This window comes from Rhinolophus sinicus, chromosome 11, assembly GCF_057876585.1.
Source record: "Rhinolophus sinicus isolate RSI-liver-muscle chromosome 11, RSI-T2T, whole genome shotgun sequence".
In the NCBI taxonomy this organism is placed as follows: Eukaryota; Metazoa; Chordata; class Mammalia; order Chiroptera; family Rhinolophidae; genus Rhinolophus; species Rhinolophus sinicus.
In genome coordinates, this window is record NC_142511.1 from 21043581 (window position 1) to 21158869 (window position 115289).

General features: G+C 37.7%; 1 protein-coding gene and 2 pseudogenes across 20 annotated transcripts; 1 reads left to right on the plus strand and 2 right to left on the minus strand.

Annotated features, from left to right (window-relative positions):
• Nucleotides 1–15266: 15266 nt before the first annotated feature.
• LOC148756635 (membrane cofactor protein-like) lies at nucleotides 15267–112849 on the minus strand. 19 transcript variants are annotated; one of them, XM_088801677.1, is made up of 14 exons: nucleotides 112659–112849; nucleotides 58766–58954; nucleotides 58346–58439; nucleotides 52256–52341; nucleotides 51485–51682; nucleotides 40970–41152; nucleotides 40568–40612; nucleotides 40418–40462; nucleotides 40266–40310; nucleotides 40113–40157; nucleotides 28479–28529; nucleotides 26978–27013; nucleotides 26416–26476; nucleotides 15267–18127 (listed from the first exon to the last, which is right to left on the minus strand). In XM_088801677.1, the coding sequence occupies exons 2-14, from the start codon at nucleotides 58920–58922 to the stop codon at nucleotides 18058–18060; spliced, it is 1116 nt and encodes a 371-aa protein (XP_088657803.1). In that variant the 5' UTR covers nucleotides 58923–58954; nucleotides 112659–112849; the 3' UTR covers nucleotides 15267–18057. The 19 variants fall into 19 exon arrangements, with proteins under 19 accessions (XP_088657803.1, XP_088657795.1, XP_088657806.1 ...); XM_088801669.1 differs by lacking the exon at nucleotides 112659–112849 and adding an exon at nucleotides 112493–112646; XM_088801680.1 differs by lacking the exon at nucleotides 112659–112849 and adding an exon at nucleotides 112108–112348.
• LOC109439829 (large ribosomal subunit protein P1 pseudogene) lies at nucleotides 69964–72274 on the plus strand (annotated as a pseudogene).
• LOC109439468 (membrane cofactor protein-like) lies at nucleotides 94261–109501 on the minus strand (annotated as a pseudogene). Its single transcript, XR_016022813.1, has 5 exons — nucleotides 104300–109501; nucleotides 103886–103978; nucleotides 96600–96663; nucleotides 95831–95916; nucleotides 94261–94945 (listed from the first exon to the last, which is right to left on the minus strand). The product of XR_016022813.1 is annotated as a membrane cofactor protein-like (transcript).
• Nucleotides 112850–115289: the final 2440 nt, after the last annotated feature.

Here is a 115289-nt window from a genome sequence, read left to right on the forward strand (position 1 = left end):
ACTGAAAGTAAAGGGATGGAAAAAAATATTTCGTGCAACTGGAAACAAACAAACAAAAAAGGATGGGTAGCAATATTTACATCACACAAAATATACTTTAAAAAAAGTCTACAATAAGAGACAAAGAATGATATTACATAATAATAAATGGATCAATGCAAGGATAGGATATAACCCTTGTAAACATTTATGCACCCAAAATAGGACACCTTGATGTATAATCAAATATTGACTGACATAAAGGGAGAAATTGACAGTAACACAGAGAAGATACAAGTTCTGTTTTCTGTACAATTAATACCCACAGTTAATAGAGCAGCAGTAGTTGTCGTGAAGGTATATGAAAACTAACCATAAGAAGTATTTAATCACTTTTAAATGTCAATAACAACAGTCACATATAAATAATAAGAGCTAACATTTTCTAACAGTCATCTTAAGTGAGGCTCTGTGTTAAGTGAGGTAGGGACAATTATTATCCATATTTTACAAGGAAAATGAAGTTTAGAGAGATTAAGTATCTTTCTCAGGGTCTCAAAGTTAAAAAGTGAGTGTGAATACAGGTTTTACTGATTACAGAGCCCATAGTCTTACATGATATGCTACTCTGCCTCTGTAGGGGTTATTTAGTAAGCACTTCATTTTACCTAAATGAAATGATAAATAATACAGTGCTAGTACCTTTAAATTTCAGGTATGCATTGGTATTAGGTATTTAAGAATGGAAGCACAGGGTTAACTCTCTCCACCTCTTACTACTACTTCCTCATTACTCACCTCTACCCTCTCATGGAAAATAGATGAGGGCATCACTTGAGACAAAGATTAACTGTGAGTCAGGAGCCTAAGTTGTCATAGGTTGAGGAAGGGCAAATTTGAGATGCAAGTATGAGAGAGTAGAGGGTTGTACAGCCAGGTGGGAAGGGCTTCCAAGGAGAAGTGACTAAGTGGTCAGATGAGCAATGGCCTGAAAATGCTCTTAGATAATGAGTGGTACATGGGGTGGGGGAGAATACCAGCTTAGGGAGTATGTGTTAAATGAATGGCTATTCAGATGGTTATTGGGGGTTAAAGTGAACATAGGATGATGCAGGGAGGCTTTATAGAGAGTGGCCTTAATAGTTTTGTCACTCCAAGCATCATAGCAATGAAGACTTTAAAGTTTTACGTGACTGTGAACAAGAAGGCTGTTTTGTAGAGAAATGGGGATGGATTAGAGGCAGAAGCAAGAGTCAAGGATAAATGGGCTCTAACAGTATTGTTCCTCATGTATCAGTGCATGATTTTTCTTGTTTAACATTTGTCACGAATTATTGATGGAGTAAATACACACTGAAATATCAAATGTGCAGATAACAGGATTTTTTTTTTCATTGGTGAAATGTCAAGCCAGTTAGGTTAAATCACAGAAAGAACTTGTAAGTCTATGTGAATGAACAAGAAAGTTTTCACTAAATCTTAATATGGACAAAGGCCCTTACAAAAAATATCATCATTTTCTTATAGGCTAACTCAGAATATTGTATAAAAGGAGAGATCACATACTGTTCTATAGAAGGACATTGGCTGAATGTACCCAAGTACCCAAACAAATCCAATAAAATAGAGGTGTGTGTGTGTGTGTGTGTGTGTGTGTGTGTGTGGTATCTGAAAGAAAAGAACAGGAAATACTCCAGCTTTGTACTATATGCAGTTCTGGATACTGAATTTTAGTGATACAGAATCAGATTCAGAAATGCACAACTAAAATTATCAATGGAATAGCTGAATGGGTTCAAGATTTTGAGTCAGATAATTGGGATTAAAACTAACTCGTAACAAGTTCCGACTGGTATGATTTTAATTAAGCAAGACTCTGAATTTCTCTGAATCTGAGTCTTCTCTGCTTTGGGATAACAACATTATTGGGCCTACCTATCTTTCAGTGTTGTTTTGAGAACCAAAGAAGACAATAAGTGGTGAAGCATTTTGTACACAAATATATTAACTGTTGCTATTCTTATCTTTATTTTGACTATTGTGCAATTGAAGGTCAAAAATCATTGAATAAAAATTATTTTGAGTGCCTATAGGGGGTCCCCACTTACAAGGAGTTCATTGTCTGGGGAGAGGGGTGGTGAGAAGTATAGTTGGGACCCAGAAGACGAGATAAGTTAACAGAGTGTGGGAAAGCACAACGCTGGGGCAAGGGAGAAAATGCAGAGTGATTAGACATCATGAATCAGGGAAAGCTGAGGACTGAGGAGGCATATGAAGTCATCAGTAATGTTGTGTGGGTCTAAAACAGATTTGCTCACCAAGTTCAGTGTTAGTATATTAAAACAATGAGCATCCTGGAACCCTGAGGTAAGTTTAGGACAAGTTAAAGATGTACTATTTAACTTGGTAGAGAGTTAACGTGGCAGAATTCCATGATGGAGAAGAGTCGCAGTTATAGACATCCATTCCTTCAGTCAAGGACACAACCCCTGGAATATATTACTAATTGTTACAACACTGCTCTTTCCTGAAAACTAAGCACCTCCTCAGTCCATTTACTAATATTTGGAGCGGTCATTTCCCAGTCTAACATCATTTCCTGGCCACTTCATTCTTACTCCCTTCTCTGAACAAGGTATACAAAATTAATCTCCTTTTCCAAAAAAAAAGCATAAGCAGTTTAAAGATTTATTAAGAAATTAATACTGTGTTTCCCTGAAAATAAGATCTAGCCAGACCATCAGCTCTAATGCATCTTTTGGAGCAAAAATTAATGTAAGACCTGGTCTTATTTAATAAGACTGAGTAATAAAATATAATAAATACTGCATTTTAGTTTAATATAAGACTGGGTCTTGTATTAATTTTTGCTCCAAAAGATGCATTAGAACTGGTCCGGCCAGGTCTTCTTTTTTTTTGGCCCTCCCCGAAACCCCTCCCCACCACCTCCAACCATCTGAGCCACTTGGCCGCCCCAGGGTAGGTCTTATTTTCAGGGAAACACGGTAGTTGATGGTCCAGGTAGGTCTTATTTTTGGGGAAATACGGTATTTGTTCATCACCTTTATTCCCTTTAATTAAATTTCTCTTTCTCCACTGGAGTGCCAAGTCCATAAAAGGCAGGGTTTTTGCCAGTCTTCACTGATGGATGCATAAAAGCCTTAGAACTCTCCCTGGCACAGAGTTTGCTCAACAAATGTTTACTACACAGAACCAGTGTGCTAAACTCCACTTAAGAGTGTTACTACAAAATAGAACATAGTTTCTGAGTTATCTCCTATGTTAGAAGTAGAGTTTAGCCTGCATCCTTCCAGGCCTGGTTTGACCATGTTTCTCCCACAGAGAGCAGGCCATCTCATGCTGCACTATTCTATCTCTGTTAGTCTTTTTTGGCTCTGAGATAAACTGCTCTTCAGGCTAGACAACTACTAAGGTCCTCTTCACTCTTCTATTCAGCGTCTCTCACATGGCTCCCTTCTTCTTCACTGTGAGGCGCTTAATGCCCTTCCCTTCCTGTGAGGAAAACTTGAGCTCCAGATAAGAATAATCAATCCGCCCTATGTAACCGCACCTTCTTAGTTTGTCAACTTCCGGAACACATGGACATATGACTGAATGATGAATTAGCTCAATTGTTTCTAAGAAAAGGGACTTCTGCATTCTGCTTATTTCAGCTGAATAATTTCTCCCCAGAATTGCAGTTATGCATTATTTCTAACAAAAATAAGTGTCATCTTGTTAAAGTGAAACAGGCCAAAAAATCAGAGTTTAAAAAATGTTTTGAAATTTTCATCAATTACACATATATAATAGGTTTTTGGGGGGATTACTTAGATGTTTGGGAGCTTTGCTCCCTGACCTTTCAGGTTAAAGAGGACCACGATCGTTTTCCCTTTTGTATCCCTGGTTGCCACCAGTCAGAGAGAGAACTGTTGTGCTGTGGACTTGGCACTTAAAGAACATGGAGAAAACAGGAGACAGGTTTTAAGAGACATAATACAGGACGAAATGCATATGATCTGAGGTAGTTCAGATGAGACAAGATAATCATGTGTAAATAAGTAATTTTTATGAAATAGTTATTGAAACTTGTTTATGCCTGAGGATGACTAATATGAGGAAATTATCTTAGATTACGTGGGTGAAAAACATTAACAGTCAGACATGGGAATTTGACCCTCCAGTTGATAAGAAACAAGCCAGAGAGATGAGGAATGAAATAGTTGGGAGGGAGGAGATGAGAGGTCATCTTGACTATCTCAAAGAAGAAGAAGGAATCCTTTGCCCTGGGTGGTTTTAAATGGAGACTGGTACAGAAAAAGAAAATTAGAAGCCCCAACTACTTTAAAAAGCTAAAAATTAAAAAGACAGTAACTCATAAATTATAGTAGCACTAAGTGAAAAACTTTTAAGACGAAGAGGTTATTGACAGGACGTCTGCTGATGTAAAATATCAGGCTACTCCCATTTTCTTTTTGTAATGAAAAAGGGAAAAGTGTATTTGCATGTCAAGCCAAATACATAGAGAATATTAGTTAGGAAGGATAAAGATTTAACTTCAATTTAAATCTCTATTAATTATTTTATTATGAAGTTGAGTTCCTGACTAGATTGTAAGAAGTCCTGCTCTGATATTCTGCTTTCAAAATGTTTATGTTGGCATCCTCTGTGAAATATCAAAACTTCACTTTCTATAAAGCTTGTTGTAGGAGACTGCATTTGGTTAGAATATTTGCTATAGAAAATCGTTCACTTCAAGTGTTTGTCACTTAAATTGTTTGTCATGGGTATAGAATTTGCTCATCAAACTTATAACATTGATCTCATTGACTTTAACCTCATTGATTTCATTTTAAATAAATCAACAAATACAAAAGCTATGTATGTTCTCTTCCCATTCAAAAATGTTTCTTTTTTTATATCTTAATCCTTACAAGATTTTTCTTTGCAAGTTTAAAAAGTAAATGGTGTTTATAAGAGATTTGTTTATTTTAAATGTTAATACCCAATGCAAAGTCTCAATTCTTCCACACTGTCAGTCTTGATATGTGTACCAGTGGGACACACACACTGACTTTTAGTGCCTAAAGAAGAAAACGAGGTAGCAAATGGGCGAGGAAGTCCCATCTCCTCCTTCATCTCATCACTGATACTCAGCTTTCTCACTTCAGTCTAAATACTGTTTCATTCTTAGGTTGAGGCCCAGCTAGACGTCTCTGTTCATTAGGGATCTGAATTCAGTAGCTGTTAGGAACTCAGAAGTCTACTTATTCTAAAGAATCACAGTGTTCTGTAAGGAGCAAAGCAATCAGAACTGATACACTCAGTGGTCCTACAGACATCATAGCCCAGTGTCACCTGCAGAAGCCACGGAACACAGAGCCCTAGAACCATCCCTAGGGCACACTGACAGCCCTGTGACATGCCACTTATTCCCATCAGTGTGTCATGAGGAAGAACAGCTCTCCATCTGGGTGAGCAAAGCAGGGAACATCTGCAGAGAACTGGCATCGTTCTTGCCGCTACATTTGTAAGAAAGAGGCTCACAGAAGCATATTGACCAAATGTTCTAGGAAAAAGGAGGATGAGGCCAACCTGAAATGCCCAGCTTATTACTGGGTCCTGTTGTCCTGAGATCTGCTGATTATTACTGGGTGGTAGACTTTGTAAATGTCAAAAATTGCTTGGAAATTACTGTATTTTGTTACCTTCCACAGACAGTGCATACCATTGAGAGTACTAGATCCACATAAACAACTAATAATAGTTCCTGAAACAATAACTATGGTCATAAGAATTCCATTGTCAAAGACATTACTGATGCAAAGATGTATGATTGGATTAAAAGTACACTATTACGAATTCCACTATTGATTGATTTTAAATATCCTGAAACAACCCTTGCCTGACTTATCATTGTTGTGAGAAAATAATAGCAGGGGCATGTTATAAATTACAGGACAGATTAAAACATGGGAAACCTCAAAAAAGAAACCCCATTAACATGTGCAAGTTACTTCTTTGTTTCTAAAGAGAAGCTCTAATTCTTACCTCCTTTTGTTTTTCTTTTTTCCCCCTCCTTTTTTGTTTTGGGTTCCATTTCCAGGGTCCTAGACCAGCACTATGCCTGAGGGCAAATACTCAGTGTAAACATGTAAGCATTCACTGGCCTGTACACTTGAGATGTGTTCACTTTATTGTATGTATACAGCTCAGTGTATAATGTACATCTCAAAGAAACAATACACAAAGAAGCAAGCTCTCCAAGGCCTCTTAAGTGTGACCCCAATGCAGGTAAGTTCTGCTCAGTGCACCTGATGGCTGCCCTAGGTAGTATCATCCCGTGAGGGAGAGCTTACACATGTCTGCACACACTAATACCCACTCTCACATCAAGCTTTAGGACCGCCCCCCCCCCCCCACACACACAGGCACACACCCACAGCGGTAGCCACTATTTGATCTCTATCATCACAGATTAGCCTGATCTGTCCTTGAACTTCATATAAATAGAATCTGTATTCTCTGGCTTTTCTCACTTCACAGTAGGTCTGTGAGATGTATCTGTGTTGTGTATCAGTACTTCATACCTTTTCACTGCTGCCTGGTAGTCCATTGTATGGCTGTGCTGCACTACAGTTCATCTAGCCGTGTTCCCACGGATGGCCATTTGGCATGCTTCCAGTTTGGACCATTATGAATAAAGAGCTTAAGGACATCCTTGTGCATGTCTTTTGGTGGACATGGTACTTATTTCTGTTGGGAAAACCCAAGGCGGTATTGCTGGGTTGTTTGCTGACAACCGAAGGTTCTAGTTACTGATTCAATGTCAATAGGAGTCCCTAATTTGGGGTGTGGTGAAGGAGGGAAGAATTTATTCAGTGCAAAGAGCTCAATTGTGATACAGCATGGCTGTGGAACAGCACAGCTCGGATACAGCCCAATAGTGGAACCACCAGGGCCAGGTGGTCTCCGTATCACAGCTCCAGCTCAGAACGCAGTAGTCAATGTGAACTGAAAGTGCACTCTTTTTAAAGGGGGAATCACTTCCTAAATTACATAAATGTGTAACCACTATGTTGTACACTTGAAATTAATATTAAATAATATTGAATGTCAAGTGTAATTAAAATTTTTAAAAAGGGAAGAAAAAAGGTGAAAGGGAATAAGAGGTTCAGATTTCCAGGTATAAAACAAATAATCATGGGGACATAATGTACAGCATAGCATAGGGAATACAGTCAATAATGTTGGGATAGCATGGTGCGGTGTCAGGTGGTTGCAGGACTTATCATGGTGATCACTTTTTTAGGTAATATCAATGTTGAATAACTGATATACAACTGAAAATAATGTAATATTGTATGTTAGCTATATTTTAATAAAAGTCTTTAAAAATAATAAAAGAACTTTAAAAATTAAAAAAACACACAAACATATATTGCTGTGCCACACTGTCTGTGCTTCTGATTTAGTAACTCTGGGTGGAGTCAATAATTTGCACTTCTCACAAGTTCCCAGGTGAACCTGCAGCAGCCAGGCCACAACCACGTTTTGAGAATCACTGCTATAGACAGTGCTGATGTGAACAACACCTGAGTATTCAGCTACTTGAATTTTTTCTACCTCGTACCTGGAAAAATAATTTAGCATTAACTTCAAGGAGTGAATTTCTACTTCTACACAAACACTTTATTGAAGTGCCTGCCCCTCCAATTCATTCCCATGTTTGTCCCATCTTGTTGAGAATAATTGCTTTCATCTTTTCTCTGATTCTTAGGTTTATGTCATTTTCTGTAATATTTAGAAAGTTATCAGCTCATAACAATGTTAGATAATAATGTAATTTATGTCAATTATATCTCAATCAAATGAGACCAAAGAAGCTAATGTTAAACAATAAAACTCCTTATGCTTTTTTTAAAATTAAAGAGACATTTTTAATGTGCTAGGGAGAAAATATCGGCATAAAGGTGGTATTTGAAAATGTAATATCTAATATGTACAAAGCAATATAGATCAAAAGAAATCTAAACCCAGAAACACCTTAGTGGAACTTTGGATCACCAAAGACAGAAAAGATTTTTAAAATAGCCTGAAAACAAAGACAGATTACCTAACAATGAGAATGACAACTGATTTAGCAACAGCCACAATAGGAGCAGAAACCAGTGTGATTGCTATCTTTAAAGTGAATAATTTTTTAGAATTGTATGCAAAGTGTAACTATATAACAAATGTAAAGGCCGATTAAAGAGATCTTAAGAGAAATCCAACCTAAAGAAACTCCTAAAGGGAGCACATAAGGTGGACATTTTTTGTATATTGAAAATCTAAAATCAAAACAGAAACATTGAGTTACAATGTTGATCTTATAGAACAGCTTGTGTGACTGCTTACAAATTAGTATTTGTATATGTGGAGAAATTCAGTCTCAGACCTTTAATTTGTCCTTACCTCTTCAATACATCTTCTTTCCTAGTCCCTCACAACTCAACACAATAATTCCATTCATTATGGGACATTTTAGTACTTGTCTTTAGGGAGCCTCACAGTATTATTTCATCTATGTGTACTTTCATCAAAAAAATTATAAGTTCCTTGATTATCAGGGAAGATGTCCTATTGAAACACGTACCCTCTCTAGCCCTAGTATAGAGATTTTCAAACATGGGGTACTCAAAAGAATGTGTTGATTGAAGGAAAGAATATGCCTTTACCCTGAAGATTCAGAGGAAACAGTTAACCATCTTTATTTACACTTTACACTTCACCCACTGTGCCATAAAATCATTTAGAGTAGGCCACAAATTTTGGAAAATCATTTATTTTTTAATTTATTATGTCTATGCTGTTACTGCAAGATTTTGTCACAAAGGATGCTCAGCTAAGCTATTAAAGTGTTCTAATGGACAGCCGGGCAAAAGTAGATTAAGTGAAAGGTAAGGCATATAATGCAATGTCATGTAACAGTGAGGTAGTTACTGGGCCAACTAAGAACTTTGTCTCTTGATTATTTAAGACATGTGATCAGAGCAGTAACCACTTGTAGCAGAGACTATTGGTATCTCCAGTATCCAGTTTCATTAGTAAGAGAACCCTGTACTTTAACTGGGCCAATGGCCACCTTCAATAAAGGCTTCATTTCTCAGCCTTCCTTACAGTTGTGTTCTGGTGTTCTGGCTAGAGAGATGAAGTGTTCTGGCTAGAGAGATGAAGTGGGGTGCCTGGAAAGTGACTCTAAAGGGATGGATGTTCCCTTCTTCCATTCTTCCTGCTTGCTGGTTGGAGTTTGAACAATGAGATGAGATGGATTCTCAAATGGAAAAAAATCCCAGGTTTCTGAGAACCTTGGACCCATCCTGAGCCCTAAACTGCCCATGGTTCTTAACCCGAGAGAGAAGTAAACTACTATCTTGTTTAAGCTCCTATTTTTTTTTATGTCTTTTGCAGGATAACCAAATCCTAACTGATATACTTTATCACCTCTCCTCAAAACAGTGACATAAAGATGACAGGAATCATGTGGGTATACCAATGACAGTGAATATTTTTGCAGACACATTGAGTCAATTTATAGTTAGGTAATGATTGAATTTTACTTACTGTTATTTTTTATTGGCTATGTTGTAAAATCTTTTCAAGTATTCCAACAAATATTTAATCTTAAAAATTTCTGCAAACAATCTGAGAACCACTATAGTAAGGAAAGAAGATTATCTTTCCATTACATGTGTGTTTCCTTCTGCCTGTCTCCTGTCATGCATTTAAAAATTGTCATCAGAGATCAGAATCATGGATGTCCTCTGACTTTTGACCTTGTAAAGGTTGCTCTTATCCTGCTCACTATGACTAAGCTAGAGAGCTGGCGTAACAATGTGAAGTAGGTTCCAGCGTATGTACGGCTGTAAAACAGTGAATAGTTTTGCAGGTATTGTAAGACACTAATATACTACAGTAGTGATTACATTGTAAAATTTCCTGACATGCTTTCCCACATCTCTGAAGTTCTTTTATTGGATCCTACTTGTTAGTTCCCCTGAGCATTAGATATTTGGGTAGTCATGAAGTTAAATCATCGTCCAAGGACAGCCATAGGATTTCTTTCCCTGTAATCAATATACACACTGTGGAGAAGCATGCAGAGGTACTTGAGAGCCCATTAAGTAAGGTCAGGGATGGGAGAATTAAGGGCTGGGAGAGGGCATCATTCCTATCTTTTCCTATTTGTACATGTACTTTGAACTATTTTTTGGTAGAGGGAATCTATGGAGACATTCAGTAGACTGCCAATTCTCAGAAGTAGTGCATGGATATGATTCTATAGCAGGTCTTTTTTTTATTTAAGAAATCTATATTGAATCTTATAGGATTATAAAAGTTAATATATACTTACTGTAGACTTATTTAGAAGTCATAAATAACTCAAAGATCAAAAATATCACCATCCATTATTTTACTACTCATCATAGTTAATGTTTTGCTATGAATCCATCTAGTTTTTTAATCGGGAAATATACACGCAACCAAGATGTCAACTGTGCTCACTTCCCTTTAAAAAGAAGGTCTGGTTAAATTGCACACAAGTGGAAATTCCACAGTTGTTAAGTATAGATTTCCATCTAACCTCAACAGCCCCCTGCCCACCAATCATAAGTTCTTAGATTTCTTTGGGCTTACTTCCTCATGTTTCTATGCCTCTATGTCCATATCTGCCAACTTGGGGTTCAACATACAATATTCAGCTACAAAGCCAAAGCCCTTTGGGAATTTCAGTAAAAATTCCACTCACATCTAAGTATTTTGTGACTTTATTACCTTTGCTGAATATTTGCAGGGAGTTACATTTTGAAGAGCATCTCTGGTCATTTTTTGGGCTCCTTTTTCCCTAAGCCTCCCTCTCTGGAATAATAAATATCTTACACCTATGTGTAACAGAATTATCCTCCTTAGGTATATCTGGTCTCCATTTCTCCAAGTAGTTTCCCAAACAAATGCAATTTCTTTCCTAAGAGGATGGGTAAAATTTTAACCTCTTCAAACCTTCACATACAGTTCTAGTTTAAACCAAATGTTTAAACTCATATGCACATGGTTTTATAACCATGAACTATAGTGTGGAAAATTTCCTCATTACTATATATTATTCCACAATATCATTTTTAGTGGCTATTTATTGGATATTATTTGGATGGACCATAATCTATCTATTTCCAATTGTCAGAAATTGAAGTAGCTTCTCATTTACACTGTTAGAAAAAAGCACCGCAAAGCACATTTTTGTTGTACACATGACAAGAAATGGGATGGAAACTTCACTGACATTGAAGACTTAAAACAACAACAGTAAAAAAAAGAAAACCGTGAGGATTCAGATCTTAATGACTACCCAAGTGAGATTTGTTGATTTGGGAAAGGCTGTGCATAGTTTTCAATCTTTTGGTACATATTTCAAATTGCCCTCCAGAAAACTTTGACCATGATCTACTAATAAGTCATGACAGAGTGTTTTTGTTTCTGAGCCTCCATTACTACCATGTTTCCCCAAAAATAAGACCTAACCAGAAAATAAGCCCTAGCATGATTTTTCAGGATGACATCCCCTGAACATAAGCTCTAGTGTGTCTTTTGGAGCAAAAATTAATATAAGACCCAGTCTTATTTTCAGGGAAACACGGTACTAAGTTTTGTTAATCCAATAGGCAAATATGGTATTCCATTTTTATTTTAAGTGTATGTCTCATATTACAAGTGAAGCTAAATGTTTTCATATTTTTTTGACTATTTTCATTTTTCTTTTGTAAATCAATCATAACTACCATTTTTCTACTTGGATGCTTAAGTTTTTATAATTGATATATGAGCTAGTTTTATATTTTTCCCATTTATTTATCTTTAAATTGTTTTTGTATGTACAAAGGTTTTTGGTATTCAATTTTGTCATTCTAGTCTATAGCATATATTAAGGCATATATTAAGGAAAAATTCTGCTATAGACTAGATTGACAAAACTGAATACCAAAAACCTTTGTACATATGAAAACAATTTAAAGATAAATGGGAAAAATACAAAACTAGCTCAGATCAGAAATATGTTTGCCTATATATTCATCTAGTTCCTTTATGGTTTTATTTTTAACATTTAATCTTTAATCCATATGGACTTTGCTTTGGTGAATGATGTGAAGCAGGAATCTAATTTTCCTTTTCAGATAGTTGCCTTATTAATAATTAATTTCAGTTTTCCATGCCTTCAAATGTTATGTTTATTACTGCCAAAATCTTCCCAAAACTTTTGCTATTTCTTGGGCTTGCTCTGTGTTTCATTGTACAGATCTATGTCTCTATCCTGCATCCTTTCAGTTGTTTTATTCTTTTAAATAAATTTTAACAGCATTTCTGTTTTGTAATATATTCTGGTATTAAACACTCTTCTGTTACTGTGTCAGGGAATTATGTTGATCAGTCTCATGATATTTACAACTATCTTGTGGAATTAAAAGAGAATGCCATTTGGAACTCTGATTGGAATTACATTGAATTTGCATACTAATTCAAGAGATAACATCTCCACAACATTAAATATTCTTTTAAATAAAACTTTTATCCTCCATTTAAACTTTTAATTTGTTCGTTAGTTATTAATTTCTAGTGTTATTGTAGTGTAATGAGACTATGGCTGTTTTGATTTCTCCTATCTTCAAATGTATTGAACACTCTATGGAGTGTTACGATATCAACTTTTGTAAATGGTTCCTAGAGAGAAAGTTGACATACTGTGTAAGGTACAAAGTTAAACACACATATATCAAAGCAGGCCTATTCCTCAAAGTCTTAGTTTTTGTATCTTTACTTACCCAATCTGAAGTTTTCAACTACTTTAATTATTTTACCAATTTGTCCTTTTATTTCTTTTGAAAACTTTTCTGACTTTGAAAAATAATAGGAAATGAGGAAAAAATAATGCTTACTGTCACTTCTTCTAACCAGGGGTTGGCAAACTAAATCTGCAGGCCCAATATACCCTGCAGCCTGTATTTGTAAATTAAGTTTTATGAGAACACAGCCACACATACATTTATCTGTTGTCTAGGGCTACTGCTTCACTGCAACTGCAGAGCTGAGTAGTTACAACACATATTATCTGGCCCACAAAGCTGAGCATATTACTATTCTGTTTTAAAAATTTATTAGGATAACATTGGTTAATGACATTACATGAATTTCAGATGAATGTTATGACATCTGTATACTCTATTGTGTGCTCACCACTTGATGTTAGCAATAAGACATGAAATAACACAACTGTTGGAAAGGATGTAGGGAAAAGGGGACCCTCGGACACTGCTGGTGGGAATATACATTGGTGCAGCTATTGTGGAAAACAGTAGGAAGGTTACTCAAAAGCAAGCGTGTCCCCTCTCTGTGTGCACTTTAATGCTTACATGTCTGAAAACTGATGTTACATTTAAGATTTAACCTCTCAGCTCCTGCTTCAGGGTCCTTCAACATTAGTACTCGCTGGTCTCATTTAAAGATGTTTGCATGGGTCAACTAGCATTTTTCCTTTTACTTACTTGGCAGGCTGGCCCTTTTTAACCAGTTGGTATCTTACTAGGTTTCACATGTACTACTTTTGGCAGGAACATGGTGGCCTCCCCTAGTTTCTAATACAAATACAAAGGATGAACAATTATGTTCACAAACTTTCAACCGTACACTTACACATAGATTATTTTTACTTTTTTAGATTCCTTTGGTCGTATTTTTATCTTTATCCAGAAGTTCCTATTTCCTACTTTTTGAAGTACGGGTGGCAGTAGTTTAATTTGCCTATCTAGACTGGGTCAGAGATGGACATTGCTGTCCTGGAACTCATATTCCAGAGAGAGTACTACCAACTCACCCTTCATTACAAGAATAATTAACTCTTGATCCAAACTGGGTATCTGTTTTTATGTACCGCACCATTGAAAGGTTCTGGTGGAGTTCCACATGATTTTCCTATAGGAAAGGAGCAGAATTTGGGACTCAGTGTAGAGTTCAACTTACCTTGGTTCTCAGGATCAGACTGAGTGCAGCATACTGAACAGCTTATATACTTTTGATTGTTCCACAGAACTGACCACTTAGAGGAAACGCACCATACAACCTTAGGACCAAGCCTTCGGACAAAGTACTTGCTTTAAAAAGACTACACTACATCTCCCAATAAAGGTCATTTATGGCTAAAGACTTATTTTCTCATCCACGGGCTGCAGAGCCCTGGTGCTGGTGTCAGGGTCACTGGGCATCCTCTCAGCCCTGCTGGGCGCTTCATCTCCAGCGGCCCCCACTCCCGCAGCCGTGCTATGGGACATCGCAAAGGCGCCAGAGGAGCAGAACAAAGCAGCTGCCTCAACCACCAGGCCCCTTGCAGAACCAGTCGTGCTCCAGTCTCCACTCGAGTTTAACGTGTTGTACAGTCAGTAACATGCCATTTCCACGCAGAAATATTGCCTCAGATACACATGCCGCCCTCACCCCGTCTTGCTCGTAATTAAGTTCAAGTACAGGGGGAGATGGTAGTGCAGCTGTGGAGCAGGTGGCAGTGGGCAGAGGGGCAGGACACAGGCTTTAGCGTTCGATCTGGGATCTACACCATTTATTAGTCACGTGACTGGACACATTATTGAACCACATTAAGGAGCCATTTCTTCTCCTGCCAAAATGACTATTGGGAGAATTAAAGAGCACAACTTGGTGTTCAAATGTTGCTTCCTTCTCTGCCCTTAGAGCAGACATACCATTATTTCCAGGGGCCATAAAAAGATACAAGCCTGTATCTAGAGGCCTAAAGAACTGGTAGGAACTTACAGATTCTGTGTCTCTTTCTCTTGGTTATGGTATCAGTGGAAATAGAGACGTGTTTTTTAGCTTCAAACAACCAAAGAAGGTGATGTAATTAAGATGTGGAATATTTAAACACAGTTTGCAAATCTTATGTTCAGGCAAATTTTGAAAACAAAACTCAATTCTTGTGTTCGAAGATTATCTACTTAATACACTTTTAGGACACCATTTTTTTGTGTCACACCAGAGTGTGGTATCACACAAAAACCTGTGAGCAGGAGCGGCACATGATGGGCTGGGAGTGGAGAAGCCCAGACATACTTCAGGCTCTGAGACGTGAGGGGCAGGAGCGATGACTGTGGGAGTGAAATGGTTAGAGGAGACGGGCCCCAATTAAAAACACTCTGATTTGAGAGAAAACACACTGGAAATAAATACATCATCACAAATGAAACTTCTCCAATCCTGCATTTTATTTTTTAATCAGTTTGGAAGATCCAGTTTTCAAAAAAATGAATAAAGACCTTTATACATGGGACTTCTTACTTCACTGCAAACACATTCCTCTAATTTTGAAAATTTTTAAAATTCAAATATGCTTCTTTCTCTGTCATTAAAACAAAGTTTTCTAGAGAAAACTATTGTCCTCATATATTTAAGTAATTAACAAATTATTTGACAACAGAACATAATTGATATTTACACATATGAGATATGACAATTTGCGAACTTGTTGCAATGATGTTGTTAACCTTTTTTGTTATCAGAGGGATTATTCATTATGAATTTGTACCAACTGGACAAACAGTTAACCAAGTTTACTATTTGGAGGTGATCAAAAGACTGCATGAAAAAGTTAGACGACCCGAACTTTTCACCAACAATTCATGGCTCTTGCATCACGACAATGCACCAGCTCACACAGCACTGTCTGTGAGGGAGTTTTTAGCCAGTAAACAAATAACTGCATTGGAATCCTCCCGACTTACCTGATCTGGACCCCAATGATTTCTTTCTCTACCTGAAGATAAAGGAAATATTGAAAGGAAGACATTTTGATAACATTCAGAACATCGAGGGTAGTACAACAGCTTTCATGGCCATTCCAGAAGGAGTTTCAAAATTTCTTTGAAGGTGGACTAGGCACTGGCATCAGGGCATAACTTCCAAGGGGAGCACTTCAAAGGTGACCGTAGTGATATTCAGCAATGAGGTATGCAGCACCTTTTCTAGGATAGGTTTGGGAACTTGTCAGACCTCATATATACCAATCTCACATATAAATATATTCAAATAAGAAAACTAAAATAGAAGCCGAACCTACTATAAAAGTCAATTTACATTGGTAAGTATAACAATCTTCGGTTGAAAAATACTTCAAATAGGCTTAAAAAAAATAAATAGTATCGCATACTCACTTTTAAGCAAATACTAATTCATGAAAATAAGTGCATAACTTCAACTCTATATTTAATTCAGAATTACAGTTTATTTCTGCTCGAACTCATCTTCCTAAAGTCCCTCACCAGCAATTACAAAGGGAAGGAACACTTATGGTGCATTATAAACACGTCTTTATAGAGTAAAACAGTATTTACTCTGGTCCACTCTGCTTCCCCAGCCGTGTCCTTCTCAAGGCAATGCTTCTTTGGCCCATGAGCTACTAATATAAAAGTATAAAAGAAAACTTGTAAAAATGTAATTTGCATTAGAGTGGCAGTCCCTCCTCTTTGCCCGCTGGCTCATTTGAAAGTGACCCTGCCTGGCATGAGACTCAGAAGAGGGAGGGATCTATTCCACCTGAGCACAAAGTGATACCTGAGCTAGGCCCTTTTTCATCCCTTCCTAGGACCAATGACCAGCACACAGTTAAGTTTCCTTTGCTGGAATACATGGCTTAATGCTTACTCCCCCTTTTAGCAGTTGAGGTGCGATGCACACACACTGAGATTCTGATACAACTTGAGGTTTTCCGATGAATTTACTCCCTACAGAACTGCCTTCATTTAGATGATGTGTTTAAGTGAGACATCTTTTTACTCGAGTATGGAGAGAGAAAACCACCCAGTCCAGAGTTCAGAGTGATTCTGTCTCTTGAAGAGTGGAATTCTCCTTAAGCAAATGACAAGGCCACAGCGCTCACCTTGTACCAAGCTGGCATCCTTCTTACGGGGGTCAGAGCCGTCTAAGTTTTACAGAAGTAAGCATGCAATGGACTCCCAGTTCTTACTGATGTCTCAGAGTGGCTTATTGGTATTGAAAAAGGTGAAGAACAAATTCCATTAATTAATTTTATGTCTTTTTCAAATCAATAAGTTACAAATAATTTTTTTAAATAGAATCCTAGCCTATATTTACTGTAAGAGTACTTCCAAGAATACTCTTAGTTAAGGAAGTCAAACTTGTCCAAATTCCCAATTTTCAGTGAGCTTATTTTTAAGGGCTGAAGTAGTATACACATATCTGTACAGGCTTTTTACAATATACGTAATGTATACACTTAAGGTATACAGCATGATTTGATAACGTGTATATTATGAAATGATTACCGTAAGTTTAGTTAACACCCATGACCTCACAATTACAAAATGTTTTTTCTTCCTTGTGATCAGAACTTTTAAAATCTCTTAGGAACTTGCCAATATGCATAGAGTATTACTAATTACAGTCACCATGCTGTATATTACATCCCAATATGTGCTTAGAACTAGAAGCTTGTATCTTTTTACCACCTTCACCAAATTCCCTCACCCCACCACCCCCACCCCCAGCAACCACAAATCTCATTTTTCATTAGGTTTGTTATAGATTCCACACATAAGTGAGACCACACACTATTTGTCTTTCTCTCTATGACTTAGTTCATATAGGAAAATGCCTTCAAGGTCCATTCACGTTGTCACAAATGTCAGGACTTCTTATTTATGGCTGGAGTATTCCACTGTATATGTATTCCACATTTTCTTTATCCACTGATCCATCAATAGACACTTAGGTTGTTTCCATGTCTTTGTTACTGTAAATAATGCTGCAATAACCAGGGTGGTACAGATATCTCTTCCACAGAGTGATTTCATTTCCTTTGGATATATACCCAGAAGTGGGATTGCTGGATCATATGGATCTAATTTTAATTTTTTGAGGAAACTCCACACTGTTTTCATAGTAGCTATACAAATTTAATGTAAATCTTGACATTGTACCAGAACCAAAAGACAATGTGTTACACTCATTTGTGGAAACCATTTAGTGAGTCTGCTTTGCAGTGGTTGATTTATTCTGGTAAGTGCTGTATGAAGCGCTACTCTCTCCTTCCCTAAAGGCAAGATAAAAAGACAGCATCAGAGATGAACATACTTAAGTACATAATGAAAAACGCACGATTAAAATAAACTGTATTTATAGCATCAAGAGTCCCTGATCTAGGAAATACAGTAGTACCTCGGTTTTCGAACGTCTCTGTTGACGAACATTTTGGTTTACAAACGCTGTAAAACCAGAAGTAAATGCTTTGATTTTCAAACACACCTCAGAAGTCGGAAACGTCATGCAGCTTCCGCTGAGTGCAAGATCCTTAGGCCTCGCTGTCGGCTGTTTTTGACTGTTTCAGAACTCGAATGGTCTTCCGGAATGGGTTACGTTCTAAAACCGAGGTACCACTGTAAATGATTCTTTTAAAACAATTTCAAATGTTCAACTAGCCTCACTGTAGAATCCCTTCTTCTATCCTGATATATTTTTCATTCTCTGTAGACAAGAAATGGAGCAGCCGCATGTAAAACACTTAGTAAATGTTTCTCATTTTAATTTATAGCCAATAGGAAAGACTAGAGACAAACGTGTTTTCCTAATATCGCAATTTTAAATCTACCTCTGAGATGAAACTGTTAAAAAGGTAATGATTCCGACAGTGTTCGCGTCAGTGACGCCTCACTTACTCCCAGTGCCAAGGAAATCGTGTTCTGGTAAGAGAGTCTCCTCAATAACTAAACTTTGTATCACACTCTTATTCTGACAATAGACATCTTTCTAAAAAAATATGTAACGTGGGTAAATTTAAATTTTCTAGAAGCCACATTCAAAAAAGTAAAACAGGAAAATTAATTTTAATATATTGTACTTGTCCCAGTCCAGCCAAAATATTAACATTTGCCACATACTTTACATTGTTTTGGTACTAAGTCTGAAATCTGGTGTGTATTTTATACTTACAGCACATCTTACATCGGACCTGCCACTTCTGCAGTCCTCAGGAGCCACACATAACCACCGACTTTTGAATTAGAAAATGCAGTTGTAGTTCCTGCCTTAGCAAACTGACTCTAACACACTGACTAAAGCTAAAACTGGACCGGTCAGTTATTTACAGGATGCTTGTCACAGCAGACACTTCAGGGATGCCTATCCAATGTAAGAGCTAATCTGTCACATTGGGACGCTTCAGTATTTCTCTTGTGGGGGAGGCCATCACTGACGGCCACCACTGTCACAGTACCGCACTTGTGAAATGGCAATTTCCTAAGGACTGTTGTGGGGCCAGACTTAATCGTTAGGCCTGTCACCTAATTCTCCAAGATGCCTATAGTTTTCTATTTTTCAAAGTCAGTCATCTTATTTTCTGGAGTAGTGGAATATTTTCAGATGCTTCTTGACTTCTGCACTGAGTACAGTTTCTTCCCATGGCTCATTTGTTTTCAACCTGAGGGATAATCTCTGTGAAACTGTTACAAGACCTCTCATTTTCCTTGGATGCGTCTAAATCTTGTGAAGGTGCTCTCTCAACTAACCACAAAATCTTTGTTTTTTTATTAGTTTTCTGTTTAAATTATTTTAAGAGTTTGTTGAATGCTCAAGAATTTGAGAACCAAGTAGAAAAATGTTCAAGATAATTCGATCCTTCAGATTTTTGCCTTATGTCATTATACTCCCCATCACCTGACCTGACCACTATGTATAGCGAATTCAAAAAAGTTTGTGACATTCTTTTAAACAGACAGCTTAAAAGTTACAATGTTACTGAATCAGTCATTTTTAAGTAACATTAAAAATAGATTTTACGTTGTAACAAATAATAAATAACCTTAATGGAAAAAAGGGGAAATATTTAGTCATAGGAAATAAAATATATAAAGTATGCGAATACTTCTAATGAATGTGGCAATCTCTCACTCATCCGTGGATGATATAATGAGGATAAAGAAAATCATGCATCTATGAAAAAAATATTCACTACAAAGAAGTGAAAACATTTAAGGTAAACAAAAGGCATCTAGTTTTTGGAACCACACAGTCATGATGTGCAAAATGAACACAGCAGCAGCAAAGGACACGGCAAGAACTGCGGACTCCAAGACTAGATAGTATGGCAGAAGAATTAGTTAAGGAAGGAAACTGGAAGGGAGAAGGAAGGTGCGACAGATGAGGCCCATTTCAGCCAATTGGGATCCTATTCTATTCTTACCTGAGAGCTAAGAAACAGAAAAGTGTAGTAGATACTTTAATCTTGTGGCCATTTTCATAATAATTTTAAAAAATGACTATTTCTGCTACTTTTCTAGTTTGATATGAAGGCTGTAGATGGGTAATTGTATTTCCAAATCATCGTAAGCACAAAGTTTACATCAATCCATTTGGTACCAAATTTTAACAGCAATATTTGATTATCTGTGTCTGGTACCCTGCTTCCAGAGTTACACCTAAAATTAGAGACGTATCTGCAAATATTTTGGAGTCTCATAAATTAGTTTCTAAGGCAACGGCCACCAATTTGGGGAGGAAGGAAGATTATGGACATTGAACAGTACAAAGAATAAAAACCTTCACTTTTCCTAAAGGAAAATAAAGTTAAGTATCACACCACATCGTTTTTAGCACATATACATAGTTGAGGAGCCTTTTGAAAAATCCGATTATCTAAAACAGGAGAGAAACTTGCCTACAAACTTGATTGTGTTTATTCACATTTCAAGAATAAGGGCACATCAATACTAGTGGTCACTCTATTTACTCAAAGTGCAGTCCAGCCCCACCAGCAGCATCACTTGGAGCTCATTAGAAATAGACTTTCAGAAAACTAATGTTACTGACCTTTAATCTGGGGAGTCAATGCTCAGATAATTCTTCAGCATTAAAAAACCCGTTAACTGGTAGCTACAGTGTTTGATTCATACTTGTTTAAGAACCTTTAAGTATTTTGATACGGTGATGTTTTATTTATTTATTTTTAAAATTAATTTTTTTAAATTACAGTTGACATAGAATATGGTATTAGTTTCATGTGCACTACACAGTAGACAGTTAGATAACTTATGATCACCCTGATAAATTTAGTACCCGTATGACACCATACATTGTTATCACAGTGTTACTCACTAGATTCCCCAACTTAAATTTGACAACCTCATGACTACTGTGTTTCCCTGAAAATCAGACCAGATCTTTTTTTTTAATTTTTGCTCCAAAAGACACATTAGGGCTTATATTCAAGGCATGTCATCCTGAAAAAACATGCTAGGGCTTATTTTCCAGTTAGGTCTTATTTTCAAGGAAACACAGTGTTTTGTAACTACTAATTGTACCTCTTAATCCCTTAATCCCTTCCCCCCCTTCATTTGTGCCCTCCAACACCCCTCCCATCTGGCAACCATCAAAATGTTCTGTTTATCTAAGTTTATTTTGTTTGTTCTTTTTTATTTTTTAGATTCCACATGTAAATGAAATCATATGGTATTTGTCTTTCTCTGGCTCATTTCACTCAGCATAATACACTCTAGGTCTATCCATGTTGTTACAGATGGCAATACTTCATTCATTTTTATGGCTAAGTAATGTTCTATTTTATATACGTACCACTTTTTCTTTATCCATTTAACTACTGATGGACACTTAAGTTGCTTCCATATATGGCTATTGCAAATAAACCTGCAATGAACATATGGGTGCATATGTCTTTTTGAATTGCTATTTTGGGTTTCTTTAGATAAGTACCCAGAAGTGGAATTACTAGGTCCTTCTTGGTCTCTTCTTATAGTCTTTTTTTAAAGTCTATATTGTCTGGTATAAGTATTGCTATCCCAGCTTTTTGTTGTTGTTTCCATTTTCATGAAATATATTTTTTTCCATCCCTTTATTGTCAGTCTGAGTGTGTCTCTCAATTTGAAGTGTCTTGTAAGCAGAATATGTAAGCATTTTGTTTTCTTATCCATTCACCCACCCTACGTCTTTTCATTGGCGCACTTAACCCATTTACATTTAAATTAATTGTTGATAGATATGTAGTTATTGTCATTTTATTATTCATATTGTTATCATTTTTTAACTTCTTCTTAAAGAAGTCCCTTTAACATTTATTGTAATACTGGTTTGGTGGTGATGAACACCTTTAGATTTTTCTTGTCTGGGAAGCTCTTTATCTGTCCTTTGATTCTAAATGATAGCTTTGCTGGGTAGAGTAATTTTAGTCATAGGTCCTTGCTTTTCATCACTTCGAATATTTCTTGCCAATCCATTCTGGCCTGCAAAGTTTCTGTTGAGAATTCAACTGACATTCTTTCTTTCTTTCTTTTTTTAAATTAAAGTTTATTGGGGTGACAATTGTTAGTAAAGTTACAAAGGTTTCAGGTGTACAGTTCTATAATATATCATCTTTGTGTGATCCCTTCTACTTTCATCTACCACCTTCCTCCCCCTTTGCCCTCTGGTAACCGCTAAACTGTTGTCTATGAGTTTTTTTGTATATAAAACTGAAAACAACAAAGGAACAAGACAACCAAATAAACTGACATTATTATGGGAGCACTTTTGTAGGTAACTAACTGCCTTTCACTCGCTACTTTTAAGATTCTCTCTGTTTTGAATATTTGGCATTTAATTATGATGTGTCTTGGTGTTGGCCTCTTTGGGTTCATCTTGTTTGGGACTCTCTGAGCTTCTTGGGCTTGTATGTATGTCTATTTCCTTTGTCAGGTTAGAAAAGTTTTCCATCATTATTTCTTCAAATAGGTTTTAAATCCCTTGACCTCTCTTTATTTTTTCTGGCACCCCAATGATGCAAATATTTGTATACTTGATGTTGTCCCAGTGGCTCCTTAAACTCTCCTCATTTTTTTGGATTCTTTTTTCTTTTTGCTGTTCTGATTGTTTTCTCCTACCTTAGCTTCCAAATCACTGATTTGATTCTCTGCTTTATCTAACCTACTGTTGATTCCCTCTAATGTATTCTTCATTTCAGTTATTGTATTATTTTCTGACTGTTTTTTTGTCTGGTAGGTCTTATTTTCAGGGAAACACAGTATGTTTTCTAGCTGTTTTTGTGTGTCCTACTTCTGTTGAAGTTTTCACTGAGCTCATCAGCATCCTTATAACCAGTGTTTTGAACTCTGCATCTAGTAGATTGCTTGTCTCTATTTTGTTTAGTTCTTTTCTGGAGCTTTGTTCTGTTCTTTCATTTGGGACATGTTTCTTTCTCTATTTTGGCTGCCTCCCTGTGTTTTTTTCTATATACGTGTTTCCTCGAAAATAAGACCTAGCTAAACCATCAGCTCTAATGCATCTTTTGGAGCAAAAATTAATATAAGACCCGGTCTTATTTTAATACAATATAAGACCAGGTAATGTAATGTAATATAATATAATATAATATAATATAATATAATATAATATAATATAATATAATATAATATAATATAATAATACTGTGTCTTATATTAATTTTGCTCCAAAAGATGCATTAGAACTGATGGTCGGGCTAGGTCTTATTTTCAGGGAAACACGGTATTAGGTCAAGCTACTATGTCTCCTGGCCTTAGTACAGTGGCCTTATATAGTAGGTGCCCTGTGGGACCTAGTGGCCCAGTCTCCCTGGTCACTTGAGCCTGGTGCTCCAGGTATGTCACTTGTGTGAGTTGTATGTACCTCCTGTTATAGTTGAGTCATGGTTGCTATTTGCACATCAATAGGAGGGGTTGTCCCTCAAACTGATTGGTTGTGAGGACTGGCTGTGACTACAGTGGAGGAGCTGTGGTGCAGGGGCTGACCCCACAGAGCAGGATTTGCTTTAGTGAGGCTCTGGTGCCTGCCCAATCTACCCTTCAGGTGTATTGTTTGTGGAGATGGTTGGGTGGTGCTTTAGTGTGATCTGAAGCTGGCCACTGGGAGTGTTGTTTCTGGGGCCTCTTGGAAGGGGATCTGTTACAGGCCAAGTTCAGCACTGGCTGTGACTTTTCAGGAGCCACTCGGTATGAGCTACAAAGTGATGTACAGTTGCTCGCCCTTTATGCTGGGCTTGGAGGTGCCTGAGAGAAGCTAAGCTGTAAACCAAGGCTGGCTCCCACTAATGCTGGGTTTGGGCCTGCCTAGCAAGAGTTATGGGGCATGCTAAGGCTAAGTAATGCTTCTTTGGGGTTTGTGAACCTTTGAAAGATTTTAGGAAAGTCTGTAGCATGAGCTAAGACAGGCTCTTTGTACGGAAAAGCCACTGAAAGCGGCATGGGTGGGACCACAAGTTGGGTGGGGTGAGGTCTCATAGAATCACCAGGGCAGGGTGAATGGTGTTAGCTAGGTGGATAGAGATTCAGGTATGGCACCAGCCTGGGACTGCACGCTGGGTGTGGGAGGGTGCAACAAAGGAACAATGGCTTCTTCCAGCATTTCTGTCTGAGAGAAAGTTATCCCACCAGCTCTCATCTGGAAATCACACAACTCAGTTCCTCCTCATATGTCTCTGGTGCCTTTTGAGCTGCTGCCCCAGCATTGGAGCTCAGAGTGAGTGAGTTCATCAGAGAGTAAGTCCATGCATGGGCCCTTTAAGAAGAATGCCTGGGACTGCAGCCACCCTCTGTCTCACTCAGCCACAATCTCCACTAGTTTTCACAGCCAGAAATTATGGGGACTTCTCTTCCTGGTACTGGGGAGCCTGGTGGTGACTGTGACCCCTCATTCCTCAAGGGCAGAGTGGGGGGCTGTGTAGCCAAGATATTCCTTCAGATTTTTAACTGCCACACTTGGGTGTGGGACCAGCCCATTCCATGTCTCTGCCCCTCCTGCCAGTTTGGAGGTGGCTTGTTTTGTATGTCCTTAGTTATAGGACTCCTGTACAGCTAGATTTCAAGTGATTCTCAATGACGGTTTTTCTGTAGTTTAGTTGTAATTTTGATGTGGTCATGAGAGAAGGAAAGTACAGCATTTACCTACTCTGCCATTGCAACAGATACAATGATGTTTTAAACAAAGAAGGAAAGTGAGGAACAAAAAGCTATTCTTTAGCTTTCTTCAGAAGTTATTTCTATGCAAACTTTTTGGAATGTAAAACATTCCACTGAGATCATTTCCTACTCTGACTACTGTTTGCATGTAATTTTAAGAATATACTCCTGATAGAGAAGTTGAATATGTATATTACATGATCTACAGTATAAGATTCAAATGAAGGCATTGTGGGTATTTATAAAGGTAATCATTAGTATAAAAAAGTTTAAAAAAAAAAAAAAAAAAAAAAGTTTGAGCTCTTTATGTGTGAAGAACGTACTTTTCAAACATATGGTGATGGAAGGAGAACTGACTCTGGGTAGTGAACACAATGTGATATATAGCTGATGTATTACAGAATTGTACACCTGAAACCTATGTAACTTTACTAACAATTGTCACCCCAATAAACTTCGATTTAAAAAAAAGACATACTTTTATTACATTGTCTAAACCCAATGGTTAATATAAAAGGAAAATATAAAACCACAAATACCAAAATCCTAAAAATATTAGTTTGATTTCAAAGCTATCTCCAAAGCAACAGAGAATAACAACTCTCTAAAAATCACATGTTTCACTCTTGGTCTATTCTGTAGGATTTATTCTAAGTCTTTCATTGCATTGCAAATTATTTCATTAAAATTTAAGTTTGATGTTTAAAAGCTCTGTTCTCCTTAGAAGACTTGTATCTGTACATTTTTTTTATTTTAAGTTCCCCCTTTTACAATAATGAAGTATCTTGATAATCTTACCGCCCTCAGCAACTTTAAGTTTAACCTTATCAGTTTTACTGCAACCTAGTAAATTAAGAGAACATAAGAGGGAAATCAAATAGGGATTTTAATTCCTTAGTTTAATTTCTTAGTTTAACATTCATAAATAACACCTCTAAATGAAAAGAAATCAAATTGGGTATTTGAATGAAGACACCTACATACGCTTCTTACAACTATCTAAGTTATACAGACAAATGTAAGCCTTCATCCTAAGAAGTCCAGTGAATACAACTGTCATAGTCTCCACAGTGAACTATTTTAAATTTAATCCTGGCCAAGAGTCCAATTTAGGAAACAGAGTATATACCTAATGGGGAAGGTCCCAATAATTTGCTGCAGAATTTCAACCTCAAATCCCACAGATAGTCATAATAGCTACTGCAGTTCTTCACAGATTACTCTTGTTACAATGATATTAAAAGTAGCTGAAAATATTTTTAGCAAATGTAATTCTGATGACATACTTATATAGGCACATTCTTTAAAAAGGCAGCATGCAATACGGAGTACAAACAAAGCTGCAAAAAAATATGTCAGGTGTGAGAAGCACCAATACATTCAAGAAACATGTTTAATTTACCCTTTTTTCCTGATGTGAAGAATTTTGTACACACAGGTGCCAACTACTGCAATGCCAACAACTACAAGAAAACAGGGAAAAAATGACATGTAACTCTAAAAGCCAATACCAAGATTCAAAATCTAGCAGAAGAAATTGTTGGTTACATTTCAGTAGTCAGAAAATGTTATTTAATTTAAGTACATATACATTCCAGCTGGACTCTTCACTGTCTAAATGCAATTCCCTGAAATTACTTATGGTCCACAGTAACTCAAAGAAGAGTCCTTATTGCTTAATTTAGAAAATTACTCAAAGTATATTTGGGATGCACACTCATTTGACTAATCACCCCCAAAAACATGTATTATTTAGGATTTGTTACTAAGTGGACATGTAGCATATAAAAGAATATACAATTACCAACACAAGGCAATACATCATATAAAAGGTCAGGTACTTATGGACTGGTTTACTTAATTTCAAGTTATAAAAACCATGGAAATCGAAAAGTCATTAAAAAAAATAATGTGTTTCACATTACTATTTTGATTTAAGTGTTATGCAAGCGTGGGACACTTACGTACAGTAAGAACAATCACAGTAATGAGTCTTCCATCTGAGAAAATAAAACCAGTTTGAAAATAATTGATCACATGTGGGTCTTCAGATAGCAGTTGCATTTTAATTTTGACCAGATGACTTACAAACTTCAGCAAAGAAAAAGTGTACAAATTTAGTGTGACTGCTAGTGCATCCAGGTCATTTTGATCACAGAAACTTCTAATCCAATTCCAGCCTTAGGGTTAACTTGTGAATGTTTTAATAGGAATCTCACTTGTTATTGTTTTGTGCTGTAGTTACCACACCAGGTTACTTAGTGAAAATTAGTAGAAAAATTAGAATTTACTAGATTAGAGGAAAATCGTTTTAAGAAAGTATTATCCCCTTATAGTTGGTTTAATTCAGTATTCAGTCTATTATTCTTATGGATTTTGCTAAAAATTTAAATTATATTGTTCCCCAACAGTAAGTCTGTGGAATAAGTCATAAATAAAGTTCTATTAATGGATTACATAGATGCATTTTGCAGTCTTCACAAACAATAAGTTATCATAAATCCTTCCTCATGCACCTCCACCCCAAATTAAGACATAATTACTGAGGAGATTATAAGAATGCCAATGAAACACCAGGGCACATGGAGAAAAATTATGCATAGAAACAAATATGCATTTTTGACTATCCAGAAAGCAATAAATAATACTATAAAATCTTAATTCTTACAAATGTTGGTACCTCTGCTCCTAAACTGTCATTATTTTTTCTATAAGCCATATATTTCTATAAGCCAATGCATACAATGTCAGGTTTACCTCTGCTCTTTTCATTTCTAATAAATCAAGATATGAAGATTGCATTAGATTTACTGGTACAATGACAGTTTGACCACAATGTTGAAAGGGAAAACATAACAAGTCTAGGTACATTTAGTAAAAGAATTAACCTTATTAAACTAGTCTAATGTAAATAAAATACATACTTTTGTTCATTTATTCATCAAGAAATCTTTATATTTTATTTAAATGTCACAACCATACTTCATTATTTTCTTTAACATATATTGTGTGAACCCTGTGAGTCTATATAAAATGTGCTTTAACAGCCTATTTTAGAAAAGAGCTAACCCAAATTATAGTACTCTAAGGATTTTGTATAAAAGGTATGAATAGAAAGAAAATTTATTTACAAATAGCCATTATAAAATAATATTATCATATGGGAAGCAAGTTATGCTTTATGTATTTTAACTGAAATATAACCACAGTATTTGATAAAGTTACCTCACCGTACTAGGAATCCTAATTTGAGGCACCCCTTAGAAACTATCATTATCTATGTATCTACATATACCACACTTACTTTTGTCATAGTATCTGCACTATTAAAACAAGTACAACTGTCAATTATCACCCATTTGTGACAGGTTGTTTCTTCTCTAACTACAGATAATTGAAATATAGTATTTCCATGTAGAACTCTAAGGTCTCATAATGCAAGGTTATTAATAACCCAAATAATACCTAAATCATTGATGGCTTTAGGTGGTGACTCATCACTGGGAGTAGGATGTTCTAGAAAAAAGAAAAAAAAATGGAAATAAGTTAAAAAGAAAAAGTAGAAAAAAACAAAGCTTACAAGCCTGTAAATCAATGGGTCATTTTCCTTACATAAATTATCCTGATTCTTGTTAAAGGTAGTATCATAAAGTATTAAACATTTATATTCAGTATCTTTATCATTCTTCTTCCTCTCCAGTAACGTTTCCTGTGACAATATTCTGTGGTATAGCATGCAAATTTATCATGAGTGTAATGTCAGTATTAGCCTATGCACTCAATATGATTCTACTTAAACCTACTTAACCAAGAGGGTGAGACTCCTACAATGGAAATTATAAAACACTACTGAAAGAAATCGAAGACTGCATAAATAAATGAAAAGAAATCTTGTGTTCATCTATTAGAAGAATTAATATTGCCAAGATGTTAATACTACACAAAGCAGTATACAGATTAAATGTAACCCCCATCACCATCTTGAATATGCAATTTGCAGAAAGAGAAAAATCCAAACTATAATTAATATGGAATCTCAAAGGACTAGGAATAGCCAAGACAATCTTGAACAGAAAAGCAAAGTTGAGAGAACTTACACTTCCTGATTCCAGAACTTACTCAAAAGAGGGACAGACCAATGGAATAGAACACAGAGTCCAGAAATAAACCTTTGTATACATGGTGAAATGATTGTCTGCAAGGGTGCTAAGAACATTTTAATTGGGAAAGGGCAGTTGTGCCAACAAGCAGTTCATGGAAAGCTGGATATCTATACATACAAAAGAATGAAGTTACTTTACATCACATACAAAAATTAATTCAAAATGGATCAAAGAACTAAAACTATAAAACTCGTAGAAGAAAAGATAGAAAACAAGGTTCATGATGTTGGATCTGACAATGATGTAACACATCTTGGATGTAAATAAAAAGCACAGGCAACATAAGAAAAAAATAAATTGGACTTTATCAAAATTAAAAACTTTTGTTTATTAATGGACACTATCAATAGAATAAAATGGCAATCCATAAAATAATACATGTACAAATAATACATCTGATATGGGATTAATATCCAAAATACACAATGAACTACTAAGACTCAATAACAGAAAAAACAACAACAAACACCCCCAAGGATTCAGAGAACGTCTGGGTTGGCGAAAGCACTGAGGTGCTGAGAGAGTGGTGCCTGGGAAACGCTTTCCTTCACCGCTTCTCTCATGGAATAAAATGTTGTAGAAGTGACGTCACAGGAATGGTGGCAGCGAAGTGGTCTTCTTGAGTTCTCCTCCAGAACTTACCACAAACTGAACATCTATAAACCATCACAGGACTCTGCTCATCACACAGAACAGCTAAGAGACTCATACGAGGATTACTTAAGGTGGGCAAACTGAGCGAGCAGGGGAAGAGGGAAGGGAGTGGAGTGGAGACGTGGACCACACCCATGGCTGCGGAGACGCAGGGGATCCCAGGACAGAACAGAGACCACAAGAGCCAAGAGGTGGGCTCTTTCCCTGCATCCCACAGCTGATCTCTTCTGCCTAGAGAGCAGCATATCCAGCATTTGAGGCAGTAACCTCAGCTGAGACCCCCAGCTGGGACCTAGGTTGGACAAAGCACTTAAATACCTTACCTGGGCCCCTCCCCCCACTCTCCCAATCCTACCCCCACCCTTACAGAGGCTCAAGCTGGCTCCTGAACTGAGGAGCAGCGTTAGATTACAGAGGAGCAGTAGTGCTCAGGATCTGGGAGGACCCAGTTTGCAGTTGCTGTGACCCAGGGAAGAGGCTGGGAACAGTGTGACACTGCTGGGCTGGGAGAGAGGACTCCTCCATGAGAAGACTCCTCCATCCCCAGCCTCCACCTTTTCTGGCCTGCGGGAAGAGTGTGACACGGCTGGGCTGGGAGAGAGACGACTCCTCTATCTCCAGCCCCCACCCTGTCTGGCCTGCCTAGGGCGGGGCAATTACAACAGTGGAGACACTCCCAGTGATCAGCAGTAGGTGGCAACTCGGGGCTTTCAGCAGCTCAGAAATCTCGTGCCCTCCACACACACAGACCCACCCAAGGAAGAAGTGCCCTAAGACTCAGGAGACCTGGGCACAGGGCTGGCTGTGTTGCTCTCAGTGTGCATATGTGCAGGCAAGGGCAGAAACTGCACTGACTTTGTAGAAACTACCATCCAGACCCCTCAGCCCCACTCATCTAAATCTGCAGTCCCAAGGTCACTCTGGGTACCAGGTAACCGGCTCTGCCTGCACAATACGCAGAGGACTCTTTGGGACCGCAGAGGACTCTTTGGGACAGCAGAGGACAACCTGGAGATTACTTGGTGGGCTTAAGCCAAGACTGGCGCTGCTTTTTGTTTTGTTTTGTTTTTGTATTTTTGATATTTATGCCTGTTGAGTGTGGGTTATCAGTTGTTTTTACATGTGAATGTATTTGGTTTTTTCTTTGTTGTTGTTCTTGTTGTTGTTGTTTTTGGTGATTTGCTTTGTTCTGAAATTACCCTACACAAGGGCCCAGCCCAAGAGGCACAAGATTCAACAAAACCAGAGGCCAACTCCAGACCAAATCAGAGTACTACCGGGTTTGACCTACAAGTGACACACCCAGAGAGAATTCTCTACAGGCACAAGAGCTCATAGGGACCTCTGGGATAATATCAAGTGCAACAACATGCGCATCATAAGAATATCAGAGGGAGAAGAGACGGAGCAAGGGATTGAGAACATATTTGAAGCAATAATGACCGAAAACTTCCCTAAACTGGTGAAGGAAACCGACATACAAGCCCAGGAAGTGCAGAGAGTTCCAACCAGGATAAACCCAAACAGGTCCACACCAAGACATATTAGAGTTAAAATGGCAAAGGTTAAAGATAAAGAGAGAGTCCTAAAAGCAGCAAGAGAGAAACAGCGGGTAACTTACAAGGGAACTCTTATCAGACTATCAAATGACTTTTCTACAGAAACATTGCAGGCCAGGAGGGAGTGGCAGGAGATACTCAAAGTGATGGAAAACAAAGGTCTACAACCTAGATTGCTTTATCCAGCAAGGCTATCATTTAAAATTGAAGGAGAGATAAAGAGCTTCCCAGAAAACAACAAGCTAAAAGAATTTATTACCACCAAGCCAGCATTGCAGGAAATATTAAAAGGGCTTCTGTAAACAGAAGAAAGATGAAAACAATCTAACTACAAATTTAAAAAATGGTAATAACTACGTACCTATCAATAATCACTTTAAATGTAAATGGATTAAATGCTCCAATCAAGAGACATAGGGTGGCTGAGTGGATAAGAAAGCAAGACCCTTGTATATGCTGTATACAAGAGACTCACCTCAGATCAAAAGACACACACAGGCTGAAAGTGAAGGGTTGAAGTAAGATACTTCATGCAAATGGAAATGAGAAAAAAGCTGGAGTTGTAATACTTATATCTGACAAAATAGACTTTAAAATTAAGAACACATTAAAAGACAAAGATGGGCACTATATAATAATAAAGGGATCAATCCAACAAGAGGACATAACCCTAGTAAACATCTATGCACCCAACATAGGAGCACCTAAATATATACAACAGATATTGACTGACATAAAGACAGAGATCAACAGTAACATTATCATAGTAGGGGACTAAAGAGTTTTTTCACAGCAAAGGAAACCATCAATAAAACAAGAAGGGATCCTACTGAATGGGAAAAGATATTTGCCAATGTTATATCCGATAAGGGGTTAATATCCCAAATTTACAAAAAACTCACTCAACTCAACTCTAAAAAAACAAACAACCCAATTAAAAAATGGGCAGAGGACATGAAGAGACATTTTTCTAAAAAGGACATACAGATGGCAAACAGACATATGAAAAAATGCTCAACCTCACTAACCATCAGAGAAATGCAAATAAAAACCACAATGAGATTCCACCTCACCCCAGTCAAATTGGCTATCATCAATAAATCAACAAACAGCAAGTGCTAGCGCGGTTGTGGAGAAAAGGGAACCTTCCTGCACTGTTGGTGGGATTACAGATTGGTGCAGCCACTATGGAAAACAGTATGGAGGTATCTCAAAAATCTGAAAATGGAACTAGCTTATGACCTAGCAATTCCACTCCTAGGTATCTATCTGGAGAAATCCAAAACTCTAATTAGAAAAAAATTTATGCACCCCTATGTTTATTGCAGCACTATATACAATAGCCAAGATATAGAAACAACCGAAATGCCCATCGGTAGACGACTAGATTAAGAAACTGTGGTACATTTATACAATGGAGTATTATGCAGCCATAAAGAAGAATGAAATCTTACCATTTGCAACAATATGGATGGACCTAGAGAACATTATGTTAAGTGAAATAAGTCAGACAGAGAAAGACAAATACCATATGATCTCACTTATATGTGGAATCTAAAAAAGAGAATAAGTGAATGAACTAATCTGAGTTTCGGAGACATAGAGGAAAAACTGAGGGTTGCTAGATAGAGGGGTTGGGGATAAAGGGGAAGGTGAGGGGATTAGAAAGTACAATCAGTAACCACAAGATTACCATGGGATACGAAAGTCAATTTGGGGAATGCAATCAATATTGTAAAGATTTTGTAGGGTATCTGATGGACACTTGTCTTATTAGGGAGTCCACCTCAGGGATGATGTAGATGCCTGATCACTGCACTGTACACCTGAAGCTGAAGCTGAACAATAATGAATGTCAACTACAATTTTGTATATATATAGTCACAAGAAGTGGAGTACAACATTAAGAATAGAGACGGTGGAAATGTAATGGTTGTGTGCGATGTCAGAGGGATTGTGGATGGGGGGAGGGGGGTTGTCACTGTGTGAGAGATATAAATGATAAATGTCTAACTATTACATTGTTTTGTACACCTGAAACTAATAAAAAAAAAGTTAAAATAAATAAATGAATAAAATTTAAAAAATAAATAAAAATGAAAATAAAAAAATAAATAAAATAAAATGTTGTAGACCAGCTTACTTTGGGTATTGATATTTATATACTATTGCAGGAAGGTACTCCTTATACCTGAATATACTTGGATTTCTGATTATGTTAACTATATATCTTAAAGTACATGTTATTTACAGCATATTATTAGGATACATATCAAATTGTCTTGTGTGTGCGTAATGCATATTAAATGTTTGAATGAGTGAATAGATGAATGAATCAGTAAGTTGTCATTATGCACGCTTTTAAGCTAATGCTAAGTATTAAAGGAGTCCAAATCACACACGCACACAAAAACCCAAATCAAAAATGGACAAAGAACTTGAATAGACATTTCTCCAAACAAGATATACAAAACACTACTAAGCAAATGTAAATATGATCTCTAGTCATTAGGAAATGCTAGCAAAAACCACAATGAGATATTCATATACATTAGGATGGCTAGTGTCAAAAAACAGAAAACAAGTGTAGGTAAAGAGGCGGAGAAGTTGGAACCTTTGTGCATCGCCAGTGGGAATGTAAAATGGTACAGGCACTGTGGAAGACAGTATGGCTGTTCCTCAAGAAAATAAACACAGAATTACCACACAGCCCAGCAATTCTACTCCTAGGGATATACACTCCCAATATTGTAAACAGGGACTCAAACAGTTACCCAAATGCCAATACTCAGAGAAGTATATTCAAAATAGCCAAAAGTTGGAAACAACCCAATGTCCACCAGCAGGTCAATGGATAACCAAATGTGATATATATAAACAATGGGATATTATTCAGCTACAAAAATAATAAAGTTCTGATTCTTGCTACAAGATGGTTGAATCTCGAAAACATCATGCTAAGTGAAATAAGCCAGGACATATTCTACTAAGTGAAATAAGGCAGAAATAATTCCACTTCTATGAGATACCTAGAATAGTCAAATTCATAAACAGAAAACTGAATAGCATTTACCAGGGCTAGGGTAAGATTATTATTATGGCAAGTTATTATTTAAGGGGTATCATATTTTACTTTGATATGAAAAAGTCTTGGAGATACAGTAGTGATGACAGTACAACAATGTGAATGTACTTAATACCACTGAAAGATATATGTAAAGTGGTTAAAGTGATAAAAAATAAAAGTTGATCTACATAAATTAGCATAAATAGTGGTCTGAACATTTCTGAATAGGAAGTGTTCTAAAAGATATAAAAACACTTCCATAGCACTAGAGTGAAAACTAAAATGGTATGGTGCTGGCAGAGGAATGGTCAGAGTTCAAGGGAACAGACAGATGACTGGAACACCTATGAATTTAACGTATGATAAAAACTGGCACCGCAGAACAGTTGGAGGGAAGACAACTTATGCAACACATGGGACTGAGTGGAGTGGAAAGTAACACTATCTCATTCAATATATCGTAATGTATATACAAGTTTCAGGTGTAACAATGATTTAAATGCAAAGAATGAAATCAAAACACGTGGCTGAAATGCTTATATTAACATAATTTCATCATGGGGAAGGCTTACAGCTTTTATAATAAAGACACAACACTCATAACCATTAGAGAAAAACTGATACATCCAACTACCTATTAATGTAAAACTTTTGCACATATAGATGACCACTGATGAGAGAATGATTAAATAAATATCACATATATATTAACGTCATCATTAAAAGGATGGGAATACATCTAAGTATAAGTCCACCTAAGACAGTAAGTGTAAAATGTGAGAGTTTTAGAAAACTATGAACAGCATGATCCCATTTCTGGTTAAGAAAAAAGGAAAAACATGCTAAAATATGTATATCTACGCAAGTAAGGATATTAATGTACAGAAACAGATAAAAAAGATACCTAAACTATTAATTAATTCAGGCAATGGACAGGGAAAGAGGAGACTAATCTTTTAGTCTGTATACTTTCCTGATGTTTGAAATTTTACAAATTTATATTCATATACTACTTATGTAATTAAAGTATAAAAAGGATTCCATATTTGACAGTATATTTTTTTAATTAAAATTTATTGGGGCTATAATAGTCAACAAAACTACATAGGTTTCAAGTGTACGATTCTATAATACATCATCTATATATTGCATTGTGTATTCACCACCCAGAGTCAGTTCTCCTTCCATCACCATATATTTGACCCCTTTACCCTCTTCTACTATCCCCCCTTACCCTCTGGTAACTACCAAACGATTGTCTGTGTCTATGAGTTTTTGTTTGTTTTGTTCCTTTGTTGCTTTCAGTTTTTATATCCCACATACCAGTGATGTCATATGGTTCTCAACTTTTTCTCTCTGACTTATTTCACTTAACATAATAATGTCAATATCCATCCATGTTGTTGCAAATGGCATTACTTCATCTTTTCTTACGGCAGAGTAGTAGTATAACATTGTGTATAGTATATACCGTATCTTCTTTATCCAACCAAAGGACACTTTGGTTGTTTCCATGTCTTGGCCACTGTTAATAAAACTGCAATGAACATCAGAGTACATAATATCTTTACGGATAAATGTTTTCTGATTTTTGGGGTAGATACCCAGGCGAGAGATTGCTGGATCATAGGATAACTCTATTTGTAATTTTTTTGGGAACTTCCATACTGTTTTTCATAGTGGCTGCACCAATCTACATCCCCACCAAGAGTGTGTGAGGGTTCCTTTTTCTCCACAGCCTCTCCAAAAACATAAGTATGAAATTTTAAAAGACAACTGACTAGTAAAAATAAGGCAAAGAAAAAAAACACACCCCTAAAATAATGTTCATTTCATGTTAAAATGAACATGTTAAAATGAAGCTTTAACTTATGAGTTCTGACAAATAAATAAGAAAATATTTTAGAAACCTAATAGAAAAATGAGCAAAAAACTTGCATAAATAAATGTAGGCCAAAAAAAGTTCAACTTTATTGATAACTAAAGAATGTGAATTAATACATGGCATCAATTTTCACCCATCACCTTATGATGTTCTTAATATAAATAGGAAAACAGTTACTGAATGTGGATGATTTGAAACTGGAAATGTAATTGGGATAGTAGGCTTGACACCAGCTTTATCAATACAAAATTCGGCATTTATTTTCATTCTTTATTTTTAAAAAAGATTATTTGTCAAAATGAAAACTACACATACTTTCCAAACTTTGCAATTCTACTTCTGGGAATTTAACCTAAATATACATCTACACAAGTATACATGGATGTTTTCATAAGAATGTTCACTATAGCTTTGTATTTTATAATAGAAATCCTAGAAGTTAATAATTAATAATAAAAACAATGTGTTAAAAATAAACATGTTGCTTAGCTGATAATCTCAAGATCCATCCATGGTGTCACAAATAAATCAGAAAAAGTCGAGAAGCATATGATTTCACTCACATGTGTGGTATAAAACTGAAAGCAACAAAGGAACAAAACAAACCAACCCATGAACCTCATAGACATGGAGAACAGTTTAGTGGTTACCAGAGGGTAAGGGAGGAGGAAGGTGGTAAAAGAGGGAAAAGGGGGTCAAATATATGGTGAGTCTGGGTGGTGAACACACAATGCAATATGTAGATAATGTATTATAGAACTGTACACTTGAAACCTACATAATGTTACTAACCAATTGTCACCCCAATAAATTTGATAAAAATAAAAATATGTATCTTTAAAAAAATTACCATCCAAATAGTATCATACTACATAATTCTTATCTTTTTGTTTTCACTTAGTATTTCACAAACATTTTTTCATATTAGCACAATTATATCTACCTTATCACCATTATATGTTGCTACTGATCATTTTTGTAGTCATTCTCTGATGACAAAAAATGATTGAGAGTCCCATGGGGAATTTTGATTTTTGATATTTAAGATCCCCGTAGTTTATCTTCTTTATAAACTTTTCCTCACAATCAATTCTCTCATCTTTGAAATACTAAACTGCATCAGTGTTTTATAAATCCATTATGAATTCGTACGGTCAACTCTTTCAAAAGAGCATATCAACAAACACAGTATCCCACAGTGCACAAACCCACTAGGACCATGTAAGTAAACATGGATGTGTTGATGAGCATAAAGTTCACCTGTAATCGTAACATAGCAGTCCACCAAAAAACCATCTCTTTCCCCCCAAGCCTCACAGCACTCAGCTGAGGTACTCAAGGTGTTTACAAGGTATCAGGTATACACGAATTGTAAAAATGTGTTCTATTACCACATTTACATGCATAATTCCCCTCAATCCTTTAAAATATTGGGACAACCAGAAATATACCAACAAATTAGAAGCCAGGAATTGAGATTTACTTGAGTGCAACACTCTCAGATGTAACAGGAAACTAAGCCCACAGAGAGGATGTTACTGGAGCAAGCAGAGCCTAACCAGGACCCTGAGTGAGGTCGGCCCAGGCTAATGCTCTTCCCACGTTGCCTGTCTCTGGTTTCTGCTTAAACCAAAGAGAAGCCAGGGATCGCAGCACTGAAATCAGGAAGACACTCCTCCCACCGTATCTAACAGTCTCTCAAGTCTTAACAGAGCAGTTGATCAGTTGTCCATGCAACACGTCCTCCATTTCATTTTAATAAATGAGGACTTTCCCTGCCTTTCAGCTGCTATGAAATAAATAAGGACTTTCCCTGCCTTTCAGCTGCTATGAAATAAATAAGGACTTTCCCTGCCTTTCTGTTGCCAAATAGAAATTCCCAGTAAAGAGAAAAAGAAAAATTGTATGAGGTGGGGAGAGGTGAGGTTGGCAGAAACACTGGTCTTGTTCTGGAAAATAGCGGTAATTTCCCAGTTCAGATTGGACTATATAAAAAGAACTAAACTTGTTGCAGTCTGGGAAATGAAACACAGTCCTGGACCGGGAAGATATGTATCAACAGATCACTTTTAAAATGAATTAAAATACCAAAATTGAATATATTCTTGTATATGGCATAAGGAGGTCCAGCTTAATTGTTTTGCATGTGTCTGTCCAGATGTCCCAGCACCATTTATTGAATAGACTGTTGTTACCCCATGTAAATTCTTGCTTCCATTGTCATAATTTAATGACCACATAGGTATGGATTTATTTCTGGGCTCTCTCTTCTGTTCCATTGATCTATGTGTCTGTTTTTATGCCAGTACCATGCTGTTTTGATTACTGTAGCCTTGTAGTATAATTTGATGTCAGGTATCATGATACCTCCTACTTTATTCTTATTTCTCAAGATTGCCCTGCTATTCAGGGTCTTTTACGGTTCCATATACATATTCGGATTATATGTTCTATTTTTGTGAAAAATGTCCTTGGTAGTTTGATAGGAATTATGTTGAATCTATACATTGCCTTAGGCATTATGGACATTTTAACTATATTAATTATTCCTATCCATGAGTATAGTATGTGTTTCCATTTATTTGTATCTTCTTTAGTTTCTCTATTCAGTGTCTTATAATTTTCTGAGTACAGGTTTTTGACTTCTTTGGTTAAATTTATTCCTAACTATTTTATAGTTTTTGAAGCAATTTTAAATGGGGCTGTTTTCTTAATTTCTCCTTCTGATAGTTTATTATTAGTTTATACAAATGCAACTGATTTCTGAATATTAATTTTGTATCCTGCTACTTTACTAAATTAATTTATCAGTTCTAATAGCTTTTTGGTGGTGTCTTTGGGGTTCTTTCTATATAGTAGTACCATGTCATCTGCATATAATGACAATTTTACTTCTTCCTTACCAATTTGGATGCCTTTTATATCTTTTTCTTGTCTGATTGCTGTGGCTAGAACTTCCAGAACTATGTTGAAGAAATGTAAAGAAAGGGGCAACCTTGCCTTGTTCCAGATTGTAAGGGAAATGGTTTTAGCTTTTCCCCATTGAGTATGCAGATGCCTGACCACTGCAGTGTACACCTGAAGCTGAAGCTGAATAATAATGAATGTCAACTATAATTTAGTATATAAAGTCACAGGGTGTGGAGTACAGCATAGGGAATAGAGTCAATGGAATTGTATAACAGCTACATACGATGTCAGAGGGGTAGCAGATTGGGGAGGGGATATCACTTTGTGAGGGTTATAAATATCTAGCTATTACATTGTTTTGTACACCTGAAACTAATAAAAATAGGAAAATTGGTGACACAAAAAACATATATATTAGAAAACAAATGCCACAGACCTACCTTCCTCTTTAATATTAATTGACCTGATGCTGTAAGTCATATGAGCTTCCTTTAAGAGCCTCCTATATGCCAGGCACTGTGCTAAGTACTTTAAGTGCAACCAGTTTAAGCTTTAATATCATCCATTGAGGAAGGCATTAAATCATTGTACATATAAATACATTTACAGTTATTATATAACTTAAGTTAACATAGCTGTTTATATCTGAGGACGATGGCAAATGATTTTAGAATCACTAAGTATAACAACTAAAATGGCTGCAAATATGTTCTTCCTCCTTCCATTACTAAAAGTGATGAATCAGTATAAGTCACCAGACATTTAAAGGATTTTGAAAAATATCCAAGGATTTGAAGGATTTCAAAATAATCACCAGGAGTTTAAAGAAGTTTGAAAAATATAAACAGAAAGTTACTAAACCTGAGACACTGGAGGTTGGAGGTTTTGTACTGGGAGGAGTCGACACTGGAAAACAAAATGATGTAGACTGGATCAAATACTTGGGAGTTATCACGGGCATTTTCATCAAGAATTTAAAAGAATTTTGAAAAATGTAAGCAAATGTTATTAAACCTGAATGACTCGGAGTCGGAGGTTTAGTATTGGGAGGAGTCGACACTGGAAAACAAAATAACAGATTGGATCAAATACTTGGGAGTTGTCACGGGCATTTTCACTAAGGATTTAAAACAATTTTGAAAAATATAAACAAAGTGTTATTAAACCTGAATGACTCGGAGTCGGAGGTTTAGTACTGGGAGGAGTCGACACTGGAAAACAAAGTAACAGATTGGATCAAATACTTGGGAGTTATCACTGGCATTTTCACCAAGAATTTAAGAATTTTGAAAAATATAAGCAAAGTGTTATTAAACCTGAATGACTCGGAGTCGGAGGTTTAGTACTGGGAGTAGTCGACACTGGAAAACAAAAATAACTTAGACTGGTTCAACCACTTAGGATTATCACTTTCTTTTTATTTATATGAATTACGCCTTTCATGCTTGACTTATTTAGATGAAAATACCCATTCATCAGTTTTCTGAAAAATGTTTGCTACCTAAACATAAAAGATCCAAACGAGAAAAATTTATATACCTGTGTGATGTACATAATGTACTAACTAATTCTTTGTGAATTTTACATCAGTCATGAAAAAGAATACAAGACATACTAAAACTGCTTCATTCCAGTTACTCTGTATCATTTCTATTTAAATCAAAGAAATAATGTAAAATTAAAAAAAAAAACCCTGAGGAAAAAGACACCCTTTGTACCTTTAATGCATTCTGGCATCTTAGGCTCCCACATATTGTCAGCTCCACAGACGATTGTGTCGTTGCCTTTAAGGTAATAACCCGGGTTGCATTCAAGTACAACCTTCGCTCTGTAGTAAAATTTTTTCCCAAATCCTGATACCAATTTTCCATTTCGGAGTGCTGGATATGGACATCTGACCACTGAAAAGTGGAGAAATTGTACAATTAATAGAAAGCTGTTTTAACATACGACAGAAAAACTAGTGCAAAGTAGTAATTTCCAGTGGAAACAAAGAGACAAGGAATGGAAGGCAGGATGTTAATTTTTTAAAGACTTTATTTTGCATTTTAATTCCAGGTGGACAGATCTAACAATCTTTTTCTACCTAGAACAGACTGTCATTACAGTGTATTGGTATCACTGCCCGATATAAATTCTGGGAAAGTTCAAAAGCAACTTTCGATATTCTTTTTAGCTCTACAGATTTCTTTTTCCCTTTCATGCTAATGCTGATTACAGTGCCCTGCTTTGTGAGAAAGGCAGGAAACACTCCTGTTAGAAGGTAATACTTGAGCTCAAATTTAAAAGTTGGAAAGAAGCTAGCCATGCAAAGACAGGCAAAACAAAGGCCTCAGGGAGCAACAACATCCAAGAACTGGGATGTTCAAGAAATAGAAAGGCCAGTGGAGGTAAGACAGGGTTTTCCAAACACTTTGGACTGCAACCCAGACATCAAACAGCACATCTTACATGGTATATAATCCCACAGGCCCGAGATAAAGTTAATACTTAGGCTTCACACCAGTGTACTCTGGTATTTCCCATTCTACTCTACTTCTTAGGAAAAGGCTGGTCAAGACCCTCTAGATTGACTTCAAGATCCACTAACGACTTTGGCAAAATTTTGGGGGGGAAAAAAAACACTGCGCTGGGCAGTGAGTGCAAGAGAACATCTTATGAGGTTAAATCTCAGCAACATATAAGGGCCCATAATGTAAAGCCTTTTAAACCAGAAGCCTGCTCTCCTCCTTGCCTGTGGAGGTGAATTTGAACTCCCATCAGGTATGTTTTTCCATCAGCCTGAATAACTTCTTTACCAATTCTTCTAGGGCAAGCCGAGTAGTGACAATTGTCTCAGCTTTTATATCAAAATGTTTTTATTTCACCTTCAGTTTTAAAAGATTTCTCCTTAAAAGGTGAAAGGATTCAGTGCAATCTGGCAGTTACAAAACAGTCATGGGGATAAATACAGCATAGAGAATATAGTCAATAATATTGTTAATAACTATGGATGGTGTCAGGTGGGCACTAGACTTACGGGGTAATCACTTCACAAGTTACATAAATGTCTAACCAATATGTGGTACACCTACAAGTAATACAATATTCAACGTCAATGTAATTGAAAAGCAAAAAATACAAGATTTCTCCTTGACAGAGATTTCTAGGTTATGTGTTTTATTTTTGTCTCAGTACTTTAGTAGATATTACTGTCTTCTAGTCTCCACAGTTCCTTAAGAGAAGTCGTTTGTCATTCTTAGAGGAAAGGGGTAATGCGATCTTTGCCCCTTCTCACTGGCTGCTTTTCCTTTCACCCTTTGTTTTCAGAAGTTATACCACGATATGTTTAGTGTAGTGGAGATTTCTTGGTATTTTTAAAAAATTTACTTATCTTGCTAATGTCACTGAATTTCTTGGACTTGTGGGTTGTTGTTTTGGATCAAATGTGGATAATTTTGGGCAAATATTTATTCAAATAATTGTCTATACTGTTATTTTTCCTATCTTTCTGAAACTCCATTAACATGTATGTTTCACTGCTGGCTACTCTTCCCCAGGTCTGTAAGTCTCTCTCAGTCTCTCTTTTTTAAAAGATTTCTTTCAAATCATGTTGGATACTATTGTCCTCACTTTAGGTTCACTGATCTATTCTCTGTTGTGCTAAACTGCTGTAAATCACACTAATGATTAAGTTAGATTTGCTGGACATAATTTACATATGAGCTCTGACAATTAAGTTCAGAAATTCATCTTAGAAAAAATGTTACATACCTCATTGCTGAATATCACTACAGTCACCTTCGAAGTACTCCCCATTGGGAAGCTATGCACCAATGCCAGTGCCTAGTCCACCCTTCAAAGGAATTTTGGAACTCTCTGGAATGGCCATCATTGCTTTCATAATATTACCCTTGATGTGTTGAGTGTCATCAAAATGTCTTCGTTTCAATATATTCTTTATCTTCAGGTAAAGAAAGAAGTCTTTGGGGCCAGATCAGGTGAGTAGGAGGGTGTTCCAATGCAGTTACTTTTTTACTGGCTAAAAACTCCCTCACAGACAATGCCACATGAGCTGGTGCATTGTCGTGATGCAAGAGCTCCTTTGGGACCATTTTTGCACACACTTTTCTCTTGCCAAGATTTTCAGTTAAGATTTTCCTGTTTCTCTATAGATATTTACTTGGTCTGCTATATTTCTCACAGTCAGCGAACCATTTTGACTCACAATTTGACAAATTTTTCCAATGTTTTCGTCAGTTCTGCTCGTTACTGGCCGCCCTGACTTCTCTTCATCAGTATCGCATTCTCTCCCCTCAGAAAAATGTTTCATCGATTTGTACACTGCCGTTTCTTCATGGCACTGTCCACATAAACTTGGACTAACATGTCCCTGATTTCACTTTCACTCTTGCCAAGTTTAACAAGAAATGTAATGTTTGTTCGTTGCTCTTATTCAAGGTCAGACATTCTGGAGACGACAGCACACAAAAACACGCAACAACAATAATGAACGCCACTCAGCAAGACACTGCCACATGTCGACATGAACACAGCTGTGAGACACTGATACACCAAGGTTATGAAACCTTACCAAGCTGTTCGGACAGTGCTGCCCAGGTAAGCGCACGGTGGCAAGTTTGTGAACTGAGTTATCAGACCTCTTTGGTTTATTGAGTCACTTTTCATAAAACTTTTTTTGCTCATTTTTTAAAAACGGGATGTTTTCTTATTATTTGTTTTGACAGTTCTTTAAATATCTTTACATATCATAGATATGTGCTTTGCAAATGTTTTCTCCCAGTTTATGACTCATTTTTCATTCTTATAACTGTTTCACGAGAACTCACCCTTTTAAGAGTACAGCTTTATGAGTTTTGATAAATGCAAATATTAATCATGTAATTACCACCACAATAAAGACATAGAAAAGTTCCATTACCAGTAACATTTCCTCCTTCCACTTTGTAATCAACCTTCCCCACCACCCCCAACCACCCAATCATTTGATCTGTTTTCATCTCTATAATGTAGTTTTTCCAGAATGTCATAATGGGATCACGGCCTCTGCATACAGCTTATTTCACTTAGCATAATGCATTTGAGATTCATTCCTATCGTTGCATGGATTAGAAGCTCACTTCTTTTTACTGTAGAGTATTATTCTATTGTATGGATGTACCATGGTTGGGCACCCATTCACCACTAAAGGACATGTGGATGTTTCCAATGTGGGGTGATTATGAATAAGTCTGCTATGAATATTCTCATACATGGTTCTATGTGAACACGGTTTCATTTTACTTGGGTTGCAGTTCTATTGTATGTTTAATTTTTTAAGAAATCACTAAACTGTGTTCTTAAATGGATATACCACTTTGCATTCTTAACAGTAATTTATGAGAGTTCCCATTGCTCCATATCTCTGACAGTAATGGTATTAAGGGTTTCATTTTTAGTTTTAGCCATTCTAACATGTGTTGAATTGTATAATTATATTGTATGATTTAACAATTGTGGTTTTAAATTACATTTTTGTGACTATTAGTGCTATTGAGTAACTTTTCATGTACTTTTTGACAACCATATAACATCTTTGGGTTATTGAGTAACTTTTTATACAATTTTTTGCTCATTTTTTAAAAATGGGATGTTTTCTTATTATTTGTTTTGAGGGTTCTTTATATATCTTTACATATCATAGATATGTGTTTTGCAAATATTTTCTCCCAGTCTGAGTCATTTTTTTCCTTCTTATAACTGTTTCTTGAGAGAATTTTTGAGTTTCTAAGAATTCCCAGTTATTCGTTTTTTTTTGTTTCTTTAAATGAGCATTCTTTTAGGGTTGTATTTAAGAAAACTTGGTCTAGGTCATAAATATCTTCTATATTTTCTTTTTTCTTTTTAAATTAAAGTTTATTGGGGTGACAATTTCTTAGTAAAGTTACATAGATTTCAGGTGTACAATTCTGTAATATTTTATCTATATATCACATTGTGTGTTCACCCCCCAGAGTCAGTTCTTCCATCACCATATATTTGATCCCCTTTACCCTCATCTACCACCCCTCTCCCCTCTTACCCTCTGATAACCACTAACGTACTGTCTGTGTCTGAGTTTTTGTTTCTTCATTTGTTTGACTTGTTCCTTTCTTGTTTTCAGTTTTATATACCACATATCAGTGATAGCATATGGTTCTCTACTTATTTCTACTTATAGTCCGACTTATATCGCTTAGCATTATAATCTCAAAATTCACCCATGTTGTCGCAAGTGGTACTATTTCATCTTATGGTAGAATAGTATTCCATTGTGTATATATACCACAACTTCTCTATCCAATCATCTATCAAAGGACACTTTGGTTGTTTCCATGTCTTGGCCACTGTAAATAAAGCTGCAATGAACATTGGAGCACATATGTCCTTATGGATAAATGTTTTCAGATTTTTTGGGTAGACACCCAGGAGAGGAAAATGTTGTTCCCTGACCGGGTGGCGAACCCGTATATTTTCTAATAGAAGTTTTATATTGTTAGGTTTTATCTTTAAGTATATAATGCTTTGAGTAAATGTACATAGTGTTAACATGGATTGAGGTCTTTTTCTTTTTTCTTTTTGAATACAGATACCAAATAGTGCCTGTTCTTTACCAATTTTCCACTGAATTGTTTGTACATCTGCAATGAAATCAACTGGAAACATTTGAAAGGGTCTGTTCTGGACTCTATTCTGTTCTATTGTTCTCTCAGGCCATCCTTTCACCAATACCATGCTGTCTGGAGCACATGCTTATAATAAATCTTGACACCATGTAGAATGAGTCCTCTAATTTTTTCAAAATTTTTACTGTTATACTTCTTTTGTCTTTTCATATATATTTTAGAATCAGTTCATGAATTTATACAAAAATTTCTACTGGGATTTTATTGGGATTGTGCTGAAATTATAGATCAATTATGAAAAATGTACATTTTTATTATAATTGTCTTGCAATCCATGACCACTGAATATCTCTCTATTAAGGTTTTCTTTAATTTCTTTTATAAGTGTTTAGTTGTTTTTACCACTCAAAAAGTACATGTCATGAAATTTATTTTCAAATATTATATGTAGTTGGGAGCTTTTGTGAATATTACTTAAAAGTTTTAATTATTAATAGTTTACTACTAATAGTATATAGACATGCAATTGATTGCTGTACATTGATGCTGTGTTTGCAACCTGGCTAAAACTTCAGTCTTTCAATTTTTCTATTGAGGCAATCATGTCATAGTGCCTATAGCGTACTTAATTTCTTTCTCTCCAATACATATGCCTATTTCTATTTCTTGCCTTATCGTGCTAGGGCAGTGAGAGTAGACATTCTTGTCTTGTTCCTACATTAGGGGGAAATGAAGCAGTCATCTACCAATAAGTGAAATGTTAGCTGTGGGATTTTTGTAGGAGTAATTTGTCAGGACAGACAGTTCCCTTCTATTCTTAGTCTCTGAGAAGTTTTATAATGAAACGATGAAGAATTCTGTCGAATGCTTTTCCCCCCTCACATCTATTAAGATGATCATGCGTTTTTTTCTTTATAGTCTCTTCCTGTTAATTACACTAATTAATTTTAAAATTTGAATCTACCTTGCATTCAAGGAATAAATTCTACTTGATTATGATGTATTCTTATTTTTACACACTATAGGGATTTGATTTGTTAATGTTTTGTCAAGAAGTTTTGGTTCTATGTTCATTATGGATATTGTTTGTAATTTTCCTGAAATGTTGCTGTCTGGTTTTGATATCAGGGCAATGTTGTCTTCATGAGATGAGGTGAAAAGTATCCTTCGCTTTCGTATTTTCCTGGAGAGTTTGTGTAGAGCTGCTACTATTTACTCCTGAAATAGTTGGTAATTACCCCAGGAAGAACAGTTCTTTTTGTGAGAAGGTTTAAGTTGTCAAATTTATTGGCATAAAGTTGTTCCTGTTATTCTCTTATTAGCCTTTAAATGTCTGCAGGACATTTAGTGATGTCCTCTTTTTCAATCTTGATATTGGTAATTAAAAAAATTTTTTTCTTGTCAGACTGTTCATATGTTAAAACATTTTATTGATGTTGTCCAAGAACTACAGGTTGGATTCATTAATTCTCTCTAGTTTTTCCTCTTTTCAATTTCATTGATTTCTATCTTTATCATTTCCGTCTGTTTCTTGTTTGGGGTACAATTTGCTCTTATTAGTTTCATGAAGTAAAAGCTTAAATTATTTACTTGAGACACTTCTTGTTTTCTAATATAAGGATTTCATGCTATTAATATCCTACTAAACAATGGTTTTCTTCTACCCCACAAATTTTGATATGTTGTATTTTCAGTTTTATTCAATTCAAAACACTGTCTAATTTTGCTTGTGACTTTTTTGATTCATGTGTTAGTTAGAAGTATCTTGCATAATCTTCATATATCTGGTGATTTTATAGATAACTTTATTTTGATTTCTACATTCATTCCACTGTGATCAGATAATGTATGATGAATGATTTCAATTTTTTGAAATTTGTTAAAAATTATCTTGTTGCCTAATTATAGAGAATGTTCCATTTGCAGTTGACAAGAGTAATTGTTTTGCTATTATTCATTGGTTTCTTTTTTTATTAGTTTCAGTTGTACAAAGCAATGTAATAGTTAGACATTTAAACCCCTCATAAAGTGATAACCCACCCCCCAAGCTACTACCCCTCTGACATCTTATAAGATGTTACAATACCATCTGCTGTCTTCTCTATGTTGTGCTCCACATCCCGTGACTATATATACGTATATATTTAGTTATAGTTGACATTCAATATTATTCTACTTCAGCTTCAGGTGTATAGCGCATTGGTCAGGCATCTACACAGTCTATGACGTGATCCCCTTGATAAGTCGAGTGCCCATCTGGTACCACCTTACATGATCTTTACAACAGTGTTGATAATATTCCCCATATACTGTATTAACTACCAATTTGTATTCGTAATGACGTCACCTTTTCACCCTGCCCCTAACCCCATTCTATCTATCATCACCCTGATAGATCTAGTGCCTATCTGGCACCAACCTAGTTATTACAATATTATTGAGTATATTCCTTATGCTATACCCTACTTCCCCATGACTACTGTATAACAACCAATTTGTACTTCTTAATCCCTTCCCCTTTCACTCATCCTTAACCCCCGTCTCATCTTAAAGAAGTCCCTCTAAGATTCCCTGTAATACTGGTTTGGTGGTGATGAACTCCTTCAGCTTTTTCTTGTTTGGGAAGCTCATCTGTCCTTTAATTCTAAATGACAGCCTTTCTGGGTAGAGCATCTTGGTTGTATGCTTTTCATCATTTGGAACATTTCCTGCCACTCCTTTCTTGTCTGCAAAGTTTCTGTTGAGAAATCAGCTGACAGTCTTATGGGGGCTCCCTTATAGGTAACTAACTGCTTTTCTCTTGCTGCTCTTAAGATTCTCTCTTTGTATTTAACCTTTGGCATTTTAATTATGATGTGTCTTGGTGTTGGCCTCTTTGGGTTTATCTTGTTTGGGACTCTCTGTGCTTCCTGGGCTTGTATGTCCATTTCCTTCACCAGGTTAGGGAAGTTTTCTGTCATTATTTCTTCAAATAGGTTTTCAATTCCTTGCCCTCTCTCTTCTCCTTCTGGTATCCCTATAATGCAAATATTGGTAAGCTTGATATTGTCCCAGAGGCCCCTTAAACTCTCCTCAATTTTTTGAATTCTTTTTTTCTTTTTGCTGTTCTTGTTAGGTGTTTTCTGCTACCTTATCTTCTGCTTCGCTAGTTGGATCTTCTGCTTCATCTAAGCTACTGTTGATTCCCTGTAATATAGTCTTCGTTTCCATTATTGTATCCTTTATTTCAGACTGGTTCTTTTTTATGGTTTCCATCTCCATTTTTATGCTTCCTATCTCTCTGTTGAAATTCTCCCTGAGATCATTGAACATTCTTATAACCAGTGTTTGGAACTTTGCATCTGATAAATTACTTATTTCCGTTTCACTTGGTTCTTTTTCCAGAGTTTTGTTCTGTTCTTTTATTTGGGATATGTTTGTCTCCCCATTTTGGCTGCTTCCATGTGTTTGTTTCTGTATCTTAGATAGGGCTGCTGTGTCTTCCAATCTTAGTAGAGTGGCCTTATGTTGTAGGTGTGCTGTAGGGTTCAGTGGCACAGTTTTTCTGTTCATCTGAGTCACGTGCTCCAGTTGTGTCCCTTTTGTGGGTTGTATGTGCCCTCCTCTTGTAGTTGAGCCTTGGTTGATAATTGTACATCAATGGGAGGTAGTGAGGACTGGCCTTGACCACAGTGGGAGAGTTGTTGTGTAGTTGCTGATCCTATGGAGCAGGATCTGCCTCAGCAGCATTCTGGTGCCTTCCCAATCTGCCCCTTAGGTGTGTTGTACTTGGAGGTGGCTGGGTGATGCTCCAGTTCGTTTTGAAGCTGGCAACTGGGGGCGCCAGCCTCAGGCCCACCTTGGACGGGATCCACTTCAGTCACAGCCTGTACCCCACCTGGAGCCACCCAGCAGGAGCCAGAAAGAAATCCACAGATGTCTGCTGCCCATGCTGTGCTTGGAAGCACCTTGAGAAGCCAACCCACGAAGCAAGGCTGGCTGCCAGTAATGCTGGCTTAGGGATGCTCAGCCAGAGGTACAGGACACACTCAAGCCAGATGCTGCTTGTCTGGGTTCCGCAAATCTTTGAGAGACCCTAGGAAAGTCTGTAGCTTGAGCCAAGGCAGGTGGTCTGAACAAAAAAACCACTGAAAGCAACCTGGGTTTGCCCGAAAGTTAGGTGGGGCCAGGTCTCAAATCTCTAGGGCATGCTGAAGGAATGGCAGAGGCTCAGATATGGCGGCTGCCTGTGTTCACATGCTGGGAAGGGGGAGGGCTCAACAACAACAAAAATGGCCTCTACCAGCTCCCCCATCCAGGAGAAAGCCTCCTCTCCAGCCCCCTGTCTCAAGCCAGACAACTCATTTCCCCACCATATGTCCCTGCCACCTTTCCAGCTGCTGCCCCAGGGCTGGAGCTCAGAGCGAGTGATTCCATTGGTGGGTAAGTCCGCACGTGCAGTTCCTTTAAGAGGATCGCCTGTGAGTGCAGCCGCATTCAGTCTCACTCCATCACAATCTCTGATGGTTTTCACAACCAAAAATTATGGGGGCTTCTCTCCCCAGCACTGGATCCCTAAGCTGGGGTGGGGCTGGGATCTCTCACTCCTTTAGGGAGAGAGGGACTCTCACAGCTGAAATAGCCCTCCTGATCTTTAATGGTCACATGCGGGTGTGGGACCAGCCCGTTCCACGTCTCTCACCTTCCTACCAGTTTGGAGGTGGCTTCTTCTGCAAGTCCTTAGTTGAAAGGCTTCAGTTCAGCTTGATTTTAGGCTATTCTCAATAACAGTTTTTGTAGATTAGTTGTGATTTTGATGTGTTTGTAAGAGAAGGTAAGCCCAGCGTTTACCTACTGCATCATCTTGGTTGTCTCATCTAGTGGTTTCTTTTTTTTAGAGGCAAATGTAATATATAATAATATTAATGTCAACTCTAACTCAAAAAATAAATATTCAACAAGAAAGAGTCAAATAACCTTCAGTGCCTCCGTGTTTTAAATCACAGTCTAAGGCCTTAAACATTCTTTTTAAAGTGCAGGCATATGTAGGAGATATTGCAGGTTTGGTATCAAACCACAGAAATAAAATGAGTATCAAAATAAAGCACGGCATAATCTTTTTGCTGGTGAGGGTCTTGCCTTAAATTTTAAAAAATGCAAAGTGCAATAGAGCAAAAAAATAATTAAACAAGATATTCCTATATGTTAAATCCGGAATTTATTAATCTTATCAATGAGAGGGTTAGTCTTTTACAATATACTCTTCCATTTCCTCTAGCCAGAACTCTCAGACTTCTTGTAAAACAAGATAAAACTCTGCTATTTTTAAGCCAAGGTGTGTTGAGTTTCCATACTTTGAAGCAAAAAAATCCTAACTCATACATCTACACAGTAATTCACAATGTATAAATTAGAATGTCAAGAACATGTGGAGTGAAGGGTGGGGAACTCAACTAGAATTATTTTTTATTCTATTTTACCTAATTAAATTAGAAACTAATGAAAAAGAGGAAAAAGCACATATGGCAGTTTAGTTTACTTGTTTGTAAAAGTATATACAAAGTGTTCACATACTATTTATAAATGAAAAAATAAATAGAAATATATTACCTTTACACTCAGGAAGGTCACTACTCCATGTATCAAGCCCAGAGCAAATCAGCTTGCTCTCTCCAACAAGTGAATATTCATCTGGTCCACTGGAAGGATTACAACTATAAATTACTACTTCATTATATTCAAAAGTATCCTTGTGGCTATTGGTGTATTTTCCGTTTGGTATTTGTCCAGGTGGTTTACACAAAATCTCTTAAAAAGAGAAAAAAGAGGACGGGAAAGGCCAAATAAAAGGTAAAACATTAAGACAGCATTAGTAATGTCTTACGAACTGCCTTCAATAAATTCATTAACACAATTTCTCCAATCTAGCTGTGAATCCACTATCCATTTAGAAGAAAGTTCTATGAGAAAATGCATTATCTTTTCTCATTTTCATCCTAAAGAGTGTATGGTGAAATTTGCCAGAAGCTACAAATGCTGTTATTGCAAAATTTGAATCCTGACGTCTTCCTTTAAGCCAAATATTGAAGAGATTTGCAAAAATGTAAAACAATGCCATTATCCTCACTATTGTTTTAGAAAAATTTCACTTTTCATAAAAAATACATTGTACATTTTAATATGTATTTTGCTTACTGTTCTTAATCAATTAATAAATAACTATTTTTTAAAACTTCTCAGTTTTAATTCCAAAATAATACCAATATACATATCCCATCTGAAAAGAAGCTCTGGGGGATCTTTGTTAATTTAAAAGCGTAAATCCGAGGCCAAAATGTGTGACACCTGCTGCTCTAAATTCTAAAGAGAGAACATACTTACTTTCACACTGTGGGGGATCATCATCCCAAGCCACATTATCTCCAGCAAGTTCACAATGTAGGACTTCTTGTCCAAGTATGTAAAAACTAAATGAGGAAAGAAAAGATTACTGTTTTCTTTACCAGTTAACATGATGCACATAACAATTGACGAAATTTTTTTTTATTAGTTTCAGGTGCACAAGACAAATACTTAGACGTTTATCATTTATATCCCTCACACTGTGTGAACCCCCTCCCCCCATCCACTATCTCTCTGACATCTCACAGAGCCATACATTTCCACTGTCTCTATTCCTAATGCTGTACTCCGATGAAGAAAATGTTTATACGGTTGGCTTTTTGCACTGCAGTAGTCTCAGGGAGGAGTTTCTTAAAGAATCTATTATGAAAGTACAAACTAAATCTGCAATTTAATAAAATAAACAGTTTCTGCTGCGAGCACATTACCTAGAGCAAAATGTCTGTATAAATCTGTCTTGCCTGTCAGTCAGGTGTTCGTCATCTCTGGCAATCACACACGTTAACTTCTCTGCCTTTGCTCCTTCCATTCTGCTCAATCAGGATGACCACTGAGTAGAGATCAGACCCTAGAGTTTGCCTGCATATATTTGAGTCCCAGCTCCACAAGTGACTTGTTATTTGAGCTTGGCCATTGTTTCTCCTGCTTGGTTTCCTCAACTAAAAAGGGAACAATAGTATATGTCTTGTGTGCTAGTTTCAATGATTACATGAGTTAGCATCTGGCACACAGTAAGTGCTCGGCGAGTTTCAGCTCTTACAAATATTCTGCAGATCGCAATATCTTCCTAGAAGTAGCTCAGGAAAACTCCTACTCGAAATCTCTCCCTTCCTTCTGGACTCTCATGTAATGACCATGAATAAGTCTATTCCTTTGGTACTTCTCATTTACTATTTTGCTTTGACACCTCTCTGTATATATTGTCCTTCTCAATCGGGCTATTACTTTTTGAGAAAAGTCTATGTCTTAACCTGTTGGTACTCCTCAAAGTGCCTAACAAGTTCTAACTTTAGGCCAGATATTTTTTCTTGATCAAGTAAAAAACCGTCAGTGACATTGCCTGTACATGCTTCCAGCTGACTTTCCCCTCCAGGCTCACTCGTTGATTCTACTTTACAATGTATTAGTAGAGGATTCTGGGATGATGGCAGGGTAGGACGCACCAAGAACCTACAGTGCTAGAATCTGTCTGATATAACAATTTTGGAACTCTAGAATCCCCTGAAGGCTTGCAAGTTCCAGGAAAAGACTTGGATAGGGAAATTCCATTAATATTGGTCACCTTCAGCTCTTAGCATAATGGCAGCTACCCACCCGCATCCCCTAGGAGGTCATGTGTTCCTGGAGCAGCTTATGAATAGCCAGGAAGGGAAAAAAGGACCCAGTCCTCACAAATATCAAGAATCTGTACTCCTATCACTGACTGCTGCTCCTGATCATAAAAAAGCAGATAAAGACGTGGGTAACCATTACTGTCACATGTCCCCCACTCTAGCAAGCACATTCCTTGCCTATTAAAGTGACTTCTGTAGGGAAGTGTCCAGTGTCTTTTGCTTCCCCACTTCACTTTCTGCTTTTCTGCTTTATGGAGCCAGACATTAAAATGAGGACATTAAAAAAACAACTGTATATGTGGGAAAAATTAGAGAGTGACTGTGCATGCCCAGAGAAAGGCTCAGAAAAAACCTGAGAAGACCTTCAGTTTTCATAGCAGGCTGATCCTCAGATCCTACAAGATTAAAAAACAAACAAACAAAAAACAAAACGCCAAAAGCATAGCAAATAAGAAGGCTTGGGAAGGAGAATCTGATTTCCAGTGTTACCCCATTAAATGTCCAGTTCAAAAAAGAAAAGAATCACAAGGCATACAAAGAAACAGGAAAGCATGGCCCATTCAAAGGAAAACATAACATAAATTCTCCCTGGAAAAGACCTAATGCCAGATCTAATACACAAAGGCTTTAAAGAAGCTCAAAGAACTAAAGGAAGAAATGTAGAAAATCAAGAAAACAACGTGTAAACACAGTGTAGATATCAACTAGGAGATAGAAAACCTAAAAAGAAACCAAAAGGAAATTTTGGAGTTGAATAGTACAATAACTTCAATGAAAAATTCACTAGATAAATTAGTAGTTTTGAGCATGCAGAAGAAAGAATCAGTGAATTTGAAGGAAGGACAATGGAAATTATTAAGCCTAAGGAACAGAAAGAAAAAATGTTGAAGAAAAGTGAACAGAGCATGAGGGCCTGTGGTACCTGTGGGAACCAATAAGTAGACCAATATATATGCACTGCGGTACGCTCAGAAAGAGAATACCAGAGAGGAAAGGGGCAGAGAGACTGTCTGAAAAAATAATGGCCAAAAACTTCCCAAATTTGATGAAAGACATGAATATAAATGATCAAAAAAATCAACAAACTCCAAATAACATGAAGTCAAGAGAACCACACTAAGATACAGAATGAGCAAACCTCAAAAGCCAGTGACAGAGACATCCTTGAAAGCCACAAGAGAGAAATGAATCATCATGTACAAGGAATCCTAAATAAGATCCGGAGCAGATTTCTCATCAGAAACCTGGAGGCCAGAAACTGAGCTGACAAACTCAAAGTGCTAAAAGAAAAAAATTGTCAACCAAAAATCCTCTATCCAGCAAAACCATGCTTCAAAAGTGAGGGAGATATTAAGACTTTCCCAGAAATAAAAGCTGAGGCAGTTTGTTACCACTAAACCTCACATGAAAACATGCTAAAGGGAGTCCTAAAGTATGAAATTGGAGGACACTAAAAAGTAACCCAAAGGCATATGGATAAACAAACATTTCACTGAAGGTACATACATGGGCAATAATCAAAGCTATATTATTGTAACAATGGTTTGTACCTATAATTTTTCTTTTCTATGTAATTTGAGAAACTAATCCTTTAAAAGAAAATCAACACATTACTGTAGAAGCTGGGATTACAATTATTACTGTGGAGACCAGTATGACATCAACAATCTAAAAAGGTGGGGACAGAGCTGTAAAGGAGCAGTGTTTGTAATTTACTGAAGTTAAGTTAGTATAAATTCAAAGTGCAGCATTGTAACTGTAGGATTTTAAATATAAATCGTATGATAACCACAAGCAAAAGAGAATGAGACAGGAATTTAAGCATTTCACCACAAAAATAAACTGAACAGGAAAGGAGGGGCAAAAAGCTATGAGGCATGTAGAAAACTAATAGCATAATAACAGGAAGCAGTCCTTCTTGTGAGTAATTATTTTAAATTTAAAATGATTATACTCTCCTATCTAAAGACAGAAATTGGCAGAATACATAACACCAAACGATCCAACTCTACGCTGTCTATAGGAGACTCACTTGAAAGACAAAGAAATTGAAAATGAAAAAATGGAAAATATATTCCATGCAAATAACCATAAGAGAGCAGAGGTGGCTGCACTAATTAATACAAAATAGACTTTAAATCAAAAAAGGTTACAAGAACAAAGCAGGACATTATACATGAATAAGGATTCAATACTGCAAGAAAATATAACAAGTATAAATATTTATGTACCGAACTACAGACTATGAAAATATATGAATTGAAGGGAGAAACACCCATTTCTACATAACAGGCTTTCCTACAATAGTAGCTGGAGACTTCAATACCCCACTCACAATAATGGATAGAACAACTAGACACAAGATAAATAAGGAAACAGAGGACTTCAACCACACTATAAACAAACCAGATCTCACAGACATAGACAGAACACTCTGACCAACATCAAAATACACATTTTCAGGTGCACATGAGACAATCTCTATGGAAGACCATATTTTAGATCACAAATTAATGCTATTAATAAATTAATCACATAACAAAATAGTTATATTAGGCCACAAATTAATATGAAACAATCAATAGACAAAAAAAGTAGATTTCATGCAAAGTATATTCTCTGACCCCATGGGGTGAAGTTAGAAATCAACATCAAAAGAAAGACTGTAAAATTCACCTTACTGTGAAAATTAAACGACACACTTTTAAACAGCCAATGGATCAAAGAAGAAATCATGAGAGAAATTATAAATTACTTTGAGACGAATTGAAATGAAAACATAATATTCTAAAACGTAGGCAATGCAGCAAAAATGTGCCAATGGGGCAATTTATAGCTATGAAAGCTTACAACAGAAAACACCTGAAATGAACAACCTAATTCACAACTTAAGGAACTAGAAAAAGAACTAAACCCAATGCTAGCACAAGGAAATCTATAATAAAGAGTCAAGGTAAACAATACAGACAAGAGAAAAACAATAGAAAAAAAAAATCAATGAAACCAAAAGTTGGTTTTTCAGAAAGATAACTAAATTGACAAACCTCTGTCTACCTAGATGGACTAATAACTGAAAAAGAAGATCCAAATTACTAAATTCAGAAATGAAACTGGGGACATTAATATTGATTCTACAGAAATACATAATACTATAAGAGAGTACTATGAAAAATTTTATGCCAACAAATTAACTGACATAGATAAAATGGAAAAATTCCCAGAAACACAAAACCTACCAAGATTAAATCACACAGATATAAGAAGTCTAAGCAGACATATAACTAGTAAGGAGGTCGAATAGGGAATGAAAAATCTCCCAATAAAGAAAATCCTTGGACCTTATGGTGTCCCTGGTGATATTTAAAACTAAAACCTATATTCTCAATTTTTTTTTTTTTTTTAATTGAAGATGTGGAAGTCTTCTGAACTCACTCTATGAGAACAACACTACTGTGATACCAAAGCCGGACAAAGACACTACATAAAAAAGAGAAAACTACAGACACATATCCTTTATGAGCCTTGATGTAAAACTCAACAAAATACTGGCAAAGAGAATTGAGCAGCATGATAAAAGTATTATTCACCATGACCAGGTGGGATTTATTCCTGAAATGCAAGGATGACTCAACATATGACAATTAGTTAATGTAATATGCAACATCAATAGAACAAAGGGAAAATACACATGATTATCTCCGTTGATACAGAAAAAGCACTTGACAAAATTTAACACTCTCTCATGTTAAACATACTTCATAAACTAGGAATAGAAGGAAACTACCTCACGATAATAAACACTATATATACAAAACCCGCAAAAACATCATATGAAATGGTAAAAAGCTGAAAGATTTTCCTCTAAGATGAGGAACAATGCATGGATGTGTGCTTTCACCACTTCTATCAACAAAGTACTGGAAGTTCTAGCCAGAGCAATTAGACAATCAACCAATCAATCAATCAATCAATCAAATAAAGGTAATGAAATTAGTTAGGAAGAAGTAAAATTTATCATATAATAGGATCTTACATGTATAAAATCCTAAAGATCACACACACACCCTGTTAGAATTGATAAATTCAGCAAATTAGCAAGACACAAAGTTAAAAAAAAAAATCGTTGCATTTCTGCAGTGTACTACATTCACCCTCTAAATGCACATTTGTCATAAATGCCCAATATTCTGAACACGTACTATTAAAAGAGCCTTGTAGAACAAAAGTCACTATCAAGTGCTTTTGAGATGCTTCACTCCTTTGTAGCAGTCTCAAAAATAAGGTTTTCCAACTTAGAGATCTTGTTCAACATTAAGGTCCAGGCTAACCAGGTCAATTTTGATCTGGTCACACTTTGTAGAGTTATCTCGATATAAGAACATCTTTGGTGAGCTATTCTACCTCACATTTCTGTAAGCCCCGCTTCAGCTCTGAGAGTCGGCCATTTTACATAGGGTGCACTTTGTTGTTAAGGATAAATTCTTTGATTACTACGTTCTTAATGCTTATTATTACATACAGTAAGTATTAGATAATTTTGCTTTCCTTCAATTGAAATTTCTTTGCATTAATTACACATCTTTTCAGTCTCCATGAAAAGCCCAAGAACTGACTGGCTATAAGTACAAGTTGTCACATGGAAAGCAAAATGAAATCTACATTATGAGAATGCTAAAACTAGACAAAACAACAAAAAAATCAAACTAGTAACATTTACCTTATTTTCTCTACTTACCCCTCATTACAAACAAAGTGAACCTTTGAACCGAACAGGAAAGTTCCATTTAGACGGCCATTTAGGGGGTCTCCTAGCTGTGGACATGATTTTCCTGAAAGAAAAATTTGAAATTAATTGATTTATACCAATTTCAAAATGTGTTTGAATGAAAATCAAAATTCTACATTGCTCTATTGAACTATTGGGAATATAATTTTCTTTCTTTAACTATTAAAAACCCAAACTTAAGTTTCACATTTACTCTGAGTACCACTGTCAAGAAAAAGATTCCCTGGAGATTTTGAAAGCCCGAAAAAATACATTATTACCTAAAATCTACATTCACATGAGAAAGCCATCACTGTAATAGTAGAATATGCATCCCAAAATGTGAAAAAATCTCTAGAGCAATTTTTTAAAAAAGTTCTGTTTCCTTACTTGTACAAGCCTCCTGGAGAGGTGTCCACGTGTTATCTGCCTGACAAACCGCAGTGGTGGTGAGAAGAGGAACAATACGCATGTATCCTAGGCGGCACTCATACTCTACTTTGTCCCCAGGATTGTAAGTGGCTTGAGAAGCATCCTTGAGCTTCATAGATTGGAATCTCGGTGGATCATCACAGGCATCTGTGCATAAGAGAATAAGAACATGAAAATAAAGTATTTGATCATTTTCACCAGCCAGGACCTGTGGCCTGGCAGCGGGCAAGTAGTACAGAAAAAATGGAAAAGTCCTTGGCAAGATTTTAAATGATCATTCCATGCTTTCACCCAAGTGATCATAGTAGGGGAGGGTGTGCTGTGCTTGCTTTAAATAACAGTCTATTAGCTTTTGGTTTGTTGGAGAGTAAGGTGAATATTCACTCAACAGTAAATTGAAGACACAGCAGTAATGTTTTTGGTTTAAAAATATGTATATTCATAGGTATGCGTTCTTCCCCTTTTTTTTTCTAAATTCCTTTCACACTCCCCTCTCCCCTAACAAGACTTGTACAGGATATATCACTTTGGCCAGATCATTCTCCCATAGTTTGAAACACAAACTGATGATGACCTGTCACTTCAGGCTCAGTCTCCTCTGAGGAGTTAAATTCCTCGAAGTCAGGGATCACATGCCTTCCTTTTCCAGTGCACACTGTACCCAGTGGGTGCTTAAGAAATGCTATGTATGGTGAGAGGTGGCTATTAAGTAAGCATTGTGGATTTCATAGACCAAAATAAATGTGAGTTAAAGTATTTGAAAATAGAAGACTTCATTTCATATGTTTCATATCAGTGAACTGAGCATTTTATAAGTGAACAGATATAATTTACGTGTCAAATTTTACAACCCCTAACATTATTTTAAAAATAATTTAATCTTCCTTCACTGGTCAGTGTATCACGCATGACCTCAGAAGTTCCCTGAGTTAGCTGTTTGGGCTTTGTATATCCAACATATACCTACAGTAAAGCTACTATACTGTTAAACTTTTACAAGATTTTATTTTTGGGCTTTCTTTTTTTTTTTTTTTTTGGTAGTAGTTTTTCTTCCTAGAATAGTGTCATTTCTACTTTAGCAATTCCTCTTCCTTTAAATTATTGTGGGCTTGAAAAACCTAACATATCTGTTGGAAATACTATGTAAAATAATGCGATGGAGACAAATCAAATAAACTAAAGGGCAAAAGAATGCAGAGGCTTCTGTGAGGGTAAGGACCTAAGAAGAAAGGACATAGGTCTATTTTGATCCCTAATGAATCTTTCCCTTCTTACATCAGACTGAGAGACTGGTTAAGAGAACTCTGAACAAGGAAATTTTTAAAAATATTTTTATTAAAATATAGCTAATGTAAAATATTATATTAGTTTCAGGTGTAAATCATGGTTATTGAACAGTACCTACCTGGCATTATGCAGAGTTATTACCACATTATTGGTTATATTGCCTATGTTAAAGAAGTGATCACCATGATAAGTCCAGCAACCATCTGGCACTGTACCACGCTATCACAATATTATTGACTATATTTCTCTTATTCTTCTTTATCTTCCCCTGCACTTTTTAATTTTTCAATTAGAGTTCACATTCAATATTATTTTATGTTAGTTTCAGGTATACAACACAATGGTCAGACATCTACACAACCTAGGAAGTGATCCCCCGACTAGTACCCACCTGGCACTATACATAGTTATTATCATATTATTGATTATATTCCCTATAATTTACATCCCTATAACTATATTTTAATTACCAATTTGTATTTTTTAATCCCTTCACCTTTTTAACCCTGTCCCAACCCCCCTCTCATTTATCCCCCAATAGATCTACTATCCATCTGACATCTTACATAGTTATTCAATATTATTGACTATATTCCTTATGCCAGACCCTACATGGCCATGACTACTGTGTAACATCCAATTTGTACTTCTTAATCCCTTTCTTTTTTCACTTACCCCCAAATCCCCTCTCATCTGCCAACCACCAAAATGTTCTCTGTATCCATGAGTTTGTTTCTGTTTCACTTGTTTATTTTGTTCTTTAGATTCTACGTATAAGTGAAATCATATGACATTTATCTTTTGCTGTCTGACTTACTACACTCAGCACAATACCCTCTAGGTCCATTCATGTTGTTGCAGATGGTAAGATTTCATTCTTTATTTTACGGCTGAGTAATATTCCATTGTATATATGTACCACCTCTTCTTTATCCATTCATCCATTCAAAGCCACCCAGGTTGCCTTTATATTTTAGCTATTGTAAATAAGACTGCAATTAACATATGGATGAGCATGTCCCCTTGAAGTAGCATTTTGGGTTTGTTCAGATAAACATCAAGAAGTGGGATTACTAAGTCTTCTTTGTCTCTTGTTATAGTCTTTGTTTTAAAGTCTATTTTGCCTGGTATAATTATTGCTACCCCATCTTTTTTGTTTGTTTGTTTCCATTTTCATGAAATATCTTTTTCATCTCTTTACTTTCAGTTTGGGTCTTTTGATCTGAAGTGAGTCTCTTGTAAGCAGTATATGTAAGAGTCTTGTTTTCTTCTCCATTCAGCATCCCCATCTTTTGATTGGAACACATAATCCATTTACATTAAAGTAATTGTTGATAGGTATGTAATTGCCATCTTATTATTCATATTTTTATTTTATTTTCATCTTAAAGAAGTCCCTCTAAGATTCCTTGTTATACTGGTTTGGTGGTGGTTCCATTAGCTTTTTCCTTGTCTGGGAAGCTCTTTATCTGTCGTAGGATTCTAAATGACAGCTTTGCTGGGTAGCATAATCTTGGTTGTAGGTCCTTGCTTTTCATCACTTTGAATATTTCCTGCCAATCCCTTTGGCTTACAAAATTTCTGTTGAGAAATCAGCTGACAGTCTTATGGGCGCTCCTTTGTAGGTAACTAACTGCTTTTCTCTTGCTGCTTTTAAGATTCTCTCTTTGTCTTTATCCTTTGGCATTTTAATTATGATGTTTCTTGGTGGTGGGTCTCTTTGGGGTCATCTAGTTTGGGACTCTCTGTGTTTCCTGGGCTTGTATATCTATTTCCTTATTTCTTTTGCCAGGTTAGGGAAGTTCTCTGTCATTATTTCTTCAAATAAGTTTTCAATTCTTTGCTCTCTCTCTTCTCCTTCTGGCACTCCTATAATGTGAATGTTGGTACGCTTGATGTTGTCCCAGAGGCCCCTTAAATACGCCTCTGTTTTTTTATTCTTTTTTTTTCTTTTTGCTGTTCTGATTGGGTGTTTTCTGCTACCTTATCTTCTACATCACTGATTTGATACTCTGCTTCATGTAATCTACTGTTGATTACCTGTAATGTGTTCTTTATTTCTGACTGGTTCTTAATTATGTTTTCTGTCTCTATTTTATATTTCCTATCTCTTTGTTGAAGTTCTCCCTGATATCATTGAGTATCCTTATAACCAGTGTTTGAAACTCTGTGTCTGGTAGATCACTTGTCTCTGTTTTGCTTAGTTCTTTTTCTGGAGCTCTGATCTGTTCTTTTGTTTGGGACATTTCTTTGTCTCCCCATTTTGGCTGCCTCCCTGTGTTTGTTTCTATGTATTAGGTAGGGCTGCTTTGTCTCGCGGTCTTGGTAGAGTGGCCTTATACAGTTGGTGTGCTGTGGGGCTCAGTGGCACCATCTTCCTGGTCACTTGAGCCATGCATTCAGGTGTTTCCCTTGTGTGGGTTGTGTGTGCCCTCCTCTTATAGTTGAGCTCTGCTTGCTTTTACACATCAATGGGAGGGATTGATCCTTGGGCTCATTGGTTGTGAGGACTGGTCTTGACTACAGTGGAGAAGTTGTGGTGCAGGGGCTGACTGTACAGAGCAAGATCTGCCCCAGCAGGGCTCTGGTGCCTGCTCAATCTGCCCCTTCGGTGTGTCATCCTTGGGAGGTGGCTGGGTGATGCTCCAGTTCGTTTTGAAGCTGGCCGCTAGGAGCACCAGCCCCTGGGCCACTGGGAGGGGACCCGCTGCAGGTCAAGTTCAGGCTGCAGCTCATGCCCACTCAGAGCCACACAGCAAGAGACGAAAAACAATCCACAGATGGTGATCACCTGGTCTGTACTTGGAAGTGACTTAAGAGGCCAAGCCACAAAGCAAGGCTGGCTGCTGATACGAAGATTTCACAATTAAGCTACTGTCACCATCTAGGTAGTTTGGGTATTTGTGGGGAGGAAGGAGTGCAACAAAATTCTACCAGATCTCCCTTTCTGAATTGGCTATCCTTTTGCCCTCATTTTTATTAAACTGATAAAATAAATTGGTATGTGAAGATCACACATAGTTATCAGTCTTTCTTTCTCCAACACACCATCTGTAAAATCACGGTTGAAGACAGTTTCCGTTAAATCATTCAATGCACCCTATAAGTTCCTGTCTTGAAAAACTAGTATTAAGCTCAGTTTATAAGGACACAAGGCAGTTTTCTAACAGGTTCCCATCCTATTTTTCCAAGCTCCTGCAGCCAATAATAAGGAATTCACTAGACCATTAAAATTTCCTCATGAAAATTTAACCATGAAACCTATCATATGCAATTCTCAGAAAACAATGGCTCTTTAAAAGTTCAATTACAAGTAATATTTTACAAACTGGATTTAAAACTTTTTTCAATTGACGACTATGGGGATGAAATTCTGCTGAGGAATATACCAAGAGATTAACTATGGTGAAAACAGAGGACTTTTTTATATTTCTGTGAATTTTTAAAAATTTTCATGAGTATGCATTACTTTTTGTTAATGTGTGTATATATGTGTGTGTGTGTACACACACACTGCATATATATAAGGGGTGCCAAAAGAATGTATACACATGACTTGTATTCATTTTTTGTTATTGGTATATATTGAATATTGCAATTTTATACATTTTTTCCCTTTCTTAAAATTTGTATACATTTTTTGGCACCCTCTGTATATATTTCTATCAAATAACAAAAATTATGTCTTTTTAAATGAAATTTATTGAGGTAACATTGGTTAATAACAATATATAAATTTTAGGTGTACGACTTGATAACAGAACATCTGTATCCCCTATTATGTGCTCACAACCTGAAGTTTAGTTTCCTTCTCTCACCATAATTTGATTCCCTTTGCCCTCTTCATTCTCAGCTCCCACTCCCTTCCCTTTTGATAATCACAATTCTGTTGTCTTGTCTGTATCTGTGAGGTTTTTTTTGAGTGTGTGTTTGCTTTGTTTGTTCATTTGTTGCTTTTGTTTTACAAGGTGTGATAAAAAAAAGGTAAACGCTTAAATAAAAAAATGTATTACAGTAAAAGACACATTGCCATTAATCCCCCTCAAAAGACTCTTCCTCACTTCAAACACACTTGTCATATCATTCTTGTCACTTTCTGAAGCAGTTCTGGAAGTCCTCTTTAGTGAGTGTCTTTAGTTGCGCTGTCGTGGCTGCCTCGATGTCCTGAATCGATTCACAACGTTTACTTTTCATAGTCATTTTGACTTTGGGGAAGGGCCAGAAGACGCATAGTGCCAGATCCAGTGAATAAAGTCCATGAGAACACACCATAATGTTTTTATTTGACAGAAATTGCTGTACCTGAAGCGATGTGTGACAGAGATTTGAATGTGGATTTCATCATTGTCATGATGAAGGATGAAGTAAAGACACTCACAAAAGAGGATTTCCAGAAATGCTTCAGAAAATGGCAAGAATTATGGGATAAGTGTGTTGAAAGTCAGGGGGAGTATTTTGAGTAGAATTAATGGCAATGTGTCTTTTACTATAATAATATTTTAAAATTTAACCATTCACCATATTTTGTGATCACACCTTATATACTGGAATACTACTCAAGCCTTAAAAAAAAAGAAATGTTGCCATTTGTAATAACATGGATAGATATAGAGAGGACAATGCTAAGGAAATTAGTCAGAGAAGGACAAGAACTGTATGATTTCATTCATATGTGAGATATACTCATATGTATGTGTTTATTTCTTTTCTCTCAAGTCTGTTCCATTGGTCTGTGTATCTGTTTTCCTGCTACTACCATACTGTTTTGATTACTGTACATTTGTAGGATAGTTTGAAGTCAGGGAGTGTGATACCTCTGCCCTTTTTCTTTTTTCTCAGGATTGCTTTTTCTATTTGGGGTCTTTTGTGGTTCCACATATATTTGATGATTTTTTTTTGGTTCTATTTCTTTGAAAATGCTATTGAGATTTTTATGTGGATTGCATTAAATATGTATACTGTTTTAGGTCTATGGTCATTTTAACAATGTTAATTCTTCCAATGCGTGAACATGGAATATCTTCCCATATCTTGTGTCTTCTTCAATTTCTTTCAACAATGTCTTGTAGCTTTCAGTGTACAGGTCCTTCAACTTTTTTGTTAAGTTTATTTCTGGTTATTTTATTCTGCTCTTGCAGTTGCAAATGGGATTGTTATCTTCGCTTGTCTTTCTGATGTTGTTGTTAGTATATAGGAACACAGTGGAGTTTTGTATATTGATTTGGTATCCTGCAACTTTACTGTATTTGTTTATTTTTTCTAATCATCTTTTGGTGGAGTCCTTAGTGTTTTCTACATATAGAATCTTGTCATATGTAAATATGACAGTGTCACTTCCTCAATTCCAATTTGGATGCCTTTTATTTCTTTTACTTGCCTAATTGCTCTGGGTAGAACTACTAGTACTATATTGAATAACAGTAGTGAGAATGGGCGTCCTAATCTTGTTCCTGATCTTAGAGGGGAAGCTACCAGTTTTTCACCATTGAGTATGATATTAGCTGAGTATTTGTTGTATATAACCTTTATTAAGTGGAGGTAGTTTTCTTCTACATATTTTATGAAGAGGGATGTTGTACATTTGACAAGATACAACATCCATTTATAATTAAAACACCCATTTTTTTAGTGGTTTAATTATAAATGGATGTTGTATCTTGTCAAATGCTTTTTTTGCATCTATTGACATGATCATATGATTTTTATCTTTTGTTTTGTTAATGTGGTGCATCACATTAAATGATTTGTTGATGTTGAACCATTCTTGCATTCCTAGAATGAACCCTACTTGATGGTGATGTATGATCCTTTTAATGTACTGTTGTATTCGATTTGCGAGTATTTTGTCTAGGATTTTTGCATCTATGTTCATCAGAGATATTGGCCTGTAATTTTCTTTTTTTGTGTTGTCCTTACCTGGCTTTAATATCAGGGTAAAGTTGGCCTCATAAAATGAGTTAGTAAGTATTCCCTCCTCTTCAATTTTTTGGAGGAGTTTGAGAAGGACTGCTATTAAATCTTCTTTGAAAGATTGGCATAATTCACCAGTGAAGCCATCTGGTCCTGGACTTTTGTTATAGGGGAGGTTTTTTTGATAACTTTTTCAGTTTGCATACTAGTGATTGGTCTATGTAGGTTTTCTAATTCTTTTTTTTAATTTAAATATTTTGGTATACAATATTGTATTAATTTCAGGTTTATAATGTAGTGACTTGATATTTTTATACCTTACAATGTGATCACCCTACTAATTCTGGTAATCATCTGTCACTGTGAAAACTTATCAAAATATTATTGACTGCATTTCCCTTCACCTTTTTCACTCATCCTCCATCCACCTCCCCTCTGACAATCATCCCTTTATTCTCTGTTTCTATGAGGCTGTTTTTGTTTTGTTTTGTTTGTTTGTTTTAGATTCCACATACTACTGAAATCATATGGTATTTGTCTTTCTTGTTCTTACTTATTTCACATGAATAATATCTTCTAGGTCCATCCATGTTGTCGCAAATGGCAAGATTTCATTCTCTTTTCATTGAGGCATAATATTACACTGCAATGAAAAGATAATGAAATATACACCAGGTCTGAAAATTAAGTTTGCAAACCTGTTTCAAAAATGTTGCTAACCTTTTTTAATATCAGAGGGATTATTCATTATGAATTTGTACCAACTGGACAAACAGTTCACCAAGTTTACTATTTGGAAGTGCTGAAATGGCTATGTGAAAAAGTTAGACAACCTCAACTTTTCGTCAACAATTCATGCCTCTTCCATCATGACAATGTACCATCTCACACGGCACTGTCTGTGAGGGAGTTTTTAGCAAGTCAACAAATAACTGTATTGGAACACCCTCCCTACTCACCTGACCTGGCCCCCAATGACTTCCTTTTTTACCCAAAGATAAAGGAAATATTGAAAGGAAGATATTTTAATGACATTCAGGACATCAAGGGAAATACGATGACACCTCTAATGCCCATTCCAGAAAAAGAGTTGAAAAATTGCTTTGAAGGGTGGACTAGGCGCTGGCATTGGTGCATAGCTTCCCAAGGGGAGTATTTCAAAGGTGACCGTAGTGATATTCAACAGTGAGGTATGGAGCACTTTTCTTGGATGAGTTCACGAACTTAATTGTCAGACTTGTATCTATCCCGCAGGTGCCAAAAACATGTATACACATTTTAAGAGATGTTATCTATGCTAAAGCAGTGGTTCGCTGTAATCGTAAGTGTTGGAACGCTGATGGTAACCACTTTGAGCACCTCTTGTAATTGAAGAAGTCAAACGTGACTTGTATTCATCTTTTGTTATCGGTATATGAGGTCTGACAATTAGGTTCAGAAACTCAACCTAAAAAGAGTGCTCTGTACCTCATTGCTGAGCATCACTACAATCATCTTTGAAGTGCTCCCCTTGGGAAGCTATGCATGGATGCCAGCGCCTAGTCCTCTGTTCAAAGCAATTTTGGAACTCTTTTTCTGGAATGGGCATCAGAGGTGTCATCTTATTTCCCTTGATGTCCTGAATGTCATTAAAATATCTTCCTTTCAATATTTCCTTTGTCTTTGGGTAAACAAAGAAGTCATTGGGAGCCAGATCAGGTGAGTAGGGAGGGTGTTCCAATACAGTTATTTGTTTACTGGCTAAAAACTCCCTCACAGACAGTGCCATGTGAGCTGGTGCATTGTTGTGATGCAAGAGCTATGAATTTTTGGCAAAAAGTTCAGGTCATTTTTGTCTAGCTTTTGAACACAGCCTTTTCAGCACTTCCAAATAGTAAACTTGGTGAATTGTGTGTCCATTTGGTACAAATTCATAATAAATAATCCCTCTGATATCAAAAAAGGTTAGCAACATCGTTGCAGCAAGTTCGTGAACTTAATTGTCACACCGTGTGTGTGTGTGTGTGTGTGTGTGTGTGAGAGAGAGAGAGAGAGAGAGAGAGAGAGAGAGAGAGAGAGAGAAATTGTGGAAGATATATTCCTTTGTGGAATATATATTCTTTATCCTTCATCTATCGATGGATACCTAGTTTGCTTTCATCTCCTGACTACTGCAAGTCATGCTACAATGGATATATGGGTTCATAGATCTTTTTCGAATTAGTGTTTTCATTTTCTTCAGATAAATACACAAGAAATGAAATTGCTGGATGGTATTGCAGATCTCTTTTTAGTTTCTGGAGGAATCTCCGTACCGTTTTCTATAGTGGTTGCACCAATTTGCAGTCCCACCAGCAGTGCTCAAGGGTTCCATTTTCTTCACATCTTCGCTAACACGTTATTTGTTGACTTTTTGAAAATAGCCATTTTAATTGGTATAATGTGGTATCTTATTGTGGTTTTCAGTTGCATTTTCCTGATGATTTGGAATATTGAACATCTTTTCATGGCCATCTACCTGTCTTCTTGGAGAAATGACTTTTCATGTCCTCTTTCTGTTTTTTGATTGGATTATTTATTATTGTGTTATATTTTTTTGGATATCAACCCCTTATCAGATATATCATTTGCAAATATATTTTCCCATTTAGTAAGTTGTCTTCTTGTTTTGTTGAAGTTTTCCTTTGCTGTGCAGAGGTTTTTAATTTGATTAAGTCCCATTTGTTTACTTTTGCTTTTGTTTCCCTTGCTTAAGGAAACATATTCAAAAAGATATTACTCAGACTAATATTAAATAATTTCCTACCTGTGCTTTCTTCTAGGAGGTTTATGGTTTCAGGCCTTACATTTAAGTCTTCAGTCCATTTTGAATTTATTTTTGTATGTGGTTTAAAAGAGTGGTCCTGTTTCATTTTTTCACATCTATCTGTCCAGTTTTCCCAACATCATTTGTTGAAGAGACTGTCATTTCTCAATTGTATATTCTTGTGTCCTTTTTCATAGCTTATCTGACCATATAAGCGAGGGTTTATTTCTGGAGTTTATTCTGTTCCATTGATAAATGTGTCTACTTTTGTGCCTGTACCATACTGTTTTGATTATTAGTTTTGTAGTGCAGTTTGAAATCAGGGAGCATGATAACGCCAACTTTGTTCTTCTTTCTCAAGACTGCTTTGGCTATGTGCGGTCTTTTGTGGTTCCATATCAATTTTAGGATTATTTGTTCTCTGAGAAAAAGTCATTGGTATTTTGATAGGGACTGCATTGAATTTAGACTGATCTATTTCCAATGGTCTCTAATTCATTCCTCATCTCATTTATCAATTCTCTTAGTTCTAGAATTTCTGTTTGTTTATGTGGTTGTTTTTTTAAAATAGTTTCAATATCTTTGGTAAAGTACCTCTTTTGTTCATTAATTTTACTCCTGAATTCATTAAATTGCCCTTATTAGTTTTCTTGTATATCATTGAGTTTCTTCATAACTGCAATCTTAAATTCTCTCCCATTTAAATCACAGTCTTCCATGACTTTGAGATTTGGTTAATGAAGACTTTTTATTTTCTTTCTGGGCTTCGAGTTACCTTGGTTTATCATAGTACTTGATGGATTGTTTCCCTGTGCATTTGAGGTAGTGATTTTTTTTCTTGTTTACATATTGTTTTGCTCCTAACAATTCAGAAAGTTAATAGGTAGGGTAGTTTCTTTTGTTTTCCAATAGATGGTGCTATAGCGCAAATTTTTATTTTCTCTGAACAGTCACCATTTGTGCCTATAGGTTAAGGGTGGAGAGGCATAGCTTCCATTAAGAAAAATCCACCAAACCATTGTCTGATGGAAGGAGAACTGACTCTGGGTGATGAACACACAATGGGATTTATAGATGATGTAATACAGAATTGTACACCTGAAATCTATGTAATTTTACTAACAATTGTCACCCCAATAAATTTAATAAAATAAAATTTAAAAAAGAAAAGAAAAATCCTGCGTGCCCTTTCTTCAGCTGTCGGTAAGGTGCTCGATACTTCCACGGAAGCTGAGGCCGCGTTGGGGCGGGGCCCTCACTTCATCCGGCGACTAGCACCGCGCCAGCCCGGCAGCGCTTGCCCAGCACTGGCCTGCACCATGGCCTTCTCTGAGCTCTCCATCATTGACTTGGCCCTCATCCTGCACTGCACAATGAGGTGACAGGCACGGAGGATAAGATCAATGTCCTCATTAAAGCAGCTGGTGTGAATGTTGAACCTTTCTGGCCAAGCGTGTTTGCAAAGGCGCTGGCCAATGTCAACATCGGGGGCCTCATCTGCAATGTAGGCTGGTGGACCTGCACCAGCAGGAGGTCCTGCCCCCTCCACTACTGCAGAGCAGCCGAGGAGAAGAAAGTGGAAGCAAAGAAAGAAGAATCTGAGGAGTCTGATGATAACACGGGCTTTGGTCTTTTTGACTAAACCTCTTTTGTAATATTTTGAATAAAAAGCTGAACTCTGGGGGAAGAAACAGAAAGAAAAGAAAAATGCTGCATTCCCACTGGGATGTTGGGTATCCCTTCTGTGACCAGCTCGTGTCATTTATGGGGCATCACAACTGTGGTGGGAAATGTGGTAGGTGGTGGAGAACCAGTTTTGTGAGTTCCCAGAGCTACGTCCTATTTCTGATGTGATTTTGGCTTCACCAGGCTCTGCAGGGGTGTGTGGGGCAGAGGAGGTGCAAGTTCATATGGCAGGTTTGTCCTCTTCCTATAATGGCAGTTGGCACCACTGTATTGTTTCCAGCTTTCTAGCCACCTCTACCCAGCTGTGCCACGTTAGGGAAGGAGGAAAGGAGATGCCTTTTACCGGAGGGAAACTGCTTCTGACCCTCCTATGCTCCACGCCATAGTGAGTGGTTCAGCCCGACTTACCCCTCACTACTGCATTCACTGGAGCTCCAGTGGGTGCCGAACTGCATCTGTGGCCACCAACCATCCTTCCCCCCATCCTGCCTCTCATACTTTTCCAATATTTCCACTTTAGATGTCCCAGTGCATGGATCTTTCAGACATGTTTGTGTTTTGAGCAGGAGATCTTTTGTTGAGTTACAATTGTCAGATTTACTATAAATTTACGGGGAGAAACAATGGCGTCTTCTCACTCTGTCATTCATGATGTTTATGTCACTATCATTCACTTTGCAAATTGCTACTAGAGGAATATTGATACGACACAGTGACCAAGCTCTCCCTAGTCAATTACCTTTCAATGGCTTCCCATGCCCTCAAGATAATGTCTAAGTCTCCTTAACATGGTTAACGAACTTAAAATCTGTGACTATCGGAACCCTGCTCACTCTTGCACTCTATTCTCAAGCCATATTGAATTTCTGGTAGTGACCATTACATTACTTAAATTACTTTAGCAATCTAGGCCTCCATATATCATTTTATTTCAGCTTTGACCAGAGATCTTGCCATTCTTCCCACCCACTCATCCTTCACCTTCGTCTAAATATCACTTCCTCCTTGAAACTCTTGACAACTCTCACTCAAAACACAAGTATTGGGTTAAGTGTCCTCAGGCCATCCTAATTTTCTCCTTTATAGCACTTTTCATATTATAATTGCTTATTGTTTATACTCCCTAGGAGACTGTCCCCTTTCTGAGGACCAGGTCACATTCATCACTGCATTTCTAGTACCTAGTGTCAGAGCTGAATGAGCACTGCTATCAGTTCTATATACTTACATCAAAATTAAATTTTTTACTGTTTAGCCAACTTGTTCTGGAGATTTCTGTAAATCATAATTTTTTCTTTGCTGTTTTTATGCTTGTCTTCAATTTTTTTCATTAGTTTAGTCATAGACATTTTCCTTTATCAGGTTTTAAAATTTCTTTCATGTCAAAATATTTATACTTGGTTTACTATGAACCCATTTTTCATTACTGCTATTATTAGAAACAGTCTTTTAATATTATCAAAGGTGAACTCCAAATACTGTCAGTTATGTTTTTTCCTACCGAATGGTAATGAAAGATCCCAGTACTTCTTTCTTCAACAACAGTGACGATACTAATAACTTTCGAAATAGCAAACATTAAGCACTACCTATGCCAACCATTATTTTAAGTACTTCTTAACTAACTTAACCTTAATAATCCTATGAGTTGAGTACTATTTCCCCCCTTTAAGATGAGCAAGCTGAAGCATAGCAAGGTGAAGTAACTTTCCCAACACTACGTTCCCAGCAGGTAACAGATCCAGGACCCACTAGGTAACAGATCCAAGCCAGACAGCCTTGTTCTATTACTAACACTGCAAGTGTTCCTCTGGAACGCGTGCATGCTTATACCAACACACTCTGTTTGCAATTTAGTCCTCATAATATGTTCTTCTACTAAACCTGGAGAAATTAAAGCAACCCTACTTTAGATTTGCATTTTGCTAAGTCAAACACAAGGGCTCAAGGTGCCCTAAAAGGACAGGTAATTGACTTTGTAGTCTCAATTTTATGATGGTATGTAGTCACACAACAGCCTAGCCAACTGTCCGCCCATGTCTTTCCTTAAGGAAAGAAGAGTCTGTGAGACTGTGCCTTTCTGGGACTCTGTTCCATCCTTGTGTTTACACCTTATGTCTCTCTGTCTGGTCCCCAAAAGATGGTTTGCAGCCAAAGACGGGTAAGATATCTCACGGGAGATACAACCTAAGTCAGGCGGAACCGAGTGGGGACCCCCAATGAGCTGCCTTAGAAAAATATGGGAAGGAGCCTTGCCTCCCTTTCCCCCTGCCTGGGAAAAGCTGTTGCTGTCTCTGGCTTTTCCCTTGCACCTGTTTGTGAGAGAAGTCATGAGGACAATAAAGGTCAGTTCTCTCCACTTATCTCAACGGAGCTGTTACAATATGAGAGACTTGACCCTGAGAAGGTACATACCTTAGGTAAGAAAGACATCATGGGACCTTGTCCTTCGGCTGTTTACAGACAAAGGGTGATTGGAATAAACGTTTTTCTGTTATGATGTACGAGTCTCACAGACCATGTAAGAAACAATGTTACTTTCTTGTTTTTGTACACCTATCAATAAAAACCCCCAGTCGGCCTTATTCTGGGCTCCAGTCGTCTGAGACTGAGAGACCCCTGGCCTTCGGAGAGATTTAACTGCATTAAGTCTCTGTTTCTTTCTTTCTTAAAAACTTAACCCAAACCGTGCCTTCTCGCACCCTCACTGCCCATATTGCGCTGGACGCGACATCTGGCACCCAATGTGGGGCCCGAGAAGGGAAGGATGACTTCGAGTCGTAAGGATCTGCAGACACAGTGAAGGGACTCCGAGAATCCGCCGGGCAGCTGCCTGGGGTAAGGAGGTAGTTTATGGACTTGGAGCATTTAACCAGGGTAACGAAGAAGTTCAATAGAAACAACTAACACTTTCGTGTGAAAGAGTGTGATTGTGTGAGTGCATGCTTATAGCTCCACGGTCCTTTAGGACTAGGGAGTTTGCCTGGGCTCGTAACCGCGGTTCCGTAACGCGTCATACGGCATAACGGCCATTCGGCATCTCAACAACCAGGGTTGGGGGTTATACGACCACGCCTTAGCCAAGATGTGTTCTAAGGTCTCGAGGGAGGCATGGCCGGCCCAGCATCAGAGTGGAATTGGAGTGAAAGTCCTTCTCTTTCCTTTCCTGCTTAATTACTAACATGGGTAATGTGGAAAGCAAGTACAGACCTTACATCTGCCTGCTTCAGCAGCTTCTTAAGAAGGGAAAGCACAGAACCTCAGAAAAAAGATTAGAGGAACTCCTCAAAGTAATTGAGACTCGTTGTTCCTGGTTTCCACACTTGATATAGATAAGTGGGAAGACGTAGGACAAAGTGTCCGTGAAGTACATTCTTAACGGAGTGTCTTTCCCCGGTTCAATCTGGGAAAAGTTCCAGCTAATCCACTCGGTTTTGGAACCGCTCTAAACAGACTCAGAAGAGGAGAGAGAAAAAGATGACATAGACCAGTTTAAAAAAACAAAAGAGGGTCGAGATGATGATGAGGGGTCCGAGACGGCGTCCACTGTCATTCCTAAAATTCTATATCCAGATCCAGAGGAATGTTTTGAGGACGATTGTCCCCCTCCTCTGTCTCATTGGCCGCCTCCGCCACCTTCCTGTTTAAAACAGATGCGGAGGCTTTCCAAACCAGCTAGACAAAACAATAATCCCTTTCTCTGTAAAACTATCCCTCAGACAACTAAGAAGCGTGCGCGCTCTTCATTATCAGCTATAGAGCGTGGCCTACATCAAGCTAAACTCGAAGGAGACATAGATGCACTCAATTTTCCAGTGATCTTTGGACAGGCTGAAGTCCCTAATGCAGACCATCCTGAAGGGATCCATGAGGCGGTTTATGAGCCTTTCCCCTTTAAATTGCTAAAAGAACTAAAACAAGCAGTTTTGCAGTTTGGAGTCACTTCTCTGTATACTGTCGGCCTTGTTAAAGGTATTGCTGATGGTGATGGGATGATTCCCGCTGATTGGCGTGCTTTAGCTAAGACCTGTCTGACTCCTTCTCAGTTCCTCCAATTTAAAACCTGGTGGATTGATGGTGCAGAAACACAGGAGAGACAAAATCAGGCTCGTAATATAGATATTTCTGCTGACCAGCTATTAGGAAAAAGACTTTGGACTGAAACCCGTGATCAGCTAGATATGGAAGAATTGGCTGTTGGACAACTAAAACAAATTTGTCTAGCAGCATGGAAAAGACTGAGATAGAGGGCAAAACTCCCTCCTCTTTTCAAAAGATTTTACAAGGTCCACAAGAACCTTATTCAGATTTCCTTGCCCGTTTGCAAGAAGCCATTAATAAACAAATCACTAATCCTGCTGCCGCAGATATCATTTTACAAATTATGGCTTTTGAAAATGCAAACAAAGATTGTAAACGTGCCATTGGCACAGAAAAAGGAAAAACCGATGCTATGGGATATCTTAGGCTGTGTCAAGAAGTGGGGACAGAAGACCATAAAGCTGCTATGTTAGCTTGTGCTATTACAGGGGCAATTCAGAGAAGAGACAAGTTTTCTGGCACCTGGCATAATTGTGGCAAGCCAGGACATACTAAAAAGAATTGCAGAGTTAAGAAAAAAAGCGGCTCCCGGCTACAAAGTCCTTCTCCTCCCCAGGGTCCTAAACAAGCCGGGGTTTGTCCTCGGTGTAAAAAAGGAAACCACTGGGCCTCGGAATGCCAATCTAAACATCATAAAGATGGGACCCTGCTTCAGGGAAACGGGAAGCGGGGCCAGCCCCAGGCCCAGACAACAACCGGGGCGTTTGTGAGTCAGGCGGCACCTCAAAATTACCAGACAGTGCCTCCTCCTCAAAATTATCTGTTCAACAATTAACCCCTGCCACTGAGGGAAGTGCTGCAGTTGATGTTTGTACAGCTCAAGATATACTGCTGCTTCCAGGAGAAACCCCCCTTCATGTGCCCACAGGAATAATTGGACCAATCCCTCAAAATACAGTTGGACTTCTCCTTGGTCGCTCAAGCTTAACATCAAAAGGAGTTATAGTCCACACTGGAATAATAGACCCAGATTTCAAGGGAGAAATTCAAATTGTTATGTCCTCCTCAGTCCCTTTGTCTGCTAAAAAGGGAGAGTGAGTTGCTCAGCTTCTTTTAATTCCTTATATACCCCTAAAAAGAGGGGAACCCGAAAAAGAACTGGAGGGTTTGGAAGTACCGGATCAGCAGGTGCTTTTCTGGCAGAAAAGATTTCTGGCATCCACCCAGTCTGTCAAGTTAAGATTCATAATAAAAAATGTTTAGGATTAATGCACACTGGTGCAGACATCTCTATAATAAATCCTCAAGATTGGCCGGCTAGTTGGCAAGTACAACCATCTAACACTAATGTTGTGGGGATAGGCGAGGCTGCAGGACTGCTTCAGAGCACCTGCATGCTTCCTTGCCTCCGGCCAAAAGGACAGAGAAGATTTTTACAGCCTTACATCACTGATATTCCAATCAGTTTGTGGGGTCGAGATCTGCTTTCTCAATGGGGAGCAGAAATCTGGATACCCCCAGGACAATATAGCTCTCAGAGCCAAAAAATGATGAATCAGATGGGTTTCCAACCAGGACAAGGTTTAGGAAAGTTTAATCAGGAACTTACTCAGCCTATTCAGCCTGCGTTGCAGACTGGATGTGAAGGATTGGGATTTAATTCACTAAATCATAAGCCTTTTTGTTAGGGGCCACTGTCATGGAGTTAAAAACTCCATTGGCTCTTGAGTGGAATAGTGATAAGCCTCACTGGACTGAACAGTGGCCCCTTTCAAAAGAAAAATTAGAGGCTTTGACTGAATTGGTACAAATTCAATTAAAACAAGATCATATAGAACCTTCAACTAGCCCTTGGAATTCTCCTGTTTTTGTCATAAAAAAGAGATCAGGAAAATGGAGAATGCTCACTGATTTACGAACAATTAATGCTTTGATTGAGTCTATGGGTCCGTTACAGCCTAGACTCCCCCAACCATCCATGATTCCCAAAAATTGGTCTTTAGTCGTAATAGATTTATAAGATTGTTTTTATACTATCCCTTTACATCCTCAAGACTGCCCTAGATTTGCATTCTCAGTGCCCTCTCTAAATAATAGAGAGCCTAGTAAAAGATATCAATGGAAAGTGCTTCCTCAGGGAATGCTTAATAGTCCCACAATTTGTCAGTTTTTTGTAGCTAGAGCTGTTTCATCAGTCAGAAAAGAATTTCCAGGTTGTTACATCATTCTTTGTATGGATGACATTCTCTGTGCTGCATCTACTGCAGAGATTTTAGCAGATTGTTTTAAGTTGCTTCAGAAACAACTTGAGTTGGCAGGTCTCTGTATTGCTCCTGATAAGATTCAAACCAGGACTCCTGTAAAATATCTTGGAGCTATTGTTGACAGACAAACGATTAGGCCTCAAAAGGTACAAATCAGAAGAGACCAAATCTCTACATTAAATGATTTACAAAAATTGTTAGGAGATATTAATTGGCTTTGTCCCACTCTGGGAATCCCCACCTATGGGCTCAGTAATTTATTTGGTCTCTTATGGGGTCCTTCTCAATTAGACAGTCCCCGTACCCTGACTCCTCAGGCCAACAAAGAGCTAAAATTAGTTGAACAAAAAATTCAAAAAGCTCAGATTCAGAGCACAGATCCATCTCAACCTTCACAAATTTTAATTTTCCCCACTCCCCATTCACCTACAGCGGTGATAATTCAACAAAATGACTTGGTAGAATGGCAGTTTCTACCTAATAATTTTGTCAAATCACTCCCAACTTATTTGGAATTAATTTCAGAGCTTGTTTTACGAGCTCACACCAGAGTTCTTCATTTAAACGGAATCGAAGCTAACAATATAGTAGTTCCGTTTAAAAAACAACAAATTACACACTTAAATACCCATTCTGAAATCTGGCAAATAGCTATTTGTGGTATTTTGGAATTATTGATAATCACTATCCAAAAAGTAAATTGTTTCAATTCCTTCTAAAGACCAGTTGGATTCTCCCTAAAAGATTAAGTCCAGATCCAATTTCAAAAGCTGTGACAGTTTTTACTGATGGGTCTAGTAACGGCAGGGCCGCAATTGTAAGTGAAATAAATCAACAAGTCATTCAAACTAACTGTACCTCTGCACAGAGAGCAGAGTTAGTTGCTGTGCTAACTGCCTTACAAGATTATACTGAACCTTTACATATTGTCTCTGATTCAGCTTATGTAGTTCACACAGTAAAAAATATTGAGACGGCGTTACTGTCTTAATAACTCAAACCCGTCTCTTCAGTTTCTTTTTAATCAGCTTCAACAGGTTGTTAGAAACTGACAACATCCATTTTTCATTGCTCATATATGCGCCCACACCTCCTTACTGGGACCACTGACCCGTGGCAATGCTGCTGCTGATTCTTCAATTGCTAATGTTCTAGTTACTGAGGCAACCCAGTTTCATTCTTTAACCCACACAAATGCTACTGGCTTTCCGGCTCCTTTTCCTATTACTTATAAACAGGCCAGACACATAGTTCAAACTTGCCCAAACTGCCAAGTTCTTAATGCTTCTCAAGAGTGCCCTGAAGGGGTTAATCCCCGAGAACTAGTTCCTAATGCTATTTGGCAAATGGATGTAACTCATGTCCCTTCCTTTGGACGTTTATCTTTTGTTCATGTCACTGTTGATACCGCCTCTGGTTTCATCTCAGCCACCGCTCAAAGTGGAGAAAATTCTAGCCACTCTTGCAGACATTTACTTATCTGCTTCTCCATTATGGGCCTCCCTCAAGCCATTTAAACAGACAATGGCCCAGCTTACACTAGTAACAAGTTCACAAAATTTTGTGAACAGTGGAAAATTAATCATACCACAGGGATTCCTTATAATCCCCAAGGACAAGCTATTGTAGAACGTGCTAATTGTACTCTCAAAGAACAACTTCAACAACAAAAGGGGGGAGACAGTCCTCCACAAGTACAACTGGCCAAAGCCATGTTTCCTTTAAATTTTTTTAATTCTTCTGGCTCTAGCAGTAATACAGAGCCACACCTTGGGCGCACAGCTGCAGAAGACATTTTAACAATCTCCATAGTCCTAAGGCTTTGGAGGATGTGCCCATTTGGTGGAAGGATATTCAAACTAATCAATGGCAGTTAGGGACTTTGTTAACATGGGGACGAGGTTTTGCTTGTGTCTCTCCAGGACCAAAAGCACGTCCTTTGTGGGTGCCTAGTCGGTGTCGGTGCATCAAGCCATACTGTGGACCTCGCACCCCAGTCCAGAGTGATAATCACTCGCGGGACAAAATCACTACCGATCACCAGTGTGAGTCCACAGAGGGACCAGTGCCGCTGGCTTCATCGCTTCATGGGACCCCATTATCAGCCACCAGCTCCCGAGATGCCACGCCAGCCCCATCGGCAGCCGCCTGTGGTGACTCCGCTTCCATCACCTAATACGAAACAGCGCGACGCCTGTAGCCGTCCTGCCCCGGTGCCTGCTGCTTCATCCTCAACTAAGGCTGCTGACCTGAGTACTACCACACTCCCTACTTGGAGGCAACTTGAAAAGTTATCCTGAGAGGCTAATACAAATTTAATTAAAAAATATTCCCCAAAACAGATGTCCACATATTGGTTTCCAAGCTGGCTATTCTTTTCATTGTGAGTTGCCTTCCAATGAGTGTTTATGCTGATAATTTTACCTATTGGGCTTATGTTCCTAATCCTCCATTGTTAACACCTGTAACTTGGAACGATGATCCTCCTTTAATTTACATTAATGATAGCGCCTGGGTTCCAGGACCTGAGGATCAAAGAGGCCCAGAGTTCCCTGATGAAGAAGGCCGAGAGTTTATACTCGCTGGCCACACTGCCTTAGGTTTTGAACATATACCTATCTGTACTGGCCCTATTCCTCCATGTCTTCCTCTCTCTGATCAAGCTTGGGTGATTCCCAAGGGAGAAGGAAATGCCACTTATAAAAAATTGTTTATGCTTTCAGGTCAAGGATTTCAGACTCAAGAGCTAAGCACTCATCTTTTTCCTCCTTCTCTTCCTCCGTGTCCCCAAGAAATATGGGTTGATACACACTCCCGCATTCACTGGGAAGAATGTAGAGGAAGCTTAGATCGAGTGTTATTTAGCAATTCCCTTGGTACTGTAGTTGATTGGGGGACCTTATGGGATTGCTATTCATGTATGTTCCAGAGTAAAATGCTCTGAACCTCAATCCCTAAGAGATCAAATGTCAGAGCTCAATTTCCCAAAGATCATTAAATCACCATATAATATTTCTATTTTTTGGAAAGGTAAAGTTTTAGCACCACCTCAGTTAAAAATGATTACTCCTATTTGGGGTCCTGTACAAAAGACCCTATGGAAAGTAGTTTTAGGTTTAGGTCAAAATCAGATTTGGAATGGAAATTATACTAAAGATGTTGGTAATCAATATACCTTTAAGTTTGAAAAAACACAGATGTTTAATGTACAAGTATGTCTTAAAACTCCTTTTGTTTTTCTGATGGGAAAGTTCACAATTGCTTCAACCTTAAAAATAGTTGAATGCCATCAGTGTCGTCTGTTTACTTGTATAGATTCTTCAATTTATAATTCCTCCCAAGATCAGATAATGATCTTGAGGAAAAGATGGGGTCTATGGATTCCTGTCCAAGCCCCTCGAGTGTGGGAGGCCTCTCCCACTGCTCATATTGTTCTTCAATTGCTTCATAAGATATTACATAGAACTAAAAGATTTGTAGGATTGCTGATAACTGCTATTACGGGTATAATTGCTATAACCACTGTCGCTGCTGTTTCTGGTGTTGCTCTACATCAAACTGTTCAAACTACAGAATTTGTACAAAAATGGCATGAAAATGCTAGTAAATCTTGGAATCAACAAATCAAAATAGATCAAGAAATTAATGTTAGATTAACCGATTTAGAAACCACTGTTGTATTTCTTGGTGATCAAGTAAAAAATCTTCGCACTATGATTACCCTAAAATGTGATTGGAATGTATCCACTTACTGTGTAACCCCATTTTCTTATAATCAAACTCATACCCCTTGGTCTAAGGTGCGAGCCCATCTCCTGGGACATATGCCTAATCTCACTGTGGACATTATACAATTACAACAAGAAGTTGATCAGATGTCCAGCGCCAAGCTTCGGCTCCTCCCTGAAGAAGAGACACTTTCTGCGGCTGCAGAAGGACTTTCCAATTTAAACCCTGTTAAATGGATAAAGACTCTGGGTGGAGGGTTTGCTGGGGCTATTGCTATTCTGCTTATCATTCTTTTTCATTTTGTGTAGTCCTCAGATGTGGACAAATAGCCCTCCGACGGGCTGTAAATGAAAAAACTGCACGGTCTGTGTCTCTCATATTTCAAAAACAAAAAAGGGGGAGATGTAGTCACACAACAGCCTAGCCAACTGCCCCCCCCCCCCATGTCGTTCCTTAAGGAAAGAAGAGTCTGTAAGACTGTGCCTTTCTGGGACTCTGTACCATTCTTGTGTTTACACCTTATGTCTCTCTGTCTGGTCCCCAAAAGATGGTTTGCAGCCAAAGACAGGTAAGATATCTCACGGGAGATACAACCTAAGCCAGGTGGAACCGAGTGGGGACCCCCAATGAGCTGCCTTAGAAAAATATGGGAAGGAGCCTTGCCTCCCCTTCCCCCTGCCTGGGAAAAGCCGTTGCTGGCTCTGGCTTTTCCCTTGCACCTGTTTGTGAGAGAAGTCATGAGGACAATAAAGGTCAGTTCTCTCCACTTATCTCAACGGAACTGTTACAATATGAGAGACTTGACCCTGAGAAGGTACATACCATAATTAAGACATCATGGGATCTTGTGCTTTGGCTGTTGACAGACAAAGGGTGATTGGAATAAACATTTTTCTGCTATGATGTATGAGTCTCACAGACCGTGCAAGAAACAATGTTACTTTCTTGCTTTTGTACACCTATCAATAAAAACCTCCAGTCGGCCTTATTCTGGGCTCCAGTCCTCTGAGACTGAGAGACCCCTGGCCTTTGGAGAGATTTAACTGCATTAAGTCTCTGTTTCTTTCTTTCTTAAAAACTTAACCCAAACCGCCCCTTCTCGCACCCTCACTGCCCGTGTTGCGCTGGATGCGACAATCCTAATTGTTCATTCCTGACATTCCTGGTCCTTTTCACAGTTAGCCACTCTGTGACTAGCCCTTTGCTGTTCTCTTGCTTCCTTGCCTTACTGCTGCCATAATGGACAGTTTGAGAGTCCATGAATACTCTGAGCCCTGTCACATCTCTTAGCCTCTGCTCCCACTGCTCTCTGCTCTGAACACTCTTCCTCCCTTCTCAGGGGCAACTCCGTTTCAACTCTTGTAGACTTAATCCACTCAACATCTCTAGGGAGCATTGCCCCAAGGAGACAGTGACCAGTGCCCTCCTCTTGAACTTTCCTCTGTGTGGATCTCTCAGGTCAATAGCACATGGTTTTGTGTTTAATAGTTAAAATGGCTGACTCCATTCATCCACGTGGCTATTACAACCTAGCATAGTATGTCCCTCAGACCCTGTTTCCCTGAAAATAAGACCTAGCCGGACAATCAGCTCTAATGCATCTTTTGGAGCAAAAATTAATATAAGACCTGGTATTATATTATATTATATTATTATTATATTATAGATCCGGTCTTACATTATAGTAAAGTAAGATGGGTCTTATATTAATTTTTGCTCCAAAAGATGCATTAGAGCTGGTTGTGCAGCTAGGTCTTATTTTCACGGAAATATGGTTCAAGAAAATTTGGTACTCAATGTACCACTGCTGTTAAACAGAAAACAATGGTGAAGAGTGTACTGTAATAAACATAATATTGAAAATAATCATTTAAAAAATTTATGCACTGGAGAAATTTTTGGCCATGTGATGTTTTTGTTGCCTGTCTTCCAGTATTTTGGTAATATAGCAATTGACAAGGACTGCTCTCTTTGCACTGTAATATGCAGCAAAAGGACACTACTGTATAAACATGTTTTGGCTTCTTTAATTAGAAAGAAAGAAAAGACCTAAAATAGGCAGACAATACCACACAAAGCAGGATATTTGGGGTTTCATCCAAAAAGACCACCTCTTCTGGAGGCATGAGATCGTCCCCGAAATTTGACAAATGTTCCCTTCTGCTACTTTGTACTACTTGGCAACTAACTACTCCTGAGATGGCAAGCTTCCCAGACACAATGCTGTCTGCTTACAAAATCTTCTCCTGAGGTGCTTCAAAAGTGAATTTATTTTATCCACATATTTTCCCAGCATACTGAGTTCTCATTTTTACTTTCTCTAAGTTTCCTTTTATCCTGATTTTACCTTTCAATCTTGATTTTATTTTTCATCCTCTTCATTTCTAGTTTTGTTACCTTCCATGTTGCACCCTATTCACTTGATTTATTATCCTCTATTCCAAATAGCTTTTCAAATCTCCTTTAACTTCTAGCTTTAAGCCCACTCTAAACCTTATTCTCCTTTAAAAAATTCCTTTAGTTTTCTTTTTACCAGCATTGTTCCCTTCCCCCTTCCCCTTTCCCCCCCCCCACAGAAATGAGCTTTTTAATGATCAGTTCCAACATGACAAGTATCTAGGGCCCTGCAGGCTCTACATAAACAGGGAAAGATAGAGTCTGTCTCTCAGTTGCCCCTGCCTTAGCTTTTTAGGCACCACAGAAAGGCCATCCTAAGCATAGATTTTTAAAGGACCTTCCTCCTGTAGGCAGAATTTTTCCTGGGTTCTAAGACCCAGCTGAATACTATCCTTAATTTTCTGGCACTTAATAACTATAAAAGAGTGTTGATACCAAGTCAAATAATTGGGCATGTACAACCAGAAGTGTGGTAATACAGACAGGATCTCTACATTCTAGTGAGGAGAGAACAGAAGAGCTAGTTTTGGAAGAGTGACTACAAGTTACAGGGAATTTGAGTTGAAGTGTGTGTGTTTCCCTGAGTTAGTTTGGTTAGAGAAGGTCCCTGAAGGGGCAACATCCCAACTGAGTTTGAAAAATAAGGAGCCAATTATGCAAGACACAGGAGGAGAATGTTCCCAGACCAGTGCAGAAGCCCCAAAGTGGCGGAGTTCGGCCTGTCTGAGGCACAGAAAAGTCTTCCCTTCCATCAGTCGTTTGTTAAATGCTGTCAGAGAATCATGCTCCTTTCCTACAGATCACTTCTCTTGGGTTATATGTGTAACATATTAGTGTTGTGGTTTCCTTACTGTCTGCCACTTCCAATACATTTTTAAAATATTTATTGTCTACCGTGTGCCTGGCACTGGGGATCTAACAGTGAGCAAAACACAGTCCCTGTGTGTGTGTGTGTGTTTGCACAAACAGACAAATACAGAAATAAGGATCATGAAAATTGGAATGGCTTGTTACCATGTTTCCCAGAAAATAAGACCAGGTCTTGTATTAATTTTTGCTCCAAGAGACGCATTAGGGCTTATGTTCAGGGGATATCTTCCTGAAAAATCATGTTGGGCTTATTTTCCGGTTAGCTTTTATTTTCCGGGAAACACGGTATTATTTGCTCACCAGGGTATCCTCAGGACCTGCACAGAACCTGGAACATACAAACCAAATATTTGTAGAGTGATGGCTGCTAAGGACAGAACACAGCATATAAACTGAATATAAAATGGGATCCTAAAAATAAGTTGGGCATTGAAACCCACATACATATAAAGACATAAGGAAATATACCAAACTATTAAAAATGGTTGTCTTTGATTGTGTATGCTTTATACAATAAGTATTTTTAGCAGATATCTATATTTAATACTCATTACATTCAATGAAACACGAATCAACTTAGTGCATGATCTTCAGCTTTAGTTTATGATCTGTAGGGGAAAACGCTATTAACATTTATTTATCTCTCAGTTTTTAAGATTCTCATTTCTCACTAGGTGTGGCTACCAATATTTTTAAGGTTGTTTCGGATCTCCCCTCAAACAGGACCCAACCTAATGAAAAAACAAAAGAAAAAAAGAAAAACAATGGCCAAAAGACATTCGGGAATAGAATAGGATATTGTCTACTTTGGATAGGAATAGGAAGGTGACTCCATGTTTAAAAAAAAAAAAAAAAGTAACAGCCTACAAACCAATACCAATATGATTTTGGGGCAACAAGGAGTCTGTTACCTTTATGTACAAAAAGCACTGTGCGCCCTTCCCAATCTCTCTAAACCCCGTGCACCAAGAAGAGCTAGTTCCCACTCAAGGACTCCACGCACAACATGCGCTCCCCAGCCCCCATACAAAGCAGGCAGGGTTTCCTTGTACCGCAGGCCTGGCCACTTCTTTAAAGCACGCACCCAGTAAGACGCAAACACCCCACTTACCAAGGCATCACCCCGCCCAGAGAACACAGTGCAAACCCTCCCCACGGGCACAGCACGGGCCCTAGCAACATCCCCACGCATCTGGGCACTCAAGGGCAAGCCCTCGCCTTGAACACCCGGTCCGCGTTCCGCAGCCCGATTGGCTCAGTCCGGAAACACCCGCAAGGTGTAACGGACACACATTGGCCGCGGGCAAACAGCGGCCGCGCCCAGCGCCCCGCGGAGCTCAGTGCCCCCCACCAAGCAACCTTAACCGCGGGCACTACATGGTTCCCACTCCCCTGGATCCGCGCACAGCACGACCCGAGGGATCTCTGGCTACGCCTTCACCCCAACTCCGCACCACCGGAGCCGACCCAGCTCCGCGTCTCCTACCGGACCCACCAAGCAAAGCACCCACCGCCCTCGGCTCTCGCCGGCCTGATCCACGACCCGCTCGTTTGCCCCCGGAGCGCAAACCCTCCAGGCCCCTACCGGAGAATGCGGGTAACAGCAACACTAGAGCCATCAAAAGGATCCCAACGGAGCTCCAAGAATACAAGGGTTTTTCAGGGCGGCGCGGTGGTGCCCTACGCGGTGCGCAAGACACCCTCATTTTGTGGGAGATCTGCGGAAAACTGCGGGACAGTGAGAATTTACCTTTTTGAGTGCGGTTACTACACGCAACAATACGCAGACTCAGAAAGTGCCAAGTGTAGTCCCAGGTGGGCGTGGCGTGGGCGGTGACGTAACGGGGCCGGGCGGGGACAATCCGCGAGCTGCGAGGTGGGCCCCCGGTGCCGGAGCGGTACCGGGCTGGAGGGAACTGAGCGTAGCCCTGGCCGGGGTTTAACCCATCCGGGTCCGCTGGCAGCTCCGGCTCCGCTGGCAGCTCGGCTCCGCCTGCGCCCCCGTGGGTCTGTTTTCTGGCTACATACCCACCTGGAAGCACTGCGCTTGCGGGAAATGGCTAGTTCACCACCGCGTCCCTAAATAGACAGTTACCACCCCACTCAGAAATAGTGGAAAGGAAACAATTGCTGGCGGGGTTATGGGTGTGCCTTTTCCGGAATGCTGGATTGAAGAACAAAGGGTACTGACCTGAAAATAGAAACCCAGAATTTCACAGGGGGTCGCCTGAGGCCAACACCTACCTCTAAGGACTCGACTTTTGTCCTGGAGCCTCCAGACTGCCAGGATTACCAGGACCCTTGCTTAATATTTGACATTAATAAGACGTAATTAAGGAGACTACTTGAGATTTCCTTGGTTCAATGTCTGCTGCTAAATCCCATCAAAGCCTCCTAGAATTCAAAATCACAAAGACGGTTTCGCCACTGCACTCCCAACCTCTAGTGTAAATGACTCTGTCCCTATTCCCTTGAGAGGACCCCCAGGAAGGTAAATTATCAAACACTGCCGTTATGCATATTGGGCCTAAATTCTATAGGACCCTTACCCTTGAGCAACTAAATGTTTTATTGAAGAGGAAATATACATTTACGAAAAAGGTAAGGATAAGGGTGTATTAAGTGCCAAATTCCTGGATGCAAGGAATGCCATGATTGGTGGGATGGATAGGAATTGATAAGAGGGAGAACTTTTCTGGTGAAGCAGTTTCAATTCAGGAACATTAAAAACGAACAAGATTTATTTCCAGAGTTTTGAGCGAACCTGTATAACTAGTAAAAGAAAAAAAAAGAAATAACATGATGAGTATTAAAAGAGCTGACATTTTCTTCCTATTAGTTGGAAAGAATTAAAACGTCAGGGATTGTGACTAAACATATTGGAAGTAGCAGCACCTTCTAATTTTCAGTTTTTAATATAACTTCTCTGTAAGTTAAAACTTTTAAAATAGACATGACTTTTAAACCACCAATACTGTTTAGAGTTTATCCCAAAGAAATCATCAGAGCTGTGAGCAAAGATGCATAATTTTGGAAAAAATATAAACACTAAATGTCTAGTAATAGTATTAAGGAGTTTATGGTAGGTAGCTTTATGAGATGGAATTCTATGCAGCAAGCAGTGTGACAGTATCAATCTAAGAAACTACAATATATTTATTAGAGGAAAAAGCAGACTCCAAATCAGCATGTGACTTTTGGCATTCCTTTTCTTAATAAAAAACAAAAAGTATACTGATACACATAAAAAGAGATCAGTTGTAAATATACCAAAATTAATTGATAGTTGTGAGGATTATACATAGTTCATTTTCTTTGGCTTTTCAGCACAGAGGGCAGCAGTGCTACGATTTATAAAGAGCCACAACTACATATTAGTGTAACCTTAGATGGATGAGCCTGGAAATGATGGAAGTTATGTACCTTAGAAAAAATAAAAAATCTTTAAGTATACAGTCATTCAATTTTGCATCATTACTGGAAGTCAGTACACTTATGTTAAAGCCTTCTCTTGAGTATAAACATGCAATTTTTAAAAATATGTAAAAAAGTTCATTCTGGGTTACATTGTTAGCTGTCAGGCATTACTAAGTTTTGGAATACCAGATTGCCTATTTTCCTTAAACCTAGAATCTACTTTAACAATGCAAATTCAAATTCCTGCTTATCCCAGATCTTTTCAGCATTCTTGCAGTATTTTATTGTTAGTCACCTTAAAAGCTCCCCTTGCATATTTTATACCAATTTAAAAAATTTGCTTTAGTCTCAAGTTAAAGCCAAAGAAAATTTGATAAAATACTTTATTTATAGTCAACCTAATTTTCATCCTGTGTTGATATTAGAAAGATTGCTTCTGTGTTTTGAAACCACAGATACCCTTGTTTGGTTAGCCAGGCAACAAGACCTTAAGAAGTCTTAGGCATTTTCCGATTTCTTTAATAGGCCAATTTAATAAAACCTCAATTTTCTTTATTAAATATAAGGCTTTACCATCTAGCTTTATTGTTTTCTATATAGAAATGACCCGTGGGATTTGAGAGTCACTAACACAAAGTTCTCAGCCTTAACTGCACATTACAAGCACTTGGGAAGCTTTGAAAAATTTTTATGCCCAGGCCACATCCCGGATCAATGATGTGAGAAACCTCTGAGGGGTGGGAAGTAGGTATCTGTTAAGGTGATTGCAATGTGCAGCCATGGTTGAAACACATTGAGGCCTGATCTCAGAAGTGTAGCAAGATGATTTAATTCAAATCTGCAAAGAGAACAAGAAACTTTTTGCATAAACAGAAACAAAGCCTAATATCAGTTACACAGATCAAAATTTATAGTTTCATTGTTGGACTTGGGATTTTAATTACTTAGCCATACCCATGCATTAAACTGATATGGAAGATAAGTTTGTACCAGAAACGTGTACATAGATACTTAGATGTGGTTAACTCAAGGCTGGGTGATGACAAAGGGGATGAGAGCTGGGCAGAAACCAGGAAAAGCAGCAGAAACACAGTAGAAAGAGGTGGTTTGGGAACAGAAGTGGGGATTTAATTGTGGAAAGTCTTCAATCATCATGCTGAGAAACCTGGACTTTATGCTGTAAGTAATGTGTCACTTAGAAAGAAACAAGAAATTTACATATGCTGCCTTACAAGAGACTCACTTCAGATCAAAAGACACACACAGACTGAAAGTAAAGGGAGGGGGAAAAGGTATTTCATGAAAATGGAAACAAAAAATAAAAAGGCTGTAGTAGCAATACTTATACCAGACAAAACAGACTTTAAAATAAAGGCTATAAAAAGTGATAAAGAAAGACCCAGTGATCCCAGTTCTCAGTAATTATCCAAAGAAACCCAAAACGTTACTTGAAGGGGACATGTGCATCCATATGTTCATTGCAGCACTGTTTGCAATGGCCACAATGTGGAGGCAGCCTGGGTGTTCATCGATGGATGAATGGATAAGGACTAGATGGAATATATATATATATATATAAAATGGGATATTGCTCAGACATGGAAGGGTATGGTTTTCACCATCTGCGGCAGCATGGATGGACCTAGAGAATATTATGCTCAGTGAAGTATGTCAGACAGTGAAAGACAGGTGCAACATGATTTTGCTTATATATGGAATCTAAAGAACAAAAACAAACAAAACAGAAACAAACTCACAGATACAGAGAACATTTTGATGGTGCTAGATGGGAGGAAGGTTAGGAATGCGTTAAAAGGCAGAAGGGATTAAGAAGTACAAATTGGTTGTTACAAAGTAGTCAAAGGGATTTAGGGTATAGCATAAAAATATAGTCAATAATATAGTAATACCTATGTATGGTGTCAGGTGGGTACTAGTTTTATTGGTGTGATAGATGGGAGGGGGGTTGATGGACAGGGTGAAAGAGATGAAGACATTAAGATGTACAAATTGGCAGTTACAAAATAGTCATGGGGATGTAAAGCATAGGGAATATAGTCAATAACATGGTAATAACAATGTATAGTGCCAGGTGGGTACTAGACTATTCCAGGGGATCACTTCTTAAATTATATAAATGTCTAACCACTATGGTGTACACCTGAAATTAATATAAAATAATATTGAATGTGAACTTTAATTGAAAAATTAAAAAAGGGTGGGAAAGTTAAAGGAGAATAAGAGGTTCAAATTTCCAGGTATAAAACAAGTAAATCATGGGGATGTAATGTACAGCATAGGGAATACAGTCGACAATATTATGATAGTATAGTATGGTGTCAGATGATTGTTGGACTTATTGTGATCACTTCTTTTGGTATATAAATGTTGAATAACTATTTTGTACACCCAAAACTCACATAATACTGTATGTTAACTATATTTTAATAGAAATATTTTAAAAAGAGATGTAATGTTATGTTGTTTATTTGGGAATTTTTGTTTCTTGAGATAGGCCTGTAATGATATAAATTTCCCTCTTAATACTGCTTTTGCTGCATCCCAATAAATTTGATATGATGTATTTTCATTCTCATTTGTTTCTATGTATCTTTTGATCTCTCCTTTTATTTTTTCTTTGACCAGTCGTTCTTTAATAGCATGTTGTTTAATCTCCACATATTTGTAGTTTTTCCCATTTTCTTTTTGCGGCTGATCTCCAATTTCAAAGCACTGTGGCTGAAGAACATGCTTTGCATGATTTCAATCTTCTTAAATTTGCTGAGGCTAGTTTTGTGTCCCAACATATGGTTTATCCTTGAGAATGTTTCATGTGCACTAGAAAAAAATGTATAGTCTGGTGTTCTAGAATGAAATGCTCTGTAAATATTGATCATGTTCATTTGGTCAAATGTTTCATTTAAGGCTGATATTTCATTATTGATTCTCTGTTTGGATGATCTATCTATATCTATCAATTGGGTATTTCGGTTCCCTACCATAAGTGCATTTTTGTCAGTTTCTTCCTTTAGTTCTGTTAGTAGCTGCTTTATATATTTTAGTGCTCCCTGACTGAGAGTATATATACTAATAAGTGTAATGTGTGTCTTCTTGTTGTATTGTCCCCTTTATCATTATGAAATGTCAATCTTTGTCTCTTGTAAGCTTTTTTATCCTGAAATCCATTTCATAAGATATAAGTATAGCTACACCTGATATTCTGTAGTTGCCATTTGCTTGGAGTATCATTTTTCACCTTTCAATTTGAGTCTATATTTCTCCTTATGGCTGAGATGTGTCTCTTTGAGACAGCATATGGTTGGGTTTAGTTTTTTGATCCAATCTCCTATTCTGTGCCTTTTTATTGGTGAGTTCAGTCTATTTACATTTAGGGTGATTATTGATATATGTGGATATCCTATAGCCATTTTATCTTTTTTTTTTTTTTTTTCTGGTAGCTTGATGTCTCCATTGTTTCTTTGCCTTTGTGTTTCTGTCTTTTATTTTAGTTTGGTGATATTCTATGATTTTTCCCTCTTTTCCTCCTTTTTATGTTATCTGTGTCAGTTCTGGATTCTTTTTGAGTGGTTACCATTAAATTTATGTAAAAGACAGTTTCAAATACACAGTAGTCTTTTTTCTTCAGCATGCATCTTATCTCCATCCCCCTCTGCAAATTCAAATTTTTACTCCCTCCCCTTTTAAATTTTGCTGTCAAAAATTATCCCTATTTATGCTGTGAGTTCGTTTCTGAGTCTCAGTACCAAATTGCCTTCTTCTTTTTTTTTCACAGATGTTTTCATCTTCTTTACCTTTTATGTTATGTTTAAGAGTATAGTGCCCTATTCTATTTAGGGGTTTCCATTTCCTGCTTCTGTCTGTTTGTTAGTAATCTTGCTCATAGTTTTGTATCCTTTTGTCCTTTTGTTTCCAGTCAAATAGCCTCATTTAGTATTTCCTGTAATGCAGGTCTTGTGATGCAAAATTCCCTCAGCTTCTATATATCTGGACAGGTCTTTCTTTATTCCTCCTTCATATTTAGGGGAAAACTTTGTTAGATAACTATTCTTGGCTGGTAATTTCTCTCTTTCAATACTTTGAATATTTGATTCCACTCCCTCCTGGCTTGTAGAATTTCTGCTTAAAAGTTTGATGGAAATCTAATGTTTTTCCCTTGTAGGTTATGGCCTTCTTTTCCCTGGCTGCCTTGAGAATTCTTTCATTGTCATTAATTTCTAACACCTTCAATATAATGTGCCTTGGAGAAGGCATGTTAGGATTGAGGTAATTAGGTGTTCTATTTGCTTCTTGGATTCGAGGATCCAGTTCTTCACATAAGTTTGGGAAGTTCTTGTTGACTTGTGCCCTTCTCCCTCTCTTCTTTCTGGTATACCCATCATTCCTATGTTGCTCTTTCTAACGGAGTCAGAAAGTTCCAGTAGAGTTCTTTAATTTCTTCTGACTCTCAAGTCTCTCTCTTCTTCTACCTGCATCATTTCCAGATTTCCATCTTCAACATTACTAATTCTTTCCTCCATATAGGTCAGCTTTATTTTTTATATTGGCTATTTAATTCTTCATCTCTTTTATGGAGTTCTTTAGCTCCAGAAGTTCTATTTGGTTCTTTAAAAATTTCAATCTCTTCGATAAAATATTCATTTTGTTCATTGATTTTATTTCTGAGTACATTAAATTGCCTATCTGAGTTTTATTGCATCTTGTTGAGTTTTTTTCAGAACTGCAATCTTGAATTCTCTGTCATTTAAGTCACATATATCCATGTCTTTAAGCTTATTTTCTGGATATTTTTCATTTTCTTTCTGAGCTGCCTTGTTACCTTGGTTATTCATGACAATTAATGGAGTATTTCTCCTGGGCATCTATGAGAGTGAATTATGTAGCAAGGTGATATGAAGAGGTCTTTTTTTTGTTCTCCAGTAGGTAGCACTGGAACATTTTATTTTCTATTGCACTGAGGTGTTTTATTTTCTATTGCAAATTTCTATTGTTCTACCTTCTCACACAATGGGCCATTTCCTGGGGAGGTGGGCTTCTCCTCTGTGACCAGGTCACCTTGGTCTCAGGATCATCCCCATGGGAGGATGTGGTGGGTGATGGGGTTCTGAGCCACTGAAATCCCAGTGCTGGCCCTGCAGCCAGATTCAGAGCTGTGCACCTCAGCAGACCTGGGTGCCCCCACTGAAATCAGCCTTGAAGGGTGGGGGAGAAGAAACTGGAATATTTGTGACTTTGTTCTCTTCCAAGTAATTGTGACTGGCAGATCACAGCTGCCTCACCCCTGTAGCTCCTTCTTTTTCCCTGGAATTAGCTGCACTGTGCGTCTGCCACTCAGGAACTCTCTCTCCAGTTCTCAGTGCTGTAGATACTCTGCTGTTTAATCCAACACAGCTACGATTTTTTTCTGGACCCATTGCTAACACTGGGACATTGCAGGGAGGCAGGCAGGCAGGCTCCTTGGCTTTGTTTTCTGCCTGGCAGTGATGGCTGGAAGACAGCAGTTGTTGCACTTCTGTATTTGGTCTTTGTCCCAAGGACTTTGCCCTGATCGTTGGGTCCAGCTGTATTATATGCTGATGTCTCAGGCAAAATTGGTGGGGCTGCAGGGAGTGCACATGTAGCCTCAATCCTCCCCTCTCCCAGGACCACAGTAAAGCTCTGGGCTGTGTCCTGGGGCCCCATCTCTGCATTTCTCCCATCCCTCCTCCCCTGTTCACCCTGATTTTCCCACCTTCAGATGTTTCAATGTGCAGACCTCTCGGATGTGTTAGTATATTGCACAGGGAATTCTTTGTTGCATTATAGTGTTCAATTTACTGTAATTGCAAGGGGAGATATTGAGGAGCAATCCTCATGCTGCCATGTTTCTGATGTCCCCGTTTTTCAGGTTCTTAAGGTAGAAGCTTAGATTATTGATCTGAGTGTTTCTCTTTTTCTAGTGTATCTCATGGTATAAATATCCTTCTAAGCAATGCTTTGGCTGTATTCCAGAAATTCTGATATGCTGTGTTTTCATTCTTATTCAATTCAGAACACTTTCTAATTTTTCTTGTGACTTTTCCTTTGATTCATGGGTTAGCTAGAAGTGTCTTGCATAATTTTTAAATAATTGGGGATTTTACATATATCTTTCTTTGAGTTTCTACATTCATTCCATTATAATCAGATAATGTACAGTAAATAATTTCAATTTTTGGAATTAAAAAATTATTGTCTAGAATATGTTATTAAAGATCGTTCTACATGCACTTGAAAAGAGGAAGTATTTTGCTGTTATTCAGTGTTTCATTTCATTCAAGAGTCAAATACCCCACAATATCTCCCTACATTTGGTCATGCTCTAATGCCTTAAACATTGTTATTTAAGTACAGGCATTTCTTGGGGTTATTGAAGTTTTGTTCCAGACAACAGTAATAAAGTGAATATCAAAATAAAGTGAGTCGTAATGGTTTTGCTGGTGAATCTTGCCTTCAATTTGTAAAAAATGCAACATCTGTGAAGTGCAGTAAAGTGCAATTATACAAGGTATGCCTGTATGTTTTCTCCAGAGTGTATCAATATTATTTGTGAGAGGATTAGTCTTTTACAATTTAATGTATCATTTCCTCTGACCACAACACTCATATTTCTTGTATTACAAGACAAAACTTTCTTATTTTTAAAGCCAGTATGTATTTTCTGATACTTCTGAGTAAAAAAAAAAAAACTTAATTCATGCATATACACAGTAATTCATAATGTATGAGGTCTGACAGGTAAGTTCATGAACTCATCATAGAAAAAGTGCTACATACCTCATTGCTGAGTATCACTAAGGTCACCTTTGAAATACTCCCCTTGGGAAGCTATGCACCAATGCCAGTGCCTAGTCCACCCTTCAAAGCAATTTTGGAACTTCTTTTCTGGAATGGCCATTAGAGCTGTCGTCATAGTACCCTTGATGTCCTGAATGTCATCAAAATGTCTTCCTTTCAATATTTCCTTTATCTTTGGGTAAAGAAAGAAGTCATTGGGGGCCAGATTAGGTGAGTAGGGAGGGTGTTCCAATACAGTTATTTGTTTACTGGCTGAAAACTCCCTCACAGACAGTGCCATGTGAGCTGTTGCATTGTCATGATGCAAGAGCCATGAAATGTTGGCGAAAAGTTCAGGTCGTCTAACTTTTTCACGCAGCCTTTTCAGCACTTCCAAATAGTAAACTTGGTTAACTGTCTAGTTGCTGAAAATTCATAATGAATAATCCCTCCGATATCAAAAAAGGTTAGCAACATTGGTGCAACAAATTCATGAACTTAATTGTCAGACCTCATATATCATAGAATGTCAGCAACATGTGAGGTGAGGGGTGGGGATCTCTACAACTAGAACTATTTTTTATTTATTTATTATACTTGACCTACGTTAAATTAATTTAGAAACAAATTTAACAGGAGGAAAAAGCAATAAGGCTGTTTTATTTATTTGTTGGTAAAAGTATTTACCAAGTGTTTCCATACTACTTACAATGAGAAGGAAATACATGGAAATATTATTAACTTTACATTCAGGAGGGTCACTACTCCATGCGTTATGTCCAGAACAAATCAGCTTGCTCTCTCCAACAAGTGAATATTTATCCGGTCCATTTGAAGGATCACAACTATAAGTTACTACTTCATTATATTCAAAAGTGTCCTTTTGATTATTGGTATATTTTCCATTGGATATTTTTCTAGGTGGTTGACATAAAACCTCTGAGAGAGAGAGAGAGAGAGAGAGAGAGAGAGAGAGAGAGAGAGAGAGAGAGAGAGAGAAAAGACATGACAGGCAAAGGAAAAAGTGAAAGGTTAAAACAGCATTAATAATGTTTTGTGAACTGCCTTCAATACATTCATTAACATAAATTTCTACAATCTAGTTGTGAATCCAATATCTATTTAGAAGAAAGTTTCTATGAGAAAATGTATTGTCCCAATTGAAACCACTAATAGAGAAATGAACTTTTAGAATAAAACTCATTTTCTGAAATAGTTTATATAAAATACCTATATGAATTACCTATATTTATCTGCAAGGCCATGCTAAGTTTTGTTTTCACCATAAGAGATTCTGACAATTTAATGAGAAAATTACTTATGATTAAAAATACAAGTCAGTGCTGGTTGACAAGTGCTTCATAATTTATAAATATATCCATTACTAAATCGATGGTTCACAGTTTTATCAAGACTGTCTTTATTCACTTTCATCCTTAAGAGTATACAGTGAAATTTTCAATGTCTGCAAATTGTTTGATAATGCAAAAAACTGAATCCAGAGGTCTTCCTTTGAGTCACATGTTGAAGACATTTGAAAGATATGCAACAGTGCCACTATTCCCATATGTTTTACATATTTTTGATTGTACATTAAAAATTTTCCAGTTTTTAACATGTATTGAGCTTACAGTTCTTAAAAATGAATTAATACTTATTTAAAAAACTTCTCTGTGTTAATTCCAGTATAATGAATGTCAATGAACTTAACACACATGTAGAAGAGCTCTGTGGAGTCTTTGTTAATTTAATAGCATAAAGGGGTTTCCAGGCATCAAAGGTTGAGAACTGCTGCTCTAAATTCTGAGGAGAGAATGTACTTACTTTCACACTGTGTGGGACTATCACTCCAATCCACAGTACTTCCAGAAAGTTCACAATATATATTTTTTGTCCCAATTAAGTAATAACTAAATGAGAAAAGAAAAGATTACTATTTTCTTTATCAGTTAACAAGAAACTCATAATAATGAAAATTTTTATATGCTTCTTTTTCTGCACTACAGTAGTTTAAGGGAGAAGTTCCTTTTCTTTTCTTTTGAACAGTTTTTTTAAAAAAAACTTTTATTTATTTAAGTGTGTTTTTCCAGGACCCATCAGCTCCAAGTCAAGTAGTTGTTTCAATCTAGTTGTGGAGGGCGCAGCTCACAGTGGCCCATGTGGGAATCGAACCGGCAACCTTGTTGTTAAGAGCACACGCTCTAACCTACTGAGCTAACCAGCTGCCCCAAAGGAAAAGTTCTTTAAATAATGTGTATTGAATATGTTAACCAAACCTGCACTTTAATGAAATGAAGAGTATCTGCTGTTGAACACGCATTGGCCTAGAGCAAAATGTCTACATAAATCTGTCAAGCTTGTCAGGATGGCCTCTTTGCTATCTCCTGCAGTCACATCACACATTCCCATTTCTGCCCTCGTTCATGCCATTCTGCTCAGTCAGCACATGACTGAGTAGAGGGATCTGGCCTTAGAGTTTGCCTGACTGGATTCAAGTCCCAGCTTCACAACTGACTCATTGACTGATTTGGGCAAATACCTTATGTTTCTTTCTCAGTTTCCTCATTTATGAAAAGGGGAGAATAGTATATACCTCTTGGGGTTGTTCTGAGTAGTAGATGAGTTGGCATGTGGAACATAGTGGATCCTAGGTAAGTCTTAGGTCTTATTAACATTCTTCAGGATACTTTCCTAGGAGTAGGAAGGAAAACTACTCAATGAAATCTCTGATGATTTACATTCACAGTCCTCTCTCCTCCTCTGGACTGTCTTTATCACGATCATGAATAAATCTATTTCTTTGCTACTTCTTATTCTCATTTACCATTTTCCTTTGACACCTCCCTGTATATATTGTCCTTCTCAATGAGGCTACAACTTTTTTCGAGAATAGTTGATGAATTAACCTTTCAGTCCTCTGTAATGTGCCTTGCAGTCTGTCTCTAATGTTTGACCTGATAGTTTCACTTGATCAAAATAAAAAGTAATCCAAACTAAAAAAGAATCCAAAATTAAAAAATAAAGCACCTTAGGTGCTTCCAGCTAAATTTCCTCCCAAGACTCACAACACTGATTCTATATTATAATGTATTAAGAGAAGATTATGGGACTATAGCAGGTAGGAAGCACCAAGAATATGTCTCCCCACCAAGAAAACAATTTCACTACTAAAATCAACCTGATGTAACTGTTTTGGAACCTTGGAGCCTGCTGAATGCTTGCAACTTCCAGGAAAAGACTTGGCCAGGTAAACTGTGTTAATTTGGGTCCGTTTCAGCGCGTAACACAGTGACAGCAACCTCTCTGACTCCTGCAGCGGTCAGCCTGTGCCTGTGTTCCTAGAGCAGCTTATAAGCAGAAGCAGGGCAGGCATAAAGGACTGTCCTCAAAATATCGGACTTCCACGCTTTTATCATTGATTGCGCCTCCTGATCACACAGACGCAGACACAGAGGTGGGCAACCATTGTTGTCCACCTCCCCTGACTCTTGCAAGCTCCTTCCTTGACAAAAGAAGTGATTTGCAGGGGATTTAAGGATCCAGTGATCTTTGCCACGTTATCATTTTTCACTTTGCCCCTTTTGGGGGCAGATATGAAAAACTGAGACATTAAAAAACAACTGCATATGTCAGGATAATTAGAGAGTGACTACAAAAGGCTCTGAAAAGACCTGAGAAGACCTTCAGTTTATATGTTAGGCAGATACTCAGCACAGGGACACCATACCACCACCAACAACGAAATAAAAAACTAGGGAAGGGTGAGAATCTGATTCCCAGAATTATCCAATTATTAGATTCAAATGTTCAGATCAACAACAAAAATCATAAGGCATACAAAGACACAGGAAAGTATGGCTCATTCATAGAAAATAATAAATTAAAAAAAATTATCCCTGAAAAAAAGACCTGGGGGCAGATCTTGAGAACATCTCTACTAGACAAACTCTTTAATATAGGCATTGAAACTGTGTGAACACCTTTCACAGGTACTCTTGGTGGTGAAACTGTGGTTTCTAGTTCCACAGTCCTCCTTTTTTTTTTTTTTATAAGGCAGCTGAGTAGCAGACACAGAGACACAGATCTCTGTGAGCACCCTGACGGAGAAGACCGTCACTACCAAGATTGAGCCCAGTGACACCATTAAAAATGTCAAAGCAAAATGCCAAGACAAAATGGGCATCACTCTGGACCTACGGCATCTGATTTCTGTGAGCAGCATGGAGGAGGGCCACACTCTGCCAGACTCCAATTTGCAGAAGTAGTTCACCCTGCATTTGATGCCTTGCCTGTGTGGTAGAATCAGTGAGCTTTCTTCCACCAGCTCCCCAAAAATAAAACAGCACCAAAATGATACTGCTTGTACCCCGACACTATCGACTGTTTCTAGAAGAAATGAGGATACACCAAAACCTGCAACAGAAGACGCTGGCCAAAATAGACCTCTCCACTGTCCTCCTTTTTTCTAAGTGGGGCTTCCTACCCCACTTAGAAAAAGTGGGTACTGGGACTGCAAAAATTTGAAAAACAAAAGCTTTCTTAGGGATATTCAAGAACTAGCAGAGGAAATGTAAAAATGCATGGAAATATAAATTACGAGATGGAAACCTTGGAAGCCAAAAGAAAATTCTGGAGTTCAAAAGTACGATAACTGAAATGAAAAATTGACTACAGGAATCAAAGGCAGTGTTTCGCAGGCAGAAGGAAGAGTCAGCAAACCTGAAGACAGGATGAAGGAAATTATTGAGTCTGAGGAACAGTGAGGAAAAAGAATGAAGTGAATGAAGAGCCTAAAGGACACGTGGGGCACCAAGAAACAGATCTATCTATCTATCATCTATCTATCTATCTATCTATCTATCTATCTATCTATCTATCTATCTATCTATCTATCATCTATCTATCTATCTATCATCTATCTATCTATCTATCTATCTATCTATCTATCTATCTATCTATCTAATCTATCTATCTATCATCTATCTATCATCTATCTATCTATCTATCATCTATCTATCTATCTATCTATCTATCATCTATCTATCTATCTATCTATCTATCTATCATCTATCTATCTATCTATCATCTATCTATCTATCTATCTATCTATCTAATCTATCTATCTATCATCTATCTATCATCTATCTATCTATCTATCATCTATCTATCTATCTATCTATCTATCTATCATCTATCTATCTATCTATCTATCTATCTATCTATCTATCATCTATCTATCTATCTATCTATCTATCATCTATCTATCATCTATCTATCTATCTATCTATCTATCTATCTATCTATCTATCTATCTATCATCTATCTATCTATCTATCTATCATCTATCTATCTATCTATCTATCTATCTATCTATCTATCATCTATCTATCTATCATCTATCTATCTATCTATCTATCTATCTATCTATCTATCATCTATCTATCTATCATCTATCTATCTATCTATCTATCTATCTATCTATCTATCTATCTATCTATCTATCTACACACGGTAGGACTCCCTGAAGAAGATAAAAAGGGGAAAAAGAATCTTTGAAGAAATAATGGCTGTAAACTTTCCAAATTTGATAAAATAAATGAATATAAATACTCAAAGAGCTCAACAAACTCCAAGTAATATGAACTCAAAAAGAGCCACACTAAGACACATAATTATCAAACTTCCTAAAGCCAGTGACAAAAAGAGAATCTTGAAAGCTGCGAGAGAGAAGTGAATCAGCATGGACAATGGACCCTAAACAAGATTATCAGCAGATTTCTCATCAGAAACACAGAGGCCAGAAAACAGCAAACTGAAAGAATCAAAGTGATAAAAGAAAAAAACTGTCAACCAAAAATCCTCTATACAGCAAAACTGTGTTTGAAAAGTGAGGGAGATGTTAAGACTTTCCTAAAAGTAAAAGCTGAGGATGATTGTTACCATTAGACTTCTCCTGCAAAAAAACGTTCAAGGGAGTCCTGAAAGGTGAAATTAAAATATACTAGGAAATAACCCAAAGTTGTATGGATAAACATCTCACTAAACAAATGGGCAATTATAAAAGCTAGTATTATTGTAATAATGGCTTGTAAATGCATTTTTTTGTTTTGTTTTCTACAAGTTTTCAGAGACTAATCTTTTAAAAGAAAATAAATAGTGTAGAAGCTAGCATTCCAATTATAAGTGCATTGTAACCAAAATAACAACCGAAAGGGGTGGGGAGGGACCTGATAAGGATCTGTTTTTGTAATTTATTGAAATTAAGTTGGTATAAATTCAAAATGGAGTGTTAAAACTGTAGGACGAATGTAATCCCCATAGGAACCCCAGACAAAATTGCTATAGAATATACACACAAAATGAACTGAGGAAGGAATTTCAACATTTCATTACAAAAATCCACTAAACACAAAAGAAAATAGTAGTGTCAGGAAAAGGGGATCAAGAAGAGCTTAAACGCATGTAGAAAACATAGCACAATGACAGAAGTCTCTCCTTGTCTATAATTATTTTAAATTTAAATGGATTAAACCCTAGTATCAAAACACAGGGAAAACACATAATAGATAGATAAAAACACACAAAAAAACTATATGCTGTCTACAGGAGACTCACTTGAGATCGAAAAACATACAGAAGTTGAAAGTGAAAGAATGGAATAAGATATTCTTTGCAAATAGTAACCAGAAAAGGACAGGGATGTTTATACTAATTTGGACAAAATAGACTTTAAATCAAACAATGTTACAAGAGACAAAGCAGAACATTATATTTTTATAAGGCTTCAATACTGTAAGAAGATATAATAATTGTAAACATTTATGTACCTAATGAAAGACCTTCAAAACATATGAAGCAAAATTGAAGGGAGAAATACACATTTCTGCATAATAGGCATTTCTCCAATAATAGTTGGAGACTTCAATATCCCACTCAGAATAATGGACAAAACAACCAGACAGAAAATAAGTAAGAATAAATGGGACTTGAACAATATAATTAACTAAGTACATCTCGTAGACATGGGACATCTTTCAGGACAGACCATATGTTAAGCCACAAATTAATAGCAACCAATCAATACATTTAAAAAGATAGCTATCATACAAAGTCTTCTCTGACCATAACAGAAAGAAATTGTTGAACAAAGACCTTCACAGCCAGAAGCTTTTCAGAAAGAGAAGGCTTATTGAGTCATATGCTAGCCAGAAAAAGCACCATGTCCTGGGCCATGCAGTCTAATACACCAGCTGGAGGGTAGATGGCGGAGGGAAACATGTCCACCATCCTGGGTTTGAGGGGACTCTTTCATAGTTTGGAGAAGAGAGATAATAAGTTGTTTGGAAGAACTGGCATTGGCTATTGACAAAGAGCATTAAAGGAGGTGAAGTGGGTTTAGTCTGGGAGAGGTGTACAGTCCATAAGGAAGAAGCGTTTGCTGCTTTTGAATTGGTTGTGGGCAACAGTCTGGAACATGCATAGCCTAGATTAGACTATTACCTGAAATAGCTCTTATCTAAACGCTATGCTGAAATAGGTCTGAAAGTTCAAAGTTTCAACACCAATTTCAAAGTTTCATATATTCAGGCAAGTGAGCAGCCTTTTTTGTTGGTTTCTGCCATTGGCTCTGTTAACTGACAAACTCTCTGTCTCTTCCTACCATCCTCTGGCCTACTGAAATTTAATTTCCAACATTTTAGAATCTTTCTTTTGTCAAAGTTAGAAATAGATATCAAATGGAAAACTGTAAAGTCACAAATTGTGAAAATTAAACAACACACTTTTAAACAACCAATGGATCAATGAATAAAACACAAGGGAAATTAGAAAACACTTGGAGAAGGATGAAAATGAAAACATAATATCCCAAAACTTATGGGATGCAGCAAAACAGTGTCAAGAAGGTGGGGGGAGTGATTTATGACTATAAACACTTACAGTAAAAAACAAGAGATCTAACTTCACAAATTAGGGAATTAGAAAAAAGAGACTAAGTTCAATCCTAGCCAAATAAAATAAATAATAACATTTAGAGCAGATATAAATGAAGCAGATGAAAAAAACATTAAAGAAAATCAATCAAACTAAAAGTTGTTTTTTGAAAAGATCAACTTATAAAAGATCACCTGATAAACTGACAAAAATTAACTGGATGGACTTAGAAAAAAAGAAGACTCAAGTTACTAAATCAAAAATAAAAGTGGGGACAGTAATACTGATTCTACAGAAATACAAAATTTTATAAAGTACGATGAATGACTTTATCCAACAAATTGTATAACCTAGATAAAATGGAAAAATTCCTAGAAACACAAAACTGACCAAGACTAAATCACAAAGCACTAGATAACCTGAGTAGACCTAGAATTAGTACGGATATTGAAGTAGTAATCAAACATCTCTCAATAAAGAAAAGCCTGAGATCTGATGGTTTCACTGCTGAATCTTACCAAACATTTAAAGAAAAACTATATCAATCTTTCTCAAACTTTTCCAAATAATTGCAGAGACAGGGAGACCTTAGAACTCATTCTATGAAACCAGCATTACATGACACCAAAGCCAGACAAAGACACTACAAGAAAAGAAAGATGCAGACCAATATCCCTTACAATCCTTGACATAAAAATCCTCAAAAAAATATGGAAACAGAATTCAGCAGGATTATACATCATGGCCAAGTGAGATTTATTTCCAGAATGCAAGGGTAACTGAATATATGAAAACCAATGAATGTAATCTGTCATATAAACAGAACGAAGGGGGAAAAACCACACTGTCATCTCAATTCATGTAGAAAAAGCATTTGACAAAATTCAACACTCTTGCATAATAAAAATACATGTGACAAACGGGGAACAGAAGGAAGCTACCTTAAGACAATAAATGTTATACGTGAAAAATCCACAGCAAACATCATACTCAATGGTGAAAAGCTAAAGGCTTTTCCTCTAAGATCAGGAACAATGTAAGATGGCCACTTTTAGCACTTATATTCAACATAGTATTGGAAGTTCTACCCAGAGCAATTACACAAGAAAAACAAAATAAAGACATCCAAATTGGTTAGGAAGAAGTAAAATGATCAGTTTAGAGATAATAACATCTTATATGTAGAAAACCCTAAAGACTACACACAAACACACACACATACGCACACATTCACACACCTACACACATACTAATGCTGTTAGAATAAATAAATACAGCAAAGTAGCAGGATACAAAGTTAATATAAAAAACTATGGCATTTTTTAAGTGTTTTATATTTGCCCTCTAAATGCACACCTTCCATAAATGTACAATATCCCAAATATATACTATTAAAAGAGCCCTGTAGGAAAAAGGCTATTATTAAGTTCTCAGTCCCTCTTTTTGACCTCTTCACTCTTTTGTAGCAGTTATCAAAAATAAGCTTTTCCACCAATGAGATTTGGCCAACATTATGGCACCAGCTAACCTGGTCTATATTCATCTGGTAACACTTGACAGTTATCTCGATGTAAGAATATTTTTGCTTGGCAATCCTACCTCACATTTCTATAAGCTCCGCTTCAGCTCTGAGAGTCGGCCATTTTGAATAGGGTGCACTTTGTTGCCAAGGATAAAGTCACCATGATTACTACATGTTTAATGCTAACAATAGGCTTATTATTACATGTAGTATTATACAATTTTGCTTTCCTCTATTTGCAATTTCTATTCATTACTCATCTTTATTATCTCCGTAAAAGCCCAAGAGTTGATTAGCTACAAGTTGTCACACAGAATGCAAGATGAAATCAACATTATGGAAACACATAAGAGAAGCAAAACATAAATGGAATTAGTAACATTTACCTTATTCCTCTAAGGAGCAACTTACTTATCCCTCATTACAAACATAGTGAGCCTGTCAACCAAACTGAAAAGTTCCATTTATATAGATTATTTGGCCATTTTGGGTTTCCCCTAGCTGTGGACATAATTTTCCTAAAAGAAAAATTTCAAATATGTTGTTTTATACCAATTTCCAAACAGATTTTAATCAAAATAAAAACCCTACATTGCTCTTTTGAATTCATAAAAATATTCTTTTTCTTTGACTATTAAAAACCCAAAATTAAGATTCACATTCACCCTGACAACCAATTTCCAAGAAAAAGATTCTTGGCAGATTTTCAAAGACACTGTTATCTAAAATCTACAGTCTCATGGGAAATGATGAGAAAACCATCATTGCAGTAGTGAAATATGCAGTCTAAAATTTGTGAAAATCTCTAGAGCAATAAAAAGACAATTTTGTTTTCTTACTAGTACAAGCCTCCTGGAGAGGTGCCCATGTGTTATCAGGTTGACAAACAGTAGAAGTGGTAAGAGGAGGTACAACAGGCTTGTACCCTAGACGACACTTAAATTCTATTCTGTCCCCAGGAAGATACACGGTTTTAGGAAGACCCTTGAGCATCGTAGATCCGAATCTTGGTGGATCACCACAGGCATCTGTGCATAAGAGAATAATAACATGAAAATTAAGTTTTTTTATTTAATTGTTCGTAGTATTCTTTAAGGATCAATCCTATTTCTGTGTTGTCAGTTGTAATCTCTCGTCTTTCATTTATGATTTTATTTTACTTGTGTTCTCTCTCTTTTATGCATGATGAGTCTTGCTAGAAGCTTGTCAATTTTATTTATCCTTTCAAAGGTCCAGTTCTTATGTTTTATTAATCTTTTCTATTTTTTTTTCTATTTTCTAATTCATTTTTCCCACTCTGATCTTTATGATTTCCTTCTTACTACTTACTTTGGGTTTTCTTTGTTCCTCATTTTCTATTTTCTTTAGGTGTAAATTTAGATTGCTTATATGGGATTTTTCTTCCTTCTTGACGAAGGCCTGTATAGTTATAAACTTCATCATCTTATAAACTGCTTTTGCTCCACCCCTTAAATTTGTAAGGTTCTGTTTTCATTTTCATTTGTCTCAAGGTGGTTTTTGATTTCCTGTTTGATTTCTTCTCTGATCCATTGGTTAACTTGAAGCATGTTGTTTAATCTCCACATACTGGTGTGTTTTTTTTTTTTTTAAGTTTTCTTCCTGTAGTTGATATCTAGTTTCATTCCATTGTAGTCAGAAAATATGCTTGATATTATTTCAGTCCTCTTGAATTTATTGCAACTTGTTTTGTGGCCTAGTATGTGATCTATCCTGGAAATGTTTCATGGGCACTTGAGAAAAATGTGTAATCTGCAATTTTTGAATAAAATGCTCTGGAAATGTCTATTAAGTCAAACTGGTCTAATGAGCCATTTAAGGCCATTATTTCCTTATTACTTATCTGTCAATCTGTCCACTGAGTTAAGTGGAGTATTAAAGTTTTCAGCTATTATTGTATTACTGTTAATTACTGCTTTTATGTCTATTAATATTTGCTTTATATACTTGGGTGCTACTATGTTGGGTGCACAGATATTTACAATTGTTATGTCCTCTTCTTGGATAGACAACTTAAAATTATGTAATGTACTTCTTTGTCTTTTTTTCCATTTTTTGTTTTAAATTCTATTTTGTCTGATAGGAGTATTGTTATCATAACTTTATTTTCGCTTCTATTTGCATGGAATATCTTTTTCCATCCCTTCCCTTTCAGTCTCTGTGTGTCTTTCAATGTAAAGTGAGTCTCTTGTAAAACAGCATATAGGTGGGTGATGATTTTTTATCCAATTGACCACTGTATGTTCTTTTGATTGGAACAATTAGTCCATTTACATTTAAAGTAATTATTGATATGTATGTGACTATTACCATTTTGTTTTTTGTATTTGTTCCTCTTTTCTGTTCCTTTCTTCTTCTCTTGATCTCTTTCTGTTTGATTTATTGATTTTCTTTAATGCTTTGATTAGATTACTTTTTCTTCTTTTTTTGTGTGATTTTTGTATGGCTTTGGTTTATGGTTACCATGAGGTTATTATATATCCACCTATAACAGTCCATTTTAAGCTGATACGCATTTAAGTTCAATCCCATTCTAAAAGCGCTACTCCTCAATCCACTCTTTGTTTTTGTCATCATGTTTCATATCCTTTTGTTTTGTGTATCCTCTGATTATTTATTGTAGTTATAGTTAATTTTGCTACTGTTGTCTTTTAATCTTCATATTAGCTTAAGTGGTTGATTCGCTGTGATTATTGTATATTTTCCTTTACCAGTGATATTTTTTTCTTTCCCTTATTTTCTTCTTTCTGGTTATAGCCTTTTCTTTTCTACATAAAGAAAACCCTTTAACATTTCTTGTTGGCCAGTTTTAGTCGTTGAAAACTCCTTAAGTTTTTGCTTGTCTGAGAAACTCTTTATCTCTCCTTTAATTCTGAATGATAACCTTGCAGGATATAGTATTCTTGGTTGTAGATTCCTTTCTTTCAGTACTTTATCTCCTGCCACTCACTTCTGGCCTATAAAGTTGCTTCTGAGAAATCAATTGATAGCCTTATAGGGATTCCTTTGCATGTGACTTGTTCACTCTTACTGCCTTTAAGATCATCTCTTTCTCTTTAATTTTTGTCATTTAAATTAACACATGTCTTGGTGTGTGTCTCTTTAGGTTGATTTTGTTTGGAACTCTCTGTGCTTCCTGGACCTGGATGTCTATTTCCTTCCCCAGATTATGAAAGTGTTTAGCGATTATTTCCCCAAATTTTCTTCCTGTCCCTTTCTTTCTGTCTTCTCCGTCTGGAATCCCTATAATGCAAATGCTTGATGTTATCCCAGAGGTCCTATTATACTATCCTCATTTTTATACTATCCTCATTTTTAGAATTCTTTTTACATCTTGCTCTTCCGAATGGGTGATATCCACAATTCTGTCTCCCAGGTCAGTAATCTATTCTTTTGCATTAATTAATCTGCTGTTGACGCCCTTCTAATGTATTCTTCATTTCAGTTATTGTATTCTTCATCTCTGATTGATTCTTTATAACATTTTCTATCTCTTTGATAAAGTATCTCTGAGTTCCTCTATTCTACACTCAAATTTGTTTAGCATCCTCATGACCACTTCTTTGAATTCTTTATCAAGCAAATTACTCACCTTCATTTAATTAGGTGTTTCCTGCAGAGATTGTTTTTGTTCCTTCATCTGGGGCAGATTCTTCTGTCTCTCCATTTTGTTCGACTTTGTGTGTTTGTTCCTATAAATTGGGTGGAATCTCTCCCCCTCTTGAAAATTTGTTCTCTGTGTATTGTTTGTGTCAAATAGCTTAGGTAGGTTGGTTGTACTCAAGGTGTGTGTGTGGTGCCTGGTGTGTCACCTGGCCTGACAGAGTGGGGTCTAGGTGGGGAAGCCTGGTGTGCATGTTTTCTTGCCCTCCTAATCTGGGTTTAGCTGCCTGGTATAGACATGGCTACTGAGTTGATGCTTGGCATGTCCTGTCTATTTGTTTGTTGTCAGAGCAGGATCTGAACGGAGCTGCTCTGTATGCTTACATTTCAACTCCTTACTAGCTCTATCCTATCGCCAGGTGGGGACAGCCTTCTATAAGTACATAGCCATACCTTGCTAGTTCTGCACCTTCTGCAGGACAGCCATAAGCAAATGCACTGCAGCATCCCACTCTGCATGGGGCAACCCAGCACATGGGCACCACAAAGTTTTACTAGTTTTGCACTGTCTTTGGGGAGGGAAGCCCCAAATGTTCATGCAGCAGTACCCCACTATCTCTACACTTTTTCTGCATGGGGCAGCCCAGCATGTTTACCACAGTGTTTTGCTAGCTCCACCATCTCTCCAGGAGGGCAGCCTCACGTGAGAACACAGTAGCACCCCACTATCTGCATACTTCCTTTGGACAAAGTAGCCCTGCAAGTGGGTGCCTTAGCATTTGGTAGTTCCATACTCTCTCCAGGTGGGGGACACCTGTGTGCATGTGCAGCCTAGTGGGTGTACAAAGCAGTACCCAGCTATATCTGCTAGATCAATCCATAGGAGCAGCAGCCCCTTGCATGCATGCTATAGTGCCCTCATGTTTCTGCTGGATATAGCTTCTACAGGAGGGGTGTCTAGGGATGCACTCCAGTGCCCTGCATGTTGGCCAGAGAACCTGAGTGGAACTCCCATCCACTATCCACATGTAGGGGAAATGTAAACAATGGCACTCACCAGTTCCTCCAGCTGTACATTGTTCCCTCAGCTCCTGGAGAGCTCTTGCCGTTCCCCAACTTTTTCTCTGTACTCTCGCTCTCTCTCTCTTGCTTATCATACAGAAGTTCTTCAATTTGCGCACAGTTGTCTCTCAGGAGGACTAGCTCTCAATATAGGTGTACATTCAATGTGTTCTTGGAGGGGGTGAGTTCAGTGTCCATCCGTCTACATAGCCATCTTGCACTGGTTTTCTAATTCTTCATGATTCAGTATAGAAAGGTTGTATATTTTTATGAATTTGTACATTACTTCTAGATTATCAAATTTGGTGGTATATAGCCTTTCATAATAGTCTTGTATAATCCTTTGTACTTCTGTAGTGTCAGTTGTAATTAATTTCCCTTCATTTCTGATTTTTTTTCTTTTCAAAGAATCAGCTCTTTGTTTCATTAAATTTTTCTATTTTTTATCTCTATTTCATTTATTTCCACTCTGATTTTTATTCTTTCTTTCCTTTTACTGACTTTGAGCTTCATTTATTCATCTTTTTCTAAGCCTTTAAGGTGTAATGTTAGATTGTTTATTTGAGATTTTTCTTGTACGCCTGCAGTGCTGCAGACTTCTCTCGAATACCACTTCTGCTGCATCCCCCCAGTTTTGGTATGTTGTATTTTCATTTGTCTCTATGTATTGTTTGACCTCTTATTTCTTCTTTGACAAATATTTGTTCAGTAGTATGCTGTTTAATCTCCACATATTTGTATTTTTTCCAGCTTAATTCTTGTATTTAATTTACTGTATCATATGGTTGTTATTAGAAAAGCTGCTTGGTATGATTTCAATTTTCTTGACTTTATTGAAATTAGTTTTATTCTCCAACGTTATGGTCTATTCTTAACAATATTCTATGTTCATTTGAGAAGAATGTTTATCATTTAGGGATGGAAAGTTCTATAAATACCAAATAATATCATTTGGAGTAATACGTCATTTAAGGCCAATATTTCCTTATTTACTTTCTGTCTGGATGATCTGACCATTGCAATCAATGGGGTATTCAGGTCCCTTTACTATATATTATTTTTGTCAGTTTATCCCTTTAGGGCTGTTAGCAATTGCTTTATATATTTTGATGCCTCAAGGTTGGGAGCACATGTAATGATGAGTATTATGTTTTCTTGATGAATTATCCCCTTTGTTATTATAAAATATCTATCTTTGTCTTGTTACCTTTTTAATCTTGAAATCTATTTTGTCTGACATAAGTATAAGGTTGGACAATTAAATTCGTGAACACGTTGCAATGATGTTGCTAACCTTTTTTGATATCAGAGGGATTATTCATTATGAATTTGTACCAATTGGACAAACAGTTAACTAAGTTTACTATTTGGAGATGCTGAAAAGGCTGCGTGAAAAAGTTAGACGACCTGAACTTTTCACCAATGATTCATGGCTCTTGCATCACGACAATGCACCAGCTCACACGGCACTGTCTGTGAGGGAGTTTTTAGCCAGTAAACAAATAACTGTATTGGATCACCCTCCCTACTCACCTGATGTGGCCCCCAATGACGTCTTTCTTCACCCAAAGACAAAGGAAATATTGAAAGGAAGACATTTTGATGACATTCAGGACATCAAGGGTAATACGACGACAGCTCTGATGGCCATTCCAGAAAAAGAGTTCCAAAATTGCTTTGAAGGGTGGACTAGGCGTTGGCATCGGTGCATAGCTTCCCAAGGGGAGTACTTCCTAGGTGACCACATTGATATTCAGCAATGAGGTATGCAGCACTTTTTCTAGAGTGAGTTTGTGAACTTAATTGTTAGAACTCGTACAAGAGTATTGATAGTGAGGCAAAAGAAATGGGCATTTGGAATCACAAGTGTGACAAGACAGACATCTTTGCATTCTCGTGGAGAGAGAACAGAAGAGATAGTTTTGTAAGAGTGACTATGAGTTACAGGGAATTTGAGCTGGAGTGTGTGTGTTTCCCTGAGATAGTTTGGTTAGAGAAGGTCCCTGAAGGGGTCACATCACAACTGAGTTTGAAGAATAAGAAGCAGCGAATTATGCAAGAGGCAGGAGGAGAACATTCTCAGACTGAGGGAACAGCGAGTGCAGACGTTCTAAGGTGCCAGAGTTTGGCCCGTCTGGTGAGCAGAAAAGCCTTCCCTTCCATCAGTCGTTTGTTAAATGCTGTTAGAGAATCATGCTCCTTCTTTCAGATCACTTCTCTTGGGTTATTACATATTAGTATTATGGTTTGGTTACTGTCTGCCACACCCAATACATTTTAACAAATATTTATTGATTGTCTACTGTGTACCTGGCATTGGGGCTCTACCAGTGAGCAAAATGCAATCCCTGCTTATATTCCTAGATGTGTGTGTGCGTGTGCACGTGCGCACACACACACACACACACAAACCAATAGTGAAACAAAGATCATGAAAATAGAAATCGTTTGATATTGCTCATCAGTGTATCACCAGAACCGGCACAGAACCTGGCACATAGAAGATAAACATTTGTAGAATGATGGCTGCTAAGGACAGAACGCAGCATATAAGCTGTATATGCAATGGGATCCTAAAAATAACTTGAGCACAGAAACACAAGTGCATATAAAGAAAGAAATATACCAAGTATTATAAATGGTTATCTTTGATTGTATACATTTAATACAATAAGCATTTTTAGTATACATATTCCTATATGTATACTCACATATGTATATATGTATACATATATATTATATATTTATACAAATATATGTGTGTGTATATATATATATATATATATATATATATATATACACACACACACACACAGATGGTGACAAAATTATATACAGATTTTTAGGAAGGGAAAAAATTGTATTAAAATTGCAATACTCTATATATACCGATAACAAAAGATGAATACATGTCATGTATATATATATATATATATACCAGGGGTGCCAAAAAAATGTATACAAGTGGACACTTTGGTCAATGTTGCTCAAGTAGTAGTTTGCTGTAATCAGAACTGTCTGGACCCTGATGGTAACCACTTTGAGCACCTCTTGTAAATGCAGAAGTCAAACGTGACTTGTATTCATCTTTTGTTATCGGTACATATCGAGTATCACAATTTTAATAGTATTTTCCTGACTTAAAATGTGTATACATTTTTTTGGCACTATATGTAATATATATATATGTATATGTATATATACATACATACATACATATATATATATATATATATATATATATATATATATATATATATTCATTGTATTGAATAAAACACGAAATAAACTTAAGTGAATAGGCCTTCAGCTTTAGAGTATGAGCTGTAAAGGGAAATCATATTAACATTATTTATCATTCATTTCTTAAGATTCTAATTTCTCACTAAATGTGGCTACCAATATTTTTTAGGTTGCTTCTGATCACCCCTCAAATAGGACCCAACCTAATGAAACAAACAAACATACAATGCCCAAAAGACATAAAGACATTTGGGAATAGAATAGGACACTGCTTATATTAGATAGGAAAAGGAAAAATAACTCCTTGGTTCAAACAAAAACAAAACAACAACAAAAAAGCAACAGCCTGCAAACCAATATCAACACGATTTGGGGGCACGAAGCAGCCTGTTACCAATCTGTACCAAAGGCACTGCGCGCCCTTCCCAATCGCTCTGAACCTCAGGCACCCAAAGCTGCTCTCACTCCAAGGCTCCACGCAAAACATGCGCTCCCCAGGCCCCACACAAAGCAGTTTCCTTGTCCCACACTCCACACCGCTGGCCTAACCAACTCCGTGAAGCACACAGCCGGTAACACCCTGCCCGGCCTCCCCCAGCGCAGCCCAGCGGGGCACAAACACCGCACTCACCAAGACGTGACCCCGCGCACAGCACACAGCGCAAACCCTCCCCCCGCCCCCCACGGGCACAGCACGGGCCCCGGCAACAGCCTCACCCACCTGGGCGCTCAAGAGCAAGGCCTCACGTAGAGCAGCAGGTCGGCGCACCCCAGCCGGATGAGCTCAGTCCTGAAACACCTGCAAGCTTGGCCCCGGGCAAACACCGGCCAAGGCCCGCGCCCCGCAGAGCCAAGTGCCGACCACCAAGCAACCTTCACTGCGGGCACTACATGGTCCCCAGCGCCCTGGATCCGCGCACAGCACGAGCTGGGGGGTCTCTGGCTGCCTTCACCCCAACTCCTCAACACTTGGTTCACACAGCCCCGCGCCTCCTACCTGACCCACCAAGCAAAGCCCCCCCCCGCCCCCTCCCGCCCTTGCTCCGCCGCCGGCTCCGGGCCCCACTCCAGTTCGCCCCCGGAGAGAACGCTGTCCAAGCCCCTACCGGAGGATGCAGGTAGCAGGAGCACTTGGACCGCCAAGAGGATCCCAGCGAAGCGCCACGAAGAAAAGGGACTCGCGCGGCGGGGAGGTGGTGCTTTGCGCGGCGCGCAAGACACTGTCATTTTAGGGGAGATAAGCGGGAAACCTAAGGTACAGTGAACATTTACCTTTTTGAGTGAGGATACGAGACGCAACAATCCCAAAGCTAGGAAAGTGTCATTTGCGGAATCCCAGGGGGGCGTTGCCTGGCCCATGACACACCTGGGCCGGGCGGGGACAATCCGCGGGCTGCATGGTGAGGACTATGCACTGGGGAAAGCGTTAGGCCTGGAGCAGACTCGTGTGGCCCTGGCCTGGACCTGGGCCTAACCTACCTTTGCCCTCAGGTGGCTCTGGCTCTGCACCTATGGGGCTGAATGTTCTTTGGCTACTTACCTACCAGAAGCACCCCAGCAGCTGGCCAGCTGGCGGGAAGGAAACGGCTGACTCACCGCGCATTCATCGACAATTACCATTTTCAAAAGCTGCCCAGGTGATGCTGACTTACATGGAACGCTGAGAACTGTTTTCCTCAGAGGTGTTATTAGCAACGTGTGCATCTCAGTGGAAATATATCCCGCCCCATTTCTTCTGCGATACTGTCCTCAGTGCTATTCAGTTAGCTCATCGCGTGTGTATTGAGAATGTGCTATAAGCCAGGCACCGCACTAGGCCCTGTGGGTACCAAAGCAGGTAAGACTCTGCTCCTGCTTCCAAGGAGCCCAGTCTCTGAGGGGAGGGGTGGGCAGCCCTGTACACCCCCACCCAGCCATGCTCCACTCGGTCATGCTGCCAGTGCCCTGTGACACAGGAGCAGGGTTGCCTGAGGTGCTGTCTCACCAAAGAGGGCACATTCATATTTTTTAACCCACATTCACCTGGGTGGGCTCTCGACTTCTGTGGAGCTATCCTGCCACCCTGCCCCTTTGCCTGGCTGCCAGCTCGCCTATGGCAAGGCTCACAGGGAAGAAGGAAGCTTTGGGGAGACCCTCCAGCCCTCCCTCTGAGCTGGGAGAGGGAAGGTTGCATTCAGTCATAGATGCTGCTGAGGATGCATGAGGCTGGGAACAAGTCTCTGTGCAGCCTTCATGGATGGCTATGCTGGCCCTGCTGTGCTCAGCTTGGAGATAAATAAAAACGTTTTTCTTTTCTCTTCTTATCAGTAAATCAAGCAGATCCGCTGCCAGGGTGACACAGAGGGACAAGATGTGCACTGTCAAGGTGCCTGAATATATGTTTTTCTGAACTATGATGGATTTTTTTCCAATAGAGTCTGTATTCTGATCACCACCCCACGTTGACACTTTTATTATTTGTAGCTCAATTTCATGGAGCAGATTTGGTTTTCTTTCCCAAATGTAAGATTCTTTTCAAACAAATCACCCTAAGCCTCTGGTGGTGCCTTTGGTTTGTCCCTCTTCCTGGGAGGACATTTCTTCAGGACTGAATTCATGTAGTGCTGTGTGGAATAAAATCACTCATTTTCTCCAAGAAGCCTTTTGTTTCACCCCACTGGTTTCCAAAGAAGCAGGCTTTCTTTTTTATTATGAGAATAATAAAAGAAAGTAAAAGATAATATTTATTGAATGCTAACTCTGTAATAGGCACCTTCCATTTGGCTGTACATGCATGATGGCTTATTCATCACAATAGCTGTATGAGGAAAGTGCTAATATGAGCCTCATGTTACAGAGAAACAAATGCAGGCTCAAAGAGGGGTAGGAATCTGCCCAACATCCTAACATTGTAAGTTCGTAAGTGGCAGAGCCAGGATTTGAACTCAGGTCCTTCTGACTAGTGAGCACGGGGTCTTAGCCACAATACGTCACTAATGCTTCAGGCACAACCTCAGTTTCACATCTCATTTCACATAACGTTGCTCAACTCCCTGGATACGGAAGGTGGTTAACACAAAGGGAACCTGTTTCTATGGCCTACTTATATCTTTGCTTCCCTCAGAATTAGTGACAGAAGGAATTATGATTGAACATGGGGCACCACTCAGCTCAGGATGAGGTACTAACGCTCCCTCCCCCAAAACCCAGGGATCCCTCCTGCTTGGGTTCCAATGGGGTGGAAGTAATAGTTATAGCCCCACTGCCTACAGTCTGTCTTGGTAAGATGTGAATTTACTAAAATCTTCCAGGGGCTTTACTGACTGTACATTCTTCCTGGTGGCTTATCAAGAGAAAGATTTTCTCAACACAAATATATTCAACCTCATCGGGTCTGTGGCTGTGATCGTCATCGTGGGCTTTTACCTGGAATCAAGAACTGAATTATCAAGGTCAGTGTAGTACCTCTGAGATTCCCCTAAATAGCAAAGAATATTTCACCAACTTCTCCAGGGAGGACTTCCCCGTTCCCTCACCTCCCCCTCCTGGCCTCGCTTACTCACATTCTGTTAAGTTACAGCCTGGAAGTCGCTTACCCGTCTCTGTTCCATAGGCTTATTATACGTGGTGCTGAGCTGCCTGGCAACAGTTACCCCGTCAACCTGCTGTGGAGTTTGGTCAGTGGGTACACGTAGATGCACGGGAAGAGAGGTGCAAAACCACCTATAAACTCTACACGACCGGCCTCAAATGGTGCCTCCCTCCATCTGCATCACCTACCCTCATTTCCCCCAGTCACACATTCATTCATTCACCATTTATTCACTAGAACAAACATACTGAACACCTAATGTAGGCCACCACTGTGCTAGGCATAAAAGCAGTTTAAAAAATGGTCCCAGCTCTTAGCATGCTCAGAATCGA

Bases quoted from the DNA above. Each gene is read 5' to 3' on its own strand.
- LOC148756635 (XM_088801669.1), bottom strand. From the start codon at position 112,613: ATGACAGTGTCTTGCGCGCCGCGCAAAGCACCACCTCCCCGCCGCGCG. The intron at 41,153-51,484 runs GTAATATATTTC...TCCACTTTTCAG, and splicing joins TGACCTTCCTGAGTGTAAAG to TGGTCAGATGTCCATATCCA. The intron at 26,477-26,977 runs GTAAGTGTCCCA...GTTTTCTTGTAG, and splicing joins TGTGATTGTTCTTACTGTAC to TTGTTGGCATTGCAGTAGTT.